The following is a 140,503-nucleotide window of genomic DNA, read 5'->3' as shown; positions in this document are numbered from 1 at the left end:
CTTGAGCAAGGGATTAACCTTCCTGTGCTTTTATCCTGTCAACAGCAAAATAGGAATAAGAGTACCAGTGTCATAAGGACTATTGTGAGAATTAAAAAAACTTAACAAATGAAGATATTGGCTATTATTACTTCTTATTTCTATGATTCCAAGTTCCTAGGCCCTAGTAAAGAACAGCATGTCCTATCAGAAAAGGTATCTGAAAAGTGCCCTAGTGAGTTTGTCTCAGAAAAAAGTCTGATTACACAGGCAGTGAACCATTATCCCAAGAAATGCAAGCCAACTGTGACAATAAGGAATCGTTTTATGTACAACTACTCTAGAAGTTAGGGACAAATTTAATGAGTCAGCTTATTGGAGCACAGAATAAACTGACTGGTCCTGTTCTTTAATAAGCTGGATTTGTCAAGCTTCCATAAGAAAGCTTAAAGTAGGCCCTAAGTCTCTGCCACACTGCACCCCCAGGCTCATGACCTCACAGATGGTAGGATTTAAGTGGTCTCAGGCAATTCTGAAGGTAGGTCTTTTCCATTACTCAGAGAGTAATGATTTTTCCCTCGTCTGTTCCTTTTCATCTAGATAGGGGAGATCAGAGGTGTTCAATGTGCTTTGTGTTTTGTGTTTTTCAACACTGAGTATAATACAGCTCAACAGATTATTATCAAGACTGATTTGAGGATACTAGGGAGAGAAGCAGTTGAGGGCTGGCCAGGCCCCTGAACCATGTCATCCTGCTGCTGAAAAACCTTTGAAAGTCTTTCCTATACAAATTCAAAAGGTTTGCATTTAAAAAAATGCAAAACTTAAAGATGATTTATTTTTTTACAGGATGCATACCTCTAAGACCCAGTCATTTTAAACTTGCGGGTCCTCAAATTCACCAATAATTTGCTCCTTCTACACTCCCTCCAACCCTTCCCATGGCTAATTCTTGAGACCCTTCAAATTCAGCTTAAATGACACTTCTTCCAAGAAGCATTCCTTAACGCCTCAGACTAGCCCCTCTCCTCTGTACTCTCACAGCACCTTAACCTTACCCCATTCTAGCATTTACTGATACTATACTGACAAGGAGTCCCTGGTGGCTCAGATGGTAAAGCGTCTGCCTACAGTGCAGGAGACCTGGGTTTGATTTCTGGGTCAGAAAGATCCTTTGGAGAAGGAAATGGCAACCCACTCCAGTATTCTTGCCTGGAAAACCCCATGGATGGAGGAGCATAGTAGGCTACAATCCATGGCATCGCAAAGAGTCAGACACAACTGAGTGACTTCACTTCACTTCTTCATTTAATATTGACAAGCAACTGCCAGTTTATTTGTCCGTGTCCCCCACTGTTTCGGCAACCTGAGGACAGCAACCCACATCATATTACTATTATGTCCCTAGCAACATGCACAGCTCCTGGCACACAGGAGATGCTCGAGAACTATTTATTGACCCTGACTTCAAACTATACTACAAAGCTACAGCAATAAAAAACAGTATGATACTGGCACAAAACCACATACATATATCAGTGGAATAGAATAGAGAGCCCAGAAGTAAACCCACACATTAATTATATGAGCAGTTAATCTATTACAAGGAAGGAAAGGATATACAATGGGGAAAAGAAGCCTCTTCAATGATATTAGGCAAACTGGACAGCTATATGCAAACGAATGAAAGAAGGCTACTCTCTCACACCATGCACAAATTCAAAATGGATTGAAGACTTAAATGTAAGACACGAAACCATAAAACTTCTAGAAGAGAACATAGGCAGTAAGTTGTTTGACACTGTTCTCAGTAATAATTTTTTGGCTATGTGTCCTCAGGTAAGGGAAACTACAGCAAAAATAAACAAATGGGACTACATCAGACTAAAAGGCTTTTGCACAGTAAAGAAAACTATCAACAAAATGAAAAGATCACCTACTGAATGGGAAAAGATAGTTGCAAATGATATATCTGATAAGGGGTTAATAGCCAAAATACACAAAGAAATCATATAACTCAACATCAAAAAGTATAAATTGGTACAGTCACTATGGAAACAGTATGGAGATTCCTCATAAAAATTAAAAGAACTGCCATATGATCCAGTGATTGCACTCCTGGGTATTTATCTGAAGAATACAAAAACATTAATTAGAAAAGAACTATGTACCCCTTATGTTCATTGCAGCATTATTTACAATAGCCAAGATATGGAAGCAATCTAAGTGCCCATCAATAGATGAGTGGATAAAGAATATGTGGTAAAGATATACAATGGAATACTGTGTGCCTGCTAAGTTGCTTCAGTCATGTCCTGCTTTGTGTGACCTTATGGACTGTGTAACCTGCCAGGCTTCTCTGTCCATGGGATTCTCCAGGCAAGAATACCAGAGTGGGTTTGCCAGGCCCTCCTCCAGGGAATCCTCCCCACCCAGGGACCAAACCCACATCTCTTACGTCGCCTGCAATGGCAGGCAGTTTCCTTACCAGTAGTGCTATTTGGGAAGCCCCAAAATGGAATATTACTCCGCCATAAAAAACGAAATCTTGCTATTTTGACAACATGGATTGACCTAAGGGATATTATGCTAAGTAAAATAAGTCAGAAAAAGATAAAAACTGTATGATTTCACTTAGCTGTGGAATCTGAAAAACAAGCATAACAAAACAGAAATGAGTTAGAGATACAGAGTATGAATAGGTGGTTGCCAGAGGGGAAGGAGGCAAAGAGGGAGGAAAGAAAAACTACGGAAGATTAAGAGGCACAAACTTTCAGTTGCAAAATAAATGAGTCATGGTTATAAACTGTACAGTGTGAGGAATATAGTCAATAACTCTGTAGTATCTCTGAATGGTGACATATCATAACTAGACCTACATGACCATTTTTAAATATACAGAAATATCAAATAACTATGTTGTATAACAGTAACTAACATAGTGTTGTAGGTCAATTATATTTCAAAAACAAACTCATAGAAAAAGAGATCATATTTGTGGTTACCAAAGGCAAGGAATTGGGGGAGGGGGAATTGGAGAAGGTAGTCAAAAGGTCCAAACTTTCGGTTATAAGATAAATAAGTACTAGGGATATGCCAGCAAATTTGGAAAACTCAGCAGTGGTCACAGGACTGGGAAAAGTCAGTTTTCATTTCAATCCCAAATAAAGGCAATGCCAGAGAATCTTCAAACTACCACACAATTTCACTCATTTCATACACTACCAAAGTAATGCTCAAAATTCTCCAAGCCAGGCTTCAATAATACATGAACTGAAAACTTTCAGATGTTCAAGCTGGATTTATAAAAGACAGAGGAACCAGAGATTGCCAACATCCACTGGATCATAGAAAAAACAAGAGAATTCCAGAAAAATACCTGCTTCATTGACTATACTAAAGCCTTTGACTGTGTGGATCACAACAAACTGTGGAAAATTCTTAGAGAGATGGGAATACCAGACCACCTGACCTGCCTGAGAAATCTGTATGCAGGTCAAGAAGCAACAGTTAGAACTGGGCATGGAACAACAGACTGGTTCCAAACTGGCAAAGGAGTACGTCAAGGCTGTATATTGTCATCCTGCTTATTTAACTTATATGCAGAGTACATAATGAGAAATGCTGGGCTGGATGAAGCACAAGCTGGAATCAAGATTGCCAGGAGAAACATAAATAACCTCAGAAACGCAGATGGCACCACCCTTATGGCAGGAAGCAAACAGGAACTAAAGAGCCTTTTGATGAAGGTGAAAGAGGAGAGTGAAAAAGCTAGCTTAAAACTCAACATTTAAAAGACTAAGATCATGACATCTGGTCCCATCTCTTCATGGCAAACACATGGGAAACAATGGAAAACAGTAACAGACTTTATTTTCCTGGGCTCCAAAATCACTGCAGATGGTGACTGCAGCCATGAAATTAAAAGACGCTTGCTCCTTGGAAGAAAAGCTATGACCAACCTAGTCAACATATTAAAAAGCAGAAACATTACTTTACTGACAAAGGTCTGTCTAGTCAAAGCTATGGTTTTTCCAGTAGTCATATATGGATGTGAGAGTTGAACTATAAAAAAAGCTGAGTACTGAAGAATTGATGCTTTTGAACTGTGGTGTTGGAGAAGACTCTTGAGTGTCCCTCGGACTGCAAGGAGATCCAACCAGTCCATCCTAAAGGAAATCAGTCCTGAATGTTCCTTGGAAGGAGTGATGTTGAAGCTGAAAATCCAATGCTTTGGCCACCTGATGCGAAGAACTGACTCATTAGAAAAGACCCTGATGCTGGGAAAGATTGAAGGCAGAAGGAGATGACAGAGGATGAGATGATTGGACGGCATCACCAACTCAATGGACATGATTTTGAGCAAGCTCTGGGAGCTGGTGATGGACAAGGAAGCCTGGTGTGCTGCAGTCCATGGGATCACAAAGAGTTGGACACAACTGAGCAACTGAACTGAGCTAGGGATATAATGTACAACATGATTAATATAATTAACACTACTATATGTTATATTCTAAAATTCTTAAGAGTAAATCCTGAATTCTCACTATAAGGAAAAAAGGTTTTCTATTTCTTTAATTTTATATCTATGAGTTGATGTTTACTAAACTTACTGTGATAATCGTTACCTGTAAGTCAAATCATTATGCTGTCCACCTTAAACTTATACAGTGTTGTGTGTCAGTTTTATCTCAATAAAGCTGGATGAAAATCAATAACAATAAAACGCAAGTTAATTTCTGTACTAAATAATCAAATATTCATTGAATATTGACTGTAAGGTGAGGTAAGGTGAAGTCACTCAGTTGTATCCGACTCTTTGTAACCCCGTGGACTGTAACCTACTAGGCTTCTCCATCCATGGGATTCTCCAGGCAAGAATACTGGAGTGGATTGCCATTTCCTTCTCCAGGGGATCTTCCCAACCCAGGGATCGAACCCCGGTCTCCCACATTTGAGGCAGACGCTTTAACCTCTGAGCCACCAGGGAAGATACGAACATTGACTGTAATAGCCCTTTTATTGGTCTTTGTGCTAAGAAGAATAGAAGGCAAAGAAAACGCCTTACTGCAACCTGCATGGCTGTGCTGGATTCTGATCCTTCCTGCCCCATCCACTTCACTCTTGTAGCTACCCGCTGTGCTCACTTACTCTCCAACCATTTGGTCTTTTTCTGTTCCTAGAATCCACTCAAACAGTTACGGCTTCAGGGCCCCTGCACTTGCTGGTCCTTTTCTTCCAGAGTGTTCTTCCCTCAACACTGACCATGACTGGCTTCTTCTCCCTCATAGGGATCTTCCAGTACTATCCCACCAAAAGTATCCAGCCCTCCATCCCCACCCCAGTCACTCTATCACAGTATCTTGCTTTATTGTCTTTCTAAAACTTATTTCAACCTTGTTAGTTTACTTGGTGATTATCCCCTATTTAGAAAGAAGCACAAAAGCAGGGACCCTGTCTATCAAGTGCTGTTCTTGAAATAGATGCTTTGGGTAGGTGCGTTTCCCCTTCTGCCAGTGCTATCATCTGTCAAAAGTGTTTGAGGATCACTTTAAAAGTTACACAAGTAAATCAGATTCACTACTCTGTAGTCATACTGAATTCTTTATTCGAAATATTTATCCCAATTTGATTTCTATCTTATTTGCTAACTTTGGCTCTGAATTATTTGTTTCTCAAAATTAAATTCACCCTCAAGCATAAAAAGTTGTCAACTTCAATGTTAAATGCTATTCATGTTACTGCATAAATTGAACGTGTGCTAATTCAAAGTCAACAGTAAATACATAAGCAACAACAACAACAAAATTGCACCTTTGATAATAGTCAGAAGAATGGGCTTTAGGCTCTAAAAGCAATTTGAAAAGAGGAATCAAAAGCCTCTGATTTCAATGGGTAATTTCTAGAGTGTTATGCTGATTTAATATGATTATTTTACAGTGAAACCTTATACAATGGAATAACAGTGTTTTCACCTCTGGATTCGTTTCTTGTTTTAGTTATTTTGAAGTAGTTCCATTTTAAAGTATTCGGTTTCTACAAAAGAACCCAATGGTATTTAGATTAAAAAGCAACTTGTGTTCTAAACAATTTGCTTTCTTCTCTTTTATAAAAATCACTCCAACCTAGCACTTCTCTATTTCACATAGAAATCTCACGCATTCTCACCAGCTCTTCCTGTTCTTCTTTCTGACTAGAATGGACTTTCCATGCTCCAACCCAAGTCCCAGCAAAATTTTATTATTCCTTCCAGGCCTAGCCCAGATGTTTGTCTATGAGAGTTGTATCCCTCAGAATTAATTCCATCATCCTCTGTTCTCCCAAACCACCTAGGTATAAACTGTATAAGGGCAGAGGCCATGTCAGTTTTCTTCAAGACTGTATTCCCAACACCTAGCACAGTATCCGGCACACAATAGGGATTCACAATATGTTTGGTGAATGAATGAATGCGTTTCTATTACCTAGCACTATTTAATTATTTAAATGTCTTCCTCCCCAACAAGACTGTCAATCTCCTCTGTACTAAGGACCATGGTCTTGTCTATCTTATATCTCTCTGAGATGTGGAGAGGGCAAGGGCAGGGCCAGAAGAAGGTAGTTTTTATCTTGTTAAAACTCCAGTATCCATTGACTTACTCTCAAATCAGCCAGGATCACATCAGACTTCCTGTTTTGCTTTTATCTTCTCTTTAATCCAAAGCCTTTGACTGTGTGGACCACAACAAACTGTGGGACATCCTTAGAGTTGGGAATACCAGACCACCTGACTTGCCTCCTGAGAAACCTGTATGCAGGTCAGGAAGCAACAGTTAGAACTGGACATGGAACAACAGACTGGTTCCAAATAGGAAAAGGAGTACGTCAAGGCTGTGTATTGTCACCCTGCTTATTTAACTTACATGCAAAGTGCATCATGAGAAATGCTGGGCTGGATGAAGCACAAGGCTGGAATCGAGATTGCCAGGAGAAACACCAATAACCTCAAATATGCAGATGACACCACTCTTATGGCAGAAAACGAAGAACTAAAGAGCCTCTTAATGAAAGTGAAAGAGGAGAGTGAAAAGGTTGGCTTAAAGCTCAACATTCAGAAAACTAAGATCATGGCATCTGGTCCCATCACTTCATGGGAAATAGATGTAGAAACAATGGAAACAGGGACAGGCTTTATTTGGGGGGCTCCAAAATCACTGCAGATGGTGACTGCAGACCTGAAATTAAAAGACACTTGCTCCTTCGAAGAAAAGTTATGACCAACCTAGAAAGCATATTAAAAAGCAGAGACATTAATTTGCCAACAAAGGTTTGTCTTGTCAAAGCTTTGTTTTTTTCCAGTAGTCATGTATGGATGTGAGAGTTGGACTTTAAAGAAAGCTGAGCGTCAAAGAATTAATGCTTTTGAACTGAAGTGTTGGAGAAGACCCTTGAGAGTCCCTTGGACAGCAAAGAGATACAACCAGTCCATCCTAGAGGAAATCAGTCCTGAATATTCATTGGAAGCACTGATGCTGAAGCTGAAACTCCAATACTCTGGCCACCCAATGTGAAGAACTGACTAATTTGAAAAGACCCTGATGCTGGGAATAATTGAAGGCGGGAGGAGAAGGGGACAACAGAGGATGAGATGGTTGGATGGCATCACTAGCTCAATGGACATGAGTTTGAGTAAGCTCCGGGAGTTGGTGATGGACAGAGAAGCCTGATGTGCTACAGTCCATGGGGTCGCAGAGTTGGATGTGACTGAGCGACTGAACTGAACTGAACTGAATCTAAACAAAGGGCTTTCCTGGTGGCTCAGTTGGTAAAGAATGTGTCTGCAATGCAGAGACCCAGGTTGGATCCCTGGGTTAGGAAGATTACCTGGAGAAGGGAATGGCAACCCACTCCAGGATTCTTGCCTGGAGAATTCCATGGACAGAGAAGCCTGGTGGGATACTGTCCATGGGATTGCAGAGTCAGACGTGATGGAGTGACTAACACTAATGCACATTTAATCCAAACAAAGCTTCTAATGGCGGAAGGAGAGCCCTAGGAGCTAAAGCTTATTCTCCTCCCCAACCCTAAGCCTGAGTTCAACTGACTGAGTCCAGATGTAGGGTTCCTTTGGCTTCGGTGTCTCCAAGTATAACACGAACTCCCTCCACTCCCTGGGTTCCTCCCACTGCCGTTACCCTCCCCTACCCACTCTCCACCCTCTCCAACCTCCTCTTCCATTCCCCTACTGGAACGATCCCTCTAAAACTGGGTCACAACTTAAATGCTTAGAGAGTCAGGCTGGTAGAAAAAGGCCCAGGGAGTTAAAGGTGGAAACTAATTATTGCTTGAAGGAGTATAAACATTGTTCCTAGAACAGCTGATGTTTTGAGAAATTTTTTTTAGTTGTTGTTATTCAGTCTTTAAGTCACGTCTGACTCTTTGTGACCCCCATGGGTTGTAGCATGCCAGGCTTCTCTGTCCTCCACTATCTCCTGAGTTTGCTCAAATTCATGTGCATTGAGTCAGAGATGCTATCTAGCCATCTCATCCTACGCTGTCCTCTTTTTCTTTTGTCTTCAAGCCTTCCCAGCACCAGGGTCTTTTCCAATGATTCAGCTCTTTGCATCAGGTGGCCAAAGTATTAGAGCTTCAGCATCAGTCCTTCCAATGAATATTCAGGGTTCATTTCTTTTAGAATTGACCGGTTTGATCACCTTCTGGTCCAGGGGCCTCTCGAGAGTCTTCTCCAGCACCACAATTTGAAAGCATCAATTCTTGGGCTCTCAGCCTTCTTTACGGTCTCTCACATCTGTATATGACTACTGGAAAAACCATAGCTTCGACTGCACAAACTTTCAGTGACAAAGTGATGTCTCTGCTTCTTAATGCACTGTCTAGGTTTGTCATAGCTTTCCTTTCAAGGAGCAAGTGTCTTTTAATCTCATAGCTGCAGTCACTGTCCGCAGTGGCTTTGGAGCCCAAGAAAATCAAATTTGTCATTGCTTCTACTTTTTCCCCTTCTATTTGCTATTTTTAAGTTAGGCAAGCCAATTAAAATATATGCACAGGCCAAATATGGCTTGTGAGCCACTGGTTTTCTTCTCTGCCCTTCATCTTTGATGATCTGACCCTGATGCTCCCCACCCTTCTATTTCCTTACTTGAGAACCAAGACATGGACTAACTTTTGGGCCTACAACGTCTCCTGCCATTTTCCATGCACCTCCCTAGACCCCAGTCTAGATCATACCATGTGACTTGCCATTCCAGGGCCCCATGTCAAGCTTTGTAATGCTTTCATATCTCTGTATGTGCTGTTTCTATTTCTTTAGTCACTGAGCCAACCACTCTTTGTAACTCAGCCAATCCAGTATGTGCCGGTTGCTGGGGACAGAACTGTAAGCACCACAGACAAATCTCCTGCCTTCATAGGCCTTACATTCAACTGGCAGAGGTAGATGTTACTCAAATAATCACATGAAGAAGTAAATTTAAAATGTGGTAAGTGTTAGGAATGAAGCCCTGAGAACATGTAACAGTGAAAGCTAGCCTGATTGGCCCTGGGGATCTGGAAAGGCTTCTCTGAAGCAATGACATTTTTCATAAGTCTGAAGGATAGATAGGAATTAGCTTCCCTGGTGGCTCAGGGGTAAAGAATCCTCCTGCCAAGCAGAAGCCACAGGTTTAATCCCTGGGTCGGGAAGATCTCCTGGAGAAGGAAATGGCAACCCACTCCAGTATTCTTGCCTGGGAAATCCTATGGACAGAGGAGCCTGGCGGGCTACAGCCCTTGGGGTCACAAAGAGTTGGACATGACTTAGCAACTAAATAACAACAACAACAAAAAGAGGCAGAGTCAGGGGAACTTGAGTGAGAGGAGGGAAGACTTATTTGGAGTTTAGGCAAAGGAACCAGAAAGTGTGTAGTCTGGGGGAGGCCTTAGTCTGGCTTGTCTGAGGAACTGAAAAAGAGCTGGGTTGCCAAGCACAGGAACTGAGGAGAAGAATGGCATGAGATGAAGCAGGAAAGCCAGGCAGGGCTCACCATGCAGGCAGGGCTGGATCGGACATGGTGAGGGTTCTGGTCTTTATTCTAAGGACAATGGCAAGCCACTGACGAGGTTTAACTAAGGATGTTTGTATGCATGTGAGACAGACAGACAAACATGATCATATTTACATTTGGAAAACACTATGCTGGCTTCTGGGTAGAGAAATAGAGAAGAGGGGTAGGAGCAAAAGGAGAAGTTGGGGACCAGTTCAGAGGTTGCAGAAGTTCAAGTGAGGCATCATGGCACCTAAGATGGAGACACAGGTAGTGGAGACAGAGAAACACAGAGAGGCAATATTTATGAAATAAACAATAAAGAGGCTCAGGTATGGATTGCATAGGGTGGGCGTAGAGCAGTTAGGCAATAGAGAGAAGTTAAAGACAACTCCCAGATTTCTGGGTGGGTGGGGAGATGGGGGTGCTAGTCCCTAAGACAAGGAACTTGGGAGGAGAAGCAGGCTGGTGGTGAAAGCAACGGGGAGAAAGAGAGCTTAGCAATACACGTTTATGAAATGCCTGTTCTGTTCCAGCCTCTGTCTATATATAAAGACAGAAATAGTTTCTGCACACAAGGGGGACAGGCATAAAAAATTATTACAATCCAAATATTACACAGGCCTCATAACCCTGTGAACTCAAACAAAGCCATACGAACACTAATCATTCCAAGTTCCTGTTGTCCCCCCTATGAAGTTCCCTTCAAGTATCTTGGGGACACTTCTAGGGACTTTTCACAAGCGACTGTCAGACTAAGTATTGGGGCCAAGTTATTGGGCACATCAGCCCCACACTGACCCCCTTTGTCCCTGCCCACTGACCCCAGGAAGGGTGCCTGCTGTAGGAATGCTAAGAGCACCCCTGGACTAGAGTGAGGCCAACAAGCAGTCTGGCCCTGGAAGTGGATTCCTCCTTAAGTGTTGCTGGCACATGATGCTCTCAAGTGCTGGAGCAAGCCTGGGTCTAATTGAAGGAGTTAGTTTCTCAAGTCATCTGAGCCCTGAAGCAGCATTGCTAGTGCTGCAAATTTGAGTTCTACTGGGGACATGGTGAGTTTGATGGGTCTCTGGGTCATCGATAGGGGGATGTAACAAGAGGCAATTGGCTTCCGGATTTGCAACAAAGAAGTTTGGGTTAGAGATCTAAATTCCAGATCATGGAGTAGGGATATTAGGCACAGGACCCAGCTCCGAATTCCCAACATTTAAAATGCCCTGCCCCCACTTCACCTGGCAACTTTCATCCAAATCCCACCTTCCCTCATTTATGTTGGCAGTTGGCCAGTCACTCCTTCCTGTGCATTCCAGCAGCCCCTGGTATAGTCCTCTATGATTAAGCACTTTTCACACTGCCTGATAACTCTTGATTTATATATTTGTCCTCTTCACTCTACAGTAAGCTCCTTGAGGGCATGGACTCTTATTCAGTGTCGGCCCTCATGCCATTTTCATCCACACAGGCAAAGACCAAAACTATGGGAAGGAAGATAAAGGAGATGTAGTGCATATATGCGATGGAATATTACTCAGCCGTTAAAAAGAATGAAATCATGCCATTTGCAGCAACATGGTGGACCTGGAGATTATCATACTGAGTGAATAAGTCAGACAGAGAAAGACAAACATCATATAATATCGCTCATATGCAGTCTTTAAAAATGACACAAATGAACTTATCTACAAAACAGAGAACTAGCTTATGGTTACTGGCAGTGGGCAGTGGGGGATAAGATTGTGAGTTTGGGATTGACATTACATACTGCTATGTTTAAAATAAAATGCCCTTCCATGAAAAAATAAAATCAGGTTAAAAAAAACTATGGGACAAGAATAGCCAGAATTGATTGAGGAGGTGGGAGAAGAGGATGTTGCTAGGTACAGTTTTATTGTGTCATTTCTATGAATTTATGCCATGAGTATATTGATATCAGTGCACAAAGATGTTCTGTAGGATGATGTTCATTGCAGTATCATTTGTAATACTGAAAAGCTGAAATCAACCTACATATCCATCAGAAGGTAACGAGAAGTACTTGGTGGAATAATATCCTACCATGAGAAATGAAGTAGATTTACATATACTGATAAGGGATATTTGAATAGAATATTTCATTTAAAAATAAGTCAAAAATTGTTCATATAGTATACTGCAGTTTGTGTTTAAAAGGACAGACTCACATACAGATGCCTAAAAATGTCTAGAAGTTTACATAAGCAACCACTGAATAGTGGATATATTTAGAAAAGCACAGTCAAGTGAATGGGCCAGGTTTTAAGGGGAATTTTACTTTTCACTCTATTCCTTTCTTATGGTTAGATTTTCCTTAAAACTAGAAGCATATTATTTTTATAATAAAATGTGCTGTTTATTTAACATTTGTAATCCTCTGGGCATTACTCTACTTTGTATAAATGTGCTCTTTGAGTCCTCAAACAGCCTTATGAAGTAGGTAGTAGGGGTATTTTTTGTTGTTGTTTGCCCTTTTGTTTTTGGCTGCATCACAAGGTATGTGGGATCTTAGCTCTCCCCCTAGGAATCAAACCCATGCCTCCTGCAGTGGAAACACAGAATCTAACCGCTGGACCACCAGGCAAGTCGCAGGTGTAGTTTAACCCCATTTTATAAATGAAAAAAGGAAGCACAGAGATGCTAAATAATCAAAGCATATATTTTTAATAATTAAAAAATCTTAGGCAGGGAAGGGATAAATTGGAAGATTGGAACTGACATATACACACTACTATACACAAAATAGATAATAAGGACCTACTATATAGCACAAGGAACTCTACTCCATACTCCATACTCCGTAGGTGGCCTATATGGGAGAAGAATCTGAAAAAGAATGGATATATATATGTGCATAATGGATTCATTTTACTGTGTGCCCGAGACTAACACAACATTGTAAATCAAATATATTCCAATAAAACAATTTTAAATCTTAGAAAAATTTTAAATATTGAATTTTGGTCTCCCTTTCTCCTTCCATATCCTCCACATATTTGGCACCATAGATGTTTAAGCTTAAACAGATGGACAGAAGAGAAACTCTCCAGCCCAGGGAGAGCTGGAGAGTTCCAGGCTGGAGCCCTTCAACTCTTGGGAACTGACTGCAAAGCAGGGAAGGCAGACGGGGCCTGCAGATCCTCCATTCATGGATCAAGCACAAGTCAAGCAGCTATGTGCAAAAAAAAAAGGTCCTTCCAGCCTCTCTGTTAGGGACTCACATGAAAGTGAAAACAAGCAGTAAGGTACTCAATAAAATAGTAACAATGGCCACTATTGCTTATCAAGCACCTACTAATTGCCAGTTCCCGTGCTGAGTGCTTTACAAACACTATCTGTTTAATCCTAACAGCCCCAAGGTAGGTATTGTTATGACCCCTTGTTTATCAAAGAGGAGAAAGCAAGGCTGAGTAAGTTTAAGTAATGCGCTCAATCATCTGGCAGGTAAGCCAGATTTGGACCTAACTTCATCTGAATCACAATGCTCTCAATTAATCTTGCATTCTATACCATAGAAACTGAATGCAGGGAGGAAATAGGGTAGAAGAAACTTCTCTCTCCCACCTCCAAAACAAAGTCTAGCTACAGTCAGTGAAAATGAGACAGATTAGAGAACAGGCCTTTCAGATCCACAGCTAACATGAAACACCCAAAAATCTTCACTAGGCGCTAAATGGAATAACTATCCTGATTCTGCCTATAAACCCAGGAGGTTTACACTGTTATTTGTTAATGTTCACAACAACTCTGCAAGGTAGATGTCATCAACTCAACTTTAGAGAGGAAGAAACTAAGGCTCAGACAGGTTATAGTTTTACTAATGGTATACTGCAAGGACAAGGCATAGCTGGCTTTGAATTTGTCTGCCTCATTCCAAAGTCAGTTTCTTCACAAGGCCATGCTGTTAATACCTTCAGGTGAAGCTGGGGCACAGTATATCGTGGTCAACACAAAATGAAAATCCATACCTCCAGTCTTTCAGGACAGAAATTACTCTTCTCTGACCCCAGGGAAGACCCCACTCCACCCCAAACAGAAGGCTGTTGCTTCGCCTACTTGGTGAACACACTGCAGGGTCACAACATAACACCTCAGAGATAACCGTTTTTGTATCTCACTAGGAAGGTTCAAACTTCTCTTCAACCCCACCTTTAGACAAAGTAAGTAAAGGTCTGACAGCCTCCCAGAATGTTGAGTCTAGTCTAGAAGCCCACAGATACCAACCACTACCCAGCGCCTTCTCAGACACTTCTTTATCAAAGTTTTATTAGCCTCAGCTCAAGGTACCTCCAGCTGAGCATCTCATTACAGAGCAAGGACACGTCACACATTTGTACCACCACCACCCAAGCAGGAATTTCAAGGACAGCAGCAGAAATTAATCGCAAGGGAGCTATAAATCCTCTTCACCCCCTTTCCCCTCCTCCATACACTTGCTCTCTCTAATCATCTATTTTTTCACAGTCCACAAATGGATTACTCCCATACCTTAAACACATCTGTGACATTCTCATCTCTGTTCATGTATTCACACTTTCCTTTGCCTGGAATTCCTTCTCCCCTGGCTGAAATCTAACTTCCACTTTGAACTCTAATCCCACCTAATATTTACTTATCTTTGGGCATTTGTCACATTACATTCTTCATTACAATTATCCAAAAACATTCCTTTCTTTTTTCCTCCTCCTTGATTATAAACTATCTATGTGACCTATGTGATAATTTATGGAGATTTGTGTTTTGTTCTCATTCCTGCTGGTGATTTATCTCCCTACCCCCAAGAAGGCAGCCAAGCCCTAATGTTCCCTAAGCTGAAGGCTTCTAAGTTTCAAATCTACAAATCAGCAGTTTTTAGGCTCCCAGAAGACAATTTCCAGAAATGCTTTTGGAAAGCGTGGGTTTATTAGGGGAACAGATCCAGAAGGAAAAGGGATGAGAGCAAATGCTTTGAATGAGAGAAGAAAAAAAAAAAAAATCTGTGGGGGGAAGGGTTAGAGAAGGTACCAAGTGTTAGAGTTTATGGAAAGTAAGGACCTAGCCTTCATCTGCATATAGCACCCCAGGATAAGGAGTAGGCTGTGGGAGACTGTCCACTATAATGCCTTGGCCTTGAGAGCTGTGGTAAGGGTCTATCTCTTTGAGCAAGTGTAGAAAGATGATTTACAGCAGGAGGATTAGCACTCACATCAGAAGAAGCCACCCGAATGATGCAACCATCACAGATTAGAGCTGGCCTCTACCCCACTTTTTTTGTGAAAGAAACACAATCTGCAGAAAGCAGTACTATACGCAGAGAGTTAAAATGCTTCACCTTTCAGACGACTTCTCTGATCAACAACGGCTAAGTCTAAGAACCCACTATACTGGAAACGACAGGATACGACTTCTTGGACTCCCTGTTTCGGTCTGGGGCCCTTTTCCTGGCTGGATATTAGGTCCCTGATCTGAACCCTCCCTCTTAGTTTAACTCCTCCAATAGCCTTCAGTCTTTCCACTGACCAGTCCTTCCTCAATGGCCCCCTCCAAGTCTGGCCGCATCTCCACCCCTCAACCCTACGTCAGACTCTCCCTTAGTCGTTCCTTCTTCACTCTAATCTCCCTTGCGCCTCTCACCCTCGCCTTCTTCTGCCCAGTCAGCCCCAATTCCCTCTCCTTCCCCTCCCGCATCCCCCGGGAGGGTCTCCTTTCATTCTTCAGTAACCACTCCCCTCCCCACCCCGCGCCCGACCCACCGACTGAGTACAGGCACCCCCCCTCCACAGCTCAGCCGTTGGAGGCGTGGCCCCGCGAGTAACAGGTCTCCCGCCCCACACTCCGCGGGCTCGCGCGCAGACAAAGACATTCCACAGCCCCCGCCCCCTCTGTGCGCTCGGCCAGAAGAGGGAGGAGACACGTGTCCCGCTAGCGCCGAGTCACGTGGAAAAGAAACGAACGGAGCCCGCGGCCTCCCGCGCACGCGCTCAAGTACCCGGCCTGGAGGGCTCGGAGGGAAAAGGGGAGAGAGGAGGCGACTTCTTCAGACTCCACGGCGGTGCGCAGGCGCCGTGGCCCGACCGGGGACTTTGTTCTCCGCGGAGAGACCCAAGGGCGGTGCCGGTGGCTGGCTGCGCACGCGCGCCGCCTCATTTCCGGTGCTCTCTTTTGCTGGGTCGCTCGGGTCGGCTTCGGTCGCTGTCGCTCCCGCTCTCCCACCCCCGCCAACCGCCGCTCGGGCCGCCGGCGCTCAGGCCTCTGCCGCTACCGCGTCGCTTCCTCGATCCCTTAATCGCACATCTTTCCCAATGCAGCGCCGGGACGACCCCGCCGCTCGCATGAGCCGGTCCTCGGGCCGCAGCGGCTCCATGGACCCCTCAGGTGCCCACCCCTCCGTGCGTCAGGCGCCCCCTCGGCAGCCACCGCTGCCTCACCGGTCCCGGGGAGGCGGAGGAGGGTCTCGCGGGGGCGCCCGGGCCTCGCCCGCCACGCAGCCGCCACCGCTGCTGCCGCCCTCGGCCACCGGTCCCGACGCGACAGTGGGCGGTCCAGCGCCGACCCCGCTGCTGCCCCCCTCAGCCACTGCCTCCGTCAAGATGGAGCCGGAGAACAAGTATCTGCCCGAACTCATGGCCGAGAAGGACTCTCTTGACCCGTCCTTCACTCACGCCATGCAGTTGCTGACGGCAGGTAAGCGGGCCTCTGGGGTCCCTCTGGGTCTCCGGGCCAGCCAGGGGCATGGGTGGTAGCGGCTTTGTTCCTCTTGCTTCCCGTTCCCTGAGGACCTCGGCAATCGTGGACTCCTCTCATCTTCATCTTCGGAAGCTTAAGATTCCACGTTCCCATCCCGGCCCAGAGTGCGAGGGAGAATTTCCAGACGGCAGTGGAGGCCCGGAGGGAACTTAGCCATCTCTTAGCGCAAAGATCTTGATGGATAAATGCCGCGTTCCCCGCCCCCTTGGCCGACCCTTCCTCCTCCCCTCTTGCAGCTGCCCTGCGCTCCGAGTGCTCAGATTCTTCCAGAAAGGAACCTTCATCTCCCCCTTCCCCCAAAGGGGAAGCTTGTTTGATCGCGGGTGGCTGTCGGCGCCTCAACTGAGTGTAGGAGGTGAAGACAGCCTGAGCCGGGAGGGACCGTGAGTGGGGCGGGGGGCGAGGTGAGATGGGATGAGACTGGGGTGCCCTGTCCAGCGCCGCGGCCGCAGGGGCCGGTCGGACTTAGCGGTAACTGGAGCTTGAGTTGCTTGGAGGCAGGAGCAACCTGTGGGAATCCGAGCTTGAGGTTTTCCGAATTATATTTCCGACCTCGGCAGATAAGATGGTCATTTCTGCCTAGCCAGACGTTTTGGATCCCTTTATTTTATAATGTGTGTTGTGCATTCAAGAAAGGGGAAAAAAATAAACCTAGAGACGGTGAAGGGGTGATAGAAGGAGGTTAAGGATGGTTTGCGTGGCATTCCCAATCAGATGGGGAAAAAAATTGACAGAAGTTTGCGTGGCCTCCTCCCCCGCTCTTCTCAGTAGTGAAACAGACGAGGAATAGTAGTCTTTGTTCTCTTGTCTGTAGACTAGCGCTCCTTTTTTGCGCAAAACTAGCCATCATCTAGTCGCTCTGATTTCTCCTGAAAACCGCCTATTTTGCCCTCTCTTCCTGTTAAAACGGTATAATGAGTGTCTTATGATACCTAAATTTTATAAGCAAATAAAAATTCAAAACCTTCCAACACTGAGTGAGTAGTTGGACTCTTTGGCAGGATTGAAATAATGGACAGGCCCTATATGAAAATATCTTTTTCCCTGCGTTTGTTCTCTGTCTCCCAACATTAGAGATCTTTACTTTTAAACAGTAAACAAAGCCCCAGACATTCAAGAATAACATTTAAATAAACTGCTTACGGCTTCAGCTCTGTGCTTTGCTCTTCTATAACACAGTCAGATTGTTTGAAACATTACTGTTCATTGTGTTCTTCTGGCAAACTCTTTGAGGGCAAGGAAAGCTTTTTAAATCTTATTGTCTTGCATATAGCAAATACCAGTTGTTTGAATCTGAAAGCAAGTACATGTAGGTTCAAGAACCTCAGACAATGGTAAAAGTTGACTGGGTTTTATTTTTATTTTCTTGCATCTTCAAACAGTCCAGATTAAATGTATAGAATAAAATAACAAACTTTAGAACTGTAAGGTGTTGACTTGGCTTTGAAATTCTAGCTCTTGACTAGTCATCTATTCTTGGGAAACTTTTTGAATCTCACTAAGCTCATCTGTAAAGTGGGGTGGTGAGTTGTGAGGATTAAATGTTGTATAAAAAGCTCTGGCACAGTTCCTTTTGACCTGTAATCATTAGCTAATAACTTGCCACCAGTTTTCTCCTAGTTGTAAATTCGTGGTACAGATTTAGGATGAAAACGCAAAAATTTTCTTGCTATTCTACGCACATCAGGTGTCCAGTGCTAGTCTAGTCTTTTAAGTAAAATACGATTTCTTAGAATAGCTATCAAAAACTCAATCCTTATAGTGAAAGTTTTAGTTGCTCAGTCATGTTCGACTCTTTTGTGACCCCATGGACAGTGGAGCTTACCAAGCTCCTCTGTCCATGGGATTCTCCAGGCTAGAATACTGGAGTGGGTTGCCATGCCCTCCTCCAGGGGAATCTTCCTTACCCAGGGATTGAACCCAGGTCTTCTGCATTGCAGGCAGATTCTTTACCATCCGAGCCACCAGGAAAGCCTGATCCTTAAATAAAATTTTCACCTCTCTCTTACTGCTTAACTTTTGTCACGAGAGAGCGTGCTTTAATTTTTTTTTTAATTTGAGCTTTTTTCCCCCTCTCACTTTTTAAAAAACATATGTATTTTATTTATTTGACTGTGTCAGGTCTTAGTTTTCACCAATAAGCTTCATTCCTCTGTGGCATGTGGGATCTTAGATCCCAGGGCCAGGTATCAAACCTAGGTCCCCTGCATTGCAGGATGGATTCTTAACCACCGGACCACTGGAGAAGTCCAAAGCTTTTTTTATGTCTCTTTTCTTTAACCAGATTGAATTTTAATTGGAGAAAGGGGGTTGAGGTAATCACTGAGAGAACTGACTTGGGAAACGTGAATACTTCTCAGTATGGATGTGCTGTGCTTAGTGGTTCAGTCATGTCTGACTCTTTGCAACTCCATGGACTATAGCCCGCCAGGCTCCTCTGTCCATGGGGATTCTCCAGCAAGAATACTGGAGTGAGTTGCCACTAGGGATCTTCCCAACCCAGGGATCGAACCCAGATCTCCCAGATTGCAGGCAGATTTTCTGAGCCAGCAGGGAAGCCCGAAAATACTGGAGTGGGTAGCCTATCCCTTTTCCAGGGGAACTTCCAGACCCAGGAATTGAACCTGGGTTTCCTGCATTGCAGGCAGATTCTTTACCAGCTGAGCTACCCAGGAAGACTCTTTGCGTGGATAAATGTTGATATATGTTGGACCCAGCTTTTAAGGTTTTTTTAAGTTGAGTATAGTTAATTTATTTTAAGATATTTTTGAATGATCTGGAAAAGGGATTGTAGTAAAGTTGACCAATTGTGAGGAAATGAGGCTGAGAAGACAATAGTAGTTAAACTCTGTGATGAGGTTATGTGTAGGAAAAATATGACTAACACTATGCTGGATACTGGACACTGGTCTGAACACTTTACATCAACTATTAACCTAATTAAGAGGAAGTTACTCTTATTATTCTTGCCTTTATTTCTACATATGAGGAAACCAAGACAAGCAGATTAAATAATTTGCCTAAGATAACAAAATCAATAAACGGCATAAGGAAGATCTGAAGTCATTCTGAGTCTGGATCCTCACACCTAAACCTCTTTGCTCACCACTCCCTCATCCCTCACTATAGTGCCTGCAACAAATTGTACTCAAAAAAATTTGTGTGTGCTAAAATATTAAAAGAAAATCTGAACACATCATAGTCTAGCCAACAGATAGTGAAGGTGACAAGACCAAGACACAGAAGAAAGAGGAAACCCAGAGAGCATAGCACTTGGGACTGTGACTCCTCCAGGCAACTCTGCCCGTTTCCCAAGAGGTGCCGCAAGACCCAGACCACTCTTGCCTTCCCAGCCCTCCCTCTCCCTTTCACAGCTTAACCTTATTTTGTACTTATCAGCATCTGACGCACCATATGTTGTAGTTAATGTGTTTGCTTGTTGGCTACCCCCTCTTTATGACCAAAATGTCAGCTCTACCAGGGCAGGGATCTTTTGTCTGCTTTGTTCACGGCTGTGTCTTCTGTTCCTTTAAGAGTACTGCACAGAGTGGCCTCTTACTAAATAGTTGGTGAATGAATATTCATCTTCATTGCATGATGGAAAAATATCAACACAATTCTGAAGGATTTCAATTTTGAATATAGACTTCTATATTAGCCAAATTGATAATCAACTATGATGACAATTAAATGCATTTGCAAAAGTGCAAGGACTCTCAGGGTACCCATGCTTGTTTTCTGAAACAAATAATTTATCATATTATTTGTGTTAAATACTTATGTAATAAACATAAGATGTTTTTATGTATATCAGTGTTCTTTTTCCACTTTTTCTAACTGGGAAAATACAAGTCAGTATAAATGACTCAGAAATAAGTAAACATTTTGAATAGAGTAACAATCCCCGGATAATCTTGAAAGGATACTCAGCAGTTCATTCTCCAAAATCACTCAGTGCGGGGACTTCCCTGGTGGTCCAGTGGTTAAAACTCTACGCTTCCACTGCCCAGGGCATGGGTTTGATCTTTGGTTAGGAAACAGATCCTGCATGCAGCATGGCAAGGCCAAAAAAAACATGTCAGTTCAGAATATTTTCCAACAAAAACCTATTGAAATTTCAAAATAGTTAATTTCTGTGTTTTATTTACAATGTGCTATAGAAATAAATCTTTTTTGATGTATTTAAATACATCTAAGTCATGTCTAATTCTTTGTGATCCCATGGACTGCAGTCAGCCAGACTTCCCTATCCTTCACTATCTCTGGAGTTTACTCAAACTCACATCCATTGAGTTGGTGTGGCTATCCAACCATCTCATCCTCTGTCACCCCCTTCACCTGCCCTCAGTCTTTCCCAGCATCAGGAATTTTTCCAGTGAGTCAGCTCTTTACATCAGGTGGTCAAATATTGAAGCTTCACCGTCAGTCCTTCCAATGAATTCAGGGTTGATTTCCTTTAGGATTGACTGATATAATCTCCTTGCATTCCAAGAGGCTCTCAACTGTCTTCTCCAGCGCCATAATTTGAAAGCATCAGTTCTTTGACACTCAGCCTTTTTTATGGTCCAACTCTCAGATCTGTACATGACAACTGGAAAAACTGTAGCTATGATTGTACAGACCTCTAGCAAGACCTATTAAACCCAAGAAGTGGAATTGCAGGGGAACTATAGACCAAATAATGGCAGTCTATATCCACAGTTTCTTCATGTATGTGAATTCAACCAACAGTGAATCAGAAATATTCAGGGGTAGGGGGATTCCAAAATTTCCAAAAAACAAAACTTGAATTGGTTTGCAGTGGTTTACCTTGGAACTATTTACACTGTATTAGACGTTATAAGTAATCTAGAGATGATTTGAAGTACACAAGAGGATGTGTGTAGGTTATGTACAAGTACTATGTCATTTTATATAAGGTACTTGAAATCCTCTTATTTTAGTATGGGGGTATGGTCCTGGGACCAGTCTTCTTGGGACAGTGAGGGATGTCTTTGTAGGTATGAATATAAATACTAGGAAAAAAAGAGGCAGCATTTACCATTTGCAACAACTTCATGGTTGTTTATCTAGGAAAGTAGGAATGTATTGGGAATATGCTCAAACTTTTGTTCATGAATGCCTCAGTAATAAAATGGTGTACCTTATTTCATCATTGATTGGATACTGAGAAGTTTTCAAAATAAAATACTTACACAGCAGTGAAAATGAAAACTATAGCTGAATGCCACAACATGGAGAGATCTTAGAAATCGAATGTTATATGAAAAGGTCAGTCCCATAAGACTTTATCTATGTGGTACAATATTGTTTTTATGGAACATGTAATACCAATAGTTAACTAAAATATTGTTAGCATGCATAAATTTCAGATAAAGCAGTTTTTAACAAAACTTAACATGTGTTGACCATACGACTCAGCAATTATATTTGTGGGCATTTATCCCAGAAAAATTAGAACTCGCATTCATAGGAAACTTGTACATGAATGTTCATAATAGCCGAAAACTGGATATAAGCCATATGTATCCAGTTGATGAATAGTTTCGCTGTGGTACATCCATACCATGAAATACTACTCAACAGTAAAAAAAAAGAAATGAACTATTAATAAATGCAACAACTTAAGATATCTCAAGAAATTGAGGGGGAGGGGATCAGGCCTTGCAGCTTGTAAGAACTTGATTCCCTGACCGGGGATTGAACCCCAGCCCTGGTGGATAAGCACCAAGCTCTAACCACCGGGCAGTCAAGGAATTCCCTCAAGAGAATTATGCTGAATTAAGAAGCCAACCTCAAAAGATTACATACTGTATAATTCCATTAATTTAACATTCTTGAAAAGACAAAATAATTGAGCTGGAGAACATCAGTGATTGCCAGTTGTGAAGGAGAGAGGAAGGGCAGTGACCGTGCCTATAAAAGGGCAGCATGAGGGATCTTTGTGTTCTGTGCTGTACTGGAATCAGTCTGTACCGACACTGGTTGTGGTCGCATGAATCTGATTAGAGCATAGAGCTCTAATTCATAGAGCTAAGCACACACGCGTGCGCGCACACACATGTGCATGCAAAACTAGTGGCATCCAAATAAAGTCAGTAGATTGTATTTGCATGTTTTGGTTATGATATTGTATTATAGACATGCAAAATGTTATCATAGAGAATAGTGGGTAAAGGATATAGGCGATCTCTTATTTCTTAAAACTGCATGTAAATCTACAATTATCTTAAGATAAAGTGGTTTGTTTTGTTTTTAAAAGGAAAAAAAGCCCTAAACTGTAAGTTGTACCCTGAGAAAGAGATTTGGGAGACCATGGTCAATAGGCCTGATAAGAGTTTGCCATTATCTTGAAATATGGGAATTACTGCAAGGAGATCCAACCAGGCCATTCTGAAGATCAACCCTGGGATTTCTTTGGAAGGAATGATGCTAAAGCTGAAACTCCAGTACTTTGGCTACCTCATGCAAAGAGTTGACTCATTGGAAAAGACTCTGATGCTGGGAGGGATTGGGGGCAGGAGAAGAAGGGGACGACAGAGGATGAGATGGCTGGATAGCATCACTGACTCGATGAACGCGAGTCTGAGTGAACTCCGGGAGTTGGTGATGGACAGGGAGGCCTGGCGTGCTGCGATTCATGGGGTCGCAAAGAGTCGGACACGACTGAGCAACTGAACTGAACTAACTTGGGCTTTGAAGGATTTTTTTTTGAGCCAATACCCGCCCTTAGTCAAGATTGTATGTGAAATACTGTGTCTGTTTTTCTGGGGAGTTAGTCTGTAAGGGCTCATGACCCTAAATAAAATTTAAAATGTATAGCTCTGTGTTCTTGCTTTACATAATAAGTAATTTGAAAAATGAATGGAGTGGCTTTATACAAAGTTAATAAACTTACTGGACTTGTGAATCCAAAAGGATTTACCAACAGACAAGATACAGGGCAGAGAACTATAAACTTGGGAATGGTAAACTTATATGAATTGTTAAGGGAAGTTGGGAGTGTTAATGGTATATTTCTTTAATTTGATATAGTTTATAGATGCCTGTTGTCTATTAGGCATTGTATGATAAATGGCAGATAGTTCAGTGATGAAGGGGTCCAGAAATGGATAATAGCAGGGGAAGGAGTGCTGTTGTTAGATGTTTGAACTAAATACATTAATATTCTGGAGGACGGCGTGACACCTGACCTTTTGGAGCAGATACCCTATGAATCTTGCCCTTCTAGAAGCACTATCTCTAGATGCCTTAGTCAGAAAACCATGACTGTCTTGCTCCTTATGTAGCATTTATTAAATGTTCAGTTAATGGATTGTACATGACAGTCATTTTTAGTTAAGCCAGGCCAGTTGATAAAATCTGTATATAATTTTTTCAAACTTCTCTAGTATTAATTATTTTTCTGTTCATAAAATCTTTCTTCTGTTTTTTTAAAAAATCTTCCTTTTTAAAAGTAAGAAGCAAGACTGAGGTTTAACAATTTGCCCCAAGGTCACACAGCAAGCATGTACCAGAGTTGGGACTCACACCCAGTTCTGTTTAGCTTCAAAACTCAGGTTTTCCTCTCAGACATATATTTAAGAAGCAGTTCTCATCCTTTGGCTTCCCTGGTGGCTCAGACGGTAAAGCATCTGCCTGCAATGCGGGAGACCCAGGTTTGATGCCTGGGTTGGGAGGATCCCCTGGAGAAGCAAATGGCAATCCACTCCAGGACTATTGCCTCGAAAATCCCATGGACAGAGGAGCCTGGTAGGCTACAGGCCATGGGGTTGCAAAGAGTCGGACACAACTGAGCAACTTCACTTTCTTTCACTTTCTTTCTCATCCTTTGGCACTTACAATACGGTTGTGATAAGGCCTACCAAAAAAAGAAAGATTAAGTTATAGTAGAAGAAATGCCACAAGACTGGTTGAATTTGCTAACTGACATACAGAATAACCTGGGTTTAAATACCTGCTCTGTCATTAATTTTGTGATGTTGGACAGTATTTCTGCACCTGTTAAGTGAGGATAATTTTCATTATAAAGACAAAGGGAAACCCGAAAGGGTAAGATAATGATTATTGTCAGCATCTGACTCTGAACCAGATGGGTCACCTCTCTTGTGTTGTTTACAGGATACTTTTTCTTTCTTTGACTGTTGGGACATCCAAGGTCTCCAGAGACCCAAGCAAAGATCTTTTAAAGGAGTCAGTTTCACAAAGATTGTCTAGAAGTACTTTTGCCTGCGGGTAAGGCATTTTTAGGAAGCTTCACCTTATTTTTTTTTTTTCCTTCCTTTTACAGCCTGCTTGTTAACTCTCCACAAGAAGTGAGGCCAAGGAGAGAAATTGAAAAAAAGATCAGGCAGCTGAACATCTGAGGTGTCGATAGAGCGATTTTGTGGCATTTAGGTGGATGACAGTGTCTGAGGGTATAAGTTGAACTTCCTGAAACTTTAAAAAATTAGCTCTTTTTTCACTTAAATAAAGTGTGCCCCTCTCTCCCTATTGAGAGGCAATAATAAAAGCATGAGGTTTGAAGTTAGAGAAAGCCTGGGTTTTAATCCTTATTTGGGTACTACTTCAACAGCTTTCTGACTTAGAGATTTAACTTCTCTGAGTTTGTTTCTTCAGTTGTAAAATAGGGATAGTACCAACTGCTTCACCCAGTAATGTTTGAGTATAAATGGGGTCATATTTGTATAGAATTTGATGTATTGTAGGCACTGAATAAAGGATTGGTCCTTCCCCTTCCAAAAGTGGAAGGTGACCCTCTTTGAAGGCTCAAGTTGCTTCTTTTGCTTTCTAGGCTAACCCTGTGATTGATTTATCTTTTCAGTCCTGTTTTATTTAAACCATTGTTCTCTGAATTCTCTAAAAAATGCTTTAACATTATTTTTTAAATTGTAAGGTAAGTGGACAAGGGGATCCTAATTAAATCTACTTCGTTCAAAACATAGCAGAAGGATCTGTGTTTTAAATTTTTGCTTATTTATTATTTTTATTTGTTTGTGCCAGGTCTTATTTGGGGTGTGTGGGATCTAGTTGCCCGACCAGGGATCAAACCCCAGGCCCCCTGCATTGGGAGCAGAGAGTCTTATTTAAACACTGGACCACCAGGGAAGTCCTAGATGCATGTTTTAAAAAGGCCTAATATTCACAGGGCACATTTCAGTGATATTAAACCCTTCTACTGGGTTCAGTTTTTGCAGCCCTGCTTCCTGTGGGAATACAGATTAACAGATTTCAAGTCTTAGCTTCTTGTTCTGACCAATTAAAGTTTCTGGAAAGTGATACAAAGTACAGCTGAAGGGCCTAACTAGATGGCAGCAATTAGAACACACAGAGACATAGATGAGATGACGTATATAACTTGTTCCACATTTTTAGAAGCTCCTCTGATTTGAAATGTGGCATCTTTGTTCCTGTAGGACATTTGAAGATTTTAAGTACCCAGTTTACCAGCCCAGAAGCTCTAGAAGAAGTGTGTTCAGAGATGGTAGCTCAAAACCAGTGACTGCAAAGTTAATATTAGCAGTAAGTGGGAAGGGATGGAGGTCAGGATACACAGGCAGTGAAACAGTAAACAAGTAGGGTGTTGAATGAAGCGTTTAGTCTGTTGATTGTAAGGTCACATTTGCTTTCTACTCCAAGTAATGAAAAATAGGAGTGCAAAGAGCACTGTCATTTATGGTTCTTATAAGTGTATAACATCTCAGTTTAGGCTTTTTAATAAACAGAGAAGCCTTCAGTTTGGAATTCTGAACTCTGTGAGTCTCAGTAACTTTCCTTCATCTGTGTATATCATAGCTAGATTTAGTCTAAACAGTTATTTTTAAAGTTTGTTAAAGGTTTAGATTTGCAGAATGTGTTTAAAGTATTATGTCTTTATATACTAAGGTATATAAAGGTCCACCAGGCTCCTCTGTCCATGGAACTCTCTAGGCAAGAATACTGGAGGGGATTGCCATTTTCTTCTCCGAAGGATCTTCCCGACTCAGGGATCAAACCTGGGTTTCCCACATTTGAGGCGGATTCTTTACCATCTGAGCCACAAGGGAAGCCCATATATTGAACTAGTGGTTTTCGAAGTGTGAACCTTAGGGCAGCAATATCAGCATCACCTGGTCACAGTTTTAAATGCAGATTCCTAACACAATCCTAAATGCAATCCCAGACTGGGATTGGGTCCCAGCAGTCTAGTTGAACTAGCTGTCAAGATGATTCTGCTGCATACTGAAGTTTGAGAACCCTTATCTTTATTTTTATTTTTTGGGGGGCTCCCAAATCACTGCAGATGGTGATTGCAGCCATGAAATTAAAAGACGCTTACTCCTTTGAAGGAAAGTGTCCAACTGAAAAGCAGAGACGTTACTTTGCCAACAAAGGTCCCTCTAGTCAAGGCTATGTTTTTTCCAGTGGTCATGCATGGATGTGAGAGTTGGACTGTGAAGAAAGCTGAGTGCCGAAGAATTGATGCTTTTGAACTGTGGTGTTGGAGAAGACTCTTGAGAGTCCCTTGCACTGCAGGGAGATCCAACCAGTCCATCCTAAAGGAGACCAGTCCTGGGTGTTCATTGGAAGGACTGATGCTGAAGCTGAAACTCCCAATACTTTGGCCACCTCATGCAAAGAGTTGACTCATTGGAAAAGACTCTAATGCTGGGAGGAATTGGGGGCAGGAGGAGAAGGGGACAACAGAGGTTGAGATGGTTGGATGGCGTCACCGACTCAATGGACATGAGTTTGAGTGAACTCCGGGAGTTGGTGATGGACAGGGAGGCCTGGCATGCTGTGATTCTTGGGGTTGCAAAGAGTCGGACACGACTGAGCGACTGAACTGAACTGAACTATCTTTAAATTACAGAAGATAGGGACTTCCTTGTTGGCCCAGTGGTTAAGACTCCATGTTGCCAGTGCAGAGGGCACAGATTTGATCCCTGCTTGGGGAACTAAGATCCCACATGCCCCTTGGCATGGCCAAAAATTTTTTTAAAATATGAAAGTTAGAAACACTGGAAATGTTGTATAAGGAGAACATTGTGTTAGAGTATTCCACTGATTTTAGGGCATATAAAAATTTGTTTTATTCTCAGTGGACCATAGTATAATGTTTTAGTTGCTAGTATTCATTGCCTCCATACTCTGCCCCATTTCTGTTAGTACTCCTTTTGTAGCTGTTAACTATTCTTCATTGCCAGCTTCGTATACTGGTACCCCTTGTATATAGACATAGTGGAGATTGGGACCATGTCTAACTGGTTGTGTGGTTTCTCCTATACTTTACAGGGCCAAGTGCCTGGTGCTTAGTGATCATGGTGCTTAGTGATCATACCTATATCTGTCCCTTCGTGTGCCTCACCATAGGAAGCGCTCAGACACTTGGAATCACTGAATAAATGAATGGAGTTTCCTAATGATAGGAATCGTTTGGGATACTAAGGTTCTAGCTGATGAAACTGTCTTAACCTGTGAATTGAAATTACCTTGGTGCATTTTTTCCTTTAGGACACTGAGTGAATTTGGGCTAGAGAGTGTTAAGTAGATATTAAAACACTTCTAAGAAATGTGCTTTTAGGACTTTACTGGTGGTCCAGTGGTGAAGACTCTGGACTTCTGCAGGGGACAGAACTAAGATGAGGGCAGAACTAAGATCCTGCATGGCCAAAAGGAAAAGCAGAAAGAAATGGGCTTTAATTAGCATATTTGCATATTTTATTTTATTTATTTGGCTGTGCCAGGTCTTAGTTGTGGCATACAGCATCTTTTTAATTGCCACATGCAAGATCTAGTTCCCTGACCAGGAATCAAACTCAGGCCCCACTGCATTGGGAGAAAGGAGTCCCAGCCACTGGAACACCAAGGCAGTCCCTCCATGTTACTTTATTCTGTCTTCATAGCAACCTCTTGAGGTAGATACTGCGTCCATTTTACAAATAAGGACATCAAAGTTCAGAGCAGTTAAACTTTTCAGAGTTCACACAACTAGTGAGTGGCAGAGTAAAACCCAGGTCTTTCAGACTTTGAAGGACTGCTACTATCCAAAGCACTACTGTTACAAAATTTTAATAGGACTCTCAGTTGTGTGTTTAAATTAACTTTGTCTCTTCATTAAGATACAGCTTTGGGGACTTACTTAGTGGTCTAGTGGTTAAGAATCCACCTGCCAATGCAGGGGACATGGGTTTGATCCAGCCAGGAAAATTCCACTTGCCTCAGGGCAACTAAGCCCGTGCACCACAACTGCTGAGCGCCCTCACCTTGGGGTTGTGCTCCACAGCAAGAGAAGCCACCACAATGAGAAGTAGAAGCACTGCAGCTGGAGAGTAGCCCCCGCTCACCACAGCTGGAGAAAGCCCAAGTGCAGCAACAAAGATCCAATGCAGCCAAAATACATAAGTAGAATAATAATAATAAAGATATGGCTTTGTACTTTTTCCTGATGCAGGTTTAAATTTTTTCCAGTTTGTTTATCCCCGTTTCCTCATCTCACTCCTGTCTAAAGAACATTGGACTGTCTCTGTAGAGGTTTCTGCTGAAAGTAGAAGAGCAAACTGCCCTTACTAGAAGGAGGCTTTGAGACTTCCCTGGTAGTCCAGTGGTTAAGACTCCAGACTTCCAATGCAGGGGATGAGGGTTCAATCCCTGGTCAGGGAACTAAGATCCCACATATGGCAAAGCAGCTAAGCCTGCAAGCCAAAACAAGAGAGAGTCATGTGCAGTGAAGGATCCCACATAACTCAGAGATCATCCCACATGCCACAACTGAGAGCCAGCATAGCCAAATAAAAAGAAGCAGGCTTTTGGTTTCCTAGTCAACTTCATCTAGCTTTGGTGCTGTCTTTATTTGAAATTAAGGCACTAGTCATCTGAACTATTCATTAATATTTGGTCTCATTACACAGTATTCCCTCTTACTGCTTTAAGTAGACTCAGAATTTTGCCTTTATTTAAAAGAACAAAGCTAAATTAAATTTCTGTTTGTCCTATTCAGAAATTGAGAAGATTCAGAAAGGGGATTCAAAAAAGGACGATGAGGAGAATTACTTGGATTTATTTTCTCACAAGAACATGAAGCTGAAGGAGAGGGTTCTGATACCTGTCAAGCAGTATCCCAAGGTAAGGGAAAGAGTGCCTCATTTCTTTGAATTGGCTTCGTAGTATGAGAATGTGTAGTATGTGGTGTGTCTTGTAGCACCAGCTGTAACAAAAGATTTGCAGAGGTTGTGGGCCTGGTGAAGGTTCTGTCCCATGCTTATAATGACTGTATCCAGCAGGCAAGACACACAGGCCTGCAACTAAGAGCATAGCTACAGCCAGGAAGGAAATGCGACCATCTTTTTATTATCAAAAAAGGAATTTCTTTCTCAAATGTTTGTTTAGCTTCAAGCTTAAAGGAAAAAAATTGAACCGTAATTGTTCTTTGTCGAAAGATTGAGCTGAAGTTTAAATAAAAGAAATACAACACAAATCCTTGTGACACAATGAATAAGTTAATTTTATTTCTTACTCAAAGTTTTTTTGCTCTTGTTTGTTTTTGATTTGGGGTATACTGCTTGTGGTATCTTAGTTCCCTGACCAGGAATGGAACCTGTGACCCTTGCAGTGGAAGCACATGGTTTTAACCAGTGAACCTCAAGGGAATTCCCAAAGTTTCACTTTTAAATAAATGGTTTCTACTACTACTCCTTTTATAAAAAAACAAACTAGTTTTAGTCAGACCAGTACTACCAAAGGGGGGTAACGTATGTCTGTTCTGTTCTAAAGTAACTGCCTTAAAAACGTTTATGTATGTTAAATTACAAAGAGTTGTGGAGTGATAATTTGGAAAGAACATCATACTACATCAGGAATTCAAGTTCCAGAACTGCCGCTTTGCAGTTTTGTGCCATGCCATGCTCAGTTGCTCACTCATGTCCAACTCATTGTGACTGTAGCCTGCCAGGCTCCTCTGTCCCTGGGGTTTTCCAGGCAAGAATACAGAAATAGGTTGCCGTTTTCTCCTCCAGGGGGTCTTTGCAACCCAGAGATTGAACCAGCATCTCCTGCATTGGCAGATGGATTCTTTACCACTGAGCCACCCAGGAAGCCTCTTTCCAGTTGTATAACCTTTGGCTAATCAATTTTATCAGTACCACTTCAGTATATCCTTCAGTAAAATGGGAGTGGTTAGTACTCTACTTCCTTTACAGGAAGTATTGAAGATAAATAATACATATAGAAATATTTTATAGGAACATACACATTTAGAAATCTGTCTTTATTTTCTATCAGTTCAATTTTGTGGGAAAGATCCTTGGACCACAGGGAAATACAATCAAAAGACTGCAAGAAGAGACTGGTGCAAAGATTTCTGTGTTGGGAAAAGGCTCAATGAGAGACAAAGCCAAGGTAAGCTCACATTAATGAGGCAAGAAGACACCCGAATGCCTTCCAGTAACCTAGAGTCCAGTATGGATACCTATGGAAGCTAGTTCTTACGTGTGTACTGAAAGTGATTCCCTTAAATTCGCATTGGATGTGAGAGATTGTAGACCAGTTAATTTACTTTGGCAACCCAAGAAGAACCTTGGTATGCCCTGGTGATTGTTTTCTTTCTGACTTGACTGTGTAGTAATGGAAATAGCAGTAGCAGCTTTGGCCTTTAGTAAGCTTATCTAGGAAAACTTGGAAGGGGAGGCTGAATGTACTGAAACTTACCCAGCTAAAGACACTAAATGTGAAGAGCATTCTGTTTCCAGTTAGTGTGGGAAAATGTGAGCAATAGTGTTGTGAGTGCAGGTGAGTTTGAAGATTAGTTGGCTGGTTTGTTTTATAGCCAGCTGGAATGTGAGGCATGCTAAAGGAAGATGTCACAGAAGGAACCATGAGAAATCCTGACAATAGAATCCAGAGCTTATTTTTCCCCAGGCCATAGCCCCGTATTCTTTATACTCTCTCTAAGTGTGGAGAAACTTCCCACCAAAATAAAATAGTCTTAGCTTTCTAGAATCAGCTTTTTAGATGGGATATAACCTGCTCCAGCCTAAAAACTTAACTCTTTCAGGCCTCCTTGTATGCAGCCTGATTGATGAGCATTTAGGGCTGAAGTATAATACTCTGTTTAATGAGGTGTACATGAGATTTTCTTCTATTGTGACTTTTTTCCTTCTCTATACAAGCAGATCAGAAGAGCTGGTGATTAACAGCTCTACCTGGGGTTTATTAATAAAAGCAAATGCTTGGCAATTAATGAATGAGTGGATGGATGCTTGGCAAACAGCCGTTATCCGAATGGAGACTGGAATTACATTTGTCTCTTCTGTGCCTTCTAATATGAGCTCCAATGAACACACCAGCAATTCAGAACAACAGCTTTTAGCAGCAGACCAATCGCAGGTTTAGCAGACTGTGTAAATTACTGTACTCCAGAGTTTACTTTTTTCTTACACTTTACTGGGTTTTTCTGAGGTGTTGGAGTCATTTCTTACTGTCCCTTTGGCCTAATGGTAAAGGTGTCATTTTCTACATAGTCCAAGTGATAATGTTGTTTCTGTGCATTTTTTCACAGGAGGAAGAGTTGCGCAAAGGTGGAGACCCCAAATATGCCCACTTGAATATGGATCTGCATGTCTTCATTGAAGTCTTTGGACCCCCATGTGAGGCTTATGCTCTTATGGCCCATGCTATGGAGGAAGTCAAGAAGTTTCTAGTACCAGTAAGGAAATCCATATCCTGTATCATTTGAGCAAGAGAAAACTAGGATCTTGTGCTTATTGCTAAGGCAGGGGTTCTTAACCAGGGTCTCTGCATAACCTGAAATTGCATATCCAATTCTGCATTTATGTTCATTTTTCTGAGGTAGTCCATTACTTGCACCTAGTTCTCAAACCACTGTGCCCCGAGGCCACTCTACCAGTCCTAGTTTTAATGTGATTTTAGTTGTATGCCAGTATCTTTTGTCAATATCTTGGATCCACAGTATGTCTTGGCATTCCAACATTTGGTTAACAAAGATTTAACAAGGTCTTCAATAAATTAAGTATTTTGGTGCTAGTATGGAACCAGGAGATTATGACAGGAAAATGGTGAAGGTGGTTGTAACCCCCCTGCAGTTAAGGGGTTATAGTATAGACTCCTGAGAGTCTAGATGATGATAACAGTATCATCTAGTCTGATGATGTGTTATCTGGCCTCCAGTGTTAATGGGTTAAATTCTGACCTGAGTGCATTCAAGACTCTGTCCTGGAGGAGTTTACTCAAGTAGAGTTGATTTGAAGGAGGCATGATGGTTGTAGGCGTTAACTGTTAATGACGTTAAACAGATTGGTATATAGCTTCTTTCAGAATGTATTTAAGGCCTTGGAAGAGTTGGAACAGACCAGGTTACCTGTCTTCCTTATTACCACCTGGTCAGAGGTTATTCATTCTTTGAATAAGTAGGAAATGATGACTTTTTGCCTTTTGACAAGACCTGGTAATTTTCAGAGTTAACATACTACTTAGTGTTCAATATTTAATAACCAAAGAAGACTCTGGGACCTTAGGAAGCATTTGGAGTACTATTCAACTAGAATTGAGTAAGCACCATAGTTTCATCACTGAGAAGAGATGATACATAGTTCTTGGTTTTCTTATACATGTAAAATGAGGGAGTTGGAACTGTCAGAGGCTGTGAGAATTGGCAGAGCAAAAATATATAGGCAGTGTGTCTCTATAATGCTGAGCTCCAAGGATTCCAGCACTGTCTCAAATGTCTAAGCTGCTCTGCTTCTAAGTATGTTGTCATTAGAATGTTCAGCTTGAAACAGCATATTTAAAATATCCTAGAAAAAACTCAGAGCTGGTAAATTTTCCCTTGAGGGGCTTCTTTACTCTTTGAGGTGTGTACTGAAGCATCCTGAGCCATCCGTTTTCTGAAGAACTGCAGAGGAATGCCCATCTTCTCTTTATCATTAATCTCAGCATATTTCTGAAAAGAGCTACATCTCCAAGACTTCCATGTAAGTGGGTCTTCAAAAAAGAAGCCTACCAAGGAGATCTGGGTTTCCTCAGTGTTGCTATGGCAGCTAGAGAAATCTGAGCAAATGGCCCATCACTGGTCACTTGATTCTCTAATGGGAGTCTCACGCAGTAGAAATGTGTAAGGTAGGAAGAGGTGAAGAGTCAGGGGGTGGAGGTGGAGGGAGCATCTCTGTGGCGACTAGAATCTTTTAGAAGCTGTATACACCTGGGATATATAAAAGTGCACTAAGTATTGAGACTGAATGACTCTCATCAGGAAATATGTGAAAAGATTTACAAATGGCATTTGACTCGGTTCTTCCTCCTTGTAAAGAAAACAGATGAGCCTGTTTTTGCATCTGTGACCAGAGCCCTCCGTTTTCCCCTTAGAGACTGGTACAGTAGGAAGAGCACTGGACTGGGAGCTTTATCTGAATCATCTTGGACAAGTTATTATATCACTTTTTTGAGCCTCAGTTTCCTTGTTCATCCCAAACATTTGTTAAGTATCTGGTAGGTGCTGAATACTATGCTTGGGTCTGAAGTTACAGAAATGGTTCTTGAAGAGGTTATAACCTAGTGAGAAAGACAGACAGACATTTTTTAAATGATGTGGTAAGTGCTTAGAGAAGATTACATTGTGCCATGGGAAAAGAGAGTGAGGAGTTGGCATCAAGAGAAAGTTTTTCAAAAGAGGTAATACTTTTGATTAAATCTTATAAGAATTAGAGTCCTTCAGGTGGACAAAAAAAGGCAACAATATATTGATTAATTGATACATTAATGATTCAAAGCCTTGATTTTGGAGATTCTGAATTAACATATAGAATCTGCCACTCACTAGCTCTATGTCTTTATATTGGTTGTTTTATGCTTTCTGAATCTGTTTTCCCAAATGGGAAGATCTGCCTACTTCAGGATTATTTTGAAGATTAAACTGAAAACCCTATGTAAGGCTTATTATATGGTACCCAGCTGTAGAGCTTAATTAATGGTAGTGGCTTTTATTATTCTAGGAAAAGGAAACTGTTTGCAAGAATGGATGTGTATGAGTATGCCGTGTTCTGAACTGCAAGTTGTTCAGCATGGCTTGAAAGGAGGTTATACATGGATAGAGGATGGAAGTGATCTGGAGAGCTAGGCAGGGACCACATCTTGGAAGAACTTCATCTGAACGATGAGGGGCCTACCATCAAGATTTTCCTCAAAGAGGTGACAGGTAGCGTGCCATTTGACTTCAGAGAATGAACAATCTGAGATTTCATCTGGGCTTTCAGAGTTATTCTTCACATCCAAGGCTCATGTGGGCTAGATGACTTCTCAGCAGAAGGTAGAGATGTTGCACAATACTCCCTCTCATTATCTTTTATCCACAGGATATGATGGATGATATCTGCCAGGAGCAATTTCTAGAGCTTTCCTACTTGAATGGAGTACCAGAGCCCTCCCGTGGACGTGGGGTGCCAGTGCGAGGCCGGGGAGCTGCACCACCTCCTCCACCTGTTCCCAGGTAAAAATAATAGAGACAGGTAGAAATGGGATGTAAATCTGACTGCTAGTACCATTTCTATCTTCCTGCTGCCCTTATCTCCAGCTTAGAAGGGGTCTCCGGATGTGTATGTTGCATCGAGAGTAGAGTTCTAGGGTGTTCCCTGGTGATCTAGTGGTTAGGATTTGGCACGTTCACTGCTGTGACCCAGGTTCAATCCCTAATCAGGGAAACTGAGATCCTGCAAGTCATGCGGCACAGCAAAAAAAAAAAAGTGGAATTTTAGATCTTGGTTACTTTGGCTGTAAGCAGGTGCAGCAGTCCTGCCAAAACTGGTGTTTGTTTTTAACTTTTGAACAGTTTTCAGCATTTTTAAATGGTATCTGACTTTAGAATTTTACCTTTGCTGACTGACCTTTATGGACTATTCAGACTCTTAAGACAGACTGTCCACTAATAATATATTAGCAGGTCCACCATGGGCCTGGGGAACCTTCCAGAATGGGTCCTTTACCTACCTACACGTCCCTCTGTGGTTTTGTTTTGTTTTGTTTTGGCTGTGCTGCACAGCTTGTGGGATCTTAACTCTAGGACCAGGAATTGAACCCTGGCCACAGGAGTGACAGCACTGAGCCTTAACCACTGGACCCCCAGGGAAGTCCCCATTCCTCTGTTTTGATAATAGTCAACTTAAGGCATCATAAAATCTCCTACCTGGCTCCAGAATTTTAAGACAAGTCTGAACATGAAAGTAGCCTATTTATTAAAAATATCCATTTAAAATACACTCTTTTTTACAGGGGCCGTGGCGTTGGGCCACCTCGGGGGGCTTTAGTGCGTGGTACACCAGTGAGAGGAGCCATCACGAGAGGTGCCACTGTGACTCGAGGGGTGCCACCCCCACCTACTGTGAGGGGTGCTCCAGCACCAAGGGCACGGACAGCAGGCATCCAGAGAATACCTTTGCCTCCGCCGCCTGCGCCAGAAACATATGAAGAATATGTAAGACGTTTGGACCATGTGCCATTTCTTAATAGCTAACAGATTGTCAAAGGAAGTTGAGTGACAGGGCCTTGGCCCTTGATGTAGGTGGCAGGAACTGCCTGTAAGGTTTAGAATCTGCCTTCTTCTGTTGCAGTGATTGTTAAACTATGAGAGAAGATTTTTCCATTTTAAGTATAATTTACTATATACATATGTAGATGAAACAGGAAATAAGCTGTGCCTTGATGTGTAGTGTTTTAATAAGGGGACTCCTCCTACTACTACTGATAATGCTGATAAAGTTCAACCTTGAACCTTATTTCCTGCCCAAGCTGAAAGGGTTTTTTTAATTTGATTGATCGTTTTCTAAACCTTTCTCTCTTGACTATTCCACAACAGATGTTAATACTTTAGAGGGAAATTCCATGTTCTGTTCATTCATAAGCCCTCCATATTGCCTTAGCTACTTTGTGTGATTTTGACTTTTTCTGTTTCATTTCGTTTGTAGGGATATGATGATACATACGCAGAACAGAGTTATGAAGGCTATGAAGGCTATTACAGCCAGAGCCAAGGGTGAGTCAGGCAGTGGAATTGCTGTTTCATGTCCTTGGGATATAGAGGGAGTTGGAAGAACTGGGAGATTTAGGCAGAACAAATCTAAGGAGCAGATGGATCACCTTTTCAGAGTGTTGCCTCTGCTTGTGACATCTGTAAGGCACACACCTGGATCTGCAGATTTGGAAAACTGTGAATCTTAAATTATAATGCTGAATCTGGGATTAGCATATGAAAAATTCCTTAGCTGTGACTACATGGGAACAAAGGGAAAATGCCTTAAAATTGTTTTGATTAGTTATTTTAAAATGTCACAACTACATTAAAGTTGCATAGAAGTTTAAAAGGGTACTAGATTCCCATTACTTAACTCAGATTTTTTCTGCTCTTTTTTTAAAAAACACGTTTTTGTGTATGTGTATATATGTGTCTAAACTGTGATGGGAAAGGCCTCTCATAATTCTGCAGTGGGGACAAGACAGTTCTTTTCATATTTGCTTATTCTCTTCCAGTGAGCCCTGTGAGTGTGTGTGTGTACACTGGTTAACACTGAGCTTTTTGGTTGAGCTTTTTCACTTTAAATTGTGTGCTATTCATTTTTCTTTGCTGTAGTTGTCATAATTTTTAAATGAGTATCCAGTATGTACATGTTTTGGAAATATTTTACGTTTGGAGATGGGGGTAGAATGAACTTTTGTTTGTTTTGCACCCTCAGTAAAATGACTAAAATATGGAAGCATTTGGGAGAAAGGTAAAACTGAAACATGGTTGCTGTATAGCTCTAATACTCTGTCTTTGGCTTTCAGGGACTCAGAATATTATGACTATGGACATGGGGAGGTTCAAGATTCTTATGAAGCATATGGTATGTCTTTATTTCTGTGGTGGGACAAAATGTGCAAGTAAGTGCCCAGGAGAATGCTGGTGATGGGATTATTGGGGGTCAGGCAGTCATACACCTAAGGAGAAACCTCATAAAAAGATCAACATGTTGATAGACGTGACACTAGAAATCCTGCTCTTATTTAGATCGTGTGGTGTGTAGTAGAAAGAAAGACTGTTGAAATGAGTTAGGTGTACTCTTGGATGGCTAAGCAGATGTCCTAAACTAGGGCTAAGGTCCAGGTTGACTGCTTGGAGCAGCAGGCTTTTTGGCTGACACTGACTTTGTTTCTGCTTTAGGCTGGGAGATGGCTAGACCTGGGTTATGTTGCTGAGCCTTTGCTGCAAGATACCTAGGCCACATTGATGGATAATAAGAATGGAATCATATCCAACTTTTCTGACCCACCTCATTTTTAAAAACAATTTTGGATCTCATTGTAAAGAATCTCAGTGTAGGGGATATGCTAGCTGAAAGAGACCCAATGACAAGAGCAGTTTGAGGGCAAGAAGGGTGCCTGTTAGATTAGAAACTGGGGACTGGAGCCGGTTCAAGACGGTTCAACTTCCTGACTGTCTTGGAGACATCTCAACTTAGTCCTTAATCCCAAGAGAGCTATAGATGCTGGAATGGCAGCAGGACCAAACTGCCTTTCCTGAGGCCTGGTTGAAAACACATTGCTCAAGCGGTATCCTCAAGAGCCAGATACGGCCCTGTGATAATTGGCCCCAGAGGGAGTGCCATGTGGCGGTAGATGCAGAGAGAGCAGCCTTTTAAATATGAGGTGTTTCCAGCATACCTGTGGGAAGTCCAGAGACCTTGGCAAGGGACTCAGCAGTTGACAACTTAAGGTAGTAGTTGACAGTCTCCCTTACACCTAACTGAAAAGAGGAAAGAGCCTCTTAGGGTTCCCACAGGTAGACTCCTCACCTCCTCAGCGTAGTATTTTGCAGCCAGTCAGCTGCTTGTCCAGGGGAACAGTTTTTACCAGCTCTAGCTAAATGGTCCTGGACAGTTGCCATCTGTAACACTGCACTGCTCTGCTCATATGCCACTGTTTAGAAGGGTGGTATGATTGCCCCAGGGTATTTCCCATCATCGGTGAGCAGTACAATGGGACCGCTGTAAGTGTTTGACTAAATTACATTTCTGTTTTGCTAGAAAAAAAGCTGCATTGCAACAGGCAGGCTGCTCCTTGTGCTCCTGGTATGATGCTGCCATGGTTAATCTGTTCTGATTTCTGCCTTTATAAACAGAGTTAGAAAAATATACTGCCTTATTGGTACAGTAAGAAGTCACTTAGAAAGTGATAGACATGTCTATTGTACTAGAGGTATAAACAGGCTTAGATAGCAACTTTACATCCATGTAGGGGTTTTAGACCTAGAATGATGGAAACAGATGTTTGTGAATGCAAAGTGAAGTCAAGTGAAGTCGCTCAGTCGTGTCTGACTTTTTGCCACCCCGTGGACTGTAGCCTACCAGGCTCCTCCGTCCATGGGATTCTCCAGGCAAGAATACTGGAGTGGGTTGCCATTTCCTTCTCCAGGGGATCTTCCCGATCCAGGGATCGAACCCGGGTCTCCCGCATTGCGGGCAGACGCTTTAACCTCTGAGCCACCAGGGAAGCCCTAGAGAAATAGCAAGCCTGGGTAAAGTCTGGGGGTGAGTGGAAAGAATAAACTTATAAACACAACTCCCGTTCATGAGAGATCAACTCTAAAAGTACATGATTGTTTTTGCTATAGGCTTTTCCCTGACACAGAGGAAAACCATTTGAGGATAGCAGTCACGTTGTCTAGCTTCTCTGGACTATTGGCACCAAAATGAGATAATGAATTCTCCTAATGAGTGCTGTTGACACATTTGATTGTACTTCCCACCACCAGAGCAGTGGGCCAGCTCTGCTGGTGGAGGGTTCTTGAAATGTGACCCTTGCTTGCTCTTCCCAGGGAGCCAGAGGATACTTCTTCACAGGCAAATCTGACTTGCTGTTGCATGGAAAGGGAGCTGCCTCTGTTGCTTTCAATCTGAAAGACTTCCAGAAGTTGTCACCTTACTTGAGGCTCTCTCCTGAACGGCTTTGAAAATAGGAAAGAGCATTGCAGCCCCAGTGAGATTGATTTCCTCACTGTCTGAAGCAAGGTGTTGGGTTTATCCAGGTTTGGGGGCTGGAATATAGATCATGCATGTTGCCTATGGACAGCTTCTTTCTTGGACATCACCGCAAGTCCTTTCTGAACTGTTTGCTTCTGGCCATCCACTCAGAACTGCCCTATACCTGGGAAGTTGCCTGAGCTGCTTGGGAGGGAGGGCGAAGCAGAGTAAGAAAGTAAGAACCACAGAGGAGGTGGCAAGGCATTGGAAGCAAAGCAACATGTTTGGTGATCTTTACCAGGTGACCTACACCTGTCCATTCCAAAATGCCATTGGCACATGGTTTATAAACTGTTCTTGCTTTTCCCCACAGGCCAGGATGACTGGAATGGGACCAGGCCGTCGCTGAAGGCCCCTCCAGCTAGGCCGGTGAAGGGAGCATACAGAGAGCACCCATATGGACGTTATTAAAAACAAACATGAGGGGAAAATATCAGTTATGAGCAAAGTTGTTACTGATTTCTTGTATCTCCCAGGATTCCTGTTGCTTTACCCACAACAGACAAGTAATTGTCTAAGTGTTTTTCTTCGTGGTCCCCTTCTTCTCCCCACCTTACTCCATTCTTAACTCTGCATTCTGGCTTCTGTATGTAGTATTTTAAAATGAGTTAAAATAGATTTAGGAATATCGAATTAATTTTTTAAGTGTGTAGATGCTTTTTTCTTTGTTGTTTAAATATAAACAGAAATGTACCTTTTATAATAAAAAAGAAGTTGAGTAAAAAAAAAAAAACACAAACCTGTTAGTTTCAAAAGTGACATTGCTTGCTTAAAGGTTCTGAAGTTAAGGCTTGTTAACTTTCTCTTAGTTTTGATTTGAGGCATCCCGTAAAGTTGTAGTTGCAGAATCCCAAACTAGGCTACATTTCAAAATTCAGGGCTGTTTAAGATTTAAAATCACAAATGTTAACGGCAGTAGGTGCCACCATGTAAAAGTGAGCTCAGATGTCTCTAAAAATGTTTCCTTTATATAAAAAAACACATGGCGGTTGAATCTTAAGGTTAAATTTTAATATGAAAGATCCTAATGAATTAAATAGTTGATGCAATTTTTAACGTTAATTGATTTAAAAACAAAACAAAATTAGGTTCGTAAAACTGAATTTTTCATTACGTGGGTTTTGAAATCTAGCCCCAGACATACAGTGTTGAGAGATACTTAGTGGGAAGTAGTTTCTAAAGAGGTTGATTTGGGGAGAGGGGCTGGCCACTTGAACTGGATTTGATGCAGAGCTTTTTAGTCATGAACAACCTTTCAGTAATAGTTCTAATAATTAACATTTCAGTATTTCAAAAGACACAGTATTTTGTCCATCTGAGATCCTACACTCCATGAAAAACTCACTTGGACACTGGGGCCAAAAGCTGGTGATATCCTTAAGTTGACGGTTGTCAATATTGAACTGTTCCCAAGGAAGTTAGTCAAGTATGTCTCAACACTAGCATGATATAAAAAGGGACACTGCAGCTGAATGAAAAAGGAATCAAAATCCACTTTGTACATAAGTTAAAGTCCTAATTGGATTTGTACCGTCCTCCCATTTTGTTCTTGGAAGATTAAATGCTACATGTGTAAGTCTGCCTAAATAGGTAGCTTAAACTTATGTCAAAATGTCTGCAGCAGTTTGTCAATAAAGTTTAGTCCTTTTTTAATCAAAGTAAATGTGATGAATTGTCATTTTTTTGGGTGGACAATAAAATAGTTTTCTCTTTCAAATAAACTTAAATTAACTCTAAAGTTAATGGGCTTGTTAAAAGTTGGAGACATTCTTAAAAGTGGTTGGGGGGGATTTTATTTTAAGTTTACCAAAAAAAAAAGTTTATGAGTTGTTAAGTTTTAGTTTAAAAATAACCAAAGCTTTTTCACCCCCTGGAAGTTGTTAAAAGAAGTTTTATCCAATCCTTATCACAAGCTCTGATTTCTGGAGAGAAGAATCAAACTAAGCTAAAACTTGGATTGGTTTCCATACATAGGCCTCAGTATTTAAAGTTGCAGTCACTCTAGTTTGCACCTTTTGTAGAGCCCCTAGGTGGCCCTAAGTGTGACACCAAATCATCTCTGTGAGCTTGGAAAGGGATAGCACTTGTCGGTAGATGATGACAATTCAGCAAACCCTGGGTGCCCTTAAGGGTTTCCCTTCCAATCCCAGAAATGCTGTTAATAAAAGAACTGGGCTGGGGCAGGATCTGGTGTGAAGCCTGGCTCTGTACCTTCTGAGACCAAGAGAGGAAATGATGGAATTGGTTGACCCTGTTTCCGCTCCTCTACATTAATTATTAGGGTTCTCATACCTTCCCTAAGGGAGCAATCTAAACTGCTCGGGGGTGAAAAATCCTCTTGTATGAAGTGCCAAGCTGCCTGCAGCAGTGCATGATGGACATTTTTTTTTTTCTTTTTAAAACACACCAACAAAAAAAATGTATTTGTAGATTGTGATAAAGTGTAAATAACTGAATTTTCAACCATGGTTTGAAGTCAGCTTTCAGGGCATTATGTCTTGTTTTGATGAAAAGAGATCACTCTATACCCCCCTTTTTAAAGGAAAATTATCGCAAGAGAATCAGGATGTGTAAAGCTAACATGCATCGCAAAAAACCAAAGGTAACCTAAATGTCTGATTTTAATAGCACATATTTCTCTTTTACATAAACTGTGACAGCAACTTGCATAAACAATTCTTTAGCTGTTAATTTTAATGTTAAAACTTTGCAAAACTTGTTTAATAAAAATAGCTGTAAAAAGAAAAACCATATGCTGCCGCATAAATTAGCCATAACTCTTAATAATCCTGCCCATCACAAGTGAACTGTAATGTAACCTGGGCACAAAGTCTGACATCTTAAATGACACATTGTAAAATTTCAATGACTGTAGTTTAGATCTGCTGCTCCCCAAAGTAAAGCTTTCTGCTCAGCTATTTTAAAATGTACAAGGATTATCCCCTATTAGGTCCCCGTATTGATATTCACAATGAAATGTTACTTAAAATTTCTTTAAAGTTGCATGTTTCTTTCCTGTAATGTGTAAACTGCATGCAGGATCTCTGTCTTTTATTTTGTATGTCTTTAAAACTTCCTCTTCAAAATACTGATCTCTTACTTCTCCATTTTCAGGTGGTTGAAAAGTTCTGAGGCATTTCCTGGAATAGAATGGGTAGTGAAGACCCTTGTCAGGTATGTTAAGGTGGCTTTCTATTAAGGATATTGGACTTTTATCCTAACTATAAAATGGTTGTGCCAGGTGGTTTATGCATATTATAGTATATTTCAGTACTTAATATATATACAGTGATAGAAAACATATTACTTCCCAAAACCACTTATTTCATTTAAGATAGCTCCACGTATTAGAAGTTTTCTTTCATTTTGAATGAGTTGCTCTAGTGACTTAAACTGATTCTACTTTAGACCATTGAAGGAATATCCTGTCATGTATTTGAAGATCATTTATGTTTCTTTCCCAGCTTTAAAAGTTACTTGTTAGACTTGCTAGATCTGATTTTCAAGAAAAGCTAGAAATTTGGATTTTATATACTGCCAGTTGTTTACTGTCTGCTTAGATTTGTGTCAGTCCTTGTAAAACATCTGTGCCACCCAAGTGCTGCCCATCACTTGCCAGTTTGCAGCTTCTGCAAATAGGTTCAGTTCAGTTCAGTTCAGTCGCTCAGTCGCGTCCGACTCTTGCGACCCCATGAATCGCAGCACGCCAGGCCTCCCTGTCCGTCACCAACTCCCGGAGTTCACTCAGACTCACGTCCATCGAGTCAGTGATGCCATCCAGCCATCTCATCCTCTGTCATCCCCTTCTCCTGCCCCCAGTCCCTCCCAGCATCAGAGTCTTTTCCAGTGAGTCATCTCTACACATGAGGTGGCCAAAGTACTGGAGCTTCAGCTTTAGCATCATTCCTTTCAAAGAAATCCCAGGGTTGATCTCCTTCAGAATGGACTGGTTGGATCTCCTTGCAGTCCAAGGGACTCTCAAGAGTCTTCTCCAACACCACAGTTCAAAAGCATCAATTCTTCGGCACTCAGCCTTCTTCAGAGTCCAACTCTCACATCCATACATGACTACTGGAAAAACCATAACCTTGACTAGACGGACCTTAGTCGGCAAAGTAATGTCTCTGCTTTTGAATATGCTATCTAGGTTGGTCATAACTTTTCTTCCAAGGAGTAAGAGTCTTTCAATTTCATGGCTGCAGTCACCATCTGCAGTGATTTTGAAGCCCAAAAATAAAGTCTGACACTATTTCCCATCTATTTCCCATGAAGTGATGGGACTGGATGCCATGATCCTCATTTTCTGAATGTTGAGCCTTAAGCCAACTTTTTCACTCTGCTCTTTCACTTTCATCAAGAGGCTTTTTAGCTCTTCTTCACTTTCTGCCTTAAGGGTGGTGTCATCTGCATATCTGAGGTTCTTAATATTTCTCCTGGCAATCTTGATTCCAGCTTGTGTTTCTTCCAGTCCAGCATTTCTCATGATGTACTCTGCATAGAAGTTAAATAAGCAGGGTGACAATATATAGCCTTGACATACTCCTTTTCCTATTTGGAACCAGTCTGTTGTTCATGTCCAGTTCTAACTGTTGCTTCCTGACCTGCATACAGATTTCTCAAGAGGCAGGTCAGGTGGTCTGGTATTCCCATCTCTCTCAGAATTTTCCACAGTTTATTGTGATCCACACAGTCAAAGACTTTGGCATAGTCAGTAAAGCAGAAATAGATGTTTTTCTGGAACTCTCTTGCTTTCTCCATGATCCAGCGGTTAGCTCCTATTAATACGAACTAAAAGACATGTTAGGATTATTGAGATATAATTCATATACCATACTATTCACTTGCTCAGTGTACAGTTCAGTGGTTTTCAGTATATACAAAGTTGTACGGTCATCACCACAATCAATTTTAGAAAGTCTTTATCACCTCAAAAAGAAATACCGTGTCCATTAAACCATTTCCCACAGTCCTCTTATCTTTTCTAGGTCTAAGCAACCATTAATTACTTTCTGTCTCAACTTGTTTATTCTAGACACTTCATAAAGTGGAATTATACAATATATAATCCTTTATGACTGGCTTCTTCCACTTGAGAATGTTTTCAAGCCATATCCATGTTGTAGCATATTGTCAATACTTCCCCTTTTTTGTCAAACACTGTTTTTTTATTTGCATGTACTACATTTTATTTACTGCTTTAGCCAATATGAATAATGCTATGAACATTCATGTACAGAGTTTGTGTGGACATATGTTTTTTGTGGGGTTTTTTGACATGTTTTTAACTTTGGGGTTATATATCTTAGGAGAGGAATCACTAGGTCATGTGGTAACTCTGTTTAATTTCAAAGAACTGCCAAACTTTTTTACACAGAAACTAAACCATTCCTACCAGCAATGAGGTTTCTAATTTCTTCACATCCTTACCAACACTTACTATTTTTCTTTTTGTTTATTATAGCTATCCTATACGATGTGAATTGGTATCTCATTGTGGTTTTGATTTGCATTACTCTAATGACCAGTGTTGAGCATCTTTTCATGTACTTATCCACCATTTGTCTTATCGTCTTTAGAGGAATGTTTATTTAAATCTCTTGTCAATTTTTAAATTGGGCTATTTGTCTTTTTATTATTGAATTATAATTTCTTCATATATTTTGATGCTGGACCCTTATCAGATATGTGATTTGCAAGTATTTTCTCCCGTTCTATGAATTGTCTTTTTATTTTCTTTGAAACATGAAACAGTTTTTCATTTGATGAAGTTCAGTTTGTCTGTTGTTTTCTTTTGCTGCTTATGCTTTTTGGTGCCATAGGTAAGAAGCCATTGTCTCTTTGAAAGACCTAAAGATTTATATCTTTTTCCTTCCAAGAGTGTTATAGTTTTAATTCTGACATTTAGATCTTTGATCTATTTTGCTTTAATTTTTGTATATGAGGGGGAATTTCACATTCTTTTGCATGTGGATATCCAGTTGTCTCAGCACCATTTATTGAAAAGACTTTTCTTTCCCCTTTAAAGACCGTGGCATTCTTACTGAAAATTAGTTGACCATAGAGGTATAAATCTATCCCCTTTGAAGTTGGTATTACTTAAACTGATTAATAAAATTTGAGGCATACAGCAGCTACTCAATAGCTGATTAGACTATTTTGGCATCATTAAGAGCTCATCACTGGTGGGTCTGGCATTTGATCCCAGGTATGGATGACTCCAAGTCATGCCTGTAACACTGCAGGCTGCTAACGTGGAAACGAGGCTGTTCTAGCTACCATGCCTGGCTGTATGTACTTCTCCAGAGGCTCAGAGGCTGAGCCCGTACATGCCCTTCCCCCACCATCAGCCTCCTTTGCTTCTCTCCCCATTTCCTTCCAGGGTACTCATCAGTGACACTGCCGCTAAAGAAACTCTCTCCCCCTTCCTTATCTAGGGATATGGCAGCATTCAAATAGCCTTAGGGTTTGTCCACTCTTACTCTCTCTCCCACCACTTGCCACCTCCTGTCTCAGACTAAAAATGTAGGTGGAGATGGGTTAGCAGCCACTAGGGCTTTCTGGCCACCAAGAGTGAAACAGACTCAGACCGTGTTTTATTTCAGGAACAGCAACCTGAGAGTTAGGGCCTGTAAGGCTTCTTGCCTGCATGTGCAGAATGCTCCTGAACCAATTGAACTAGGAGGATAAGGGTGGTGCTGGTGGGTATTTTGCTCATTTGTTTGAACCTTAAGTAATCCCTCCTGATCTCAAACCCTGAAGCTGTATGTCACCCAAAGATCATTTGAGTTAGAATACATCAAGCAGCACGCGGACTCCCTCTTGATAGGTCGTCGTGCTTTGCATGAGTCTGTACAGGCTACTGTTTGCCAGCAGAGTTACTATTAACTTTAATATACATTTTAACTTTATCTCATTTTATTACTTGTTTATTTCCATTATTGATCTTGACCCCATTTTTAAAAATCACTTATTTATTTATGGCTAAGCTGGGTCTTTTGTTGCTACACATGGGCTTTCTCTAGTTGCAGCAAACGGGGGCTGCTCTCTAGTTGCAATGCATGGGCTTCTCCTTGCAATGACTTCTCTTGTTGTGGAGCACAGGCTTTAGACACACAGGCTTTAGTGGTTGTGTGTGGGCTCAGTAGTTGTAGCTCACGGGCTCTGGAGCACAGGCTCAATAGTTGTTGGCGTACAGGCTTAGTTGCCCTGTGGCATGTGGGATCTTCCCTGACCACGGATTGAGCCCATGTCCCCTGCATTGGCAGGCGGATTCTTATCTGCTGCATCACCACGGATAGCCCCATTGACCCCCCCCTTTTTTTTTAGAGAAAGTGACATAGAAAAAATAGGCAGCTTTGCCAAGCTAAGAGAGAGAAAAAGTTAATTTGACTATCCACTGTATGTCTGTTTTTGTAAATGAGGCAGCTGTTACTAGGGGAGGTGAAGTAATTTACCGTAGTTGCGTAACAAGTCATGGAGGAGGTGCCCATTAGCATTTTGTACACCAAAACCCATTCTCTATGCCAAAAGCATGCTGCTGCTTTAAGATAAACACCATATTTCATTGACACTGAGGGCATGTGTTATGAGATGCATCATGAAATAGTGCACAGAAAGAAAAAATACTGTCAGTTAACCTGACAAAGTGGTTTGTTTTCATGAGTGTTAAAATGAGTCCTGATTTCAGAAATGATAAAATCAGAGAAAAAAGGTCATTATTGCATTTTTGTCAATTCTAACATTCTTTACTGTATGCCATTCACTGTCTTCTCCACCTGAAGTAGCTATTTTATCCCATTTTTACACAGTTTAACACACATTTTTCCATAATGGCAACTAGCTTTGGAACCTTTGGGTGGGTTATCCTCTCCCAGGCTCAGTTTTTGTTTAATTTTTATTATTTATTTATTTGGCTGTGCTGGGTCTTAGTTGCAGCATGTGGGATCTTCGATCTGTGTTGCGGTATACAGATCTTTAGTTGGCAGCATGCAAGATCTAGTTCCCTGACTAGGGATCGAACCCAGGCTATCTGCATTGGGAGCACAGAGACATAGTCAGTGGACCACCAGGGACGTCCCAAGTCTCGGGTTCATCATCTGTAAAATGGGAAGGTAATATTTATTTTACAGTTATATATTTAAAATTTAATACTTACTTTACATTGTTGTGAAGGTTGGGTGAGTTACTGTATAAAACATTCAACAGGACATGTGCTAAGCACCTATATAAACAGGCTGGGAGAGTAGGTTAGTGCTGATTTTGAAAAGCTAAATTTTAGTCAAGGAATTTGGACATTCTCCTAAAGTTTAAGGAGGTATTTTAAGGCCTTAACCAGGAAAGTGACTTGAGCACACTTGTGTTTGCCCTTGCGCTGGTGAGCTGGGGAAGTAAAGGAAGCAGATGGTAAATACCTTCCATATATGCATCACTCCTTTGTGGGAGAGCAAAGGAGGTATTCTCCCCTCCTCGTGCCTGTCTTCTGCTCCCTCTTACCTAAAAGCCTTTTTCAGAAAGAATAGCCATCTCTCCTCTCAGATGTTTGGGCTATTTGAGGGAGGGGTGTTAGGCCTTCACCATACGTTGAGGGCATCATGCTATATACTGTCATTTTCACCCACCCTGTGAATTAGAGACCAAAACTCTCTGAGTCTCCACTGATGAAAACCACACTCTTAAGGAATTACTAAGCAAGGCTTTGCTTAACCACTTTCAAGTCTTGAATGAATGAAGTCTCTGCCACCATTTCTGAGCTAACTGTCCAGGGAGTATCATATTGCAGCATCTAGGGCAATTCTTACAACCTTGTGAAGTGAGAGTTATCCTGGGAAACTGACATGCATTTGTTAGGGTGACCACGGGGTCCATGAGCTAGAGTCCAGACCCAGGTCTCTCTGCTCCTGGTCTTTCCTCTGCATCTACAGTGGCCACCAAAAGATTCGCTTACACTGGAAGTGGTTCCCAGCTTTGATACATGGGTTGGGTGGTACCCCTAGCTTGATTTCCAGATTCCTAAAGTTAAAAATTTAGATCCTTCTTTGCCCTCCCTTCTTCTCTCTGGACCCTCATGTACCTCTTGCTCTTTGAATTGTTATTGCATGTTTGAAGCTAGCAGGCGTCTGATGAATATTTAATAGCCTTGAGCAGACAGGCTGCATAGAGCTGTGTGAGGCTACCGCTGTTGGAAGGAAGCACAGTGCACTGCCTGACTAGCATTCTTTTGTTCCCTATCTTTACCCTTGTAGGCCCCTTGGGAGCAAAGACCTGTGGTGGGCACTGCACCCTAGTCCTGTTGTGGCCTGATGGCTCCCAGTGAGGCTGCATTCAAGCAGTAGACCAAACTCATTTGTTTGGTAATGAGGAGCAGATATATTCACTGACCTCTAAAATCAATTTTCTACCCCTCCGGCTGTATGTCTTCTACTCAGTAGCCTGCTATGGGTCTGGGGCTGAGGATGTGTTCTTTTCCAGTGTTCTGCCAACTGTAGCTCTCTTTTTAAAAGGAAGGAACTTTGTATCTGGAAGGGATTTGAATTTCATGACCATGCTGCTGGAGGTTAGCTCCTTGACATTCCTTGACTACAAATCCAGCAGCTTCTCTGCAATGAGTCTACTTCTCACCCCCAGCCTAAGCTGTGCTGGTTGTCTTTGGCTATATCTCAGGAAGGAATGAGCAGGTTGGAATTTTTATACAGACACACAAGCTATCACAGTGCTTTTTCCTCACCTAGACCAGGGGAGCTTTTTGCTTCAAAGAGGCTTTCTCATTTCCCAGTCAAATTGGAAGGGGTTGTGTGGACTCCTGAAGAAAGACAGCCCATTTGAGGTGTTTCCAGGCAGAGTCCAGCTAGGTTCTCAGCCCAGATTAATCACCAAAGTAGAATACATTGCTGGAAATTTGGGTACTGTTCATGCTCCTAATACTGCATTAAGATGCCTGAATTAGCTCTGGGGCCTGCATTAGACCACCGCAGGGTAGCAAGTCTCCTCAGCAGGTACGTAAAGCATTTGAGCCAGAAGATGGAGATACAGAGCTAATTCTTCTCTGCTCTCTTTGGACTCCATCAGCCTTCATGCTTCCTACTTACAGCCTCGCTTTAGGTGCAAAATGAATGCTCCCAATCTCTCAGGGTCTCTGGGGTTGGAATGTAGGAAGCAAACTCTGCATCTGCCTTTGAAAAAGAGAAATACCTGGTGTTTGGATAACGATTCTTCATAAGCTTCTCTCAGAGATCAGTATAAATGACTCCTCTCATTCTTTTATTTTTTTAATACATTCACTATTATAAACTGGGACACCTACTATGTGCTAGACACTGGAGAGTCAATGGTAAGTAACATAAAACTAGTCCCTGACCTCATGAAGCTTGTAGTATATCTGGGGACACAGACACTAAACGTATTAATCTCTTAAATAGCATAAATCACCTACATTGTGATAAGTGCTATGAAAGAAAAGAATGGGTACTGTGAGGACATAAACGGGGGCTAACCTAGCTCTGAGAGTTTCCTTGAGGAAATAATGTTTAAGCTGACATCTAGAGTGAGAGTTAACTAGACAGAGAGTTTGGGAGATGGTCTAGGGAAAGGACATGAAACACGTTCTAGGCAGAGAGTAGGGCTAAGGCAGCTTCAGGGTGAGGTAGGAATCTGGGCCTTATGCTGTGCTCATCACTGGAAACTGTTGAATTCAGTAGTCAGAGGTAAGAAGTGGCACAGTTAGATTTCTACTTTTTAAACTTCATTTGCTCCTGAGTGGAGAATGGGTTATGGAGATCTACAAGGAAAGAACTGAGGAAGACCTACACTAGGGTGACATCAGCAAAAGTGTCAAAAAATAAATGGATTCAGGAACTTTTAAGAGAGAGAATGAACATAATTTGATGATTGATTAGGTGTGGGAGAAGAGGGCCCCAAGTTACTGGCTTGAACAACTGGGGGATGGTAGTGCCGTTTCTTTTTTTTAAGATGAGCACAGTTACATTCTTTGGCATGAGATTAGGGCCCTGGCCTGTGCCCCAGGCTTAGGATGTCTCTCCTATCCAATTCTCAGTGGATAATGCTGAGAATCGGGGGCTGGGAAGAACCAGAAAAAGTGGACCTTTAAGCCTAGAATTGGGGTACCAATAATAGCTATGAGAAGATGCCTGTTTGCTTCCAAAGGATTTAAAACTTTTTGTTAATCTTTATCTTTTTCACATCTCTGAGAGAGTAGAAATTATTTTCTTCTTTATATGGCTAGAGGTTCCAATGCTTGTGTAGTTAATGGCCCCGAAGGTCTAGTTGCGTCTGTCCCAGATCACTCAGCTCAGGCATGGCCAAGGATGGGAAGTGTGAGGCTCCATTTTCATTGCCTGACTGACAACAAAAAGAGAGCTCGTAGACTGTGGACTTCTTTTTCTACCTATCTGTGTACCTAAAACCTTGTCTAGGATGCATCGAACTGGGGTTGTGCTGTAGGGTGAGATTGAAAGGGAGGCAGAGTGGTCAAATGGGAGCCTGGGAATCTCCCCAGTATGGCAGCTTCATGCTTCATAATTTTTTTGCCTGTGTCTTTGCAGCAATCAGAGGACTCCGGAAACCAGGAGAGCTGTCTACTGTGTCAAGGCTGGCCTGAGGGCATTTGCTGAGCACAGAGAAACCCAGGAGAGGAGATGAACAGTCTTTTCCCACCTACCTCTTGATCTGTCTGATTTACCCACAGAAAGCCAGCTAGAGTCCCCTAAGAGTCTCTAGGCCCAGAATGGAGTCCTTAGGGCAACAGGGGATTGTGATGCTAACAATTAAACCTGCTCAGGACCTGAAAGATTGAAGGGGACTGACAGTATCCTCAACATGGCCTCCTAGATGTGAATAAACTGCCAACTCCAATTGTGTCATTCCCAGTTTGCCTGCTTCCCTTTAGTCTCCAGCAGAACTGGCTGGAGCCCACTACCACCGCCTCCTGTTTCCCATCCTGCCACATGTGTTTTGTGGGTGCCAGCCTTGGACACTTGCAGAGGTCTCCCAGAGAGTAGCTGGTCACCGCCTCTGTAACAGGCTGAGAAAAGCCATGTAAGAAGGTTCATGTACTTTAAAAGGCAGGTTCTTTAGCCTCAGAGCCTGTTGTTTTTGTTGGTTAGTTAAGTCCAAAAATCTCTTTAAGGATAGGGTAGGGCTTTTCCCACTTAACATCTGGACTATATCCCTTCCCCAGCAAACACTTGGCACTGAGGAGTTCAATAAAGGTTCAGTCAAGTGATGATGAATCCCACTCTGGTAGCTTTCATCAGCTTTGAGAGAGAGCCAAAGGAGGTGTCCTGTCTTAACTCCCACTCTCCTTCCAGCTATATTGGGCCAGCTATTTATCCTAATGTTTTATCTTAAAGGATGGGAAAGGCAGCCTTTGCTACACTTCTGGTTTCCTGTGCCAGTGCCATAGGCCCATAGACTGATTTTACAGAAGGCATCTTGAGAGGTTAAAGTGGAAACATCCCACGGTCCACCAACAGAAGAAGGTGGTGGTGCTCAATCGTGTCTGACTCTTTGCACCCCTATGGACTGTAGCCCACCAGGCTCCTCTGTCCATGGGATTCTCCAGGCAAGAATACTGGAGTAGGTTGCTATTTCCTACTCCAGGGTATCTTCCCAACCCAGGGATCAAACCCCCGTCTCTTGACTTCTGCATTGACAGGTGGGTTCTTTACCACTAGTGCCTCCTGGGAACCCCATTTAAACAATACTATTTCACTTAATCCTCCAATCCACTATACTCATGAGGAAAGAGGCTCAAAGAGGATAAATAACTTGCCTAAGGTTAAAAAGAAAACATGCTATCAGTCCCTGCTTTTGACCTTTTGTAACTCTTAGAGCTTTGAAACAGTAAAACATTGTGTTTGAGAGGTTTATTTAGGGTGACAAACCATCCTTGTTAACCCAAGACAAGATTCCTGGGATGTTGAACTTTCAGTCCTAAAACCAGGAAAGTCCCAGGCAAACAGATGAGTTTGTCAGTCTATGTTTGCACCAAGACCTTCAATCCAGGGTTGGCTGCTCAGGCTTCCTTTTCCCTGATTTCCTGGTCTCCTAGGCCTCATCGGTGGCCAGTTTCTTCGTCTAGCATTTGAGGACCTGCTTCAGTCCAGCAGGCAGAGGAGGAATTTGGGGTGGAAGGGTTCAGGAATCAGATGGTATCTTCATCAAGGAAAATGGAGGTGCAGAGCCTGGGTCACTACTTGAGAAACCAGTGCTAGATTCTAGGCGGTCCTGCCTACCTTCCATCCCCAGATACAGGATATGTAGTTAGAAACCATGGATTTACAGGGCCAAAACCAGACAGATCTAGATTAAAACCCTAGCTCCTCACTTAACTCTCCTTTTCTGGGTCTGTTCGCTCCATAAAAGTAGGATAATAATCCCAATCCATTGGATGGGACCTGAAAAGCAACTGAAATGTGTGTGAAATACATCCCACAGGGTCTATCATAATCCTGTTCCACACTCAAGTGTCCTTCCTCCCTTTGCTGGCTCGTGTTTCTCACCCATTCCTGTCACCTGTCATGGCTGTCACATACTCCCTTTTCCCACTACCACTTGCAGCCCTAGGGATTTTCCTCAGGGAGCCCTGACCTAGTGGGCTTGGCCCACCCACCCAGCTGCCTTGCATGTCAGTCACCGCCCCTTTGAGCAGAGAAGGAATGACATCAGCTTTTCCCCCTCTCTCCCCATTGAAGCCTCTGGACTGTTTTGAGCCATAAATATTTCAGCTGGGCCTTTCTCTGGCTGTTGCCAGGGTGATGGACTCTCAGGGGACTGGGGTGGGAGTGTGGAGGCGGGGCTCCACAGCCTGGCCTAGCCGGAGAGCGGGCCTTGGAGGGCCGGGTACAGGCCTTGGAGGGCCGGGTACAGGCCTGGCCAAGAGCCAGCGCTCGCTGCAGTAGTTCTGAAGGCTGTTACTCTGCCTGCCTTCCCTCTCCCAGGCCCCTGAGAGCGGCTCCTGCTGTTTTCCAGGCCCAGTTCTGCCCTTGAACACTGCTTGATCTTGGGTGGATCACTATATATCTCTCGGCCTTCGTTTCAACAACTGTAACAGAAAAGTCCATTTCACCAGTAAGTGGAGAAGATAGGTTTTGTAAAAATCCTACAAACACGTTTGGTTAGTAAGTTGCGATTGGAGAAGCCTAGGGCCCACAGCCCTATCCCATAGACCTACAGGCTGGGGTCCCAGGGCAATGAGGATGCCACTCTCAAGGCTGAGTGTCAGACACGGCACAGCCTCCCACTCTCCCCCGTGCCCCCTGTTCCTCATGCTTTACCCCCAGCTCCTTTTCTAAGGTGCCCAGGCCTAGCTAGACAACCTGGACTGGCACGAGGGATTCTAAGAAATTCGGTCCTTATGAATAGAGTTAATGAAAGAAAGCCTGTTTTGATTGAAATACAGAAACTGGATCTGGCCCTCACTCTCCTAATGCCCGCCCGCCCCACCTCGCACCCCATCCTAGAGATCTAAATCAAAAGAGTTGCAAAGCTGTAGCTCTCAGCAGCATGCCCCATCCCCTTTGGGATGGCTCTAAGAAACAAAAGAGCCAGAGAGAGGGGTGCCTGGCTCCATGCCCTATCCCTACCATAGAGAAGCTCTGGATTGGGTCCAGAATTCCACATCCCCTGCCCAGCCCTGCCCACCAGTTTTTGTGTGGAGTTGGAAGCTCTGATTCCTTTGTATCGAGCTCCCTCTGGTGATTGAGATGTGCATTGCGTGAAAATAAGATAGACTAAATCGCAGGCCACCCTGAAAGGTGGGATGGTTTGCTCGTACCTAAATTTCTCCTTCTTGACCCTAGCTCCTAGTGACAGCCATTCCATTTCCTAGGTAGGTTGTCCTAGTTCTCTGTCATTAATCCTCACAATGACGTGGGGATTACTCTAATTTTACAGATGAAACAGGTGAAATCAAATCTAAACACCACTGTATGTAGCATGTGGCATTCAAGACCCTCAAGTGATATGAACTTAACCTATAGCTTACCTCTGGACCTTTGCTCATGCTGTTTTCTCTGTTGCCATCCCCTCATTCTTCCAGTATGTTACATACCAAATCCATCTGTATTGGGAAAACTAACAAAATACAACATTTTCTCAAGCTCACACATACTATGTCTCTAATAAGATAAGCCATGGATGAGAACAAATGTCTGAGAATAAGTGGGTAAGTGTCTCTGAGATGTGGAGGGTTGGATGGGGAGATTAACATACATGTGGAAGTCAGAATAACCCAGGAAATTAAAAGAACACGAAGACATGTGAATTCTCTTGTAGTAAAAAAAAAAATTAGGTGTAAGTATTCTTGCTGTCAAAAAGGACAAATCTGGGAAACAGGCAGAAATTTAGGAAACATTTCTTCAAAAGTCATCAATCTTAAATTCACGTTAGTTTTCTTGTTACTTCATAATATATCCATGTGTTAATAATAGGTAATACTTAAATAGCATTTACTATACACCAGGTATGTTTTAAGTACTTTACACTGTCTAACTTGATCTTCGCCATAATCTCCTAAAATAGGTACTAATATGTTTTCAATTGAAATGTAGTTGCTTTATGATAGTATATTCATTTCAAGTGTACAGCATAGTGATTCAAAATTTTTCTGTTATACTCCACTTAAAGTTATTATAAGCAGAGACTTCCCTGGTGGTCCAGTGGTTGAGAATCCGCCTTCCAAAGCAAGGGGTGTGGATTCTATCCCTGGTCAGGGAACTAAGATCCCATTGAGCCTGTGCTGCAACTGCTGAGCCCATACGCTCCAGAGCTCATGCTCCACAAGAGAAACCCATACTCTGCAACCAAGACCCAGCGTGCCCCAAAAGTTATAAATACTGGCTATATTCTCTGTTCTATACAGTACATCCTTGTAGCTTATTTATTTTATACATAGCAGTTTGTACCTCTTCATCCCCTGCCTTATCTTGCCCCTCCCTCTTCCCTCTCCCCACTGGTAACCACTAGTTTGTTCTCTACATCTGTGAGTTATACTATCCTCACTTTATACTGAGGAAACTGAGGCACAGAGAGGTTAAGTAATTTCTTAGGTCACGCAGCTCCTAAGTGGTAGAGCCAGGATTTGATTCCATGTAAGTCTGGCTCAGAGAAGGTGCTCTGGGTAACTATACTTTAATATTGAAAATACTGCCTTACATTGGTATGAATAAAACACTCCAGGAAGCAGTATTGTATTTTATGCTGTGGTTTCAGGACCCCTAGAGGTCTGCATAATCCAGGCCGAAAACTACGGATCTTGAGGACAGACATGCCAACCTTGGTCCCGGAATAACAGAACCAAGGAAGAGATCCAAACTCCTGACGTCCAATGACACATGGCTGGCGCAGAGCCAGTGACATTTCCTCAAAAATTAAAGACTCCTGGGAGAGCCAATAGAGATCAAGTTAATCAGGAAATGAAGACAGACAGGAGGGAAGTGAGGGCCTCAGGATCACAAAACAGCTGAGATGTGTGGGCACAGATCTAGAGGACAAAAACCTAATGAACATCCTGCCATCGTACGGTTATTTTCTCCACAGAGCCTGTAGGAGGCAGATGTAAAAGGATTAAGGCCCTAGATGTTTCTAGTAGATGCTGAGATGGAAGTATATATTGTTCTAGATTCTTTCAGTAGCAATTGTCAGACACCAAACTGGCTTTTTGTAACAGAAAAGTCCACAAAGACCAGATATACCTGGATCAAATGATATTGCTAAGAAAATGACTCCTGACTAACTTTTCTGTGTTTCTTTCATTGTCAGCTAAGTTCTCCCTGAAAGGTGGCAAGATAACCACCAAGAACTTCAAGTTTATATATTTCCTTAGCCATCCCACAGGGGGGAAATTTTATTTCCCAGTAGTTGTGGCAAAGGTCCTAGGATTGCATCTCATTTGGCCAAACTTGGGTCACTAACACACCTCCACCCTCACCCCAGCCAGTCCCTGTAGCCTGACGTGGCAGGGATGGAATGCTTTGATTTGTCAGGCCAGGGGCATCTGCACACACTGGAACTGCAGGCTAAGGCAGCCACCCTAAACTTCATAGACAGAGTGGGAGGAAGGGTAGATTCCCAAGGGGAAATCAGTGTTCATTTCAGAAGAAAGAGGAATGAATGCTGGGCAGGTAAAATCAGTAGTCAAACTTTACAAGGTGAGCAGGAGCCACAGATAATGGGTCACATGCATAGTGGTCCATTTGAGTGCCCTTCGCCCCTTACCCTGGGTTAATTGAATACCCTCAAATCAATTAAGCAGGATTTCCCTTGTGGCACAGTAGGTAAGAATTCTGCTCCAGGAAGATTCCCCATGCCAAGGAGCAGCTAAGCCTGTGCACCACAACTTCTGAGCCCATGCTCTAGAGCCCATAAGCCGCAACTACTAAGCCCACATGCCCTAGAGCCCGTGCTCTACAACAACGGAAGCCACTTCAATGAGAAGCACGTGCACCCCAAAGAAGAGTAACCCCTGCTCGTGGCAACTAGAGAAAGCCCATGAGCAGCAATGAAGACCCAGTGCAAACAAAACTAAATAAATGAAATTTTAAAATGTTTTTTAAAAAATCAATACAGCAAACACTTCCTGAGTATTTGCCATGTATGAAGTCAAGTACCTTCCACATAGTAGATGCACAGTAAGACATTCCCCTGCCACCAGCCCCAGTAAGGCACTTACCAGACTCAAGCTATTGCTTCTGCCCTGAGGAATGTAACAGCCAAACTCCTATTCTCAGAAACCAGCTCTGATGTCATCTCTTATGAAGCCTTCCCTTGATTACCTTGCCTGTCAAGGTTAGTCATCTTCCATCCACCTCTGAACTTGGTGCGTACTGCTGTTGTTGGGTCATAATTTATTGATTCTCCTCTGCGTCTCTCCCACTAATGAGTGGCACCTCTGTATCCTCTGGCCAACATATAATAGATGCTCAGAAATGCTTATTGACCTGAGTTAAAATGAGATCTCATGAATGGCCCAGCTTCAGTCATTGTCTATGGAATATTCCCAAAATCCTTTAGCTTCCCTTACCAACTGGCTTCCTTTCAAGAGCTAGTTTGCCACTACCTAAATTCAACTGAACTGATCCCAAATAAATACCTATCACACACCAGGTGGTTGCCACGTGTTGGGGATTCAGTAACTAACAAGATACACCTCAAATTCAGTACTCTAAAGAGGTCAGAACCAGCTCTTCTAACCAGAATCTCTTTGGCTAGAAAAAGAAATCTCAGCCCTGGTTTCTACCCTACTTTGTGACCTGCTTTGTGATGTGGTTGTTCTCCCTTCCTAAGCCTCTTTTTCCCCAGAAAGGAAGGCCTCTTTGTTATTAATATAGCTCTATAATTTAATAGATGTATATATGTTAAACTTCATATTTCCATTTCCCTAGGCTAAAAACCATGGGGCAATCCTTATCTTCTCTTTCTTCCATTCACACACCTATTTGTGTTTCTTTGCACCCCTATCCAAATTTGTCAATAAACCCTGTTGACTTTACCTTCAAATCCAGACTCCAGTCATGACTCATTTTACCCAGTCTGGTACAAACCATCAATATCTCTTGCTACGATCAGTGCCATAGCATCCTGGTCTCCCTGATTCCACCCTTCTGCCCTACAGTCTATTCTCACAGGACAGCTGGAGTGATTCTTTAAAAAAGGAAGTTCAAGCCCTCCAGTAGCTCCCATCTCATTCAGAGTAAAAGCCACAGGTCCATTCTTTCTCTCTGACTCTCATGTCTATTCCATTTCAAGCCACATTGGCCTCCTTGCTGTTTCTTAAACACATCAGGAGTGCTTGGTGCTTGTACCTGAGGGCCCTGCCTGGACTGCCCCCTTCCTCCAGATATCTACATGACTGACTCACTCTCTCCTTCAAGTGTTTGTTCAAAAGTCACCTCTGTGAAACCTACTGACTACCTTGTTTAAAATTGCAACCTCCCATCCCCCTTTCCTGTTTTCCTCCACCGCAGTCATTCCTTTCTATATTTTTTACTATATTTTTTACACCCATCTCCTCCCACTTAACTGTAGGCTTTGTGAATTTCTATTAATTAAATACCTAAATCATTTAATTAATTGAAATTGTTGTCTATTATGTGCCAAACACTGCTAATTGATGGAGGTACCAGATGATGGAGACAACTTAGAGGTCTTATGAGGGAAGAAATGATAACAACTACTAGTAACAGCTCATTTATTGAGAGCTCCCTCTGTGTTAAGCGCTTGCCATACATCTTAACAGTAATGACGGCTAACATTTATCAAAACAGACTCTGTTCTACAAGCATTATTCCATTTAATCCTCACCAAGCCCTGTAAGGTGAAAGTTACCAGTAAAGAGCAAGAAACAGGACTCCCAAGTCTTGGAACTGGTAGAATCAGGAGTTGAACTAATGTAGTGAAAGAAGGATATTCTTCCTCACATATTCTCAGAAGTGAGAAATAATGCTGAAGCTGAAGCTTCAATACTGTGGCCACCTGATGCGAAGGGCTAACTCATTAGAAAAGACCCTGACGCTGGGAAAGACTGAAGGCAGAAGGAGAAGGGGACGACAGAGGATGAGGTGGTTCGATGTCCAAACTCGACGGACGTGAGTTTGAGCAAGTTCCGGGAGTTGGTGATGGACAGGGAAGCCTGACAAGCGGCAGTCCATGGGGTCGCAGAGTCAGACACGACTGGGCGACTGAACTGAACTGACCATCAGGAAGACTAGGTGGAAGACTGGATACGGCGGTAGAAGGAAAAGGGGGAAATGACTCCCAAGTTTTCATTGGGATGGACTAAGAGCAGTAAGACCAAAGAGAAAGATGAAAGTCCAATTTGGGACGCGATCAGTTTGAGGAGCCAGTGGATCACTCATGGATGCAGGAACCAAGATGAGGTTCTGGCCCCTTCCCTCGGCCCTGAAAAGGTGCTAGGAGAAGGCAGGCAAGGGAAGAGATGGAGATAGGTTCTCCTCCCTCTCGGGTTTTCCAGCAGCATTTGCAGGAAGGGCGTGGGAGACCGCGAGACAAAGAGCGCGCGGCACTGCCTTTGTCCAGGGCGGTCCCTTTAAGAAGCGCGCTCTCAGCTTCTAGCCCGCCTTGTATGCAAATTTGGCGGCGGGGCGGGAGCGCGCAGCTGATACCCGGGGACTGGGCTGCGGCGGTTAGTCCTCTCCCGGCCGCCGTCGCCTCCGACATATTGCCCGCAGGAGCTGCGGCGGCGAAGCGGAGAGCGCCGGGGGGAGGAGATGGGTGAGCGGCACGGGTCCGGCTTGGCCCGGGAACGGGCGGACCCCAGGGTCAGGATGGCCGGGCTGCTAATTGCTCCCCCACGCGGACAGGATCCCGGCGAGGGGAGGGGGAGGGGATGTTGGGCCCAGGGGGACCCCGCCCCCTCCTGTCGTTTTGCGGGTGGGGCTTCTGTTGTGGGGGCGGGACATTGGAGGGGTGGGCGGGGCTTCTAAAATGCGGAGGTTCCTGGGGGCTTTGATGAGGACCCACTGTCCCGGGCTAGAGTGGGGCGGGGCTGCCGGTGGGCGTGGCCTTCATGCTAAGGGTGGAGCTCCTAGCCTGTAGGCCCTGGTAGAGGGGCAAATTTTCTGGGCAGTGGGGGCTTTATACTGGGGAGGTGGGGCGGAAAGGAGACCTTCCAGATGAAGGGAGCCCCCTCTGGAGCCGGGCTTCTGGGCAGAGAGCTTCTATTGGCTTGTGGGCGGGTTTTCTGAGCTGACAATTGTGTGTAGGCGGGGCTTCTGGGCTGAGAGGCTATATGTGGGTGCAGAGCTTCTAAAGAGAGGAGAGTGGGTGTGGGTAGAGCATTTGGAGTGAGGGTGCCTGTGTGGGGTTTTCTAAGCCAGGTACAGTAGCACATGAACAGAACTTTGGCGCTACTGGGGCTAGTTGCGGGCAAAGTTCCTGGACAAGAACTTTTTTGGAAACGTTGGGGTAAAGCTTCCAGGCAGAAAAGCTAGGGCAAGGGGTGTGTGTGTCTGTGGAGGCTGCTGTGCGGTCGTGAGGAGATATGAACAAGGCTTTAACTTTGGGCTTCCCAGGTGGTTCAGCGGTAAAGAATCTGCCTGCCAATGCTGGAGTCACAGGGTTGATCCCTGGAGAATGAAATGGCAACCCATTCCAGTAGTCTTACCTGGGAAATCCTGTGGGCAGAGAAGCCTGGCAGACTACAGTCCATGGGGTCTCACTGAACACACACATTAACTTTCAGAAACGACTTAAGTGACTAAGCACACACATAACTTTAGGACTGTGGTGGTGCCTAGGAGCTTTGTGCAGGAGCTTTTTGCAGGACCTGGGAGCTTGGGTTAAATTGCTCAGCGGAGAGAAAGAGTTTGTAGGTCTGTGTTAGGTTCACAACCATGCCATTCTCCCTTGACACTTGCTCAGGCCCTGAATCCTGACTGTGAGAGTTCAGGATGCCCGTTAAGCCAGATCTTGGGTCCTGGAGGAATCGTAAGCCTACAGGGACTTGCAGTAGTATCCCAAAGGAGCTGCGTATACCAGCTCGAAGAGCACAGGACCCAGACCCCCATACCACCTTTGACTCCGTGTAAACTGAATTTACTAATCTGGGAATCTACCTTGCAGAACTCATTCCCTCATCAACATGTTGTTATTGAGCACTTACTCTTAGGCTGGACACTGTGGTAGAGGGAGGGGATACAGCAGTGAAAGAGACAGACCTCACTGACCTTCCATTCCAGTGGAAAAGATAGGCAGAAAATATGTTAACAAATGAATAAGATGAAGAATGAACTGTGAAAAGAAAAATGGAAATAAGATAGTTAAGGAGGCAGATACCTACAGAATGGCAGGGAATGCTGTACTCTAGAGAGTACAGCAAGCGCAGAAGGTAGCAGTAAGCTTGGTTTGCTCAAGGAGAGAAAGACTAGGCTGGCTGAAGCATGGGGTCGAGGCAGAGAATGGCAGGAGATGTGTTTGAAGCGGTAGGCGGGGGAACCGATCATGGGTCTCTGGGATTGAGGGACGAAATGAGACACCAGGTTGTTATCTTTGATATATGCCTTCTGGCTTGAGGATCTACCTTATGTTGAGCCCCGCAGGAGGACGAAGAGGTCCCAACAGGACATCCTACTGTCGAAATCCACTCTGTGAGCCAGGATCCTCTGGGGGCTCGGGTGGGGGCCACACTTCCAGCGCATCGGTCACCAGTGTCCGTTCCCGCACCAGGTAAACTACTTGCTATCTCTTGTACTTCCCTGTGGGCTCAGAGGAGCAGTTTGGACAGAGCTCTCCCTGATTGAGCCCTAGGATGTGATACCCCAGATGCCAGATGGGGGCTTAAAGGGCAGGGAGCAGCAGAAAAGTCCCTGGGTGAGGGCGGTCCCTGGGACAGACACCTTGGGACATAGTATAATAAACCCAAAGGCCTGGATTCCACTCACAGTTCTGCTCCTAATTCACTGGTGGCTTGGACAAGTTGTCTTCCCTCTCTGGGCCCCCTTCTCCTCACCTTTCCTTTCCTTCCTGGGGAATGTTGGAAAGCCTGAAAAAGATGAGGGAAGGATAGGGAAAGGCTCTGTCAGCTTCTTTGAGAGGCAGAAGAAGTTGGAGGACTCCATCCATCCTTGCTGCCGGCTGCTTTTCTGAGCCTGCCCCACGGTCCTGTGCCTCAGAAGCCCCTCTTGGTAGGGTTCTCCAGTCAGCTTCTGATGTTGTGCCCTCTCACCCCCAGGAGCAGTTCGGGGACGGGCCTCTCCAGCCCTCCACTGGCCACCCAGACTGTCGTGCCCCTGCAGCACTGCAAGATCCCTGAGCTGCCAGTCCAGGCCAGCATTCTGTTTGAATTGCAGCTCTTCTTCTGCCAGCTCATAGCCCTCTTCGTCCACTACATCAACATCTACAAGACAGTGTGGTGGTATCCGCCCTCCCACCCGCCCTCCCACACCTCCCTGGTAGGTGCCCAGCTAGGCCCCGCTGTGTGTGCGTGTATGTGAGTGAGTGACACGTTTGGTTTCAGTTTAGCTTATCTCGCCCAGCACCCTGTGTGTTTGGCCTCACACTGGGCATGGGAGGTGTAAAAGGAACCGATGACATCTGAGCACTCACCCCGATGTGCTCAGCACCACTCTACACACCGTAAGGGCAGCAGAGATGAATCTGACTCAGATTCTGTGTCAAGGAGCACAGAGTCTTAAGTCCTGTGGGGGAGCAGGCATACATGGTTATTTCAAGGAGAGGAATGAGCTCTGTGCAGGAGCGGGGCAGGGGCTGGGTGAGCAGAGCAGGAGGGCTCACACGCCACTCTCTTGTCTCCAGGGACTGTCCCACTTCCCTCCTCTGGGTCCTGTTCCACTCCTCTAGGTATTTTCCTGGTCTGACTCAGCTGGAGGCCTGTGAAGGTCAGAGAGTGGGGACAGTCCCAATGGAAAGGACTGGGCAGGGGGAGGTGGGCTCATGAAAAGCCCACATATGGGCAGGGGGCCCACGTGAACCCCAGCCTCTGCCCCCGACAGAATTTCCACCTGATCGACTTCAACTTGCTAATGGTGACCACCATCGTTCTGGGCCGCCGCTTCATTGGGTCCATCGTGAAGGAGGTGATTGGGTCCCAGAGGCTGGCCTGGGGACGTTGGGACTCCCCTTTACCCGCTGGGGGCACCACGGAGGCATTCCCAGCCCTTGATCCCTGAGGCCTTTCCTTGGGGGCTCCCTTTGAACTCGGCTGAAGAGTGTTCATCCTGTTGGCTCTTGGAGTTTTCTGGGCGTCCAGGGAAAGGATTTGCCATGACAGGTTCTGCCCACCCTGCAGGGGAGGGAATCATGGGCCATGCTGGGTGGGATTTGGGCACAGCCCCCATGACCTCCATCCAAGGCCCCATCCCGTCCTATCTCCCCTGACCCAGGCTTCTCAGAGGGGGAAGGTCACCCTCTTTCGCTCCATCCTGCTGTTCCTCACCCGTTTCACCGTTCTCACGGCAACAGGCTGGAGTCTGTGCCGCTCCCTCATTCACCTCTTCAGGACCTACTCCTTCCTGAACCTCCTGTTCCTCTGCTATCCGTGAGTACCCGTCACTTCACCCCTCACTGCCCAGCACCTGCTCCTGACCTCTGCCCCAAGAGTTGCTGGGCCCCGGACCCCCCGTGCCCAGCTGACACGCAGGCAGCGACAGAACCTTCTCACACTGTCCAATAGCACCACCCTGAGACTAGGATGATTACCCTTTTTTTGCAGGAGCAGAAACTGAGCCGGCAGGCCTAATTTCCCCAAGGTGCCATTGAAGGCGAGGTCAGAAGGGGGCTCAGATCTGGGTGTGTCGCCCGCAGCTCCAGAGCAGGGTTGCACAGGCTTCGTCTTGCTCTCTCTTCTTTCCTCTTTCTCTGTTTCTTTCTGTTTCTTTGTGCGTCTTGGTGTTTGTGTAACCTCTCGGTGCCTCCCCCAGGTCTGTGTGCATGCACACATCTGTGTGTGTGTGCGTGTTTCTGTGTGGATGTCTGTGAATGAAGCGTGTGTGTGCGTGCATGTGTGTCTTCACAAACATATCTGTATGTCTGTCTTTGTGTCTACTTTGCTCACCCTCTTCCTCCATCTTGCAAGAACCCAGATAGTTGAGGATGGGAAGACAGTTTCTGGGAGAAGCCCAGGCCTGCCCCTTCCTGGCCTGGAATTGGGGAGAGCTTTGGCAAGATCTCCACCCTGGCTGTTCCTGGGGCAGGCTCCTGGCTGCCGGGGCATTCACAGTCATTTCCCAACCCCTGGGCTTTCTAGATCATGAACTTCTTCAGGCCAGTCCATCTCTATTCCCTGGGAAACTCCTCTCTCTCTCCCCTGCATGACCAAAAGGGCACTGTCATGATCGGAGCCCAGTCACACTTGCTTCAGTTATAACTGGGTTTTAATTGTCAGAGATATGTGTATCATATAAAAGTATTAAACTTTATAGAGGCTTTTAACATAGAAAATGAAAATCCCACATAATCTCAGTCCTCTAGAAAACAGTATTTTGCAGTGTGTCCTTCCACATTTTTCCTGTGCAAGTACACACACATACGTTTTTTAAAAACAGAAATGGGATTAATCCCTATGCATGATATTATATAATTTATCACATTTTCACACGGTCATAAAAGGTGGATATTTTTCCGTGGCACTATATATAGGTCTGTCTCATTTTTTTAATGGCCTCATAGTATTCCATAGGACTTCCCTGGTGGCTCAGACGGTAAAGCGTCTGCCGACAATGCAGGAGACCCGGGTTCAATCCCTGGGTCGAGAAGAGCCTCCGGAGAAGGAAATGGCAACCCACTCCAGTACTCTTGCCTGGAAAATCCCATGGATGGAGGAGAGTGGTAGGCTACAGTCTATGGGGTCGCAAAGAGTCGGATACGACTGAGCGACTTCACTTCTTTACTTCACAGTATTCCATTGAATAGACTTGGCACTGTGTGTTTTGCTTTGTATTCTATTGGTGGATTTTTGAGTTGTTTCTAGCTTTTCTCTGTTGAAAACAGTGAGGCAGGGAACATTCTTCTCCATACATCTTTGCACATTTATTCAATATTTCTGTATAGCAGATTCCCAAAAGTAGAATTACTGCACCAAAATGCATGCTTTACATTATAGATAGATACTAACAAATGGTCCTCCAGGGTTGTACTGAAAGAAATGTTAAAAATTACCGTAATTCAGCCCTTTCTGGACACTACTCAAATGTTACCCAGTGTTCATGTTTTGCTTTATTTTATATTATTTAACTTTTTGAGTTTGTATTAATATGAGACAAGTATATATAATGTATGATCAAATCCAGTAGTGCTAAAAAGCTGCTGATGATGGGAATTCCCTGGTGGTCCAGTGGTTAGGACTTCAATTTCACTGCCAAGGGCACAGGTTCGATCCCTATTTGAGGAACTAAGAGCCTGCAAGCCATGCAGTGCAGCTGAAAACAACTTATGATGGAAAACAACCTTTAACTCTACCCTCCAGATTTTTAGTCCCACTTCTCATAGGCAACCTCTTTCACAGTTTCTGGTTTTAAGTGTTTTTTTAGTCACCTCCATAATTCTAATGTCCTAATGTGCTTTTGTTTATTTCTTTAAATATTTATTGATTGATTTTATAGTGGGGTAATAGGTTTACATCATTAAAATTGCAAAATGTATAAAAGAATGTAGAATGATAGATCCTTCCTTTGACTCCTCTTTCCCAGCTACTCCCCAGTTTCCCTTCTGAGGGATAACCGCCAGTGTTTCTGGTTTCTTATATATCCTGGAAATGAATGTTCTTTATATACAAGCATACCACACACACACACACAACACACACACACGTACACACCCCTACATGCACATGTCCATCAATTTCCTGCAATGACAGTTGAAGGTTTAGTTCACCTTCTATCTATGCTGTTCCTAGTATTTGACAATTATTATTATTTTCAGTTTCCTATTGGTCCTCTTTTTCAATAATATGAGTGTCAGTATTTTTTATTCCATCAGCAGTAGTCAATGTCTTAATCCCGTGATGTAAGATTATTGTGTTCAGAGCCCTACCCATCAATTCTTTTCCTCCCCTCTTCCTCCTATCACTTCCTGGCAGCTGTACTCTGTTGTCACATTTGACATTCACATTCTCCTACATAGCCATGTTTACGTCTTCCATTCTTTGGGCTAATTCTAAAGATTAAAAACCAATAAGTGGCCTTGATATTTTTATGAGTATGAAGCTGTTATTCACTGCAGGACTGAGTAGTGTGCATAGAAAGATATTCTTTCTCTGTAGTTCCTGAATTCTAATCTTGGGCCTCTTAAAAAAAGAATGTTCCTAGTGTCAAGGGCAAATGGTTTCTCTTTCCTTACATGTCCATCAATTGCTTAAAATAATGCCACATTTTAGTTTGCTTCATATTTAGATTGTAACTTTCTCATATAGCTGTTATTTTTCTTGGGGTTTCTAATTGCCTTTATTTTTTCTCCTTGACAAAAGAATGATGGGCCTTCAACGTATCCTCAAGTTTATCTAGCCTGTCAGTCATGCTACCTGTTGCCTAGAGTCCATATTTCCCCCCAGAGACATCCCTCCTGGAGCCCTCCATCCTCCTGCTCCAGTCTGGAGTGGCTGCTCTTTAGGCCTGCTGTACAGCTCTCAGCCTGGGACTTTCCTTCACTGCCCTTCTGGGTTGGATCTGCTGTCTCCTGGATCCCATGTCTTCCTCTTTCTTGGTTTTCTCACTTATTTTGTTGGAGTGCATTATCACCAGGTAATTTCCTTAACAAGGGGTATGTGGGAGGTATATACATTCTTTTCCTAGCATGTCTAAAAATATCTTTATTCTGCCCTCATACTTGATTGATGGTTTGGCCTAATATAGATTTTCAAGTTCAAATTCATATTCTCTAGAATTTTGAAGATGTTGCTCCATTGTCTCTAGCAGCCAGTGTTTCTAATGAGAAATCTGATGCTAGTTTGATTCCAGTTACTTTGGAGAAGACTTGTTTTTTTCCTTTCTAAAAGCTTTTTAAGAATATTCTGTTTATCTTTTTATTATTTGAAATTTCACAAGAATGTGTCTGATGTGGCGCTTTTGTCGTTCCATCTTATCAGTACTTCAGGACTTTTTTAACCCTGAGGTTTGGATGTCTCTTCAAGTCAGGGAAATTGTCTTCTACTATTTCTTTGATAATATCTCCCCTTCCATTTTTTTCTGTTCTAAGACTTCTCTTCATCGGATGGTAGACCTCATAGATTGGTCATCTGTTTCTCTTACACTGTCCGTCATACCTTTCATCTCTCTCCCTTTCTTCCTCTTCTTTCCTCCCTCCCCTCTTGATTTCTCTCTCTTTCTCTAGCTGTCTTTCTCTCTCTTTACTTTGCCTTTAGGGGGATTTTCTCAACTTTATCTTCCAGCTTTTTTATTGGGATTTTTTTCGGCAATCTTATTTTTCATCTCTGAGGCCTCTCTGTTTTCTGATTGATCTTTTCTCATAGCATTCTGTTCTTGGTTTTAAAATCTCTTGTGTCCCTTCAATTTTGTCCTTCCACTGAATCAGCTTTCCTGTTTCATGCTGCTAGTTTGCTAAGTATAGTTACTTTCTTTGGTTGTCTGGTTACAATTAAGAGTGGAGGCTGATCTTGCCTACTGAGATGACCCACACTCTGTCTGTGGAGTGTTTTTCTCTAAATAAATCCGCTTCTTACCGGAAGGAAAATTTTTTAAAGTTGAGGACTGAGTAGCTTGGAATGCATTTTTTTCTCTCTCTGCCATTGTATACCTGAATGGGAGCTTTGACTGAGAGTTCTGAGTATGTGGGCAGGGCACACTGGCTGGTATACTTTGCTTTAGGACCAGTGAGTAAGGTGCTAGTTGTTAGGCTATGGGCCCCCATAGTCGAGAAAGGGAAGAGAGGTGTTACTCTGGAATGCCCCCACTGAAGACCTCAATTCCCAGTTTATTCAGTTTCTTTAGGGAAGAATTTTTCAGGACGGGTTGTATAAGTTGTGTAGGAGAATAAAGGGAATGACTCATGAATACAGATTGTTTTTAATCCAGTTTGTTCAGCCCTGCTTCTCACTTCTACCCTCGATCAAAGGTGCCCACTTCAAGCCAGTCTCTGCTGGGTCACTCTAGACAGATCAGCTCCTGCCCGCAGCGTAGCCCTCTCATGACGAATCTAGCCCTACACTATCTAGTTTAGTAATTTCTAGCTGCCTATTGTTATTAAACATTTAAAATAGGCTAGTTTTAATTGAAATGTACTATTGGTGTAAAATATACTCCAGATTCTGAAGACTTAGCACAAAAAAACAAAAAGGAAGTAAAATATCTCATATATATCACAAATACTCATTTTATATGTTGAAATGACAATATTTTGTATATATTAGGTTAAATAAAAGAGTATAAAGTTAATTCTTATTTCAACATGGCTACTAGAAAATGTAAAAGTATATATGTGACTCTCATGTTTCTGTTGGACATGCTGCTGCAGACGATGACTGCGTCATTTGTCAACATGCTTCCATCTGCCATCTAAGTTTGTCAGAAATAGTTATGTACTGATAACCCCCACTCCCGTCCTTTTTGCTGATATGGATTTATTTTCTACTTTTCTTTATTTACTTTCTACATGGATACTGTCACATCTTGGATGGAGAGGATGAAAGAGAATGCATGTGAAGATGTTTCTAACTTTTGACCTGTCAGAGCAGCCATTAGCTGTTATCAAACAATGTAATTGTATCTGCACTTCTTAGCGGCAAAGCCAGGACAGTTCTTAAGTACTTGTCCTTAAGTTGGAGTCTGAGCCCTTGTGTGTTCGTGTAGGTGCCCACCCCCTCATTCCCACCGAGTATCCTGAGGAGTGCTTTGGGAATCCCATTTCAGTGTTCTTTTCTGTCCCACAGAATCACTGGCCTCTTTCTTTTCTAAACAAAATTGTACTGCTCTTCTACTCTGGGCCAGACACCATGCTGGGCATTGTTACGAAGATTAACAATTAAAGAGTATTTATGAAAACATTAGCATAATAGAGAATCAGTACAAGCTATGTCAATTAAAGCAAGTTAAGGAAACCGAGGCTCATAGAGGTTATATGCTGCTGCTGCTGCTAAGTCGCTTCAGTCGTGTCCAACTCTGTGCGACCCCATAGGCGGCAGCCCATGAGGCTCCCCCGTCCCTGGGATTCTCCAGGCAAGAACACTGGAGTGGGTTGCCATTTCCTTCTCCAGTGCATGAAAGTGAAAAGTGAAAGTGAAGTCACTCAGTTATGTCCGACTCTTAGCGACCCCATGGACTGCGGCCCACGAGGCTCCTCCATCCATGGGATTTTCCAGGCAAGAGTGCTGGAGTGGGGTGCCATTGCCTTCTCCGAGAGGTTATATAGTTTGTCCTAAATCATAGCACTAGTAAGTGGCAGAGCTGGGGTTTTAACACTGGCCTGTTTGATCCCAAAGATTATGCTCTTGACCAAAATTCTCTGTTAACTAATGCTGTGCTGTGCTTAGTCGCTCAGTCATGTCCAACTGTTTGTGACCCCATGGACTGCAGCCTGCCAGGCTCCTCTGTCCATGGGGATTCTCCAGGAAAGAATACTGAAGTGGGTTGCCATGCCCTTCTCCAGGGGATCTTCCCAACCCAGGGATTGAACCTAGGTCTCTCACATTGCAGGTGGATTCTTTACCATCTGAGCCACCAGGCAAGCCCTATCTGTTATCTTACTTGAATCTTAATGCAGGGAAAGTAGTAGCATTCCCATTAGATAGATCAGAAAGCAAAAACCCAAAGAGGCTAATTATGTGAGTGCCTAAGAACACTATATCCCCCCTTGGAAGTTCAGAATAAAGGAAGAGAACATTACTATAGATAAGAAAAAGTAGAATTTTCATTGGCTGTAGCTCCTGGTGGCAGCCCAGGGACCCTTCTGGAGCTGTCTGAGGACCTGGGGAAACTGAGAGGCCCTAAGGGCTTCCCAGGCGGCACTAGTAAAGAGCCTGCCTGCCAATACAGGGGACATAATGAGACGTGGGTTCTGTCCCTGAGTTGGGAAGATCCCCTGGAGGAGGGCAAGGCTCCAGTATTCTTGCCTGAAGAGTCCCATCGACAGAGGAGCCTGGTAGCCTATAGTTCACAGGGTTGCAAAGAGTCCAACACGACTGAAGCGATGTAGCGTAGCATAAGCTAAAACGAATGCCTGTAAAGAGAACCTATAAGGACGTTCCATGTGCTGTGCCTGGCACTTACCTGCTTTAGTTATCTACTCTTCCTAGCTATGAGTCGTCTAATTTCCTCCTTAAATTATATTAGCCACACACTCCATCCCTTAACTTAAGCCTCAGAGGGAGTTTATACTGTTTAAGGGCCTATTTCAGTGCCTAGTACATAATAGACACACAACAAATACTGTTCCTGAACTGTCCCCCTCTGTAAACTTAAGAGCTGCCCTTATAGGCATCCTTGGCCACATCTACCTCTCTTTTGTGGTACCATGTACATTTTTAATTAATGAATTGCTTTTAGTGTTTGTTGAGTGTCTGTCTTGATCTCGGGTACCAGACAGTTCCAGATTTGAACCCCAGCTCTATAACTTCCTTACTAACTGTGTGACTTTTCCAAAGCCACTCCTCCACCTCTCTGAACCACAGCTTCCTCTGCTGAAAAGGGCACAAAATAAGAGTCCCTAACACAGAGTTAGGAGAAACAGAAGAGAGTGCGTGTAAAGCACTTAGTGCAGCGTCTGGAGCTCAGGATGTGCCCAGGGAATGAGTGATATCATGACTCCTGCTGGACAGCAGTAGACTCGGAGGGCTGAGACTCGGGTCTTGCCTCCTACCGTATTCCCGCCACTCCATACAGGGCTTGTTCCGTGTGCAGAGCTAACACGGGTGTTGAATGACTGATCACTGGCTGGGAGGCTGGATAGCTTTAAGGACTGGTAGAACTCCCCTCGGAGCAGCCAGGAGAGCTAAAGCCCAGGGAGGAAAGAAGATTCCCTGGGTGGTTAAGGGTTGGGATCCTGGCCCATGGCCAGGCCTGCCCTGACCACTGTCTTCCCCAGCAGGTTTGGGATGTACATTCCGTTCCTGCAGCTCAACTGTGACCTCCGCAAGACAAACCTCTTCAGCCACATGGCCTCCATGGGTCCCCGGGAGGCGGTTAGTGGCCTGGCGCGGAGCCGGGACTACCTGCTGACACTGAAGGAGACGTGGAAGCAGCACACGAAGCAGCTGTACGGCCCCGATGCCATGCCCACGCACGCCTGCTGCCTGTCGCCCAGCCTCATCCGCAGCGAGGTGGAGTTCCTCAAGATGGACTTCAACTGGCGCATGAAGGAGGTGCTGGTCAGCGCCATGCTGAGCGCCTATTACGTGGCCTTTGTGCCGGTCTGGTTCGTGAAGGTGCGTAGCTTAGTGCAGGGAGAGGAGGGGTCTGCCCGGGACCCCTCCTGCTGCCTCCAGGAGCCCTCCTGCTTGCAGAAACGAGGCTGCTGCTCTTGATGAGATTCCCATCTGTTCTCTCGAGGGCCGGAGTGACTACTGCCTCCCTTTTATTTATTTATATATTTTTTAAACTTTTTCTTTTGTATTAGGGAGAAGGAAATGGCAACCCACTCCAGTATTCTTGCCTAGAGAATCCTGTGGACAGAGGAGCCTGGTGGGCTGCTGTCCATGGGGTCGCAGAGTCGGACACGACTGAAGCGACTTAGCATGCATGCATGCATTGGAGAAGGAAATGGCAACCCACTCCAGTGTTCTTGCCTGGAGAATCCCAGGGACGGAGGAGCCTGGTAGGCTGCCATCTATGGGGTCGCACAGAGTCAGACACGACTGAAGCGACTTAGCAGTAGCATAGCAGATTAACAATGACACGACCATTTCAGGGGGACAGCAAAGGGACTCAGCCATACATGCACATGTATCCCTTCTCTCCCAAACTCCCCTCCTGTCCAGGCTGCCATGTAACATTGAGCAGAGTTCCCTGTGCTGCACAGTAGGGCCTTGAGGGTTATCCATTTTAAATATATAGCAAGACATACATGTCAATCCCAAATGCCTCCATTTCAGAGTGGAAAAAACTAGGCTTGCCGAATGAACATGGCCCACACAAGGTCACCCAGCCAGTGAGGGGCACGCAGCATGGTCATTCTTGTTACTTGAAAACAGAAAGGAGTCACTTTGTATTCCAGTGTGGCTGTTTCGGCCCAGGCACGTCACAGCATCCCACTCTATCATTAAGTCCAAAAGCCAGATTCATCCAGATCTGGGTGACTCCAAAAGCCTATGCTCCCGCTCTGGCTTGTGCCGCCTTCTGGGAAGGCACATCCCTAGCCGGCTCGTCACATTTTTCCCAAGATGGGCTGCACTGATGGATTGGGGGTTGAGAAGACTTCACGTCTGTTGGGCAAAATGCTAGAGCTTTCTTGAGTAGTAGTATCCTCCTCACGCCTCTCAGAGGTGGCTACTCTTGTCCTCATTTGCCAGATGAGGCAACTAGACTGCAGAGAAGTAAAGTGACTTGCCCAAGGTCACGTAGTGACTAAGCAGCGAGCCAAGATTGGAGCTCATTTCTGTTGAATCCCAGGACCTGGTCTCTGGCTCAGAGTGAGAGTAATTTTTCTCTGTAGAAAACTGAGGACTCTTGCCTTCTAGGTTGGCCCACACTCTGTGAAGTGTATTTCTCTCTAAATAGATCTATTTCTTACCCCCCGCCCCCAAAGGAAGAGAAGGCTGAGTAGTGGGCTCAGGGTTTAAGCCCATGATTAAGCTGCCTTTGTTAGGTGTTTGATCTTTGGTGTCAGGGCACCCTGAGGTCTGTCTGGGGCTGTCCTGATCTCCGAGGAAAGAGGGAGTCAGGGAAGGGGATGGCGTGAGGCCGTTATGGGTGTCTGTGGTCTCACTCACCTCCCGCTGCCTCCAGAACACACATTACTATGACAAGCGCTGGTCCTGCGAGCTCTTCCTGCTGGTGTCCATCAGCACCTCGGTGATCCTCATGCAGCACCTGCTGCCTGCCAGCTACTGTGACCTGCTGCACAAGGCCGCTGCCCACCTGGGCTGCTGGCAGAAGGTGGACCCGGCGCTGTGCTCCAACGTGCTGCAGCACCCGTGAGTCTGCCCTTCTCTGCTTAACCCCAGCCCCACCCCGCCCTTGCCATCAGCTCATTCAGTCATCCAGCAAATAGTTACTGAGCATGTCTTGTATACTAAGCCTCATAGCCAGAGTAGAATATGGCAGGGCCCAGGAAGGACATGCCCCCTGTTGCTGGGTACCTTGCAGTGTCTTGGAGATAGGAAGGGAGCAGGTAGTAAATTCCTAGACTCGTTGACTTTCTCATTTGCTGACTTACGTACTCACTGCTTGGCTGATGTGCTCATTCATTTGTTACTTCCCTCCTTCCACTCACTCATCCATCCAGTCATTGGCTCATCTGTTCTTTCAGCAAGCGTTGCATCTACCTCATCCGTCCCAGGCTTGGTGCTGTGTATTGGACAAAGGAACTTGGACTTTGACCTCTAGGCAGAGGGGAGCTATGATGGTTTTGAACAGTGGAGGGGCCCATTCCAAGGTGTGCCTTAAAGAAACCTTAGTTTGGTTAACAGGATATGGTGCTGTGTTCGTTGATGACATAACCTGGCCTGGGAAGTAGAGCCGCAGGAGGCAAGAGCTGAGATGAGACCCCTTGAGGAGTACACTGGCAGGTGCGCGTGATAAGCATGTACACAGGGTTAGGTTGAGTGGGGTAAAAGAGGCCCAGCTGCAGGATGGCACTGGAGTCAGAGCAGAGGCCAATGTCACTGCGCTCAGGAGCCCTGAGGGGCTGGGCTGTCCTCCCCTCAGCCTGGCCCCTCCTTCCTGGTGCTTAGCATTTCTACAGCCCTTCTTCATAGTATTTTCACCCCAGTAATGCTAATTTTTCTGTCTGTATTCCCCCATTAGACTGGAAGCTCCTTGAGGCTGGGACCACCCCTGTATCACATCAGGCCTCACATCACGAGGCCTAGCAGAGAAGAGACCCCTAGATGGGTTTGTAGAGGGAGGCCACAGAGGCTCAGGCTCCTGATGTTGGCCCTCCGTGCCAGTCAAGGTCCCTCCTCTATCCAGGTGGTCCAGAAAGCAGATGGGTATTGCAAAATGGGCCAAAGTAGGGCTTGGCTTAGCTTAAGGTTCTGAGAGGAGGGTGAAAGAGAATGATAGTACATGGCTAAATACAAGGATAAACCTGTCCATGGCTCACCATGATCTGCAGGTAAGATCCAAGCTCCTTCACGTGGCATCTCATGATGAACTGGCTCCTGCCAGCCTTTTCTGCCCCATTTCTCCCCCTAACCCGACTTATCTTCTGCTCCAGCCAGTCCCAGTCTCTTCAGATCCTCAAATTCTGTCTGTACTTCCTGTACCCAGGCTTTTGAATTTGATACGTGTGTTGCCTCGAATGGCCTTTCCAACTTTCCGTTCCTGCTTAATTCTTATTCATCGTCTTGCACGTGGCTTCCTCCAGGAGCCCTTTTCCTGACCCCCTCCAGGACAGGTTCAGTGTCCCTGCTCTGCCTCCCCCACCCGCACAGAACTGTGAGCATTGCACCTAATACTTTCTGCTGTGTTTGCTTGGTCACTTGCCCATCATTCCAGGACTAAAGCTCTTGGAGGTCAGGGTCCTTGTCTGTCAAGCACTTGGCCATCTCCTCACTCCTGGCAAAATGCCTGGCTTGTGATTGGTCCACAGCAGATCTTTTGTGTTTTTTGTGTATAGTTGTTTTATTGTGTTTTTTTAAGGTAAAATTTCCATACAGTTGAAATGTTTAAGTGTTAAAAAGTGCACAGTTCTTTGAGTTTTGATGAAAGGCATACACACCATGTAACCCATCCCTATCAAGATACAGAACATTTCTAGCCTATCAGAAAATTTCAGCCGATCAGAAAAGAATCAGAAAATTCCTCCTGGCCCTTCCCAAGGACCCCCTCTCTCTGGCAACCATCTTTCATTTCATTTCACCATAGGCTAGTTTTCTCTGTTCTACAATTTCACATAAAGTAAATCAGTAGATGTTCTTGGGCCCAGCTTCTTTCATTCTGCAAATTCTCTGTGAGTTTCATCCATTTTATTACAGATGACATGGGTGTGTGTGCACGCCCTCAATTGTGTCTTGACTCTTTTGCGGCCCCTTAGACTGTAGCCCTCCAGGCTCTTCTGTCCATGGGATTTTCCAGATTAGAATACCGGAACTGGTTGCTATTTCCCTCTCCAGGGAATCTTCCCAACCCAGGGATCAAACCTGAGAAATAACATGGTAACTGTATTTTAAATGAAAGAATCAATAGCTCAATGAGATTGAGCTTCTTGGAGACAGTGATTCTCAGTTAACTGGCCCGGGACCCTTTGGAGTTTCTGGGAGATCTCAAAGAACAATGGAAGAAAATTCAGTGGTCTCACAACCTTCTTCACATGCCCTGTGGGGGCCTCTCTGTGCCGGGCCTCTTGTGTGGCATGCTCTGAGGACACAGACATGCTCTGAGGACACAGACATGAACTGGTCGCCATCCCTTCCCTTCAGTCCTCCCAGACTAGTGAGGGATACAGGGAAATAAATAATGACAACACATTGGAGAAAGTGGACCAATAGCAGTAGCTTCAGAAACCATTTCAAAGATGCTGAACTCTGTGGGGAGTTTGACAAAGACTTTCTGAAGGATATTGGGTTTTGAAAGATGACATAGAGCCTGCCGGAGAAGGCAATGGCACCCCACTCCAGTGCTCTTGCCTGGAAAATTCCATAGACGGAGGAGCCTGGTGGACTGCAGTCCATGGGGTCTCTTAAGAGGAAGCCAACACCCCTAATTTTTGGAGGTCTTGTGAAAGAAACAAGGCCAACATTAAAAAAAAAGAAAAGACTAAAGCGACTTAGCAGCAGCAGCAGCATAGAGCCTGCCAGAAGGATAAGGTGTCAGGAAGGGCATGGCAGCTAGAGGGAGCACATTGATGGAGAGACAGGAGCAGTCAGATGTGCTGGAGGAACTAGAGGCAGTTCTGGGTGGCTTGAGCAGGCGCTGTGTGGTGCGGGTCATGGAAGGCCTTACAGGGCCTCGGAGGCCAGAACACACCCTCGGGGCTTGACTCCAAGGGCACCGGCAAGCCTTCAGAGGGTTTTGAGGAGAAACTAGTCAGGCTCATCTTGGTATTTTACAAAGACCACTTGGGCAGTTGTGCAGTGGAATGCCTAGAGGCTAGAAGTGAGGCTGACAGGAGGCTAGATGAAGAAAATGACCCCAGGGAAGAGGGAAAAGGGTTTTTTTGAAATCTGTCAGAGACATGAATGTCAGCCCTAAATCTTCTGATTCCAGTGCAATGAGTTTCTAGCGATTCTTAACCCATTTTACAGAAGAGGCAGCTGCTGCTGCTGCTAAGTCACTTCAGTCGTGTCCCAGTCTGTGTGACCCCATAGATGGCAGCCCACCAGGCTCCCCCGTCCCTGGGATTCTCTAGGCAAGAACACTGGAGTGGGTTGCCATTTCCTTCTCCAATGCATGAAAGTGAAAAGTGAAAGTGAAATCACTCAGTCGTGTCCGACCCTCAGTGACCCCCATGGACTGCAGCCTACCAGGCTCCTCCGTCCATGGGATTTTCCAGGCAAGAGTACTGGAGTGGGGTGCCATTGCCTTCTCCGAAGAGGCAGCTAAGACCCAGAAAAGGAAAGTCATTGTATCTACGTGACAGAAATGAGAGTAGAGCCCTGGTGGTTCCCCCATGCCCAGTCTGCCCGCATCTCCTCTTGTGGGTGAGCTGGACATAAGGAGCTCTGTTGGTCTGTGCCTCCAGGTGGACTGAAGAATGCATGTGGCCACAGGGAGTGCTGGTGAAGCACAGCAAGAACGTCTACAAAGCAGTGGGCCACTACAACGTGGCCATTCCCTCCGACGTCTCCCACTTCCGGTTCCACGTGAGTCTCCTCCAGTGGGAAGGAGGGGTGGTGCCTGATCTAGAGGGCAGGAGGGTCAGCTGGGCAGGAAGGTGATGTCATAGCAAGAGAAGGCTAGTTTCCATAGTTCCCAAATCTAAAAAAAGAGAGTGCACCCGTGCAGTGCACAAGGACAGTCATACAGATGACCACTTGTCACTACAGCACACTTGGTACCAGATCTTTGAAAACTTTGGATGGAGAAGATAATACAATGAAAGGAGGGGTTCCTGGTGGTGAAAACCCTTACAGTCATCATTCTTACTGTGTGCCAGGCCCTGTGGTCAGCACTCCCCATGAACCCTCCCATTCAGGCTTCATCAGAAAGAACCCTGTGTAAGAGAGAAGTACCTGGGCTATCCCAGTTTTCAGGTATTGAAATTGACTCAGAGAGTTTAACTTGTTCCAAGGATGCCTTACTGAGAAACCTGGGAATTACTGGTATTAACTCACAGACTCAGCACAATGAAAAGGGCTGCTCAAAATCATCTAGGCTGGTGAATTTCATTTACTTATTTTACTGTCAGAATCCTTTCTTCCAACACAGTCAAACTAAAGTTCAGTATATAGGACCTCACAGTGCAGCTCTGCTTGAAAGGGTTGGAACTCCCTTTACGTCCCGCTCAATACTCCAGTGGCTCCTAAAAGACCCCCCTGGAACCTGGGGCTCCAAGGAACACAGTTTGAAAAACCATAGGTCTGGTCTCATCTCTTTATTTCCCAGTAGAGAAACCTGAGGTCCAGACAGGAAGGGAACCTGCCCAAGGTCCTGCAGCTGCCGGGTGCAGAGCTGAGCCTGGCTTGCTGGTCTCCTGGGCTCCTGTTCCTTGCCACTCCTCCTCCCATCCTGTCATTAGCTCTTGAGGTGTAGGTACCTTGGCCCCTGCAGAATCATGATCCCTGGATGTTGATCATTCTTTCAAATTGATCAGAAAGTTTTTCTTAGTCCTCTGTATTCTACCTTGCCCTGTGCACGTCAGGTAAGAGTGATATGTGCCCATGTTCCCTGGAAGCTTCTGGCCTAGCTGAGGAATGCTGCACACGCTGTAGTAAAGGACTCAGGCTGTGGAGTCTATAATAACTTTACATGTCTCTGTCATAAAATGCTACATTGTTCAGGCCTGACAGTACCCAGAAGGTCACATACTGCTTTTCAACCAGAAAAAGTTTGATAGGACAAGCCAGACCTCTCAAGAAAAGGTTCTGAGAAAAGGTAGAAGTTGATCAGGATCTTAAACAACTATGTCGGAAGCAGTAGTCATCTTTTTTTTTTTTTTAGCTGTACCCACGGAATGTGGGACCTTAGTTCTCTGACTACAGATCAAACCCACGCCCCCTGCATTGGAAGGTGGAGTTTTAACCAGTGGGCCACCGAGAAGTCCCAGGGAGGCAGTGGCCCACAAATAAAGGCAGATAGGTGACAAGGTCCATACCCAACCCCATGAAGTCCGACTCCCCACCCAAGTCTGCATGGGGCCCCAAGAGTTTGACCCCTTCATTGGCCACCCAGAACCCCCATCCAAGAGGCAGATTTCTGGAGCCTACTTTCCAGTCCATGCCTACTCTCTTCCTGGGTAGTTCTTTTTCAGCAAACCCCTGCGGATCCTGAACATCCTTTTGCTGCTGGAGGGCGCAGTCATCGTCTACCAGCTATACTCCTTAATGTCCTCCGACAAGTGGCACCAGACCATCTCACTGGCGCTAATCCTCTTCAGCAACTACTACGCCTTCTTCAAGCTGCTGCGGGACCGCCTGGTATTGGGCAAGGCCTACTCGTACTCGGCCAACTCCCAGAGGGACCTAGACCACCGGTTCTCCTGAGCCCCAGGACGACCCAGGGACAGCATTCAGGCTTCAGCCAGGGGCTCCCTGGGAAGTAGCTGTATGGGAGGGATGGGTGAGGGGCAAAAACAAAAACAAAAAAAATCCACCAGAGCTTTGTATTTTTGTTACATACTGTTTCTTTCTTTGATAATTGATGTGATTATGAGGAAAAAATTCCTATTTTTATACTCCCAATAAGCCTGTGTCTTGTATTTCTTTCCCCTCTTGCCTGTCAGGCAGCAAGCAGAGGTGTGGGATTCTGGGCCAGCAAGCCCCACGTGTGCAGCCTTCTCCAGTGGAGAAAGGATGAGGAAACACCAGAGATCAAGGTAGCAGCGGTAGCTGCTGTATGCCAGAGGCTGCCCTCCATGTAGTACAGGGCTGTCCTTAATCCCATTTTTATGACAACCCTAGGAGGTAGGTGCTGTCACTCCTATAGAAGAAAAACACAAGCTTAGGGAGCTACAGTGACTTGCCCAAGGTAACACAGCTAGGAAGTAGTGGAGCTGGGCCCCAAAACCCTCTGAAAGATGACACTGCTATCCTGATGTGATGTCCTGATTCTCAGCACACAGTCACTGAGACCCTGCTCCGTGCCAGGTACCACGGTAGATGGTGAAGATGCCAAGACACAGAAACAAACATGTCAATACACGCAGGTGATTATAACAGTTACAAGGTACAGAATGGCTCATGGGAGAGAACACTGAATGCTCTCTGGGCTTCTTGGAGGAGGGGTCAGTCTGAGTTGTATCAGCCACTTCACAGGGGGACAAGAGGAGGAAAAGGTGCTTCAAGCAGAGCAGTAGCAAAGAGATTTGGAACATTCTGGTGTATCCAGGGAGGGTAAGCAGAATGTGGTTCCTAGAACAGGAAAGATAAGGAAAGTGGGGCAGAGGTGGATTGGAGCTGGAAAGGTCTGCAGGGACTGGATCAGGGAGGCTCAATGGCTGTAGGCTAGGGAGATCAAGGCAGTCAATCCTAAAGGAAATCAGCCATGAATATTCATTAGGACTGAAGCTGATGCTGCAATACTTTGGCCACTTGATACAAAGAGCCAACTAATTGGAAAAGACCCTGATGCTGGGAAAGATTGAAGGCAGCAGAAGAAGGGGGTGATAGGATGAGATGGTTAGATGGTATCACTGACTCAATGGTCATGAATCTGAGCAAACTTGGAGACAGCGAAGGACGGGGAAAGCCGGCGTGCTACAGTCCATGGGGTCCCAAAGAGTCGGATAAGACTTAGGAACTGAACAACAAGGGAGGGGATGTGAGCAAGGCCAAGGGCAAGAATGGAAATGAAGCTGCTTGGAAGCCCTCCTGGCTCCGTGGACCACAGGATGGAGGGCTCAGGGGTTGGCAGGAGAAGAGACACAGTTATAGACACTCATCTAGTCTGAGCATGTCCCCTGAGTCCTTGTTCTGCCACAAGTTATACTGGCGCTCCCTTGGTGGTGCATAGAAGACAGACACTGCAGCAAATGTTTTTGGTGCTTTTGTTGAGTCAGGCATTGTGCCAGGCACTGGGACAGAGACAGAGATGAGGAAGATACAGTCTCTTCCATAGACAACCAGGAGAGAGAGACACCTCGTGAACAACTTAGGGTGCCAAGTGCTGAGGAAAATGTGTGTCCAGGGCAAGAGGGAGCAGAGAGGACATAGGCTGACCCTGTCTGAAAATGCAGGGACGTGGGCTCGATCCCTGGTCGGGGAAGATGCCACGTGCCTTGGAGCAACTAAGCCCGTGGCCCTTGAGCTGGTGCTCCAAAACAGGAGAAGCCATTCCAATGATAAGCCCACGCACCATAACAAAGAGTAGCCCCTGCTTGTCATAACCAAAGCCGACACCCAGCAAGGAAGACCCAGCACAGCCAAAAATAAACAAAAATACTTTTTAAAAAGCGTATGGAAAGGCACAAAAGAAGATAGGAGCATACATGGGAAAATGTGGTTTCCCAAATATGGATGGAGCCTGGATTGCCTGGTGGGGAGTTGCCCAAGAAGCCAGTAAGGACCAGCCTAACATGATAAGGTCTTTGCTTTTAAAGAGATGGGGGCAGGGAGTCGGTGCAGAGAATTCCCTGGTGGTCCAGTAGCTAAGACTCTCAGCTCCCAATGAAGGGGGCCTGGGTTCGATCCCTGGTCAGGGAACTAGATTCCGCATACAACTAAAGATCCCAAGTGCCACAACTAAGACTCACCATAGCCAAATGGAGCAAGTGGGAGAACCTGGACACAGGAGACCAGTGTGGAGACAGGTAAAACAGACCAGCAGAGAACAAAGGGGTCTGACCTTGAGCAGTGGCAGTAGGAAGAGGAAGAGAAGGTTCCCTTTCCTGACCCCGAATCCTAGAACTGGCGTTTTGAGTTGCTTCCGTCAATGGGCTGGGTACACAATTAGAGATGGCAATTTATTGTGACAGGACCTCGGCTCCCAAAAGATAGTTCTTCTTGGGATCCATGACAAAGACATAGCCTTCCTCTGTGTGTTGAGATGGGGAATAGGCGGACCGGAATGCAATTATGTAAAAAGGGAGGTCTAATGTGCACCAGCTATAAATTTCACGATTCAAAAGGCACATAAGGAACTTCCCTGGTGGTTCAGTGGTTAAGATTACAGGCTCCCCACTACAGGGGATGAGGGCTCGATCCCTGGTCAGGGAACTAAGATCCCACATGCCACAGGGTGCAGCCAACAACAACAGCAAAAGACACTTGAACCTCAGAGTCTCAATTTTCTCATCTCAAAATAAGGAGATCATATTCCTTGTTTTGTGTAACTCACAGATCTGTTCATTCATCTGTTTATTCATTTAATAAATATTTATGGAGCACATACACTATCCCATATACTGTGCTAGGTGCTGAAGAGCAGTAATAAAGGGTATAGAACCGACCCTCTGCCCTCAGAGAGCTTGCAGTAGGGATAAATGAAGCGCTCTGTCAACTATAAAGCCTGGCACCAGTGTCATTTTTCTACTTATCTCTCAATAGGATTGTAATCAGGTTTACTTTAGATTTCTTCATTTCCTTATCTCTATATCCTTGGGCAAGTCACTTTACCTTGCCGGATAACTCCTTATTCATATCCAGTCCAGGGTCTATGCGTGGTTTTAACTATTAATACAAAAGGAAGGAATGCCTTTTTGGAAGAAAAAGTTTCCAGGGGAGGACAACTCACTACAAACAGGAATAGTAGAAGAAGCTGAGAAATCTTAAGCAGCTTAACTTTATTTAGTAGGTGTCCCTCCCAGTTTTCCTCCACCCACTGCTTTCATATCTCATCCCAGTTCCCCGCCTCTAGCAGCTGCGGTCTCTTTAAACGAGCTCGTCTGTGTGAACTAGAGGCTGGGGCCGAAAGCGCGTTTCTTCCCGGTATTGAATGTTAAGTTGTTTGTCCATTCCGGGCTGCCGTCCTGCAGATCCGCCATATTGTCTGCTGAAGCTGCGGCTGAGGCTGCCGCCGCTACCGCCGCCAAGTAGAAGCGAGCGGAGCCGCGATGGGTGAGTAAGGAAACCAGGCAATTGGGGATTCGGGCTGAGACAGTCTCGGAGCTTGGAGTCTGGCGAGAGCCTATCTCCAGGCTGTAGAGGATGTCTGAATCTCCTCCAAATAGATTTGAGGGGAAAAGCCAGGCCGGGAGCGCCGCTCAGGCCAGTTTGGGGCCGGGTTAGGGCCCATGCGGGGAGCAGTCTTTGGGGGTTGGTTCCGGGAATACCTTGTCACTTCTGGAACCCCCACGTGGTGGCCCTGGGCCGGATCGCACGCGTTCCCGGAGGCTAGAAAGGGGCCGACCTTCTGGTCTGTGCCGGGCCTGGGCTTGGGGGCCGGGCTCCGGGTGGCAGGCCCGAACGACGCTGAGGGAGCCCTCTCCAGGCGTGTGTCTGACCGACGTGCCTATTAACTGGATTCACTGACTCCCCTGAACTTAGGGAAATCCTGCCTACGTCTGAGAGAGAAAGTCCTCTGGCGAAGGTACGCCAGGCGATCCGGCTCTAGGCCTGATAACCAGGGGCAGCCATGCCAAAAGCAGCTTGGGCCGCTGAAGGCCTGGAGAACTTCCCGAGCCGAGGCGGAAATGGGGTGGTTCGGCTGGGTTCAGAGTGACAGCCCTCATAGTGGTAGAAAAACAATGCCAATACCTCGTAGTCATGTATAGGTCGGGGACTTTAGGTTTCTAGGCCTGGCCCTGATTAGCAGAAAAGGAGCGACCTGTTGCTCTTATTAAAGGGACTCCAATCAGCAAAGGCAATGCTCAGAGAGATTACGATGGCGAAGTCTTTGGACTTAGGGACAGACCCACCAGTGGTACTTCTTCTCCAGCAATAAAAGCTGTTAAATTTGCTAAGCTCTTCCTGTTGTGCAGGCATTGTTCTGATTGCTTTACATGTCACGTTTTATTTAATTTGCACCATCTATTGAGATAATACTGTTATCCCAGATAAGGAAACTGAGGCTTAGGGAGGTAAAGTAACTTAGGCAAGGTCACACAGTAAGTGGCTTAAACCAGGTGGATCGCTCCAGAGCTCTAGTTTATAGCTGCTTTTTTTTGTGGCCTGGCCCTCTAGTGGTTGGGCTGGAAAAGAGGGAAAGAAAGCTTTTAATCCTAGGCAAGAGTTGTAAAGGTGTTTTGTTTTTGTTTGCTACTGGGCCTGCTTTGAAATCTTTAATCTGAAAGAAACTGAACAACTCCAAGGTGAATTGCTAACCCCAACTATTATGGGTGTTTTGGGGGAGGGGAGCTAAATGAGATTCTAAGATTGAGTTTTGTAAGATCCCTGATCCTGAGGAAACATAAATTATTCCCTTGAGCTGAACAACAATGAGTTTAGAATCAGATCTGGTACTATAATCCTGCCTACTACTTCCTAGCTCTCATCCAGAGAAGTCACTTAAGTGTCAAATGCAGTAATGCATATGGAAAACATCTAGCACAGTTCAAAATAAATGTTATTTTCCTTCCTTTCTGAGCCTTCCTTTCCTCTTCTCTAGAGAGGGGGAGGGGACAGTGTTACCCAGGTGTTTAAGAATTAAATGAGATTCCACATTGTCTGGAGACTAGTAGGGCTTCCCCAGTGGCTTACCCCAGTAGATGAAGAATCTGCCTGCAGTGCAGGAAGCACAGGAGACCTGGGTTCAATCCCTGGGTCAGGAAGATCTGGAGAAGGAAATAGCACCCCACTGCAGTATTCTTACCTGGAAATCCCATGGACAGAGAAGCCTGGTAGGTTACAGTCCATGGGGCCACAAAGGGTTGGACAAGACTGAGCACACAGGCACAAGAGCTCTACAAATATCAAAACAGATTCTTTTTCACCTTCTGTGTCTGTTCCTTTCTTTTAAGCACTCTAGTTTCCAGAATCCTTCATTAAGGCTGATAGGCCTGTTATTTGCAGTTACAAATAACTGCAACTTCATGAATGAATGAAAAATCTTAGGGACTTTTTTATGTTATAGATTTTGTGTTGGCCTTCAGTTTCAGCAACATTGCTGCCTCAACAGGGAAGGAGCTAATATTTAGTTTATTAAGCCCAGTGAAGTAAATTTGGCCATGATTTACTCAATTTTTACAGATTGGGAAACCACTTCAGAGAATAGAACACACTAGTTACAGCAAATCCAGAAGTGAGATTCTTACCCATTTTGCTGCAGAGAAACCTCTAAGTAGAATCACGTTAGTCCTTTTCTGATACACTTTGAAATGGAAGTTCTTCAATAGAGCAGCAAAACCTGACCAGGGTCCTGAAGGGGACTTTTAGTCTAAAGTCAAGTAGCTTCCCCTTTTTCTCTGCAACCCCACTTCAGGCCCCTCCCCCCACCCCATCCCACCTTGCACTTTGTCTTTCTGAATACTTAGCTGTTGGTGGTGATGTTTTGTGTGGGTTTTGTGGATTATTGTTTTGTTATGTGTGGGTTGGTTGTTTTTGTTTTCTGATCCTTATACCACAGAGTGAAATGCATCCTTACATTTAATCCTAACATCAAATTCAAGATGGTTTTGTGTGCGTGCTCAGTCACTTCAGTTGTGTCTGACTCTTTGCAATCTTATGGACTGTAGCCCTGCCTGGCTTCTCTGTCCATGGGGATTCTCCAGGCACAAATACTGGAGTAGGTCGCCATGCCCTGTTCCAGGGGATCTTTCAGATGCAGGAATCAAACCTGCATCTCTTAATGTTTCCTGCATTGGCAGGCAGGTTCTTACCACTAGCACCACCTGGGAAGGTGGTTTTGGTTATCCTCAGGATTCATGTCAATGTATGGCAAAACCAATACAGTATTGTAAAGTAAAATAAAGTAAAAACAAAAATTTTAAAAAAAAAGAGTAAACAGGCTTTGAGAAGATTTGGTGTTTAGTCCAAGGCTGGTGATCTAAGCCCTAGGGCTGGGGACACTAACACAGCCAGCCTCACACCTCCATGTCTAGACCCTGCCGTACTTCACTGCCTGACCAGCATACTCTCCTCAGGCTATGGCCTATACTATACTGTTTCTTCTGTGCCAGACTTCACTAGCCTTAACAGACCTTTGTCGTTATTTCATTGCTATTAGGAGTTTTGTAGGGGTGATGCTTGCAGCTCTGGAAGTTATTTGTTTTAACCCTCCTTAGCAGAGACCGCAGACTCTCAAGACTAAGTCTCGGCAGACATTGATTGTTTTTATCAGGTTCCTACCATCCTGCTTCCCCAGTGGTGCAGAAGTTAAAGCGTCTGCCTACAATGTGGGAGACCTGGGTTCAATCCCTGGGTCGGGAAGATCCCCTGGAGAAGAAAATGACAACCCACTCCAGTATTCTTGCCTGGAGAATCCCATGGACGGAGGAGCTTGGTGGGCTACAGTCCACGGATTGCAAAGAGTCGGACACGACTGAGCGACTTCACTTTCACTTTCACCATCCTGCTAACCAGGAATCTGGCAGCACCTTCCCAGCCCCGGGATGATTGATATAGCCCACTAGTCTTGATTGATATAAACTCTAAATCAATCATAATTCTATCTCTCTAGACAGTGATTGATTTAGGCATAGGCAGGTGATACAGATTTTGGCTGATTAGATGTGAAGGGAAGCCTGGAGGACTTCTGAAAAAGCCTTTCTTATTTGCCAAATTTTATTCCTTTTTGCCAGTTTATATTTTAACCCAGGTATCTCACCAAAGTTTGAGAACTTAAAAAGAAATGGGAAAGCTATAGTAATAGTCATTACTTGTATAGAACTTTCTATATGCTAGGCACTAAGTACTGTAATACTAGTTCATTTATTTCTCAGATTCTCATTCTAGTTGAGAAAACTGAAGCACAAAGAGGTTCAATAACTAATGCAAGGTCAGAGCTAGTAAACAGAAGAATCACTTCCTCAGGCAGTATGGTTCTAACCAAAATATGGGCTATTAAGGACTGTGTTCTGCCTCTGGAAAGAAAGGAGCCCTTTTCTGACTCTTGAAATTGCCATTCGCAATGCTGGGAATTCATGAGGCAGAATTTATAAATAAAGGGTCCAGACGGAAAGAATCTGATCTCTTTGTGATGTTTTGGAACTGTCACTGCCATTGGCCTGTAGGATACTGAAGGTTGCCTCTAGTTTGCAAAACCTTTCTAATAACCCCTGCAGGTCAGGAAGTAATCTAGAACATTCCTTCCAGCCTTGCCTCCCCACCCACCCCATAGTTCCTAATAACAACAGAGAAGGCGCTAAACTAAGTGTTCCCCAGCCTCAGACTCACTCCCGCGTGGGGTCCCTTTCCTGCATTTTTTGTTAATGGTCAGACCATTGGTCTAGACACTAGGGCATAAGAGAAATCTTACCCTTGGTAAGACTGGTTCCTTACTCTTTTCTGCCTTTCCTATATTGGCAGTTGTTGGATACTATGATCCTCTTACTGATGTCCTCCGTCATCCCTAAATTGTTTTGTGTACGTTTTTCTCAGAGCATAGTCCCAAAAAGACGATTAATTCTGTGGTCGTTAAACTTGCTGAGTCTCAAGCTCCTTGATGTGAAAATATAATAATACTGTTAATGTTGTTAATGAAGTGTCAGTGAAGTATCAATACTAGATGTTAGAAAATACTGTAGGTTGTAAAGGTGTCATTATTTCAGAAACTTTCTAAATCTCTTCTGTAACCTGTACCACAACCACTTCTGCTGCAGCAGTATTGCTAAAACCATCAGATCTTGTCACCCTACTCCTTAATTTAGGAACGTTCATGGACTCCTTATTGTCTGCAGGATAAAATCATAACTCATAGGGTGTGGTATTGAAGGCCTTCCTACTGACTCCATTTAATATTTATCCACATATGCTTCATTCCACTCAGGCGACCTCCTAGGTGTGTATTTCAGCTTTCCTGGTAGAGAAAGTGACAAAAGCAATCCCTTCCCCGCCCGTCTTTTCCTATGGAAATCTTGCCCCTTTTACAAGATCTGGTTTAAAGGCTACCTCCCTCAGGGACCTTTCCAAAATATGTACCTTATGCCTTTCAAACTGGAAGTGAACTATTCTTGTGAATTCTGTAGCACTTTGTTCTTGCCTTTCATATAGTCCTTTTCATGTTTTATCTTGTGTTATAGCTGTTTCATTCTGTAATTCCATTAGAACTTTAGCCAGTTGCTTAATCTCCAGAGCTTTATTTTCTTCATCTCTTAAAATAGGGATGATGATAATATCTGCCTCATAGGAGTGTTAAGGTGATTAAATGAGCAAATGCTTGTAAAGCATTTTAGCATGGTGTTTAGCACACCATGAGTACTCAGTAAATGATAACTAATTGCTGTTAGTCACTTCATTAGTACTTAAGAGAGTAATCAATTTGTCTTTTAGGGGAAGGCAGAAATATATTTAAGATTTACTTACTTATGTTTGTTTTTGGCTATGGTGGGTCTTTGTTGCTGCATGTAGGCTTTTCTCTGATTGTGGGGAGTTGGGGCTGCTCCTCCTTGTGTGCGGGCTGTATTAGTTGTGGTCCGTGGGCTTAGTCGCTCCATGGCTTGTAGAATCTTCCCAAACCAGGGATCGAACCAGTGTCCCTCTCGTTACAAGGTGGGTTCTTAACCACTGGACCACCAGGGAAGCCCAGAAAGCAAAAATACTATAAACACTTGTCGGAAACACGATGAGACAGGCGACAGTTATTCATCATTAATTTCAGCAAATGTTTCTTGAATGCCTACTGTGTGTCAGCTACTGTTCTAGGCCCTGGACATATAGCAGTGAATGAAACAGACAAAAGTATACTTTTCTAATGAAATCCTAGAATTTAAATTCTAATGGGTAATTGAGTAAAATTAACCAGATGGAAACTGACAGGCCAACTAGAGTCCCATGAGATCTGATTGATGAGTTCCAGCCAGTTGTTGCCATTACAGAATGTAGGTCTAATGTTGCCTTATTGCATAACTTCCCAGGCCTTTCCACAATCCCTTTCCCCAGAAGTTGGAAATCTGAATTTTCACATGATTTCTTATGGATTAAACATTTTTAGATGTTGCAAGCTAATTTTTAAAATCTAAAAACATCTTGGAAATTCCCTGGTGGTCCAGTGGTTAGGACTCTGAGCTTGCACTGAAAGGGGTATGAGTTCGATCCCTGATTGGTGAACTTAGATTCTGCAAGCCACTGATGCAGCCAGTAAATAAACAGATAAATCTGAGAATATCTACTTCAATATAAATAAACGAATAAATAAATAAATGTTGTTAAGAAACAGAATCTAAAAACATTAAGCTAACCAAAAATAGAAGAATATTTGAGGCCACATATAGCCCCCAAACTGCCTGTCTTATTGATAAGTTTTGCCTTCGTTAATATTCTATATATTTTATAAACTGTCTCAAGTAATTTATGTATTTTACCAGATTCTATGTATTTAAAAAATATTTTCGAGCGGTCCACTAGCTAGAACTCGGCACTTACACTGCAGTAGCCCAGGTTCAATCCCTTAGGAAACTAAGATCCCGCATGCTGTGTTACCAAAAATAAATAATCTTTAAGATAATTTTAAGTCTTTGGCTTCCTTAGATCTGATTAGCTGGTTACTATGTTATTTTGTGTTGTTTTATTGTGATGGGGCAAGTAAAATTCTGGTACTTAGGATCATTTACTTCCAGAGACATCAGCTCTGCTGTTTGTTTGTTCCTCTTCCTTGCATCATTAACATTCTCTTCCATTCAGTTTCTTGACAGAACTCTAAGCTGTTTATTTTGTAAATGTTAATTTAGTTAAAACTAGCTATCTTATAAATCCACTTAATGAGTTGGCAAACCACAGTGTGATGCAGTATGATAAAATGTGAATGAACTTCTTCACCTGCAGATAAAAGTTGCCAGTATTAATAGGCTAGTATATAATAAAGGTAAGCCCTACTAATGTATAAGTACATATTATATACGTATATTAGTAAAAATACGCATGTATGCATTTCTTCCTATGTCCCAGTTGATTTTGTATCTCATACTTTGGAGACCATTATGGTAGTATTTTGAGTGAGCAATCCAATCCACCCCAGCCTAGGGGAGTCAGGGAAAGCCATTAAGCTAATGAGAGCTGACCTATGGATGTGATTTGTCAGCAGCAGGGTGGAAATGATTTCACAAGAAAAAGATAGCTAGGCTTGGTGGTTGGTAGCATTTCGGGAATGATATTTAGACCTAACCCTGATGACAGTGAAATGCCATTGAAAGGTTTTAATCTCAGAAGTGACATGATCAAATTTATTAATTTATATTACTTGAAAGCTCTGGGGAGAATAAATTAAGACTGCTAGAAGATGAAAACCAGGAGATTCTTTAAGTAGTTGGTGTTTTTTTTTTGTTTGTTTGTTTTTTAATTTATTTTTGGCTGTGCTGTTCCTCACTGCTGAGCGAGGTCTTCCTCTAGTTGTGGTCAGGCTTCCTATTGTGGTGGCCCCTCCAGCTGCGGAGCACCAGTTCTGGGTGCACAGGCTCAGCAATTGCTGCTTGCGGGCTCCCGAGTTGTGCCTCATGGGCCTCGTTGCTCCTTGGCAGGTGGGATCCTCCTGGACCAGGGATGGAACCCGAGTTCCCTGCACTGGCAAGCGGATTCCTAACCACTGGACCACCAGGGAAGTCCCAGTAGTTAGTTCTTAAGTAGTATGGTAGTCCTAGCAAGAGATGTTCACAGAGATTGAGAGAGAGTTACAGTAGAGAATGTTGTTGTTCAGTCACTCAGTTGTGTCTGACTCTTTGCATCCCCATCGACTGCAGCATGCCAGGCCTCCCTGTCCCTCACCATCTCCCTGAGTTTGCCCAAGTTCATGTCCATTGCATTGGTGATGCCATCCAGCCATCTCGTCCTCTGACACCTTCTTCTTCTGCCCTCAATCTTTCCTAGCATCAGGGACTTCTCCAGTGAGTCAGCTGTGTGCATCAGAAGACCAAAATACTGGAGTTTCTGCTTCAGCATCAGTCCTTCCAACAAGTGTTCAGGATTGATTTCCCTTAATATTGACTGGTTTGCTCTCCTTGCTGTCCAAGGGACTCTTAGGAATCTTCTCCAGCACCACAGTTCAAATGCATCAGTTCTTCAGCACTCCAGCTTCTTTATGGTCCAGCTCTGGACCACTGGGGTAGCCTTGACTATACAGACCTTTGTCCGCAAAGTAATGTCTCTGCTTTTCAACACACTGTCTAGGTTTGTCATAGCTTTCCTGACAAGAAGCAGTCGTCTTTTGATCACAGTAGAAACTTTGAATTACCAGGCTTGGTTATTGGTTTCATTGGAAGGCTGCAAGTGGTTGGGGGACAGGGGTGCAATTAAGCATGACTCCTGGGCCTCTTGCCTTGAGCAGCAGAGTGGATAGTGTTGCTGTTAACTGAGGTGAGTTTAAATCTGGACATTTCGAGCAATCTCTGTGACTTCCAAGGGAAGATGTCCAAAAAACAACTGGATAGAGAAATCTGGAGCTCAAGAGTGGAGCCTGGGGTTGGAGATAGAGGTTTGATCATCTGTTTATTATGTGGTGGCTGAAACTGCTGGAATCACTGATAGTACCTATGAAAAATGTGTATCCTGGGAGATGGGCTGACAAGATAACCTTTAATGTGCAGGAAGAAATGGATCAGCAGCCTTAATTTGAAGAAAGTTAATGAGTGACTGATGTCTCATAAACCAATGGAGAAGGCAATGGCGTCCCACTCTAGTACTCTTGCCTGGAAAATCCCATGGACGGAGGAGCCTGGTAGGTTGCAATCCATGGGGTCCGTAGGAGTCGGATATGACTGAGCGACTTCACTTTCACTTTTCACTTTCATGCACTGGAGAAGGAAATGGCAACCCACTCCAGTGTTCTTGCCTGGAGAATCCCAGGGACGAGGAAGCCTGGTAGGCTGCCATCTCTGGGGTCGCACAGAGTCAGACACGACTGAAGCGACTTAGCAGCAGCAGCAGCAGCAAACCAATGGAAAAAGAGTAGGAAAGAAAGGAAAGTGAAGTCGCTCAGTCGTGTCCGACTCCTAGCGACCCCATGGACTGTAGCCTACCAGGCTTTCCGTCCATGGGACTCTCCAGGCAAGAATACTGGAGTGGGTTACCATTTCCTTCTCCAGGGATCTTCCCGACCCAGGGATCAAACCCGGATCTCCCGCACTGGAGGCAGACGCTTTAACCTCTGAGCCACCAGGGAAGCCCATATGGAAAAGAGTACTTTTTTATTATAAAATTTTATTTATTTTTGGCTGCACTGGGTCTTCATTGCTGCCAGCAGGCTTTCTGTAGTTGGCAGAGCGGGGGGCTACTCTCGAGTTGCAGCATGAAGGCTTCTCATAGCCATGGCTTCTCTCGGAGCACGGACTCTAGACAGTGGGCCAGAAGTTATGGTGTACCGGCTTAGTTCCTCCGAGGCATGTGAAATCTTACTGGAACAAGGATCAAACCTGTGTCCCCTGCGTTGGCAGTTGGATTCTTTACTGGATCACCAGGGGCATCTGGAAAGAGGGTTTTAGGAAGAAGGAAATGGCTGTTAGAATTGAGCGCTGCCAAGAGGACCAGCAAAATAAGGACTGAAGTTGAATTTAGCATCGTGCACTCCATCAGTGTCTTCTACAAAACCAGTCTGACAACATGGAAGCAAATTGGAGTGGACTAAGGAGAGAGGAGAGACAAACTGGTTCAAGAAGTTTGAAATAAAGGGAAAAGAAGCAGATTAATGAGACTTGTAAAGTCTAGGCAAGAGATCATGAAGATCAGAGTTAGGATAATGGCAGTAGGAAAAAGAGACAGAGTCCAGAAATCATTAGGAGATAAAGCCCCTATTCTTAGTGATTGGATATGAGGATAAGGGAAAAGGAGTTGTCAAGGGTGACTCACAAGATCTGTCTTGAAAAGCTGAGAAGATACTGACTGGTACAGATCCTTAATCCTTTTTATCAGTGTTTTCTCAACCTTTCCATTTATTGTCACCTTTCTAAGAAGCCTTCTTAGGCATCTTTTTTCCCTAATGCATCCCCCCCAGAAAATTTTAAAACACAGATATACTCTATGGTTTTTTGCTTCCCTGATGGCTCCCACGGTAAAGTGTCTGCCCGCAATGCGGGAGACCCTGGTTCGATTCCTGGGTTGGGAAAGTCCCCTGGAGAAGGAAAAGGCAATCCACTCCAGCACTCTTGCTTGGAAAATCCCATGGATGGAGGAGCCTGATAGGCTACAGTCCATGGGGTCATAAAGAGTCGGACCTGACTAAGCAACTTCACTTCACTTCACTTCGGTATGTCTCTGCTTTATACATAAAAAGAGTAAACATAAAACTTACTTTAATATTCAGTGCAAGGTTAAGAGTGACTGAACAAAATTTTTAGATTAAAGTTAAAAGACTATTTACATTTAGCTAAATTTTATAGCTGTATTTGCTGGGTAACTTTGATTTAATTACTTATATAAAGTATATCAAATTGCATATGCAAATTAGTGTTTATAAATACAGAAACAAACTAATCAAAACTTCAAAAATTATTTAAAGCTGTTCATTTTGCAGCAAAAGTGAAACAATAGAAAAAGTCAGTTTCTTGAAATTATTGTTGCTTGATATGAGAAAATAACTTTCAACAAGCTGCTGAATAGTCATTCGGATAGTTAACATTCTTTATTTTTAGCACTTGGCATAATTAATTGGGACAAATTTTAATTTGTCGAATTAAATAATAAAATGTAAAGTTTCAATTACCAGAACCATGGTCACATACAGAAGCACTGGGGATCAAACATAAATAACGTCCACATAACAGGCATGCTCATTGCCCAGACCACCTCTTGTCACATCCCTTCAGAATTCAGCCATCAGTCAAGAGAAAGTCCCCCAGTCGTGGCCGTCTGTTTGCCAAAGCTTTGTAGTACAGGTCTGATATACTTTTTTTTTTTTTTGTCAGCCTTTCATGAAGTCAGTGTCATGGCATACTCAAGAAAATCCAGCAAGAAAAATTAAATACTAGGGAATAAAACATTATCGATAAAGGTTGAGCTTTGGAGGGCCACATACCATTGTAAAATCTAAGTTCTTCCCCTCTCTCGTTAACCAGTTTCACCCTTTTGAGTGTATAACACCTCCAGCAGGGTCTGGGATAGAGCCCTGTATAGTCAAATATGATTAATATTTTCTGGCAAAGCATTTGAACGTTGAGTGAGATTAATAAGGGCTGTAAATAGTCTCATGTTAGTTTTTGTTTTTAATATTTATTTACTTATTTGGCTGTGCCTGGTCTTAGTTGCAAGATGTGGGATCTAGTTCCCTGACCAGGGATCGAACCCTGCCCCCTGTAGTGGGAGCTTGGAGTCTTAGCCGCTGGACCACCAGGGAAGTCCCCTCATGTTAGTTTTATTCAGGTTTTGTTGCTTAAATATATTTTGAGGTTATATATACTAAAAATATTCTTAATTTCAGTGCTCTTTTGATTCCAGAAATCCAAGTAAGGGGTTGTGGTCAATGAAGTGTATAAAGAATGAATGAGGAGCAGGTTTATGGAGATAATGCTTACTTAAAAACATTTTGTTTAAAGCATTTGAGGTGCTTATGGAAGATGGGTAGAAGGAACACCTTGAGTGTTAGGTACGACTGCAGATGTGGATTTAAAAGTCATCAGCTCCAAAGAAGCAATTATTGCAATGAGACGTGATCAGAATTGCTTATTTTGCAGTGAGGTAAGTAGAGAACCAGCCCTTTTTAAAAAATCTGGCTCATTGATTCTTACAGCCTAGCTTTGGAAGGAATGAAGATGGAATAGAAGGTAAAGATTAAGAGAAAGGAGCTACAGTGTTAGGAGAAAGGAAGAGGAAAAATCATCTATTAGTGGAGAGCAAGGAAATAGAATTGTTCTTTTGACTCTAACTTCCAGGAAATTGCCCTCATGGGGAATTGAAGATTTTCAGGGTAGGATCTGGGACGAGAAAAGAAATACCACTGATTCAGCATTTAGGGCCTAGACACTTTGACATTACCTCATCAATCATACAGGGCTATAAAGTTTATTGTTAAAAAGAGAAGCAGAGATTCACAGGAGTGGGTAATTTGCCCATGGTTATTCAGTTGGGATGGGAAGCAGTTCACCTGACTCCCAAATCAATACTCTATCTCACTATATCACAATGGAAGGAGTTGACAGGGTTTGAGGGGCAACACTGAGTGTCTGTCTATAGTACGTCTAATGAGGACAGAGAGGATTCCCTTTGTACATAGGGCCTCAGAAGATCACATTCCAAAGCCAGCTCCTTTTTGGATTAATATACACAGGTTAGAGAAATCCTACTTTTAACTTGTCAGAATGGCTGTTGGAAAAGCTCTTTCTCCTATTAACCAAAGGTTGAAATGAAGCCCTGATCGAAGGATTTGTGTAATTCTCCCACAGGTAATGCAGAACCCTCCTTGTCGGAAGACTGGGGATGAAGGGGTGCAGTGCTGCAGAATGGGGACCAGCAGCTCACACTTGTGTCTCAGAGACATTCTGCCTGTGGGCCTTTGTATTTATACCTCTCTAACCAAACTGGTCTTGTTCCTCAAACCAGCCTTGGGTTTTCTGATCTCTTTGCTTTGGACTGCTCTCCCTCCCCACCAATTGCCTTCAGAAATAATAACCATCTAGCCTTCAGAGACTACTTCAGAGCTCACCACACAGTAAAAATAGTTCTCACTTCCATCCTGTGATGTCATTGCACACTTAGATTCTTTTTTTTTTTTTTTTTTTTTTAATTTTTTGGCCTTGCTGCTTGGCATGTGGGATCTTAGTTCTCTGATCCCAAGCTCCTTGCAGAAGAACTATGGAGTCTTAATCACTGGACCGCTAGGAAAGTCCTTTTTGGTTCTTGATGGTATGAAACTAAAGTAGATTGTAAAGCTTCTTGAAGGCAGAAACTTTAGCAGAGTGCCTGGCACATACATTTTATTAAGTGAATGATAAATCACTTGTTTATATGAGTCAGTTTAGAGATTTAACCATTTGGATTTTTTTTCCCCCTTGATTCCTTGAGCAGTATGAGTACTTGGGAGTTATTCAGTGAATGTTTTGGCATTGACTTAAGTGTAAGGTGAGCGCTTTGGTTTTCCTACTTTTAAGTAATTCATTATAGTTCCTTATAGCACCTAGTGGTAGTGGCAGTGGGGTGTCCCTAGGAAGGTAAGAACCTTTAGATTCTGCGCAGTCTACAAGGGATGTTTGGAGCTTTTCTTATGAAGAAATCGGACTACAGCTATCCTGTTGCTTAGTTGCTAAGTTATGTCTGACTCTTTTTGCGATCCCATGGACTATAGCCCACCAGGTTCCTTCTGTCCATGGAATTTCCCAGGCAAAAATACTGGAGTGGATTGCCATTTCCTTCTCTAGGGGATCATCCTGATCCAGGGATCGATCCCACATCTCCTGCATAGGCAGGTGGATTTTTTACCACCAGGGAAGCCCGTAGCTATCGTAGACCTCACCTGTATCTCTCGCCACCCCTTACTTCCCCATTTCTAGGTCTGAGCATTGCGTTTAGATAGATAGATAGATAGATAGATAGATAGATAGATAGATAGATTCAAGGGCTAAAAGGACTGGTAAATGCTAGGAGAGAATTAAGACTAGAGAACTGGGACCATCAACTATCTGGTTGATTCGGTGCCTCAGAGTGCCATGCTTCTCTTAGGTCTCGAGCTTTGAATATATTAGTTGTGTGTACAAAAGATAGTTTTCCCCACATAATCTTTTAGCCACACCTCCTGGTTTATAGATTCAGCTTCGTTTCCTGGAGTGATTCTTCAGCCCAGTCCTGTGAGGATCTGCCAGAATATGAGCAGCCTTATTACGGCTCCATTATGGGCTAATCCAGTTGTCCAGAGAGAAGTCTCTCCCATTGTCTTGGTGATTAGCAGTTCTGACAGGCTTGCAAATAACCCCCTGAGAGCCTCGTTCCATCAGACTGTTGCAGTACTGTTTTCTTGTTTGCAGTATTGCTTGGTCATAGCTCTGAGAGAAATTCCAGAAGTTTGAAAAACTACTACCAAACCCAGTCCCACCTTGCCAGAAGAGCATTGTATTTTTCACAAAGCACTTTCGTGTGTATTCTCATAGGGCCTTCACTGTAACTCTGATGTGGAGAGGGTAAGGGTAGGAAAATTGAGATCCAGATAACAACAGACTGGTTCCAAATAGGAAAAGGAGTACGTCGAGGCTGTATATTGTCACCCTGCTTATTTAACTTATATGCAGAGTACATCATGAGAAACGCTGGGCTGGAGGAAGCACAAGGTGGAATCAAGATTCTCGGGAGAAATATCAATAACCTCAGATATGCAGATGACACCACCCTTATGGCAGAAAGGGAAGAGGAACTAAAAAGCCTCTTAATGAAAGTGAAAGAGGAGAGTGAAAAAGTTGGCTTAAAGCTCAACATTCAGAAAACGAAGATCATGGCATCTGGTCCCATCACTTCATGGAAAATAGATGGGGAAACAGTGGAAATAGTGTCAGACTTTATTTTGGGGGGCTCCAAAATCACTGCAAATGGTGATTGCAGCCATGAAATTAAAAGGCACTTACTCCTTGGAAGGAAAGTTATGACCAACCTAGATAGCATATTCAAAAGCAGAGACATTACTTTGCCAACAAAGGTCCGTCTAGTCAAGGCTATGGTTTTTCCAATGGTCATGTTGGATGTGAGAGTTGGACTGTGAAGAAAGCTGAGCGCTTAAGAATTGATGCTTTTGAACTGTGGTGTTGGAGAAGACTCTTGAGAGTCCCTTGGACTGCAAGGAGATCCAACCAGTCCATTCTGAAGGAGATCAGTCCTGGGTGTTCTTTGGAAGGAATGATGCTAAAGCTGAAACTCCAGTACTTTGGCCACCTCATGCAAAGAGTTGACTCATTGGAAAAGACTCTGATGCTGGGAGGGATTGGGGGCAGGAGGAGAAGAGACGACAGAGGATGAGATGGCTGGATGGCATCATGGACTCGATGGACGTGAGTCTGAGTGAACTCCGGGAGTTGGTGATGGACAGGGAGGCCTGGCGTGCTGCGATTCATGGGGTCGCAAAGAATCGGACACGACTGAGCAACTGAACTGAACTGAACTAAGTGACGCCCAAGGCTGCACACTTGTTAAATAGCAGAGCAGAAATCAAATAGTCTGTTCCCGGTGTGCCTGCTGGTGGCCCATGCAGCACAGCTGCCTTCTCTCAGCCCAAGTATTTCTGATACAAACCCTTAGAGACAGTCTGCTCATTCACATAATGTTGAATTTTTGAAATAGATTTCAAGCCCTACACCAGAACTGGGAGAATTAATTCAAATGGTTGTTTTTGTTTTTCCTTTAAAGTGGCAGATAGCCTTCAGATGACTACCTAACTACTTGCTAGTCCCTACAATTTTCTGCTTCCGTTCGTATCTGTCTTGGTATCTTCCGATATTTGTATTCCCTAATCTTAGCAAGAACTAGACCACATCTCATTGACGGATTTAGACAGGCAATGGTTAGGGTGGTAGAATCCAAGGAGGAACATTGACATTTCTTCCAAGAAATAACAAAGGAGTTCCCTGTGGCTAGTATGCTGTTAAGTAGAATATATGTAATAGAGCTTTGATTTTAGTCAGAAAGATCTGGATTAGCGTCTCCCACTTTTTATTATCTGAGGCCTTCTGCAAGTTGTGCCTCAATTTTCTCACCTCTAAAATGGGGGTTTTATATGAGCTTAGACTTAAAAACTAAGTGAATTATTACTGAGTAATTACCAATCAAATTTGAATTGTCCCTGGAAACATAACCCTCTGTAGAGGTTAGAGATGACTTAGGCATTTTGAAAGAGCTTTCAAAGGAGATATCTTGACTTATAGTCCAGATCTAATAGATAAAAACATTCCACCATGGTTAGAAGCTTTGGAAAACATTCTGGACTGGACTTGAAAAGAGGGCTTCATTCACATCAAGCAGTGAGGACACAGATGTGTAATCTTCAGCAGGAGCGTCATGATCCTTGCCTGCGTCGGTACCTGACAGAGGTGTCCTAGCAGGACATGGAAATAAGTAGCGTGACACATGAGAGGAACTTATATACGGCAATAATTTGTTAGTAGGTTGGTTCTGTCACAAAAACTTTGAAGGCATCTTAGTGCTAAATTCGTTAAAGGACTTGTGTGAATCACGGGATTACCCTAACATGCTATTGCTATCTATAATGCCTAAGAAGAATAGGTATGCATATGCAGAAGAATGAAGCTGGACTCCTACCTTACACATAAAAATTAACTTAGTGGATCAAAGACCTAAATGTAAAGAGCTAAATCTATAAAACTTTTAAGAAAGCATAGGAGTAAATCTTTATGACTTTGGATTAACAGCATTTTCTTAGATATGACACTGAAAGCACAAGCTACCCCTCACTACCCCCCGCCAAGAAAAGAAAGATAAATTAGACTTAGTGAGAATTGTAAACTTTTGTGCGTCAAAGGGCACAGTCATGGATAATAAGAATTATGTAAGCGCTCACTCATAATTGCTTTATTTTGGCTGACAGGTAGCTGACAAAACAAAATGCAAGTCAGTTTTAATAATTAAATGATTCTTGGGTTCTGCTTATCTACATTCATCTTTTCTCATCTTCTATACAAATATGTATGTTGCTTTTCCAGATTTCGGGTTTGATATTTTTATTTTGTTGAATTTATTGTAAACCACTTCAGATCTTTTGGAAAACTAAAATTTTTAAGTGTTGAGTTTAATATTTGAGAGTATTCATGTGCTGTGCACTGTGCTATAGACTCTTAATCTCAAAGATTTAATGATCTGGAAGTGAGAGGTGATGAGTTGTGACTAAAACAGGGTCATTGATGGTTGTCAGTGGGAATCAATTTATGGTAACAGGTGTCACAGATAAACAAAGCTGGACACTAGTTAAAGTGGTAAGGACAGGTTTTAATCAGTAATATACTATTGCAATAGGGAAAATTGTGAACTGATTTCAACTTTGATTTGTACAGAGTTAACTTTAAAAGGGGAAAAAAAAAAAAGGATGAGGGAACAAGGGTCAAAGTGAGAGAAAACTCCGTACAGTCAGGGAAATGAAAAATTACAAACTGCAAGGAAGGGGAGGTGGTTCACATGAACCCAGCCGGGCTTGCTGCTGGCGCTCATTGAAAGTAGTCTCCTACCCTCCCACAGAGCCTGGGAAGCAGGAGCCCTATTTTCAGATGCTAGCTAAAACTGTAAATTCATGCAGCAGCCTTGAGATTTTCCCAGGCAGGCACTTTTAAGTGTGGCTGGGGTCATCTAGCATTGTGACCTTGAGCTGTTAGAAACTATTAGTGTTTTTTATTCACATCTTTATTGGAGAAGGCGATGGCACCCCACTGCAATACTCTTGCCTGGAAAATCCCATGGGCGGAGGAGCTTGGTGGGCTGCAGTCCATGGGGTTGCTAAGAGTCGGACACGACTGAGCGACTTCACTTTCCCTTTTTACTTTCATGCATTGGAGAAGGAAATGGCAGCCCACTCCAGTGTTCTTGCCTGGAGAATCCCAGGGACGGGGGAGCCTGGTGGGCTGCCATCTGTGGGTTGCACAGAGTTGGACACGACTGAAGCAACTTAGCAGCAGCAGCAGCGACATTCACATCTTTATAGGCCACGGTTGAGCCTCCTCGAAAAAGGGCTCAGAGGAGCCTGGATAGAGTTTAGTTAAGGACAGAATCTTTGGTACAGGTGAAAATCAGTCTTCTTAGGGGAATAGAAAGTTCATGAGTGACTCTAAGACCAGGTGAATGGTAATGGCATGAATTCTGAACTAGGGAAGCTAGGGGAAGTAACTGGTTTAAGGAGACAGAAAGTGAGGTGGAGCTAGCCAGTTAGGCATTTTAAAGTACACTTGACAGGTTGTGACACTAGAGATTTGGAACTTGGTGTAAAAGTGGACGTTGAAGCTAAGGGAGACCATTGGGAACAGGAGGCTGCTTCTGCTGAGAAGGACTAAGGGGAGATACACACTGACACGGAGGGACTGGTGGTATGAAACATAGGAGCGGTTAGAAAGGTAAGAGAACTGGCAGAGGTTGGTGCCCTCAGAATCACGGGTAGTTTCAGGAGGGCAAAAGTGACCGTCAGTGACAAAGTAGAAAGTGACATACAGTGAATTCTGGCAAGGTTACTGGATGCAGCTGTCTAAAATGTCTCTTTCTGAGTCATTTGTGTCCTGAAGTCTTTTTTCTTCCAAGCTTAAGTTTTTCGTTTGTGTGTGTGTGTCCTTACATCAGAGCGTTTCCATTCAGTTTTCATACCCATTCTGGAGGAAACTTATGGTTTCTGGATTTCTGGGAAGAAGTCTTTTTAAATTCTGCTTTTAGAAGATCTGCTTCCCTCCAGTCCCAAGGAAGATTCCTTTGCTGTACAATTCTTCCCTTACCTTATACTTGTTGGCAAACACGTGTTAAGCAACCGTTATGGCTAGACCATATATCTGGGACAATGTAGGTGTTCAGTAAGTGTTGAGTAGGTATTTGAACAGTGATTCATTCAGCAAATACTTGTATATAGCATAGATGCTGGAAATAGAACAAAAGTTTTGTAGAACTTACACAGCTGATGGAGGAGAACTGATGCAGATCGTAAATAGTGTAATGAAGGAAATAAAACAGGTGTTCTGACAAAAATGGAGTCGCTTGCTTTGTGGTGCCAGGGGAAGGACCTAGCAATTCTAAGAGCTAGGGAAGAGAATTGTGGGCTAAAAGAAAACAGGAAATGTGAGGACCGAGTCCAGAAACAACTTGATAGTTTCCAAATGCAGAGAGCCATTGTGACAGGGGCATTTGATGACTGAGGGTAAAAATTGAATGAGATGAGATGAAGATACAGGCAGCGCTTTAAATTGTGAAGCTTTTACATGGGAGCAGTGGTGTAGTCTGGTTTTGTTTTGTGGTGGTGGATTGGGGTTGAGTTGTTGTAGTTGCAGGCAAGAAATGACTTTGGGAAGGGGTGCTGTGCTTAGTCACTCAGTCGTGTCCAACTTTGTGACTCCAGGGACTGTAGCCCCACAGGCTCCTCTGTCCATGGGGTTTCTCCAAACAAGAATCCTGGAGTGGGTTGCCATGCCCTCCAGAGGATCTTCCCAACCCAGGGATTGAACACATCTCCTGCATTGCAGGTGGATTCTTTGCCGTTTTGAGTCACCAGGGAAGCCCATGAATACTGGAGTGGGTAGCCTGTCCCCTCTCTAGGGGATCTTCCCAACCCTGGAGCTGAACTGGGTCAACTGGGGTCTTCTGTATTGCAGGCAGATTTTTTACCAGCTGAGCTACCAGGGAAGGGGTGAGAGAGAGATAAATACAGTCAAGATACATTCAGGATTTGTCAGTAGATTTGATCAAAGAGATGTGAGAAGAGAAGGAATCAAGGATTTTTTTTTAACCCAGGGTTTAGAAAATACTTGTAAAATACTCTAGCTGTTGATGAGATCCAACCAGTCCATCCTACAGGAGATCAGTTCTGGCTGTTCATCAGAAGGACTGATGCTGAAGCTGAAACTCCTGTCCTTTGGCCACCTGATGCGAAGAGCTGACTCATTTGAAAAGACCCTGATGCTTGGAAAGATTGAGGGCAGGAGGAGAAGGGACAACAGAGGATGAGATGGTTGGATGGCATCACCAACTCAATGGACATGGGTTTGGGTGGACTCCGGGGGTTGGTGGTGGACAAGGAGGCCTGGCGTGATGCAGTTCATGGGGTCGCAAAGAGTCGGACACAATTGAGCAACTGAATGGAACTGAACTGAAGGGTATAAATTAATGACACAAAACTAGAATGTAGGGCATTCATTGAGACAACTAGTCTTTTCAGAGTCAGTATCACAAGTAAGCAAAAGGGTTGGGGGAAAGGAGGACAGGAACGTTGTAGATTAAAAGTGACCAAATGTTGAAATAATGATGATGTAATGTTTTAAAAGTACCAAAATTTTGCCGTCAACTTTGTAGGCATTCACTGTAGTTATCTGCTAAGTAGACCAGCAAGAAGACAGGCAAAATTTAAGCCAGTCTGTGTTTTCTTATGGCATTGTTGATAAGAAAAGGGACCATGTAAGTTTTAGAATATCTTTAAAAAATGATTGCGTTTATTAGTCTCTGTATCTATCACTTGTGTTATCTTCCCACCCTTCCAATCCCAGCATCATAGTGGGTTTTATACACTTTGGAGGAGTTTTGATTTCATTAATTCCAGTGGTACAGGTGTTCACAAAGGGTCAGATGTACTTTAAATTTTATGGTTGATTGGATTTGTGGTTTAGGGAGAGAACTCACTGCAAAAGAAAAACCTGTATTACGAAGTTGAGTTTCTAAAAGTCATATGGTGGGTTGAGGGGGGGAAATCTCTTATGCAGATGTCTTTAGTACTAGTTCTTATGCACCTAGAGAATTGATTGCCAGTAACTTTGTTTGTTTAAACAAGATAAAAATTTAATGGAAATTAGTCATTGGTCAGTAACTCTTAAAGTGAGTACATAGATCAAGATGGATAGAATCTAGGTCTAAGGTCAAGAGCCAAATAGAATAGAATTATGTGTCTTTTCAAAGAATTGAAACAAAGCAGTTCTTCAAGGATGGATGAAAAGAGAAGGCTATGAAATTAAGAGTCTAGGTCCCAGTCCCAGCTTCACAGTTTAATAGCTAAATGATCCTGCGCAAGTCACAGCACCTCTGAACCTGGTCTCCTAGCTGTTAAGTGGATGTGCTCCAATTGACTGATATTTCTCATTGGATGTGGTAGAGTTCAACTAGATGTTGTAAATGGAAACATTTTTTGAAAAGAGAGGTATGATGCTGGGGTTTATTTGATTGTTTGATTGTCCGCAAATGAAGGGCTGTTTAACAGCTGATTTCACCCTAGCTCTTGTTGAAATTAAATTTTGTTTGTCTGGTACAAAAATGAATGTCCCCCAAGAAATTTTTTTTTTTAACCCAAAATTGAATGTGTTGTAAAAATTGAATGTGAGTATAGTCCCTGATGTCCTGTTATAACTGTCCTGTTATCAATCATTAACTCCTTGGGAATTCCCTGGCAATACAGTAGTTAGGTTTTGGCGCTTTCACTGCCGTGGCTGAGGGTTCGGTTCCTGGCTGGGGAACTAAGATCCTGCCAGCTGTGCAGCACCGCCAGTGCATATTTGATAGAGAGTTCATTGTGAGAAGGAAATGAGGTTCCCAAGCTGAGAAAGCCATTTGAGTCTGGGAGGAATCAGGTTTCTTACATTCCTGAAGGAAGAGGCACTAAGTTTAGCTCATTTTCTATGCCTGAGGCGGTATAATAATATTTTATTAGAAACTTGCCCTCTGCAAAGAGAAGTGCTCACTCAGTTTAGGACCAGGACAAGAGAAGTCTATTTATTTATTTATTTAGGCCACACCTAGAGACTTGTGGGATGAGGGAGCCTGGTGGGCTGCCATCTATGGGGTTGCACAGAGTCAGACATGACCGAAGCGACTTGGCAACAGTAGCAGCAGCAGAGACTTGTGGGATCTTCGTTCCTTCACCAGGAACTGAACCTGCCCTCTTGGCAGTGAAAGCATGGAATCCTAACCACTGGACCACCAGGAAATTACCCCAAGAAGTAATTTTTTTTTAACCCTAAGAAATAATTTTAAAAGGCTGAATGATTCATAGTGTTAAATACAGACCATGAGTGTAAGACATAGATTGGGAAAATCCTAGACCCAGTGGCTGCCCAGGATGTGAGTTTGAAGGTGTAGCAGTGTCATTCCTGTTCCATACACAGGACTGTTGGCTATATGTATTATGTCTTTTTCTGAGAAAATATGTATAATTTTAAAATTTTATGAATCTTAAAAATTTTAAACATACCATTGATTAAATGGAGTACTGCAATAATCTGACTTCTCCCTTAGTATGTGACCTTAGACTCAGGTTATTTCTGTATCAATGAGGGCCTGTATTAATTTGCGAAGACTGAATAACAAAATACCACAGACTGGATGGCTTAAACAACAAAAATTTATCTTCTCATAGTTCTAGAGCCTAGAAGTCCAAGATCAAGATGTTAGCAGGATTGGCAAACCCTGAGACCTGTCTTCTTGGTTTTCAAATAGCTGTTTTCATGTTCACATGATGCTCTCCTGCTATGTACATCTGTATCTTAATCTTCTCTTATAAAGGCACTGGTCATATTGAATTAGGGCCTTATTCCAGTATCCTCATTTTTAAAAAAGCTATCTCCAAGTACAGTCACATTTTGAGGTATTAGGATTTCAGATTTCAACATATGAATTGGTGGAGGATGAGGTACAATTCAGGCCATAACAGAGTCCACACTTATTTTGTATTATTCTTGCTAGTTCCTTGGCTCTAAGAGCTTAGGAAATGCATGGCAACAGTAGCAGTTATTTCCTAGAAACAAGAGGTGCCAGCAATTTCAGGGACCTATTCAGAGAGTTCTTCAACTAAGAAAACTCAAAGTCTGCCTGAGACAGGCAGATGTTTGAAAAGGAATGTTTGTATTGTGGATTTCCCGATCCAGGCTCGGCAAGGAAGGGAGTGCATGATGAAAGAAGCCCCTTTGCCTGCTAGTCCCTGAAGGAGAGTCCAGCATTCCTTTGGTTGCTGCTTCCAGATGTGCTTCTGCAAATGTTCCTCCTCCAATCTAACCTCCCCTGTTTGGCTTCTCCAGTGAAGTCATAAGCAAATATTTGTGATAGTTTCTTGTCACCATGGTGACTGAAGCACAGCCTAGTTCTCCTTCCAAGCTTCACTGTCAGCTCTGCTTGAAGGAAGAGACAGCCCTGTGGGAGAGCCCAGGCTCAGAGTCATGAAAAACCATGTGTCAGGTATTGGGGAACAGCAGTCCATAGTGGTGCCTTTAGGAATTTGTCCTGTGCCTATTAGTCTCCAGGCATAGGGGTGATCAGGGACCCCAAAGGGAGGCCACTGCATTCCCCTAGAACTTTTTCTTTAACAGTAAATCGACGTGGGCTTTGCTAAGTGAATGTAGAAACTTGTACATCATGAGACCGCTACTGCTGCTGTGGTTTGCCTAGCTGTTCTCCAGAATGAACAGAGGCACCTTTTCTGAAGGTTCATTTCCTTAATCTCTAGCTCCAGAATTCAGCCTTCTCCTCAACTGCTTCCATTTTGATTTCTCTTTCATGCAGATTCTCTTAATAGACGACTTCCCCCTCACATTTATGTACTTTCTTACTGCACTTGAATCCTCAAGGTCTCCTGCTTGAAGAACCAGCCCTAATCCTACCTTTGGGAGATTTCTTTTTAAGCTCTCATCATGATCACCCCAAAACACTCCCCCAAAAAGGTGATATTAGAGTTAATTGTCCCTCTCTGTGTGCCTCTAAAATTTATTTTTCATCCCTTTTGTGATACTTTTAGTGAGTGTTTCAGATTAGAAATTTAAAGGATAAGAAATGACTGTAAAGGGTAGACCAAGTTAATAAGGCTTCCTCTGCTTATATTTCTACATAATCAGCTTCACTTTTATCAGTTTTTTAAATAGTGATGTAGTTTTTAAAATGTCAATATTGAGTAAGATATGATAAAGTCACTGAGGTCACAGGAGGAAACACAAATGAGGCTTGGCAGGAGGAAGTTTATTATGGGTCCACGGGCTGTGGGAGGTGGGTTACCACTTGCCACACAGGGTCACAGAGGAAAACACCAGGGTGGTCAGGGGGCAGAAGGGGCACAAGCAAGCAGAAGGTTTAGGCCAGATCCTTTATTGCAGTTTCAGAGGGAAAGTGAAGGCAGGGCAGAATAAACAGTTTAGTATTGGCTAATTTGAATAATTCTGGAGGGCTTTGGGCTATAAGAGTGGTCTCTAGTTACCCACTACTTTTGGGGCCCTGGGATGAAGCAGAGGAATATTGCCTCCTGGGTATACAGGCAAGATAAAGGAAATATGACTCTGGGTTGGTTCCTTTACAAAGGCATGCTCTTAGACATGTTGTTACCTGTAGGACTTAGCTAGCCATGGGAGTGTCGATCTGTCCTGGGTTTGTAGGTTCCCAAATGGCGAAACATCAGGAACTCAGAAAATAAGAAAATATAATCAATATAATCAGCCCTGTGATGAATGAATACAAGTAGACAAATACAAAATCTCACCAAAAAAAACCAACTAAGATTCTATGTTAATTTAATTGGAGGAGATATGCAGCTATTTATAAATTTTGTGGTAAAATATGACACCAGAGGACTTCCCTGGTGGCTCAGACGGTAAAGCATCTGTTTACAATGCGGGAGACCCAGGTTCAATCCCTGGGTTGGGAAGATCCCCTGGAGAAGGAAATGGCAATCCACTCCAGTACTATTGCCTGGAAAATCCCATGGACAGAGGAGCCTGGTAGACTACAGTCCGTGGGGTCGAAAAGAGTCAGACACGACTTCATCACACAGTTCACCACTTTAATCATTATTAAGCAGCATCCGTTGCATCTACAGTGTTGTGCAACCATCACCACTATCCATTTCCAAGCTTTTCATCACTACAGACAGAAACTTTGTTTCATTAAGCAGTGATTTCTCATTTCTCCCTCCCGCTTGTACCTGATAATCTCTAATCTACTTTGATAATCTACTTTTTGTCTCCAGGTACCTCATGTAAGTGAAACCATGTAATCTTTATCCTTTTCTTTATCCTTTATCCTGGCTTGGTTTACTTAACATACTCTCTTTTGGGTTCTTCAGTGTTATTGTTGTTCAGTGGCTAAGTTGTGTCCAACTGTTTGCAACCTCATGGACTACCATGAGAAGCATGCCAAGCTTCTCTGTACTTCACTGTCTCCCAGAGTTTGCTCAGATTCATGTCCATTGAGTCAGTAATGCTGCCTAACCATCTCATCCACTGCTGCTGTCTTCTCCTTTTGCCTTCGATCTTTCCTAGCATCAGAGTCTTTTCCAGTGAATCGGCTCTTCTCATCAGGTAGCCAAAGTATTGGAGCATCAGTCCTTCCAGTGAATATTCAGGGTTGATTTACTTTAGGACTGACTGCTTCCAGGGGTCTCTCAGTAGTCTTCTCTCACACCACAATTTGAAGGCATCAGTTCTTTGGCGCTCAGCCTTCTTTATGGCCCAACTCTCACATCCGTAAATGACTACTGGAAAAACCATAGCTTTGACTGTATGGACCTTTGTTGGCAAAATGATGTCTTTGCTTTTTTATACACTGCCTAGGTTTGTCATAGCTTTCCTTCTAAGGAGCAAGCATATTTTAATTTTATAGCTGCAGTCACCGTCCACAGTGATTTTGGAGCCCAAGAATGTAGCATGTGTCAAATCTTCATTCCTTTTTATGGATGAATAATATCCCATCGTATGTATATGCCACATTTTGTTTATCAATTCATTTATGTTTAATATCTTTTTAAAAATATTTATGTTTATTTATTATTTTCTTTTTGGCTGCACCATGTTAGTTGAATATGCGTGGGATCATGTGGGATCTCCTTTCCTGACCAGGGATCAAACCCAGGCGCCCTGCATTGGAAGCATGGAGTCTTAGCTATTAGACCACCAGGAAGTCCCATTTGCCTGTTTTTACTTTTTATCCTTTCTTTCTTTTTCTTAAATTTTTCATTTATTTTTGGCTGCTCTGGGTCTTCATTGCTACACAGGGGCCTTCTCTAGTTGTAGAGAGAGGGGGCTGCTCTCTTCTTGGTGGTATGGTTTTCTTGTTTCAGTGACCTCTCTTGTGGAGTGTGGTTAGAGGCCTTCAGTAGTTATGATATGTGGGCTCAGTAGTTGTGGAGCATGGGTTTAGTTGCCCCATGACATGTGGGATCTTCCCGGACCAGGAATTGAACCAGTGTCTCCTGAATTGGGAGGCAGATTCCTAACCACTGCCCCAGCAGGGAAGCCCCATTTGCCTATTTTTTAAGTTGAGTTGTCTTTGCTGTTGAGTTGTAGAAATTCTTTATATATTATGAATATTAAAACCCTTATCAGATAGATTTGAAAGTTATTTCTCCTGTAAGTTGTCTTTACTTCCTTGTTAATGTCTTGTTGTTGTTTTTTTGCTTGTGCTTTTGATGTCATAGCTAAGAATCCATCGCAAAATCCAAGATCATAAAAATTTACGCATGTTCTATTGTAAGAGTTTTATAGTCTTTGTATATTTAGGTTGTTGATCCATTTTAAGTTTTGTCTTGTGTATGGTATAAGCTAAGGATCTGACTCCATTCTTTTGTATATAACATTTTAGTTGTCCCAGCACCAGTTGAAGAGACTGTTCTTACTCCATTGAATGGACTTAATACCCTTGTCAAAAATCAGTTGGCTGGGGAAATTCCCTGGTGGTCCTGTGGCTAAGATTCCCTGCTCCCAATGCAGGGGGCCTGGGTTTGATTCTGGTCAGGGAACTGGATCCCACATGCCTCAGCTAAAACCAGCACAGCCAAATAAGTAAATAAAAGGCCACGGATGTGTGAGTTTATTTCTGGACTCTCAATTCTGTTCTCTTGATTATAGAATTCTCTCTCAATTCTGTTCTTTTGTTTATCCTTACACCAGCATCACACTGTTTTGATTATTGTAACTTTGTAGTAAATTATGAAATCAGGAAGTGTGAGTCTTTCAACTTATTTAAGAGTCTGTTGTTTGGTTTCCACATATTTATGGATTTTCCAGTTTTCTTTTACTGTTTATTTCTAGTTTCTTTCCATGTGGTCAAAGAAGATAATTTGTGTAATATCAATCTTCTAGAATCTACTGAGACTCTGTGCCTTAATACAGTTTATTCTGGAGACTATTCCATGCATTCATACTTGGCAAGATGTTTTTTGCTCTTGTTGGGTGGGAGTGTTCTATGTGTCTTTTAGATCTAACTGATTTATAATGTAAAAGTCCTATTTACTTATTAATCTTCTGTCTAGTTTCTATTCATTATTGAAAGTGGTATATTAAAGTCTCTAAATGTTATTGTAGAACTGTTTTTCTCTTTACTTTGACTATTGTAACAGTTTTTTAACTTAAAAATTTTTGTCTGATATTTAGTATAGCCATCCCAGCTCTCTTTTGCTTACCATTTGCATGAATATGTTTTTTCACCCGTTTACTTTCAACTTCTTTGTGTTTTCAAATATACAGTAAGTCTTTGCAGACAGCATGTAATAGTAGATCATGGTTGTTTTTTTAATCTGCTGCCCATCTTTGCCTTTCGACTAAAGACTTTAATCTATTTAACTCCTCTGTTCATGGAATCTTCAGGCAGGAATACTGGAGTGGTTAGCCATTCCCTTCTCCAGGGGATCTTCCCGACCCAGGGATCAAACCCACATCTCCTGGGTCTCCTACATTGCAGGCAGATTCTTTACCATCTGACCGACCGGGGGCCAGTAAGTATAATATAATTACTTGGGTGTTCACTGGCAGTCCAGTGGTTCGGTTCAGTTCAGTTGTTCCATCGTGTCCGACTCTTTGTTACCCCATGGACTGCAGCGCGCCAGGCCTCCCTGTCCATCACCAACTCCCAGAGTTTACTCAAACTCATGTCCATTGAGTCAGTGATGCCATCCAACCATCTCATCCTCTGTCGTCCCCTTCTCCCACCTTCAGTCTTTCCCACCATCAGGGTCTTTTCAGATGAGTCAGTTCTTCGCATCAGGTGGCCAAAGTATTGGAGTTTCAGCTTCAGCATCAGTCCTTCCAAAGAATATTGAGGACTGATTTCCTTTAGGATGGAGTGGTTGGATCTCCTTGCAATCCAAGGGACTCTCAAGAGTCTTCTCCAACACCCCAGTTCAAAAGTATCAATTCTTCAGCGCTCAGCTTTCTTTATAGTCCAACTCTCACATCCATACATGACCACTAGAAAAACCATAGCCTTGATTAGATGGACCTTTGTTGGCAAAGTAATGTCTCTGCTTTTTAAGAGGCTGTCTAGGTTGGTCATAGCTTTTCTTCCCAGGAGCAAGTATCTTTTAATTTCATGGCTTCATTCACCATCTGCAGTGATTTTGGAGCCCAAAAAAATAAAGTCTGACACTGTTTCCACATCTATTTCCCATGAAGTGATGGGACCAGATGCCACGATCTTCATTTTCTGAATGTTGAGCTTTAAGCCAACTTTTTCACTCTCCTCTTTCACTTTCGTCAAGAGGCTCTTTAGTTCTTCACTTTCTGCCATAAGGGTGGTGTTATCTGCATATCTGAGGTTATTGATATTTCTCTTGGCAATCTTGATTCCAGCTTGTGTTTCTTCCAGCCCAGCGTTTCTCCTGATGTACTCTACATGTAAGTTAAATAAGCAGGGTGACTATATACAGCCTGGATGTACTCCTTTTCCTATTTGGAACCAGTCTGTTGTTCCATGTCCAGTTCTAAGGGTTGCTTCCTGACCTGCATACAGGTTTCTCAAGAGGCAGGTCAGGTGGTCTGGTATTCCCATCTCTTGAAGAATTTTCCACAGTTTGTGGTGATCCACACAGTCAAGGTTTTGGCATCATCAATAAAGCAGAAATAGATGTTCTTCTGGAACTCTCTTGCTTTTCGATGATCCAGCGGATGTTGGCAGTTTGATCTCTGGTTCCTCTGCCTTTTCTAAAACCAGCTTGAACATCTGGAAGTTCACGGTTCACATATTGCTGAAGCCTGGCTTGGAGAATTTGGGGCATTACTTTACTAGCATGTGAGATGAGTGCAATTGTGCGGTAGTTTGAGCATTCTTTGGCATTGCCTTTCTTTGGGTTGGAATGAAAACTGACCTTTTTCCAGTCCTGGGCCACTGCTGCGTTTTCCAAATTTGCTGGCATATTGAGTGCAGCACTTTTACAGCATCATCTTTTAGGATTTGAAATAGCTCAACTGGGATTCCATCACCTCCACTAGCTTTGTTCGTAGCGATGCTTCCTAAGGCCCACTTGACTTCGCATTCCAGGATGTCTGGCTCTAGGTGAATGATCACACCATCGTGATTATCTGGGTCGTGAAGATCTTTTTTGTACAGTTCTTTTGTGTATTCTTGCCGCCTCTTCTTAATACCTTCTGCTTCTGTTAGGTCCATACTATTTATGCAAGCCCACCCTTGCATAAAATGTTCCCTTGGTATCTCTAATTTTCTTGAAGAGATCTCTAGTCTTTCCCATTCTGTTGTTTTCCTCTATTTCTTTCCACTGATCACTGAGGAAGGCTTTCTTATCTCTCCTTGCTGTTCTTTGGAACTCTGCATTCAAATGGGTATATCTTTCCTTTTCTCCTTTGCTTTTCGCTTCTCTTCTTTTCACAACTATTTGTAAGGCCTCCTCAGACAGCCATTTTGCTTTTTTGCGTTTCTTTTTCTTGGGGATGGTCTTAATCTCTGTCTCCTGTACAATGTCACGAACCTCCATCATAGTTGATCAGGCACTCTATCAGATCTGATCCCTTAAATCTATTTCTCACTTCCGCTGTATGATCGTAAGGGATTTGATTTAGGGCATACCTGAATGGTCTAGTGGGTTTTCCCGACTTTCTTCAATTTTAGTCTGATTTGGCAATAAGTCCCATGGTTAAGACCCTGCATTTCCACTGTTGGGGGCCCACATTTGATTCCTGGTCACGGAACTAAGATCCTGCAAGCCACTTGGCACTGCCAAAAAAAGAAGTATAATTATTGATAAGGAAAGACTTCTTCCATTTTGTTCTTTTTTCTTTCTTTCTTATACCTTTTTGTCCCTCTCTTCCTCTATAACTGCCTTTTGTGTTTAATTGGTTTGTTGTAGTGAATTGTTTTCATTCACTTCTCATTTCCTTTGTGTATATTTTTATTTTGTGTGTTTTTTATGTATGTGTATATATATATAGAGAGAGAGACAGAGACAGAGAGAGAAAGATTGTGGGCTTTGCATTTAACATCCCAAATTTATCACAATGTAGTTTGAATTGATACCAACTTAATTCAATAGCATACAGAAACTTTTGTTCATTATTACTTTATGCATTTGTCTTTTTAAAATAATTTCCTTGTTTTTCGTTGTGCTGAGTCTTCCTTGCCATGCGCAGGCTTTCTATGTCTGTGGCGAGCAGGGCCCTCTCTTGTTGAGGAGCACAGGCTCTGGGCACACAGTAGTTGCAGCTCTCGGACGCAGTAGTTGTAATGGACACGTTTAGTTGCGCAGCGTGTGGAATCCTCCTGGACCAGGGATCAAACCCATGTCCTCTGTATTGGCAGGGGGACCCGCATCTATTCTACCACCAGAGAAGTCCTACGTTTTCTGTTAAATCATATAGAAAATAAAAAGTGGAATTACAAACCAAAAATCCTAGAAAACTGGCTTTTATATTTCCCATGTAGTTACCTTCGCTGGCTTCAAGTTACTGTGTAATGTCCTTTCATTCAACTTGAAGGACTCCCTTCAGCATTTCTTATAGAGAGTGGGTCTGGTGGTAACAGATTCCCTCAGCTTTTGCCTGAGAGTATCTTGGTTTCTCCCTTGTTTTTGAAGTGCGATTTTGTCAGATACAGAATTCTTTGAACATTTTTCTTTCAGCGCTTTCAATATCTATACTTTTAAAGATCTCAGTGCCTTTTTGGTGAAAAACTGGCTTGTATGTGATAAGTCACTTCTTCCGTGCTGCTTTCAAGATTTTCCTTTTGTATTTGGCTCTCAATAGTTTGATGATGTTTCTAGATGTAAACCTGAATTTTTCTCCTTGAAATTGAGTATCTTTCTGTGTACATTGAGGTCTCTTTTTTTGCCATTATTTCTACAAAATTCTTTCCCCCTTTATCTCCCATTTTTTTGACTCCCATAATGCATATTTTGTGATTTGATTGTTGGAGTTTCATGGATCCCTAGGTGCTCTATTCACTTTTCTGCATTATTTTTCCCTTTCTGCTCAGACTGCATAATTTCAATTTTCCTATCTTCAAGCCTGCTACTTCTGACTGTTGCCTGCTCAAATGTGCCATTGAACCCTTCTAGTGAATTCTTCATTTCAGCTGTTATATTTTTCAACTCCAGAATTTCTTTTTGGTTCCTTTTCTATTTGTTGAATTACCTTCTGGTATCATTTTCCCTCTACTTGAAGAACTTTAGACTTTCTTTAGTGCAGGTCTTAGAGCTTCCCTGATAACTAAGTGGCTAAAGAATCCACCTGCAGTGCAGGAGATAAAGGAGAAGTGGGTTTGATCCCTGGGTCAGGAAGATGGCAACCCACTCCAGTTTTCCTGCCTGAAAAATCTCGTGGACAGAGGAGCCTGGTGGGGTCGCAAAGAATCATACAGGTCATACCTGACTGAGCCCAGTGCACACAATGCAGGTCTGCTGGAGACAGTCTCAGCTTTTGTTTGTCTGAAAAAGTTTAAAGTACAATTAATGAAAGGATATTTCATTATCCTCTTTGACTTTATTTTTTGCTGAAGTATAGTTAATCTTCAGTGTTTTAGATTCAAGTGTACAGAAGAATGATTCAGTTATATATGTGTGTGTGTGTGCATGTGTGTGTGTGTGTTTTCTTTCTCAGATTTTTTTTTTTTTTTGGCTGCACCACGTAGCATGTGGGATCTTAGCTCCCCAGTCAGAAACTGAGCCCATGTTCCCTGCAGGGGAAGTACGGAGTCCCAAACACTGGACTACCAGGGAAGTCCCTCAGATTCTTTTCTGTTCTAGGTTACATTATAGGTCTTACAGGATATTGAGTGGAGTTCCCTGTGCTACACAGTAGTTCCTTGTTTATGTGCCCTATATATGGTAGTGTATGTATGTTAATCCCAGACTCCTAATTTTTCTCTCCCCCACCTTGTGCTGGTATTATTTGGAATTTTTGTAGCTTCAGACATGACTAAGCAACTGAGCATGCACATCCTTGTTCATAAGTGATACAGGAAATTATAGGACCTTCTCATATTATCCTTCTTTGGTATTGTTATCAAAAGAATGCCCTTTTTCCAGAAGGAAGTATGTGTAAGAGTGAAGCAACTTATTTAAAAAATTGGTAAAACTCGAGCATTCCCTGGTGGTCCAGTGGTTAGGACTCTGAGCTTTCATTGCCAAGGGCCTGGATTTGATTCCTGGTCAGGGAACTTAAATCCTAGAAGCTGCATATTGCAGCCAAAAAAAAAAAACACTTTTCTTTTTTTAATCTCATTTGTAAAACCATTTAGACCTGGCATTTTCTTTGTAGAAATATTGTTTAGTGCTGATTCAGTATATTTAATGGCTTTAAGGCTAGTTAGATATTCTGAGTCACTTTTAGCAAGTTATACTAGTCTAGGAATTTGTCTTTTCAAGCAAGTTAGCTAGCATAAAGTTGTTCATATTCCTTTTTTTAATCTTTTTAGCTAACTGTAGTTATGTTCTTTTTTCTTTTCTAAAATGTATGCCCTCTTTTGTTCCTGAGAGACCTAACCAGAGACTTGACTATTTTCAGTCTTTTGAAAGATCGAGTTTCACCCTTGTTGATTCTCTGTACTGTATGATTTCTCTCTCCTTTCTACTTTTTCTTCCCTAACCTGTGTACCTAAGTCATTAATGTTCAGACTTTATATTAACTTCCTAAGGCTTATATCCAATTAATTAAATTTCAGGCAGATGAAACACTGGCATGTAAAGGGCAAGCCTTAAAACTTTCAGAAGACATAACAGGGTAGCTTTCTGACCTTGGGAGCATTAAAGGATTTATTAAACAAGACACACCAGAAAGAGCTAAGTATTAAAGCAAAACTTCCATTATAGTTAAGAACTTGTTAAAGAACTCCATAAAGTGAAAATTGAAAAAAAGTGAAAAGAGACTAGAAGATATTTGTAATACAAATAATCAACAAATAGTTAATAACTAGAATATCTTAAGAACTATGAATCAATAAGAAAAGGACAAGTAATTCAATGGGAAAATATTCGACGTACCATAAACACATTTTTCACAGAAAGGGAAACATGGCTAATTAACATAAAATCTAATAACCCTATTAGTAATACAAATCTTTATCCTAGTGAAGTACATTATATTCAGTAGATTGGCAAAAGTGACGGTTCTGAGTAATAGGATGAGTATAAATGAGAGCTCATTGTGTACTGCTAAGCTAATGTGAATTGGCATCACTTTGGAAGGCAACATGGTACTTATCTGATGAAGTAAGACTTGATGGTAACACCTGAAACTGTTGAAACTCCTATAAGAAGACACAGGAAAAAAAGACCTTAGTCTTGGCAATGATTTTTTTTTTTTGGAGGGGGGAGGGTGATATAACACCAAAGCACAAGCAGCAAAAACAGAGATAAACGAGTAGGACCCATAAGCTAGAAAGCTTAAACTAGAAAGCTTAAAAGCTTCTTCACAGCACCGCCCCCACTCCCAAATAAAAAGGTCAGCATTTGATGGCTGTTTCTCTCACTGCTTGGAGCCTTAAGTAGTGGGATTTTAGCCTATCATATGTCTAAGCTGACTTACCTTCACTCAGGGCATCATGGGAATTGGGTGGCTGTCTGTCAGTGCCTTCTGATTTTTGCAGAGTCAAACAATTAAAAAGAGAGAAATGGTCAACAAAATGGAAAGACAACCTGTGGGAGAAAGTATTTCCTAACTATATATCTGATAAGGGATTAATATCCAAAGTATATCAAGGACTCGGTGATGCCATACAGCCATCTCCAAATCAACCACCACCGAACCAACGGACATGAGTTTGAGCAAACTCCAGGAAATAGCGAAGGACAGGGACGTCTAGTGTGCTGCAGTCCATGGAGTCACAAAGAGCCAGACACGACTGAGAAACGCCACAGCAACAACAGTATAAGGGACTCATACAACTCAATAGCAAACAAACACAAATACTGCAAGGGAAATTGGGCAAAGGATCTGAATACACACTTTTCCAAAGCAAACATATAAATGGCCAACAGGTTCATGAAAAAGATGCTTAACATCACTAATCATGTGCTCGCTTCGGCAGCACATATACTAAAATTGGAACGATACAGAGAAGATTAGCATGGCCCCTGCGCAAGGATGACACGCAAATTCGTGAAGCGTTGCATATTTTTAGATGCAGAGAAGGCCTTTGACAAAATTCAACATCCATTTATGATAAAAACTCTCCAGAAAGCAGGAATAGAAGGAACATACCTCAACATAATAAAAGCTATCTATGACAAACCCACAGCAAACATTATCCTCAATGGTGAAAAATTGAAAGCATTTCCCCTAAAGTCAGGAACAAGACAAGGGTGTCCACTTTCACCGCTACTATTCAACATAGTTCTGGAAGTTTTGGCCACAGCAATCAGAGCAGAAAAAGAAATAAAAGGAATCCAAATTGGAAAAGAAGAAGTAAAACTCTCACTGTTTGCAGATGACATGATCCTCTACATGGAAAACCCTAAAGACTCCACCAGAAAATTACTAGAGCTAATCAATGAATATAGTAAAGTTGCAGGATATAAAATCCTGGGACAGGGGGAGACCTTACTACTAGATTCAGGTATATTAATCTAATTCTTGGATTTAGTGGTGAGTTGACAGATGCTTATTGTATTATTTTGCTTGGTAACTTAACATGTTTCATCTTTTTTGTATGTAGCAAATATTACAGAATAAAATTTAAAATTTCTTTTAAAAAATAGAGGGGTGGCTGTATGAGTTACTTAAAAATATACATCGTGTTCCACTGAATTGGGTACACTGTATTTCACCTGCTAGGTTAAATATATTTGCATTTATTCAGCAAGTCATATAACTTTTCTCTTGTCACGGAGGTGATCATAGCTTGTGAGCGTTTACCATATGCCTAGTGCTGTTCTAAGTAGTTGTTGTTGTTCAATCACTAAGTGGTGTCCAGATCTTTTGTGTGGTCCCATGGACTGTAGCCCGCTAGGCTCCTCTGTCTGTGGGATTTCCCAGGCAAGAATACTGAAGTGGGTTGCCATTTCCTTCTCCGTCTAAGTAGTACTTCACATGTGTTAAACTATACAGTCCTTCTAACAACTCTGTGTTTTAAAAGATGAGCTCCTGAGGCACAGAGGTTAAAGCGACTTACTGAAGGTATGGCAACCCACTCCAGTATTCTTGCCTGGAGAATCCCATGGACGGAGGAGCTTGGTGGGCTACAGTCCACGGGTTGCAGAGAGTCAGACACGACTGAGCGACTTCACTTTCACTGAAGGTTGCACAGCTAACAAGTAGAAGAGTCAGTATTGGGATTTCCCTGGTGGTCCAGTGACTAAAGACTTCATGCTCCCAGGGCGGGGGGCCCGGGTTCTATCCCTGATCAGGAGACCTGGGACAGCTAAATAAATAAACAAATTTAAAAAGGGAAGAGCTGGTATTTGAATCCTATACCTTTTAAATACTAAGCTTGTATCAATTGCTATAACAGCACTTATTTAGTAAACTTGTTAAGGAAACTGTGTTGTTGGTGTGGGGGTGGTAATAGAGCTCTCAGGGGCAGTTATTGAGATTATCAGGCTTCACTGGGAAGCTGTGAGTCCCCCTGAGTAGGGGAGGGTAGGTGGGGAAAGAAGCCAGTGAACAGAAAATGCTGTCCTTTTAAGAGCCTTTGCCAGTGTGTTTGTATCTTCCCTTCTTCCAGAGACCATGGCGAGCCCAGGGAAAGACAATTATCGAATGAAGAGTTACAAGAACAATGCCCTAAACCCTGAGGAAATGAGGCGAAGAAGAGAGGAAGAAGGCATTCAGCTCCGGAAGCAGAAACGGGAGCAACAAGTGCGTTAACCTGAGCGTTCGCAAATGTGCTCTTTAGGGAGGTGGTTCAGCCACCGTGGTTGGCCTCCACCTTACACTCTCACTTTCCCCCTGGGAAAGTAGCTTAGCTCTGTGGGCTACTCACCCAGTTTCATTTGTTGTGAAGAAATGTTTGAGAAAGAGCTGTCCCTTATTCCTCTTCCATAATTTCGTTCACCTTGGATCATTTTAATTGTCTTCAATATAACTTTCTAGCGTTAACCCCTCGTTTTTACTCGATAGTTACTGTTAGGTCTGGCTTTCAACCTCAAGCCTGGCCTTTTAAGAAGTTTGTCAACCATTCTGGGCTGCCTTCTATTTCCTGAGTCCATTCTTTGTAAGTCTCTCTAGAACTGAGACTGTATTAATGCTTCATCTCTGCCACACATCACCACCAAATTGGTTCCCTTCCCAGGTCTGGATGCTAACCTGCTTTTTGTCCACCCTTATTTATCTTCTTTGAAGCCTTTTATATATGTGTGTATAAGGACATATATATATGTGTATGTGTGTATATAGGGTATATATAGGGTGTGTATATATTATATATACTTACATATTATATATTATATATACGTATATCTGTGCCCTTTGTAAAGGCACAGAAATTTTAAAAGATTTGCTTATAAAAATGTTCTCCAAAAATATAAACAATAGATGTAACATAGAAAGTAAAGTCCTTGAATATCTTTCTATATCAGTAGATAAAGTTTGGCATTTTCTCATACACTAGCATTTCCTTGACAGTCATGCTGTAATTTAACATTATTAGGTCATTCTTTGTTCCTTGTTTCCGTGCATCGTTTCTTCTCTTTCCTTTCAGCTTTTTAAACGGAGAAATGTGGAGCTGATCAATGAAGAAGCCGCCATGTTCGATAGTCTTCTCATGGACTCCTATGTGAGCTCTACCACTGGGGTAAGACCTTTGCATGTGCTTCAGGCAAGCTTGAGAAGTACTTGCTTCTACAGAACAGAAATTGAGCAGTTCATATCATCTAGTAGCTTTAACCCGAAGAAGGCAATGGCACCCCACTCCGGTACACTTGCCTGGAAGATCCCATGGATGGAGGAGCCTGGTAGGCTGCAGTCCATGGGGTCACTAAGAATCAGAAAGGACTGAGCGACTTCACTCTCATTTTTCACTTTCCTGCATTGGAGAAGGAAATGGCAACCCACTCCAGTGTTCTTGCCTGGAGAATCCCAGGGACGGGGGAGCCTGGTGGGCTGCCGTCTATGGGGTCGCACAGAGTCGGACACGACTGAAGCGACTTAGCAGCAGCAGCAGCAGCAGCAGCAGTAGCTTTACCAACAGTCATGCTAATCTCTTTATTCTGTGGGCCCTTTTGTATTAGGCTAGTGCGAATGTAATTACAGTTTCGGACCATGAATTTTAAATCATTGTAACTAGGCTCAAACACATCTTTATTAATCAAAACAGGAGCCGTTACAATCAATTTGTTATTGCCGACAAGAAATAAGTTTTTTTTTTCCTGTAGCATAAAAATCTGCGCTTCAGGATTCAACAAACTCTGATAAAGCATTTTCTGCCTCCTGCTGGTTGTGGAAGCATTTTCCCTAGAAAAAGACGCTTGAAGAAGTGGTATTCGGTGAGAGGCCAGGTGAACATGGCAAATGAGGCAAAACTCTAGCCCAATCCGTTCACCTTTTGAAGCATTAGTTGTACGCCATTCAGTCAGGCATTGTCATGGAGAAGAATTGGGCCGTTTTGTTGGCCAGTGCCTGCTGCAGGTGGTGTAGTTTTCAGTGCATCTCATCTATTTGCTGAGCATACTTCTCAGATGTCATGGTTTCACCAGGATTCAGAAAGCTATAGTTGATCAGACAGGCAACAGACCACCAAACAGTGACCACGATTCTTTTTTGGTGTTAGTGGCTTTGGGAAATGCTTTGGAAGCTTATCCACGGTCCAGCCACTGAACTGGTTATCATCAGTTGAAAATCCACTTTTTGTCGCATACCACAATCCAATCAGGAAATGATTCATTGCTGTCGAATATAATAAGAGAAGATGACACTCCCAAACAACGATTTTTTTTATTTGAGGCACCCACCTATTGTGTGTTTTCACCTTTCCAATTTGCTTCGAATGCCAGCGAACCATAAAATGGTCAACACTGAGTTCTTCACCAACTTCTCATGTAGTTAGATTTAAGAGGATAAGTTTCGATGATCCCCTCGATTGGTGGTGTCAAATTCTGATGGCTGGCCACTGTGCTCCTTATCTTCAAGGTTCTCGTCTCCTTTGCAAAACTTCTTTAAAAAAAAAAAATCAGGCATTTATAAACAAGAAAGCGTACATAAATTACATAAAAATAGTTTTTGAATAGTAGAGTAGGTCATTAGAGTATTGTGATTAGCAGCAACAAAGGAGAGAAGGGGATGGTGATGTGGACGCTCCTGGCGAGTACCAGGGTGCAAAACTTCTTGAACCCACTGCACTGTACATTCGTTAGCAGTTCCCGGGCCAGATGCATTGTTGATGTTATAAGTTGTCTCCACCACTTTACAACCCATTTTGAAATCGCTCAGATTTGCTTTTTGTCTAACATCATTTCTCTAAGTCTAAAATAAATATAAAATGAACAGCAAATAATAAAATGGGAGCTGGTAATGGACAGGGAGGCCTGGCGTGCTGCAGTCCATGGGGTCTCAAAGAGTCGGACACGACTGAGCGACTGAACTGAACTTAATAAGTCGTTAGCAAAAAAACAAAGTGATGCATGCAACATTGAAGTTATGTATAACATGACCACATTTATTCAAGAGTGTATTCCAATATCAGGCGGCAGAGTTCAGCAATGCAAAACAGCAATCACTTATGCAACAACCTAATACCCAGTCAGCTTAAGGAGTCAACCGGGATTTGTCTGTGGTGAAGACACCAGAGGAAACATTTAAGAGGAGCTCTCAGTTGCCTCAGAGGTTAAGAATCACTTCTAAATATTACAGCTTAAAGCAGCTATGGATTAAACATCTGAGCTGCTGTGGTGCCTTCCTCTTGCCCTCAAGTCTTTTTTCTTTTTGGCTATGCTGGGTCTTCATTGCTACATGCAGGCTTTTCTCTAGTGACAGCTACTCTCTGGTTGGGGTACAAGAGCCTCTCATTGCAGTAGCTTCTCTTGTTACAGAGTATGGGCTCTAGGAGCACAAGCTCAGTAGTTGTACATATGGGCTTAATTACTCCTCTGCATGTGGGATCTTCCCAGACCAGGGACTGAACCCATGTCTCCTGCACTGACAGGCAGATTCTCAACCACTGGACCACCAGGGAAGCCCTGCCCTCAAGTCTTTAGAAAGCAGGATGCCAAACAGGATTATGGGCTTATATCTGGCTCTAGTGTTGGTTTGCAAAATCATGAACCTGTTTTATGTCCTAGGAGAGTGTGATCACAAGAGAGATGGTGGAGATGCTCTTTTCTGATGATCCTGACCTGCAGTTAGCAACCACACAGAAATTCCGGAAACTGCTCTCCAAAGGTACAAAGCCTAGACTTCCCCAGAGAGGCCTGCATGACTTAGCCTTTTGTTTCCTCTCACTGACCTCATCAGTTACTGCCCTTCATTCATTCTGCTCTAGCCCTGCTGGCTGTGGCATCCTTGGACAAGCCAGGCACATTCCTACCTTTGCATGGCCATTCCCTCTGCTTGATACCCTTTAGTTGCAGATATCTGTGTGACAGGGCTTCCCTGGTGGCTCAGTGGTAAAGAGTCCATCTGCCAATGTAGGAGAAGTGGGTTCGATTGCTGGGTTGGGAAGATGCCCTGGAGAAGGAAATAGCAACCCACTCTAGTATTATTCTTGCCTGGAAAATCTCATGGACAGAGGAGCCTGGCAGGCTACATTCCATGGGGTTGCAAAAGAGTCAGACACTACTCAGCAACTAAAGAACAACAATCTGTGTGATAGCTGCTTCATTTCTGTGGTTAGATCCTACCTTTCTCAGCAAAACCTACCCTGACACCCTAACTAAAATTGCTGCTCCCCCCACCCCCTGCAGCATTTTTAATCTCCTTACCTGGCCCTACGTATTTTATTTCCTATTACAGTTATTACCTTCAAACATAACAGTATTTCTTCTCACTAGGATATAAGCTCCATGAGGACAGAGACTTTTGGTTTGGTTCACTGTTATATTCTTGGTACCCAGAACTACGTCTGGCACGCGTTTTTTGCTCAGTAAAAATTTGCTGTATGATGGGAAAAATATTTTCTTTTCTCCCAAGGACTTTTGTCCTTTGACCTTGGGAGGACTTTTCTTCCTCCCAAGAAAAGAATGCTGATCTTAGAAGGGAAGTGTTTAGACCAGCATTGCACCTTCTTTGGTCATCTCTCCCTTACTTTCTTGCTTGCTTAGGTAGGTAAGGTTATTTACTTGCTTAGATTTAGAAAGCCAAAGGTGAGCATACTTGGATTAGGATTGGCTTTACTTTTTAGATTCTCAGCTATTTGATGCAGTTCAAAAATGACCTGCTATTGTTAAAACCACCTCACCAGAAGGAAGCTTGGGAGTGTTTCTAAGGATGGTCAGGAGTATTTAGGAAGGATGGTGGACTGACCCCAGTGAATGCATCAGCCAGCCCTTCTCCTGACTTCTCTCTTTCCTTTGTCCCTCTCCCAGAGCCCAGTCCTCCAATAGATGAAGTTATCAACACTCCAGGAGTGGTGGATCGGTTTGTGGAGTTTCTGAAGAGGAATGAGAATTGTACATTACAGGTGAGGCCCAGGGTGGAGAGGTACCAGATGAATGCTCTTTTGCCAAGAAATTGCTAAGGCATGCTTCTGCAGACACATCTGTGAGGAGGAAACATTTAAGGAGATGCTGTTACCTCAGAGGACTTGGTCTCAAGTAAGAGAGCCACAAACTCTTCCCCAAAACAGTCTCAAAGGAAAGATACCAGAATATGACAGATTCATTATTCAGAGGTTGTGATATAGAATAAATATATATACATATGTATGTATGTATACATATACGTATATAAAACGCTCTAGTCCATTTGTAATTCTGGAGTGAACCACTTTGCTTCTCTGGGCCTCTCTTCTCACAAATGAGTGATGAGCCACTCTACGAGAACTTATTAGAAATTTGGCTGAAAGGATCCTTGAGAGACCCGTCTCACTTATATCCTGGTTTCAGAAACGAATAAAGTGAAGTGCAGGAAATAAAAACATGGCTTGCTGCAACCCACTCCAGTATTATTGCCTGGGAAATCCCATGGACAGAGGATCCTGGCAGGCTTCAGTCTATTGGGTCGCAAAAGAGTTGGACATGACTTAGCGACTCTGCCACAACAACCCACTGAGGTGGTGGGGGAATAGTAAAGATTTGGTGTTGCCCCCAGGTTTCACTCCTCTTCTTTCATTCTTTCTCCTTCTCCTAACTCTTTCAACCTGTCTTCCTCTCTGCCTCTAGGAAAAACAAACCAACAAAAAACGCGGCTTGCCCAGGAACTCATGGGGGCTGTGGTAGTGCAGGCCTAGACCTGGAACCATGGAAGCCTAGTTCTGTCTTCCTATTATGTTATGTCACTGCCAGTAATTCTTCCTTTCTTTTAAAGGAGAAAAGGGAAAGGCATGTGTGGTGTTGTGTTTTTTTTTTGTTGTTGTTGTTTTTCAAGTCAGGGGCAGGAGACGTAACTGCTCTGAGCCAGGTGGTAGGCACGGCTGCTCTGTCCGGAATGACCTCTCAGTCATGGCTTTAATCTCACTTTCAGTTTGAAGCTGCCTGGGCTCTAACAAACATCGCCTCTGGAACCTCTCAGCAGACCAAAATTGTCATTGAAGCAGGGGCCGTCCCCATTTTTATAGAGCTGCTTAACTCGGACTTTGAGGATGTACAGGAACAGGTAATACCCAAATTTGACTTAATTCTTAATGATGTCAGCGGTATAGTAAAAAATGTATTTTGTCTTTATCCCCAGTTAAGAGGTTAAGAGCAAAGAGCTCCTAAGAACCTTGGGATTTTCTTAGTGATCCAAGCGACTTCTCTTATCCCTAAAGAGCACCTTTGCAACACACCTGAGTGTGTGCTAATGCGATGACTCAGGGTGGGGCCCTAGATAGCTTTCGGAAGGGGGGCTAGTGATCAGAAAGACCAAATTTGGGATTAGAGAATAGGAACTTTCAGCCCCGCCCCTGCCCACTCTTCCCACCCCTGCTCCCCAACCTCCCTAGGGATGTTACAGGGGGTAAATATTGGGTTATAAAAATCTTGAACAGTGAGATTCAGAGAGCGTCTGGGTTGGTGAATGCTCACTGTGCTGGGAAGGTGACATGCCTGGAGAGGGCACAGGAGTTCTGTGCAGCCCCTATGCTTTGCCCCATGCCTTGCCCTCTGCATCTCTAGCTCTTCCTCAGTTGTATCCATTAGAGTAAACTGCTAAACATGAGTCAAGTTTTCCTGAGTTCTGTGAGTCGTTGCAGAATGTGGAACTCCTGAATTTATAGCCAGTTGGTAAAAAGTATAGGTGGCACCTGGGAGTTGTAACTAGTATCTAAGTGAGGCCAGTCTTGTGGGACTGAGCCCCCTACCTATTGAACTGACATGGGTTTCCTGGTAGCTCAGCTGGTAAAGAATCTGCCAGTGGTGCAAGAGACCCCAGTTCAATTACTGGGTTGGGAAGACTCCCCTGGAGAAGGGAACGGCTACCCACTCCAATATTCTGGCCTAAGAGAATTCCATGGACTGTATAGTCCATGTGGTCACAAAGAGTCGGACACAACTGAGCGACTTTCACTTTTCACTGACATGGTATCAGAGAATTGATGTAGAAGAAAACTCTACATGTTGGGTGTCAGGTGGTGTTGGGAAAAAGACACCACAGTACCCATTTTTCAACATCTATGGATCATAAAAACCCTACTTCCAATTCTTGCGCTGGAGTTTTACTGGTTGACTAGAAGTGGAGTGGTACTGGGGATTTTTCCTCTATTAATACATATAGGGTTGGTCCTATGAGACAAGAAGAATACAAGTTTCCCATCATTTTCTCCTTTTATGGGAGATGAGGAGGTGCGGATAAGGAGGTTTTGGTTTGGTTTCTCTGGCTACAGTACAGCGGCAGCCTGCTTTCCCCCCCAAACCCAGGAATTCTCAGAGGAAAAGTCCTCATAGAGCAAGTACTCAATGAGGATGTCAACAAGGAGGGTACTGAGCTTATTTGGTGTGTTTCAGGCCTTGATGGGATGTTCGTCCTGGTTACTGCTGTGTGTCACTCTGTAGTTGTGAGTGTAAAGTACTCACAGAAGCCACTAGGCTCTGTGGGTGACAGTTCCATCCTCCCTTTTTTAGGCAGTCTGGGCACTGGGAAACATAGCTGGAGACAGCTCCGTTTGCCGAGATTACGTCTTGAACTGTTCCATCCTCAATCCTTTGTTAACGTGAGTAACTACTGGCATCTGCACCGCAAGCATCTGTAGGGCAGCCATGTAGCAGATCTTTGGGGGACAGTTTACCTTAAAATGATGAGTAAATCCAAAAATGCTACAAGTGCATTCTGATTGACAGAGTAAAAGGCTATCTTCTGAGAGTAAGAAGATTGTGCCGCTGGTGTGTGTCTTATGCTTCTCGCTTCACAGCACTGTAGAGTCTCCTGTTGGTCATACTGGGCTCATTGCTGAGCCAGAGGAGAGAAGGAGGAATAGCCCATCTGGAAAAACCTAACCTTCTCTGCAAAATGCATTGATTTTCTATGGGTTTATGCATAGGTACATTGGAGAGCTCTGTTGTAAACCACAGATCTAAGACCCCATGCAGGGTCGTATGGATGCAGAGGGAGGAGTTTTTCTTCAGAAGCCACACCTCGTAAGCTACTATTAGAACTCTTTTATGGGCCTGTCACAGAGAATCCATCCGTACTGCATAGCTAAAGCCCCCACACTAAAACTTCATTTAGCATGCTTATTCAAGGTCCAGCTCTCTGCTCTTATTAGCTGTGGGCTTAACAACCACATCTGGTCCTAATCCCCTATGAAGATGTAGGTTAGCCCCCTGGACCAAACTAACTCACTTAAATTATGGGTAGGAAAAGACAGTGAGGGGGCTAGAGTCGTAGGGGTCTGGTTGGATGTGCTCCTGGGGCTCACAGACAACAGCTCTATGCAAAGGGCATCATTGGTCAGCATCTGGCTTCTCTGTCTCCTTCAGACTCCTTACCAAGTCCACACGACTGACAATGACCCGGAATGCGGTCTGGGCCCTGTCAAACCTCTGCCGAGGGAAGAACCCACCCCCAGAGTTTGCAAAGGTAAGAGAGCTTCTTACCAGTTCCTGAGTAATAGCAGGTTCCTTCATATGGAGGAATTTTGACATGGGAGTTTTCAAGTCTTTGGGGAACCCTCAGAGTCTTGATCCACGGGAAACTGAAAGAGGCAATCTTCAGTGAAGTAGGTGATCTCGTGTGCCAGGGTGGTAAATGAAAATGTGGGCCTGATGGCTTAATGTAGTAGAAATCTCTGGGTCTTAGACTTACTCAGTAGAGGAGGGCTCGGACATGTTAGGGTTAGTGGTAGAGCTGATGTAACCCTGTCCCTCTATGAATCCCTCTCTCTCTGCTTCCAATAGGTCTCCCCCTGTTTGCCCGTGCTGTCTCGCCTACTCTTCAGCAGCGACTCAGACTTGCTGGCAGATGCTTGCTGGGCCCTCTCTTATCTATCTGATGGCCCCAATGAGAAGATCCAGGCAGTCATAGACTCTGGAGTCTGCCGGAGATTGGTCGAGCTTCTCATGTGAGTGATCCCAGTTAGAAAGGGTACAGATTCCAAGCTCAGAACTGCAGTTAGCAGTCTGCTGCCCTGTGCAAAGGTCTGGACCCATGAGTGCTACCGGCCTTGGTGGTCAGCAGAGCTGAAAGCTTGGTGCTGGCCCTCTACTGACCAGATCGCCCTCCTCTATAGGCACAACGATAACAAAGTGGCTTCTCCTGCTCTGAGAGCTGTGGGTAACATCGTCACTGGGGATGACATCCAGACCCAGGTAAGGAGGAGGAAGAGAGCTGTCTGTGGACAAATCCCTCCCTGCCGTAGACTTTAGTCCTGGTGGGGGGCAGTGTGATCTAGGAGAGAAAGCACAGGCTTGAAGGAAAAATTCCAACTCTGCCACTTTCTGTATGATTTGTGGGCAACTTGGTTGCCTTTATTTTTTCTATAAATTGGAAGCAAATCATTATCCATTGGGTGCTACTGAAGAAAAACTAAATGGAATAACTTGACTTACTACCTGGGACATGGTAAAGTCCCAGCTTTTCTGTTATGGTACCTTTGAAATACTTAAATCTTTGGAGCCTCACCCCTACTTTGTAACTAAACCTTTAGGATCCCATGGGTAACCTCATGTTAGTCCTCTGTTAGTAATACCTCCATAGAGGGTGCAGTATGCAAGGTTTTTCTATACACAGGCTGGAGAGCTGGTTATTCTTTTAAGTATAGTTCAATGGCATTAAGCGCATTCACATTGTTATTTAACCATCACAATCATCCATCTCCACAACTTTTGCGTCGTTCAGAACTGAAACTCTGTGCTCTTCAAATAATAAATTCCCGTTTCCCCCTCCCCTCATCCCCTGGTAACTACCACATTACTTTCTGTTTCTTGCGAGTTTGACTCCTCTAGAAACCTCACGTAAACCAAACCATATATATTTGTTCTTTTGTTTCAACTTAGTTCACTTAGCATGTTTTCGAAGCTCATCCCATGTTTTAGTAAGTCATACCTTCATTCCTTTCGGTGGCTCAATGATCTTCCTTGGCACACCTGTGCCACATTTGGTTTATTCATGCATCTGTTGATCAACATTTGGGTTGCTTTCACCTTTTGGCTAGTGTGAGTAATGTTGCATTGAATATTGGCATACAAATCTCTGTTTGAGTCCTTGTTTTCAGCTCTTTGGGATATACACCCAGAGGTGGAATTACTGGGTCATGGAGTAATTTTATATTTAAAGATTTTGGGGAACCACCATACTGTTTAGCACAATGGCTATACCATTTTACCTTCCCACCAGCAATGTACCAGGTTCCAGTTTCTCCACATCTTTACCAACAATTGTATTGCCTGGATTTTTTAAGAATAAAAATAATTTTATTTTTATAATAAATTTTAAATGTTATAAGTATTATAATAAATTTTATATATTATATATATATATAATCCCCTGGGATCTGGGGGTTAAGAACCCGCCTTCTAATGCAGGCGACTCGGGTTCAGTCCCTATTTGGGGAACTAAGATCCCACATGCTGTGGGGCAACTAAGCCTGCATGCTGCAGTGAAGACCCAGCACGGCCAGGAAAACAGAATAACTGTCCTATGAAGTGTGAAGCTGTATCTCACTGAGGTTTTGATTTGCATTTCCCTACTGATTAATGATGTCTGACATCTTTCATGTGCTTTGGGGCCCCCTGCCTGTTTTCTTTGGAAAAATGTCTGTTTATGTCCTTTGCCCATTTTAAACTATGTTCAGCTTTTTTTTTTTTAATGTAATCTGGATATTCATCTTTATCAGATATATAATTTCAATATACTTTCTCCCATTCTGTGACTTGTGTAATTCACTCTGTTGAAAGATGTCTTTCGGTACACAAAAGTTTTAAATTTTGATTAAGTCCAATTTATCTCAATTTGTCTTTTGGTGTTCTAGGTCATTCTTAACTGTTCAGCCCTCCCTTGCCTCCTCCACCTCCTGAGCAGCTCCAAGGAGTCAATCCGAAAGGAAGCTTGTTGGACCATTTCAAATATCACTGCTGGCAACAGGGCTCAGATACAGGTAAAACAAGCAGTTGGGAGATTGAGGAACGGTGGTAGAAAGGCCTGGGATCACGAGACTTTGTGGGATATTGCCTTCTAGACAAAAAAATTTCTCTTTTGAAATTGGGATCAGTGTCTGCTATTGGTCAAAGACTCTGTGGAGCAGAAGCCAGGTTCTTCTGCACCACCTTAGGTATATGGGAACGACAAAGGAGAACTTTGAGGAAGGGGAATGTGTCTAAATCTTAGCTGATTTGTGTTCTGGATTTGCTTATTCTCCTTGAAATGACTTTTTTCCCCCATATCCCACCCCCGAACCCCTAATTATTCTCAGGCTGTCATAGATGCAAACATCTTCCCTGTATTGATCGAAATCCTTCAGAAAGCAGAGTTCCGTACAAGGAAAGAAGCAGCCTGGGCCATCACCAATGCCACATCAGGAGGAACCCCTGAACAAATCAGGTACCACAGTCCTTCCCATTGTTTGAGTGACATGTTTACTCTACCTGTCAGCTTATGTTACATACAGTCTCTAAACTGCCTTTGCTGGGATAAGTCTACTGCTGTTCAGTAGGGTTTAACTGATAAGCTGCTAGAGTGTAGCCTCTTTTCCCTCCTTGAGAATGGACACTTAAGACAGACATTCATCTCTCCTCTGCCTCTTTCTACCCACAAGAGAATTTAAATCTATATAATTCACAATTACTCATACAAATGAAAGAGAACCATTCGATGGCTCATTCGGAGCAGTTTCCTTGAGAAATCATTTTTGACAATGATACTTGAGAGAAGTAAATAGGAAAGCTGTTTTGTGTGAAGATGTTCTCTGATTCTGCTTTCCATTATGAACTTGAGTTGGAGTGGTGGGAATTAGAAAAGTACCTTGCCTTCAGCTTGTAGCTTAGGAAGGGGGAGTATATTCAGTTCAGTCGCTCAGTCGTGTCCGACTCTTTGCGACCTCATGAATTGCAGCACGCCAGGCCTCCCTGTCCATCACCAACTCCCGGAGTTCACTCAAACTTACATCCATCAAGTCGGTGATGCCATCCTCGGTCGTCCCCTTTTCCTCCTGCTCCCAATCCCTCCCAGCATCAGAGTCTTTTCCAGTGAGTCAACTCTTTGCATGAGGTGGCCAAAGTACTGGAGTTTCAGCTTCAGCATCATTCCTTCCAAAAGAACACCCAGGGCTGATCTCTTTTAGAATGGACTGGTTGGATCTCCTTGCAGTCCAAGGGACTCTCAAGAGTCTTCTCCAACACCACAGTTCAAAAGCATCAATTCTTCAGCACTCAGCTTTCTTCACACTCCAACTCCCACATCCATACATGACCACTGGAAAACCATAGCCTTGACTAGACGGACCTTAGTCAGCAAAGTAATGTCTCTGCTTTTCAATATGCTGTCTAGGTTGGTCATAACTTTTCTTCCAGGGAGTATATTCAGCATATTATAAAACCTTAGGAGAAAAGGATAGCCACTGAGTTAAGCTTTTGAGGATATAGGGTTGTGAATGGCATTTGGACAGGAAAAGGCATAAGTAAAAGTACAAAAATCAGAAACCTAGAGACATTCACGTTTGGCTGGAATGTAATATTCTTGGAAGGGAATAATGTGAGATGAAGCTGAAAAAGCTTAGGAGCCTGATTGTATTGAGAGTAGAGCTTGGACTGTGAAAATTTTAAGCAGGGGAATGATGTTTCAGAGTAGGTAGTACTGTTGCAGGGACACATTACAGACCAGGAGGAGAAATCCGTGGCAGCCTTCTACATGGAAATGAACTAAACCAGTAGTATCGATGGAGTGGAGACTGAGATAAAGCCTGGGTGTTTATGAGGGCTCAGGCAGGGTGAATTGCTAAGAGCATTGATGTGTGTAAAGGAGACCCAGGGACCCCAGAGCACCGCCCTGGCACCTCCCTTATCTTGTCTTGATTTAGAACTTTCCTGGTCTCTGCCCTTCAGGTACCTGGTCTCCCTGGGCTGCATCAAACCCCTGTGCGACTTGCTGACTGTGATGGATTCAAAGATTGTGCAAGTGGCCCTCAATGGACTGGAGAACATCCTTCGGCTTGGAGAGCAAGAGGGCAAGCGCAGTGGCTCAGGGGTCAATCCCTACTGTGGCCTCATCGAGGAAGCCTATGGTATGTGCCCTCTCCCCAAACTAATGTCTGCCATAAGCAGAGTTCAGAACCATAAGTTCTAGTTCAGAACCTCTGAAGTAGTATATGTATGTGAGGGTGTATGGTCAGCATTGAATGCAAAGTTTTATCCCACAAGTTCCATTTCTTCTGAGGAGCAATAGATCAGTTCTCTTTCTGATGGGCTGTACCCAGTAAGTAGGTTATGGTACAGATGCAAAAATAAAGCTCCAGAATTGATAATAGGATAAGGAGCTGGAAGGCATGTTTTCAGCTGAGTTTCTAGCAAGTTCCTTTCTTTTGTTTTTCCATTATAAACAAGCTTATTACAAGATACTAGATAAGTTCTCTGTGCTGTACAGGAGGTCCTTGTTGTTCATCTATTTTGTTAATAGTAGTTTGTATCTAAAGCTTCCCAGGTGGCACAGTGGTAAAGAATCTTTCTGGCAGTGCAAGAGATGCGGTTTGATCCCTGGGTCATAGAAAGTCCCTGGAGGAGGAAATGGCAACCCACTCCAGTATTCTTACCTGGAAAATTCTGTGGACAGAATGTGTCAAAGAGTGGGATGCGACTGAGCAACTCGCATGCACGTGCACACACGCACGCGCGCGTGCGCACACACACAGTTTGTATGTGCTAATCCGAAACTCATAATTATCCCTCCCCACTCCAGTATTCTTGCCTGGAAAATTCTGTGGACAGAGGAGCCTGGCAGGCTGTAGTCCATGGGATCTGACTGAACAACTCACATGCATGCACATGCGCACGTGCGCACTTGCGCGCGCACACACACACACACACACACACAGAATTTGTATCTGCTAATCCCAAACTCATAATTATCCCTCTCCACCTTTCCCCCTTTGTTAACCATAAGTTTGTGTTCTGTCTGTGAGTCTCTTTTTATTTTATAAATAAGTTCACTTCTATCAGTGTTTTTAGATTCCCCATATGTGATATCATATGATAATTGTCTTTGTCTGATTTACTTTATTTAGTATGATTATGTCTGGGTCCATCCATCTTGCTGCAAATGGCATTATTTTATTCTTACTTGGGCCTGAGTAATTTTCCATTGTAAATGTACACCACGTCTTCTTTACCCATCATCTGTTGATGGACACTCAGGTGGCTTCCATGTCTTGGCTATAGTAAATAGTGCTGCTATGAACACTGGGGTGTATATATCTTCTCTCCAGATACATGCCCAGGAGTGGAATCGCTGGATCATATGCTAGGTCTATCTTTAGTTATTCAAGGAACATCCATAGTGGCTACACCAGTTTACATTCCCACCAACAGTACAGGAGGGTTCCCTTTTCTCCACACCCTCTCCAGCATTATTTGTAGACTTTTGGTTTGTTTTTGGTTTTATACTTGTCATACCTCTTGGCTTGCGGGATTTAGGCCTTGGTAGTGAGACTGCTCAGTCCTAACCATTGGACTTCCAGGGAATTCCCTTGTAGACTTTTTGATGATGGCTGGTGTGAAGTGATACCCTCATTATAGTTTCGATTTCCACTTCTCTAATAATTAGTGATGTTGAGCATCTTTTCATGTGCCTCTTGGCCATCTATATGTCTTTGGAGAAATGTCTGTATAAGTCTTCTGCTCATTTTTTGGTTGGGTTGGGTTATTTGTTGTTCTCATTGAGCCATGTGAGCTGTTAATATGTTTTAGAAATTAAGCCCTTGTGAGTTGCATCAGTTGCAAATATTTTCTTCCATTCTACAGGTTATCTTTTTTGTTTTGTTTATGGTTTCCTTGGCAAATTCTGTTAGGGGTACTGGGTTGACTCACTACTCATCTCCAGGAGATTCAGAATGGTTAACAAATCACCCAGGTTAAACCACTGATTAATAACTGACATTTTAGTTGTTTTCCTTTGGGGTTATGTAATTTTAACTGAAGATCGCAGCTCTCCTCTTTCAGATCAGAGAGAGACCTGATCATATTACTTTTGTTTATAAATGCTAATATACCTCAGGGAAGGCAAAATGCATTCATGTTTTATGGACCCATAGTAAAGCATTCCAAGTTCATTCTTGTCCCTGCTTCTTTGTTGCCACCATAGGCTTGGATAAAATTGAGTTTCTCCAGAGCCATGAGAACCAGGAGATCTACCAGAAGGCCTTCGACCTCATTGAGCACTACTTTGGTGTAGAAGATGATGATAGCAGCTTGGCTCCCCAAGTGGATGAGACGCAACAGCAGTTCATCTTCCAGCAGCCTGAGGCCCCCATGGAGGGCTTCCAGCTATAATGTCTGCCTCCAGGGAGGGGAGGGGATGGGAAGCACCACCAACCAGCGGAAAAGCAGCCCTCTGGTGGGCGGGAAGCCAGCCCCCCCACCATCAGCCACCACACACCTCTGCTGCCCTGGAAACTGTGCTCTTGACCTGCTCCGACCCCTTCCCTGGAGGGAGCACCCTCTGGACAGACAGAACCATCTGAGGCTCACGTTTGGGTTTTGTGACAAGAAGGGGATGTGTTGGGTTTTTCTTCCTTACACTATATTTTGGCTGCACATATGTCTTTAACCCAGGAGCCCAGGGGTAGACAAAGGAGGACTGAGGTAACCAATTTTGCACCTTTTTTTTTTTTTAATTTTAATTTTTTTCTTTAGTGGTGACTTCCTTCCCTATTATCTTCCTTCATCCTTCCCAGTCCTCTGCCCTGATCTGTGTAACTCTTATCTTGGGTACTTGAGCAGATGGAATATTCCAGAGGTGAGGGGGGTGGGAGGGGAGGGGAGAAATCCAAAACAAAGTGTTCTTGCTCTGACAGAATATTAATCTTGTATGCTTGGATTGAATTATTTAATTTTTTCTTTTGCACATTTTTTCTTGTATTAAGATTGCTCTTTCCCAGAGCCATGAGTTCCTGGTATTAGGAAACCCAGCTGCCAGCATTGTCTGGGACTAGAGACTGAGGGGGAGGTCACCATGCGAGAAAGGCCCCTCCCTCCCTCCAACCCCTTGCCCAGACCTCTTTAGTTTGGGAGATCCCCTTCACTCTCCTGGGGCACGTGCACCAGTGGGAGTCAGCGAGGAGGAGCACAGGCCTTCAGACAGGGCTTCCCATGTGTCGCTACTGATCCCATGTTTCCTACCCACCTTCCAGTGGTGCGACCTGACTTCATTTGTTTACTTGAAAATTCCCCTCAGAGTTGAAATGAACCTCTGAGGTAGCTGTATTTTCTCCTAAGCACGCAACAGAGGGCTGTGGTCCTTGCTTTCTCCTGAGGAGAAAGTCCTTGCTCGGGTGACCCATAAGTTGCAGAGGAGGTTGGAGTGAGTGTCATGTACTGGGATAGCCAGGGGATCCTTGCCTTTGGCCTTTCCTCTTCCTCTTCCGTAGGTGGATCATGTATATTTGACTTCCAAAGGAGAGAATGTCAAAAGTTCTGTATTTTTTTATATTCTATATATTAGGTAGGTCAATCTTAATTGGTCTCAAGAGGAAGAACTGTCCCTGTAATTTCTGTAAGTAGGATACCGTGAGGAAGACCAAAAAGAGATGTGGAAGTTCTTTGGCTCAGGAAGCCTGACCTTGATCCATCTCTCTGCTTGGGTTCCGGGCTACCACCTGGACAAACCCTTAGCTCTGGAGCCTTCATATCACAGGTCAGCCTAGTCTGATTGTCCCAATACCTGAAGGGAGCAAGGGCTCCAGGGCCTGGTGAAGTCTACCACTCTAGTCCTTAGTGCTGAGCATCCTGCTTGCATCAGGAAACCCAGACAGCAGTCTGCTGCCTCGGATTTGGTCTCAAATGCCCTTGTCCACATAAGTTATCACAGGTGGCTTTCTCTCTTTCTACAGAAATACAGCAGCTTCAGGACTTTTTTGAGAGTGACTGATACCTTCCTGGATTGGGATCCCTGTACATGGTTTGGATATTGCCCTTCCTGTGACACTTTCAATCCCAATGCCTTGCCTTTTCCCTTTGAGTAGAGCTACTGCAGTGCCTCACTGGCTTGCCTGTATGCGTCAGTGGATTACATAGTAATGAAGTGAAGCCCAGCTGATGGGGTGAGTGGAGGAATTTGTTGCCTAAGTGTAGGCCAGTGGTGGGGCTGAAGGCACACTCTGTCTGCCCTGTCGCTGCTTCCCCACAGAGATCAGTTAGAGATGCCCTGGTCCAAGCTGTATTTTCCCTTCCCCAGAAACAATGCCATTCTTGCTCCCATTCCTGCATATCCCACCTCTGGCTCAGGTGAAATCCGTGCCACTCTGCTTACAGATAAAAAGTTCAGGTCCTTTTGCCCATTGGTTTTGAATCTGCCCTCTTTTTCAAGTATTGAGATCCAACTCCAGAGGCATTTTCTGAGAAAAATGGTTCGGACTAGTGGTTATCACTGAAAAGTGATAGCAGAGCCGTACCACCTAAGTGAGTCAGATGCTACTCTTCAGTTTGGGCATGATAATTACCAAGCCCCACTCTCCCTGGTAGGCAAGGGGCAGGACCCTTTTCACTTGGCCTGCTGACTCCATTACTCCTACAGTTCAAAAGAAAGTCACCCCCCCACCCCTTGATCTTGTCCAACAGCCAGAGCATTTGAGTAAGAACTACTTTTGTATCTCTAGCAATAGTTAAGTCCCTGACATTGGGGCCAAATTCTTACTGTGAGACATACACATCCTGCCTTCCCCAGCTGTTCCTACTTTTGCTTCCGATCTGGGACATGTACTAAATAGAAGACTCTTCTGATTATCAGTTACTGCTTGAAGGCTGCTTTCTCCAAGGACTCCAAAGGCTGAAGTGTCTCCCAGGGCACAACCCGAGGATAAATTTCTTATCAGATAAACATGGCCTCTGGGAGCATTCCTGTTAGTGTCTTCTTCAGACTGTTTTCCCATTATATTCCTCTGACCCGCCTTTCAGTTAACAGGTGAAGTTCTTCCAGCCCCCTGAGATGGTAACATCATCTTTTGTGTCCCCTTCTCCTTTGTTCATCTAGGGAAGCAAAATATTGTTTCTTTTTAGCCCAGGCTTGACAGTCACTCTTCATGGACAGCCCCCATCTGGACTGCAGACCCTGGCCCAGGTGAAGGCAGAGTTTTCTGACAGATTTCTGAATGGATGTTACAGGGATGGAGGGGCCCCCCAGTCTGCTATAGGGAATAGCCAGAGAAGACGTATATTTGAAAGGTTAATGTTTTGGCACACGGTTATTTGCATTTTAAAATCTCTGGTGGGTTGGTGATGTTTAGGTGTGAATTAAGGGGACAAGGAACCGTTTTCTTAGCTAAAGTGTTCAAGTACTGTTTTGAACAGCTATTTGTTTTTGCCAGCCCTTCTGGACATCCCACACCCACCCATCTTCGCTGGTCTTAGAAGACTGAGCTATCCCATGACTGGCTGGCCTTGGTATTGGCTGCAACCTTGTTAGAACCACACAGGTTCCATCCTCACCTGGCCAGCCTGTTTACTTTAGGCAGTGGGTACAAAGGACCCTTCCAAGGAACAGATGTAGAAGACTTCAGCTTTCAGGGACCCTTTATGTTCCCCTTTACCTAGAACCCCTAGATCTACTCCCATTCTCTTTTCCCTTGGAAGACTTTCCAACAGCCCTATTTTTTAGAGCTGAACTACACAGATTATAGCTGCTACTATGCTTAGTCAGGGAAGAGCAAAAGAAGGCTCTCGGGCACTGACTTTCCATTTCCCTCAAGCCAGACCAGTTTAATCTGAAAACTCTAGCAGAATGAACTGGACTTCCATTTTCTCAAGTCTGCCTGCCTTCCCCCTACACACTATAATAGAGTTACCTGTTTCTAGCAAAATAGAAGGGAAGGAGATGAATGCCTATCAATACTTCCTCCTCCCAACGCCCCCTTCTTTGAGGGCCTCTCAGATCATTTGTTCAGGCCATGTCTCTCCTCCCCGAGACTCACTTAGTTTGGTGTCCATCATCTTGAATATTCTTCAGTAGATGCATCTCTGGGGCTCATGTTCTGGATTTTCAGTTGAAGTGAGAGAGCCAGATTCTACAGGTCTCTGCAGGCACTACAGGGACCCATAGGGTGCTGGCTGGGGGCCTCCTTGGCAGGCTGGGGAAGGGTGCAAGGCTCACTGCACAAACCATAGGAAAGGCTCACAACCATAGGAAAGGCTAGCAACATCTTCCAGGTAGGACTGTCCTAGCAATAAGTACATGTGAGGCTTGAGAAACTGCTCAGAGTAGGTTTCTTCCACAGCTGTTTCAGGATTGCACATTTTAGACCAATCTTGTCCAGTATTTTTTCTGTCTTTTGTATTTTTCTGTTAAGCCAGCAAGCTGAGAATTGGGCCCTGCAGGGATCCATGTGGTAGGCAATAGCTGTTCTTTGGCCAAGGCCTTCATAAAGGATCCAGTCATCCCATTGACTATTCCCTAGCCCCACCCCCAGATGAAGACCATGGTAAGGGAAGAATTTTGAGGTCAGTACAAACCAAATAAGTCTGTAAATTAAAGCTGTTAGTTTTCCTCTGAGAGGGCATTTTGCATCAGGCCTGGGCTATGTTCAGAATCAAACCTGGCTGTGAGTTAGAAGAAGCACCATTAAATTTTGGACCTAGAACACCCCAGGAAAAAGGTTTGTGTAGTGTGTTGTAAAGGCCTTGAGTGTGTTTGGGCCCACATTACTACTTCTGGGCCAGCCTGACTGCTGCTGTGCACATTAGCACATCCCTGAACCCCTCTGCTAAACTCAAGCCCTGCATCCCTACCTAGGTCAGATGTTCAGCCTCTGGGTTTGGGAAGAGAAAACTGCCATGGTGAGAATCCTCAAGCCCTGGAGTTGGGTATTGGCTCTTTCAGCCAGTTTTTGTGGGAATTGCCACAAAATTGGTTGGACCACTAAAGAAGCAAATAAGGCGTGAGGTCCCAATTACCCAAGACAGAGCAGATGTCCCTCAAAAAACATCTTGGGTTCCCAGCTACAGACCCTCGGAAGGTGAATCAAACCTGTTTCCTCACTGGTTTTTCTCTCTAAATTTATTTTGCTTTTAAGAACTATAAACTAGCTATTGTTTTCCATATTCTCAGGGCCCCTGGGTAGACAAAGCTTGATGATTTCAGAGCAGATATAGGCCAAGAAACCATGGCATTGAGTGTGCTGAGTCCAGACAAATGATATTTATATACACATCCAAATTTGAAGAGAAAATGTATTTCTTTAGGTTTCAAACACTGTAATAGATATAAAGCAAAAATAAAAACCTGTTGCAGAGTTCTAAATAGTGTTCTTTGGAGTGATCCTAGACTGGATTTCTTGGAAGTCAATGAAGTGAAGATGTTTAAATTTGTGGCCTAACAAGTGGAATTAAGAATTGTTAACAGCCTGCTTCTGCTACAAAGCATTTTTGAATCAGCTTTATTGAAATATAACTGACATACAGTAAATGGCACATATTTAAAATGAACAATCTGTTAAGTGTTGATAAATCTACATCCATGAAACCATCACCACAATCAAGATAGTGAACATACCTATCGCCACATGCCCCTTGGGAATCCCTCCTTTCTGCCTAAAGCTCAGCAAGCACTGATGCGAGTTCTGTCTCACTATGGTTTAGTTTGCATTTTCTAGAGTTTCTATAAGATTTTCACATCCATTTCATCACTACTTCACAGCTCACTGAGCCCAAAGCAGTTCACAAACTACTCACTTTGGTTTACATCAATTCCTAATGTAGCAATTAGACTAGCAGCCAAAAAGTTGATACAACTCAAAAGGAGGATTTTGGTTGGCTTGAGTACATTTTACGTTTTAACTCACTGCCAACATTAAAAGATGCAGCTGTACTTAAAAATACCTGGCACTTCCCTAGTGGTCCACTGATAAAGAATCTGCCTTCCAATGCAGATTTGATTCCTGGTCCAGGAACTAAGATCCCACGTGCTGTAGGGCAGCTAAGCCAGCAGGCCGCAGAGAGTCTCCATGCGCCCCAATTACTGAGACTGCTGTAGAGCCCCTGCTTGGCAACCAGCGAAGCCAGTGTGTGCCGCAACTAGAGGAAAAAAGCCTCCCCACCCCCAAATATCTGGCACTCCTGGGCCTGAGTTTCTGCTTGAAGACAATCTGCAAGAGTTCTATTACTGTTCACCACCATTACCAGTAGGCTCTCTGGCAGATACTAATGTTGTTCCCATTTTCTCTTATAGCAAAGGAAAAAGTAACTTTTTACCCATTTTTCTATCAAATTTTCATATTTCTTACCTGTCTGTTTTATTCATTACCTAGCAGGGCTTCCCTGATAGGTCAGTTGGTAAAGAATCCACCTGCAATGCAGGAGACCCTGGCTGGATTCCTGGGTTGGGAAGATTCACTGGAGAAGGGATAGGATACCCACTCCAACTTTCTTAGGCTTCCCTTATGGCTCAGCTGGTCAAAAAAAGCTGGCCCTCAGTGCAGGGAGGGACCTGAGTTCGATCCCTGGGTTGGGAAGATAACCTGGAGAAGGAAAAGGCTACCCCTACCCACTCCAGTATTCTGGCCTGGAGAATCTGGCCATGGACTATACAGTCCATGGGGTTGCAAAGAGTCGGACACAACTGAGCAACTTTCATAGCTGGCCCTTGGAGGCCACTGTTGACCCTTCTCCATATATCACTCCTCACCCCATGCATACCTTGTTCTACTGTTTTTTATCTCTGCATAGAACACCCTATTCTTATACAAATCCATCAAGGCCTGATTCATATGTTACCTCAAGAGATTTCCCACATGCTTTTCTGGAAATAATGAGGGCCTTGGTTTTTAGAGACCTGAATGCCAAACCTTTTTGCGCTTGAGTTCCACCTTTTACCATTATTTCAATACTGCCTCTCAATGTTACTTGGTAGACACTGCCTAAGAGGTGGGGAAGAGCATTGCCCTGAAGTCTCTCCAACTAGGGAAAAATATTTTAACATCTTAAGAGCTGTAATATACCCATCTGAATACAGACTTCCAAAAAATAGCAAGGAGAGATGAGAAAGCCTTCCTCAGTGATGAATGCAAAGTAGAGAAAACAATAGAATGGGAAAGACTAGAGATCTCTTCAAGAAAATCAGAGATACCAAGGGAATAGTTCATGCAAAGATGGGCACAATAAAGGACAGAAACAGTATGGACCAAACAGAAGCAGAGGATAAGAAACATGGCAAGATACACAGAAGAACTATACAAAAAAGATCTTAACAACCCAAATAACCTCAATGGTGTGATCACTCACCTAGAACCAAACATCCTGGTATTCGAAGTCAAGTGGGCCTTAGGAAGCATCACTATGAACAAAGCTAGTGGAGGTGATGGAATTCCAGTTGAGCTATTTCAAATCCTAAAAGATGATACTGTGAAAGTGCTGCACTCAATATGCCAGCAAAACTGGGAATCTCAGCAGTGACCACAGGACTAGAAAAGGTCAGTTCTCATTCCAATCCCAAAGAAAGGCAATACCAAAGAATGTTTGAACTACCACACAA

The 140,503-nt window shown here is 43.5% G+C and overlaps 3 protein-coding genes, 1 long non-coding RNA gene and 2 other non-coding genes across 11 annotated transcripts; 5 read left to right on the top strand and 1 right to left on the bottom strand.

Moving 5' to 3' along the window:
• Positions 1–12,651: 12,651 nt before the first annotated feature.
• On the bottom strand, positions 12,652–15,421 carry LOC132659237 (uncharacterized). Its single transcript, XR_009599441.1, has 2 exons — positions 15,325–15,421; positions 12,652–12,839 (listed from the first exon to the last, which is right to left on the bottom strand). It is a non-coding gene; the product is annotated as an uncharacterized LOC132659237 (long non-coding RNA).
• A 716-nt stretch (positions 15,422–16,137) lies between these two features.
• Positions 16,138–51,646, top strand: KHDRBS1 (KH RNA binding domain containing, signal transduction associated 1). 2 transcript variants are annotated; one of them, XM_060410549.1, is made up of 11 exons: positions 16,138–16,676; positions 29,719–29,843; positions 30,999–31,115; positions 32,275–32,421; positions 35,084–35,217; positions 35,997–36,198; positions 36,689–36,756; positions 37,545–37,603; positions 40,092–40,284; positions 42,893–42,952; positions 51,337–51,646. In XM_060410549.1, exons 1-9 carry the CDS (start codon positions 16,295–16,297, stop codon positions 40,187–40,189), a joined length of 1,332 nt encoding a protein of 443 aa, XP_060266532.1. In that variant the 5' UTR covers positions 16,138–16,294; the 3' UTR covers positions 40,190–40,284; positions 42,893–42,952; positions 51,337–51,646. The 2 variants fall into 2 exon arrangements, with proteins under 2 accessions (XP_060266532.1, XP_004005083.2); XM_004005034.6 differs by having other exon boundaries at positions 40,092–42,380.
• An 8,323-nt stretch (positions 51,647–59,969) lies between these two features.
• TMEM39B (transmembrane protein 39B) lies at positions 59,970–79,220 on the top strand. 4 transcript variants are annotated; one of them, XM_004005033.5, is made up of 9 exons: positions 59,970–60,025; positions 61,852–61,978; positions 62,484–62,703; positions 63,265–63,348; positions 63,655–63,809; positions 71,306–71,642; positions 73,162–73,349; positions 77,060–77,180; positions 78,777–79,220. In XM_004005033.5, exons 1-9 carry the CDS (start codon positions 60,022–60,024, stop codon positions 79,017–79,019), a joined length of 1,479 nt encoding a protein of 492 aa, XP_004005082.1. In that variant the 5' UTR covers positions 59,970–60,021; the 3' UTR covers positions 79,020–79,220. The 4 variants fall into 4 exon arrangements, with proteins under 4 accessions (XP_004005082.1, XP_027821160.1, XP_042100933.1 ...); XM_027965359.3 differs by having other exon boundaries at positions 59,970–61,978; XM_042244999.2 differs by lacking the exons at positions 59,970–60,025; positions 61,852–61,978 and adding an exon at positions 63,068–63,150 and having other exon boundaries at positions 62,495–62,703.
• A 3,225-nt stretch (positions 79,221–82,445) lies between these two features.
• On the top strand, positions 82,446–138,274 carry KPNA6 (karyopherin subunit alpha 6). Of its 2 annotated transcripts, XM_042244998.2 has the most exons (15): positions 82,446–82,529; positions 91,085–91,215; positions 117,999–118,132; positions 118,974–119,066; positions 121,549–121,648; positions 122,791–122,885; positions 123,887–124,018; positions 125,464–125,552; positions 126,319–126,418; positions 126,736–126,899; positions 127,068–127,146; positions 128,808–128,933; positions 129,249–129,376; positions 130,876–131,054; positions 133,127–138,274. In XM_042244998.2, the coding sequence occupies exons 2-15, from the start codon at positions 91,134–91,136 to the stop codon at positions 133,312–133,314; spliced, it is 1,689 nt and encodes a 562-aa protein (XP_042100932.1). In that variant the 5' UTR covers positions 82,446–82,529; positions 91,085–91,133; the 3' UTR covers positions 133,315–138,274. The 2 variants fall into 2 exon arrangements, with proteins under 2 accessions (XP_042100932.1, XP_012005188.1); XM_012149798.4 differs by lacking the exon at positions 91,085–91,215.
• Positions 115,787–115,934, top strand: LOC114113418 (small nucleolar RNA SNORA79). Its single transcript, XR_003588454.1, has one exon. It is a non-coding gene; the product is annotated as a small nucleolar RNA SNORA79 (small nucleolar RNA).
• On the top strand, positions 116,348–116,454 carry LOC114113468 (U6 spliceosomal RNA). The gene has a single exon (XR_003588490.1). It is a non-coding gene; the product is annotated as a U6 spliceosomal RNA (small nuclear RNA).
• Positions 138,275–140,503: the final 2,229 nt, after the last annotated feature.

This window comes from Ovis aries, chromosome 2 (genome assembly GCF_016772045.2).
Source record: "Ovis aries strain OAR_USU_Benz2616 breed Rambouillet chromosome 2, ARS-UI_Ramb_v3.0, whole genome shotgun sequence".
Classification (NCBI taxonomy): Eukaryota; Metazoa; Chordata; class Mammalia; order Artiodactyla; family Bovidae; genus Ovis; species Ovis aries.
This window is presented reverse-complemented; position numbering and strand designations above follow the sequence as displayed.

What these genes read in the sequence shown, in the direction of transcription:
- KHDRBS1 (XM_060410549.1), top strand. Translation starts at nt 16,295, where the DNA reads ATGCAGCGCCGGGACGACCCCGCCGCTCGCATGAGCCGGTCCTCGGGC. An exon ending in CATGCAGTTGCTGACGGCAG is followed by an intron (nt 16,677 to 29,718) that starts GTAAGCGGGCCT and finishes TGTCCTATTCAG; the next exon opens with AAATTGAGAAGATTCAGAAA. An exon ending in CAATGAGAGACAAAGCCAAG is followed by an intron (nt 31,116 to 32,274) that starts GTAAGCTCACAT and finishes ATTTTTTCACAG; the next exon opens with GAGGAAGAGTTGCGCAAAGG.
- TMEM39B (XM_027965359.3), top strand. Translation starts at nt 61,809, where the DNA reads ATGCCTTCTGGCTTGAGGATCTACCTTATGTTGAGCCCCGCAGGAGGA. An exon ending in TGCCGGTCTGGTTCGTGAAG is followed by an intron (nt 71,643 to 73,161) that starts GTGCGTAGCTTA and finishes CGCTGCCTCCAG; the next exon opens with AACACACATTACTATGACAA. An exon ending in TCCAACGTGCTGCAGCACCC is followed by an intron (nt 73,350 to 77,059) that starts GTGAGTCTGCCC and finishes CTGTGCCTCCAG; the next exon opens with GTGGACTGAAGAATGCATGT.
- KPNA6 (XM_042244998.2), top strand. Translation starts at nt 91,134, where the DNA reads ATGTCTCATAAACCAATGGAGAAGGCAATGGCGTCCCACTCTAGTACT. An exon ending in ATGTGAGCTCTACCACTGGG is followed by an intron (nt 119,067 to 121,548) that starts GTAAGACCTTTG and finishes TTTATGTCCTAG; the next exon opens with GAGAGTGTGATCACAAGAGA. An exon ending in TTGAGGATGTACAGGAACAG is followed by an intron (nt 124,019 to 125,463) that starts GTAATACCCAAA and finishes TCCCTTTTTTAG; the next exon opens with GCAGTCTGGGCACTGGGAAA.